The 144,179-nt window shown below is 39.0% G+C and overlaps 3 protein-coding genes and 1 pseudogene across 12 annotated transcripts in view; 2 read left to right on the top strand and 2 right to left on the bottom strand.

Annotated features, from left to right (window-relative positions):
- The window catches only part of FGD4 (FYVE, RhoGEF and PH domain containing 4), a 250,933-nt gene extending 229,005 nt beyond the window's left edge, over window positions 1–21,928 (top strand). The window contains exon 18 of one of the 2 annotated variants that reach the window (XM_040488466.1): window positions 21,828–21,928. In XM_040488466.1, the coding sequence (XP_040344400.1) occupies window positions 21,828–21,835 (8 nt within the window). In that variant the 3' untranslated portion in view covers window positions 21,836–21,928. The remainder of the gene's footprint in view (window positions 1–21,827) is intronic. The other variant, XM_040488464.1, reaches the window with a different exon arrangement.
- Window positions 21,929–39,309: 17,381 nt separating this feature from the next.
- Window positions 39,310–88,616, top strand: DNM1L (dynamin 1 like). Of its 9 annotated transcripts, XM_040488452.1 has the most exons (21): window positions 39,315–39,541; window positions 58,134–58,281; window positions 61,824–61,862; window positions 63,332–63,378; window positions 63,793–63,864; window positions 66,197–66,283; window positions 67,746–67,908; window positions 71,069–71,189; window positions 72,908–73,039; window positions 73,940–74,146; window positions 77,294–77,414; window positions 77,658–77,813; window positions 78,051–78,140; window positions 79,731–79,823; window positions 82,449–82,505; window positions 83,415–83,492; window positions 83,809–83,841; window positions 85,627–85,803; window positions 86,159–86,268; window positions 86,401–86,560; window positions 86,808–88,616. In XM_040488452.1, the coding sequence occupies exons 1-21, from the start codon at window positions 39,440–39,442 to the stop codon at window positions 86,862–86,864; spliced, it is 2,250 nt and encodes a 749-aa protein (XP_040344386.1). In that variant the 5' UTR covers window positions 39,315–39,439; the 3' UTR covers window positions 86,865–88,616. The 9 variants fall into 9 exon arrangements, with proteins under 9 accessions (XP_040344394.1, XP_040344386.1, XP_040344388.1 ...); XM_040488454.1 differs by lacking the exon at window positions 61,824–61,862 and having other exon boundaries at window positions 39,316–39,541; XM_040488456.1 differs by lacking the exon at window positions 83,415–83,492 and having other exon boundaries at window positions 39,316–39,541.
- YARS2 (tyrosyl-tRNA synthetase 2) lies at window positions 87,872–109,060 on the bottom strand. The gene is made up of 5 exons (XM_040488462.1): window positions 108,243–109,060; window positions 107,278–107,445; window positions 92,050–92,205; window positions 91,578–91,748; window positions 87,872–90,064 (listed from the first exon to the last, which is right to left on the bottom strand). Exons 1-5 carry the CDS (start codon window positions 109,019–109,021, stop codon window positions 89,905–89,907), a joined length of 1,434 nt encoding a protein of 477 aa, XP_040344396.1. The 5' UTR covers window positions 109,022–109,060; the 3' UTR covers window positions 87,872–89,904.
- Window positions 109,061–132,468: 23,408 nt separating this feature from the next.
- On the bottom strand, window positions 132,469–134,484 carry LOC121039028 (tigger transposable element-derived protein 1-like; annotated as a pseudogene).
- Window positions 134,485–144,179: the final 9,695 nt, after the last annotated feature.

Raw genomic sequence — 144,179 nt, 5'->3', positions numbered from 1 at the left:
TCTCTCTCTGCCTCTCAAAAATAAAGAGAACTAATTAAAAAAAAAAAAAAACTCTTTTTGCTGCATCCCAGAGGCTCTGGAGCATTATATTTCCATTTCATTTGTCTCTGGGTGTTTTTTTTATTTCTCTTTGGTTTCTGCATTGACCCATTGGTTGTTTAGTAGCATGCTGTTTAGCCTCCACATGTTTCTGTTTTTTTCCAGTTTTTTTTTTCTTGTAATTGATTTCTAGTTGCATAACATTGTGGTCAGAAAAGATGCTTCATCTGATTTGAATCTTGAATTTATTGAGACTTGTACCCTAACATATGATCTATCCTGGAAAATGTTCCATGTGCACTTGAATGTGTAAGGATGCCTGGGTTGCTCAGTCGGTTAGCATCCAGCTCTTGATTTTGGCTCATGCCATGACTTCACGGTTCATGGGTTCAAGCCATGCATAAGGCTCTGCACTGACAGCATGGACCCTACTTGGGATTCCCTTTCCCTTTCTGTTTGCCCCTCCCCACCCCCTTGCATGCACATGCGCATGTTCTCACTCTCAAATATAAATAAACTTAAAAAAGAATGTGTATTCTGCTGTTTGGGGATGGAATGTTCTGTATATATCTGTTAAGTCCACATGGTCTAATGTGTTCAAAGGCAACTGTTTCCATATTGAATTTCTGGCTGACTGATCTATCCATTGAGGTAAATGCGGTGTTAAAGTTCCCTGACAGTATTATTGTCAATTTCTCCCTTTAGGTCTGTTAATAATTATATGTTGGGGGGGCGCCTGGGTGGCGCAGTCGGTTAAGCGTCCGACTTCAGCCAGGTCACGATCTCGCGGTCTGTGAGTTCGAGCCCCGCGTCAGGCTCTGGGCTGATGGCTCAGAGCCTGGAGCCTGTTTCCGATTCTGTGTCTCCCTCTCTCTCTGCCCCTCCCCCGTTCATGCTCTGTCTCTCTCTGTCCCAAAAATAAATAAACTTTGAAAAAAAAATTAAAAAAAAAATAATAATTATATGTTTAGGTGCTCCTATGTTTGATGCATAGATATTTACAATTGTTATATACACTTGCTAAATTGATCCCTTTATCATTAGGTAAAACCCACCTTTTGTCTCTTGTTACAGAATTTGTTTAAAGTCTGTTTTGTCAAAAATTGAGGATTGCTACCTCAGGCTTTTTTTCCCTGTTGCATGGAGAATCTTTTTCCATCCCTTCACTTTCAGTTTGTGTGTGTCCTTAGGTCTGACGTGAGCCTCTTGTAGGCAGCGTATAGATGGGTCTTGGTTTTTTATCCATTAGCTCACCGTATGTCTTTTGTTTAAAGCATATAGTCCATTTACATTTAAAGTAATTATTGATAGATATGTACTTATTGCCATTTTGTTCGTTGTTTTCTGGTTGTTTTTGCAGTTCTTTGTTTCTCTTGTTCTCCTTTGTGGTTTGATGACTTCATTGTTATGCTTAGATTCCTTTCTGTTTGTTTTTTGGGTATCTATTACAGGTTTTGGTTCATGTTACAATCAGGTTCATATATAACATCCTATACGTGTAGCAGTTTATATTACATTGATGGTTGCTTAAGTTCATACACATTCTAAATGTGCTACCTATCTATGCTGCATCCACATGTCATGTATCTGTCCTATATGACATCTTTTTTATTTTGAATATCACTTTACTATTTTTCATAGATATTGATTTTGCTTTTGTCTTTTAACATTCATATGACTTCAAAAATGATTGATCTACTATCTTTATGTGTACTTTTTAGCAGTGAGATTTTTTCTTTTTGTAAGTATTTTCTAGTTATGGCTTTTTCTACTTAAAGAAGTCCCTTTAACATTTCTTGTAAGGTTTAGTGGTGATGAATTTTTGTTTGGGAAGCCTTTCCTCCTTCTCTTGTGAATAATAACTTTGCTTGGTAGAATATTCTTGGTTGTAAGGGTTGTAAGTATACTAGTTTCAGGTGTACAAAATCGTGATTCAACACTTCCATACAAGTGCAGTCTTTAATCCCCATCACCTATTTAACCCATCCTCCTATCCACCTCTCCTCTAGTAACCATCAGTTTTGTTCTCTATAGTTAAGAATCTGTTGGGGAGACTAACTGGCTCAGTTGATAGAGTATGTGACTATTGATCTCAGGGTTGTAAGTTCAAGCCCCACTTGGACATGGAGCGTACGTTAAAAAAAAAACAGTCTGTTTCTTGGTTTGTCTCTCTTTTTCTCCCCCTTTGCTCATTTTTAAACGCATTAGAGAGGGTGGGGGAGGGGGTTAAAGAGACAGCGGGGGAGAGAATCCCAAGCAGGCTCCTCCCTGTCAGTATAGAGCCTGACTCGGGACTTGATCTCACAAACCATGAGATCATGACCTGAGCCAAAATCAAGAGTCAGATGCTTGACTGACTAAGCTACCCAGGCACCACTTATTTTTTTGTTTCTTAAATTCCACAAGTGAGTGAAATCATATGCTATTTGTCATTCTCTGACTTATTTTACTTAGCATATTACTTTTTAGCTCCATCCATGTCATTGCAAATGGTAAGATTTCATTCTTTTTATGGTGGAGTAATATTTCTTTGTGCATATACACCACATCTTCTTTATCCACTTATCAGTCAGTGGACACTTGGACTGTTTCCATAATTTGGCTATTATAGATAATGCTGCCAAAAACATCGGGATATACATATCTCTTTGAATTCATATTTTTGTATTTGTTTCCTAAATACCTAGTAGGGCAATTACTGGATCATAGGGTAGTTCTATTTTTAACTTTTTGAGGAACCTCCATACTGTTTTCCACAGTGGCTGCACCAGTTTGCATTCCCATCAACAGCACAAGAGGGTTCCCCTTTCTACACATCCTCACCAACACCAGTTGTTTGGTTGAAACAACAAGTTGTTTCTTGTGTTGTTGAATTTAGCCATTCTGACAGGTGTGAACTGATCTCTCACTGTAGTTTTGATTTGTATTTCCCTGATGATGAGTGATGTTGAGCACCTTTTCATGTGTCTGTTAGCCATTTGGATGTTGTCTTTGGAAAAATGTCTATTCATGTCTTCTGCCCATTTTTTAACTGGATTATTCAATTTTTGGGTGTTGAGTTTTATAAGTTCTTTTTCTTTCTTTCTTTTTTTTTTTTTTTGATGTTTATTTTTGAGAGAAAGAGACAGAACTCAAACAAAGGAGGGGAAGAAAAAGAGAAGGGGAGACACAGAACTGAAGCAGGCTCCAGGCTCTGAGCTGACAGCACAAAGCCCAGTGCAGGACTCAAACTCACAGACTATCACCACCTGAGCTGAAGTCAAATGTTTAACCGACTGAGCCACCCAGGCACTCCTATATTTCTTTATATATTTTGGATACTAACACTTCGTCAGATATGTCATTCCTCCATTCCATAGATTGCCTTTTAGTTTTGTTTACTGTTTCCTTCATTGTGCAAAAGGTTTTTATCTTGATGAAGTCCCAATAGTTCATACTTGCTTTTGTTTCCCTCACCTCTGGAGACATGTCTAGTAAGAAGTTGCTACAGCCAAGGTCACAGAGATTGCTGCCTATGTTCTCTAAGATTCTGATAGTTTCTTGCCTCACATTTAGGTCTTTCTTCCATTTTGAATTTATTTTTGTGTATGGTGTAAGAAAGTGGTCCAGTCATTCTTTTGCATGTTGCTATCCAGTTTTCCCAACATCATCTGTTGAAGAGATTGTCTTTTTCCCATTGTATGTTCTTTCCTGCTTTGTCAAAGGTTAGTTGACCATATAGTTGTGGGTCCATTTCTGGGTTTCCTATTCTGTTCCATTGATCTATGTGTTGTGCCGGTACTATACTGTCTTGATGACTACAGCTTTGTAATATAGCTTGAAGTCTGGAATTGTGTTGCCTCCAGCTTTGCTTTTCTTTTTCAGGTTTGCTTTGCCTATTTGGAGTCTTTTGTCATTCCATACAAACTTTAGGATTGTTTGTTACAGTTCTATGAAAAATGCTGGTGTTATTTTGATAGGGATTGCATTGAATATGTACATTGCTTTGGGTAGTACAGACATTTTTACAATGTTTGTTCTTCAGTCCATGAGCGTGGAATGTTTTTCCATTTCTTTGTGTCATCTTCAATTTCTTTCATAAGTGTTCTGTACTTTTCAGACTACTGATCTTTGACCTTTTTGGTTAGGTTTATTCCTAGGTATCTTACTGTTTTTGGTGCAATTGTAAATAGGATCGATCCCTTGATTTCTTTTTCTGCTGTTTCATTATTGGTGTATAGAAAGCTACAGATTTCTGTATGTTAAGTTTGTAACCTGAGACTTTACAATTCATGTATCAGGGAGTTTTTTTGGTGTAGTCTTTTGGGTTTTTCTCTATAGAGTATCATGTCATCTGCAAATAATTAAAGTTTTACTTCTTCCTTGCCAATTTGTATGCCTTTTACTTCTTCTTTGTTGTCCGGTTGCTGTGGCTAGGACTTCCAGTACTACATTAAGTAACAGTTTGGAGAGGGCACATCCCTGTCCTCTTCCTGACCTAGAGGAAAAGCTCTCAGTTTTCCCTGCTGAGGATGATATTAGGTATGGATTTTTCATATATGGCCTTTATTATGTTGAGCTATGTTCCCTTTATACCTACATTGTTGAGGGGTTTTATCATGAATGGGTGTTGTACTTTGTCAAATGCTTTTTATGCCTCTACTGGAAGGATCACGTGGTTCTTATCCTTTCTTTTATTAATGTGGTGTATCATATTGATTTGTGAATATTGAGCCACCCTTGAAGCCCAGGAACAAATCCCACTTATTTGTGGTAAATGATTCTTTTAATGTTCTGTTGGATTCAGTTTGCTAGTATTTTATTGAGAATTTTTGAATCCATGTTCATCAGGGATATTGGCCTGTAGTTCTCTTTTTTAGTAGAGTCTTTGTCTGATTTTGGTATCAGGGTAATGCTGGCCTCATAGAATGAATTTGGAAGTTTTCCTTCCTTTTCTACATTTTGAAATAGTTTGACAAGAATAGGTATTAACTCAGGGCGCCTGGGTGGCTCAGTTGGTTAAACACCCAGCTCTTGATTTCAGCTCAGGTCATGATCTCATGGTGGTGAGATCGTGTGGAGTTTGGAGCCTGCTTGAGATTCTCTCTCTCCCTTTCCCTCTCCCCCCCTTCAAAAAAAAATTAAAAAGTAGGTATTAACTCTTCTCTACATGTTTGGTAGAATTTGCCTGTGAATTTGTTGGGAGTGTTTGGATTATTGACTCAATTTATTTGCTTGTTATCAGTCTATTCAAGTTTTCTATTTCTTCCTGTTTCCATTTTGGTAATTTATACCTTTGTAGGAATTTATCCATTTCTTCTAGGTTGTCCAATTTGTGGCATATAGTTGTTTGTTTTTTTCATTTCCTGGTTAACCCATTTATTGTTTAGTAGCATGTTGTTTAGCCTCCATGAATTTGTGATCTTCCCAAATGTTTTCTTGTGATTGACTTCAAGTTTCATAGCATTGTGGCCAGAAAAGGTGATTGGTATGATTTCAGTCTTTTTGTATTTGTTGAGGCCTGTTTTGTGACCTAATATGTAATTTATTCTAGATAATGTCCCACATGCACTTAAAAAGTGCATGTATTATGTTGTTTTAGGATGGAATGTTCTGAATATATCTGTTAAGTATGTCTGGTCCAGTGTGTCATTCAAAGCTGTTATTTCCTTGTTGATTTTCTCTTTAGATGATTTGTCCATTGATGTAAGTGGGGTGTTGAAGTCCCCTACTATTATTGTACTATTAATTACTTCCTTTATGTTTGTTATTAATTGTTTTATATATTTGGGTGCTGTCATTGTGGGTGCTTTATTGTTTACAATCATTATATCTTCTTGTTGGATTGTCCCCTTTACGATTATATAATGCCCTTCTTGGTCTCTTGTTACACTCTTTGTTTTAAAGTCTAGTTTATCCGATATAAGTGTTGCTACTCCAGCTTTCTTTTGACATCCATTTGGGTGATAAATGTTTTCTCTGCCCCTCACTTTCAATGTGCAGGTGTCTAGGTCTAAAACAAGTCTCTTCAGGCGCCTGGGTGGCTCAGTTGGTTGAGCGTCTGACTCTTGATTTCAGCTCAGGTCATGATCTCATGGTTGTGGGATTGAGCCCTGCATTGGACTCTGCACTGAGTGTGGAGTCTGTTTGGAATTCTCTCTGTCCCTTTCTCTCTGCCCCTACCCTGCTTGCTCTCTTTCACAATAAATAAGTAAAAGCTTTTAAAAATAGTAATAAAATAAAATGAGTCTCGGGGCACCTGGGTGGCTCAGTTGTTTGAGTGTCCAACTTTAGCTCAGGTCATAATCTCATGGGTTGTGGGTTCAAGCCCCATGTTGGGCTCTGTGCTGACAGCTAGGAGCCTGGAGCCTGCTTTGGTTTCTGTGTCTCCCTCTCTCTCTGCCCCTCTCTTGCTTGCATTATGTCTGTCTCTCTCTCTCTCTCTCAAAATAATAAAAAAACGTTAAAAAAAATTGTTTTAATGAGTCTCTTGTAGGCAGCATATAGTTGGGTCTTATTTTTTTAAATCCATTCTGAAATCCTATGTCTTTTGATTGGAGCATTTAGTCCATTTATGTTCAGAGTAATTATTGACACGCATTTATTGCCATTCTATTACTTGTTTTGTCATTGTTTTTGGAGATTTTCTCTGATCCTTTCTTGTCTTTGTTACCTTTGGTCTCTCCTTTGCACTTAAAGAGTTCACTGTAATATTTCTTGCAGGGCTGGTTTAGTGGTCATGAACTCCTTTAGATTTGTTTGGGAAACTCTTTGTCTCTCTTATTCTGAATGACAGCCTTGCTGTGTAGAGTATTCTTGGCTGCTGACTTTCCCATGCAGCACTTTGAATATATCATGCCCCTTCCTTCTGGCTTGCCAAGTTTGTCTTAAGAAATCTCCAGCTAGCTTTATGGATCTTCCTTTATAAGTTTAGGACTTTTTTTGTCTTGCTGCTTTTAAGATTTTTTCTTTCTCACTATATTTTGCAAATTTAATTATAGTATGTCTTGGTATTGGCCTGCTTTTGTTGATTTTGATGAGAATTCTCTGTGCCTCTTTGATCTGGATGTGTTTCCTCCCCCAGATTAGGCAAGTTTTCTATTATTTCTTAAAATAAATATTCTGCCTCCTTTACTCCCTTCTCTTCTTCTGGGACTCCTATAATATGAATGTTATTACATTTGATGGAGTCACTGATTTCCCTAAGTCTATTCTCGTGTTCCATAATTGTTCTTTCCCTCTGTTGTTCAGCTTCATTGTTTTCCATTACTTTGTGTTCTGTATCACGTACTCATTCATCTGCTTCTTCCAGCCTGCTGTTCATTGCGTCAAGCCTGTTTTTCCAATCTCATTTATTGCATTCTCATTTCTGATTCTTTTTACTCTTTTATCTTTGTGGCAAGGATCTCCCTGATGTCTTCTTTTGTCGAGCCCAGTGAGTATCCTTATGATTGTTGCTTTCAATTCTCCATCCGGTATGTGACTTATATCTACTCCACTGAGATCTCTGGCCACGGACTTATGTTGTTCTTTCCTTTGGGATGAATTCCAACGTTTTGGCATTTGGTCCAAGTCTCTGCCTTCATCTATGTGTTGGAAAAGCCGGTTATGTCTCCTCCTAAAAGTAATGGCCTCATGAAGACGAAGTCATGTAGTGCCGAGGCCCTAGTGCTTCAGCTAGTGTCTCCGGTGTGTGCTGCATGCACTCTGCTGTCATGATGTGGCTGCTCTATCCTTAAGGATAGTCATTTGCAGAGGCTCTTCTTGCCTGCCGTGGGCGGTGTTTGGTCCCTGGCCTGCAGGTGGTAAGTTTAGCTAGGTGTGCTCTGGTCTGCTGGTGAAATGAGACCTGACACCAATCCCACCAGAAATGAGGCCCTGTAGAACTCTGCAGTCAGGAGACTTGGTGTGGGGTTTTGTGCTGGGCTTCTGGGGAAGGGGCCCTCCACGTTGGAACTGAGGCAAGCTGGACTTAGAAGGGCAGTCCTTCTAGAACACAAGGGGGTGGGGCTTGCTGCAAGCAAGTTAGGCAGCTAGTGTAGGTTCTGGGCTGCTTCTCTCTGGTGACTCTCTGTTTATGCTGATGGGAGGGGGAGGGAAATGGCCCCAGCCAGCTCCTTTATCCCCAGAGAAGCATCTTGGTGAAAGCTAGCTCTCAGGGAAGTGCTATGGAAAGAGCAAATAATCTCACCCCGTACCCTCACCGTGTGCCCCAGGTATTTTTCCGATAGCTGTTTCCGTGCTGTCTGCCTCTGGGTTGTTTGCCTGCGTTCTCTCCAGAAGCAGGGCTGTGCCCTCCCAGCTCTATCCCAGCCAAGCCTGCTGACCTTTAAAATCCCAGGCTTTAGAGGAATGGTGTGGGTAGGGGCCTGCACTGGTCTTCTGGGGGAGGGGACTGCCAAGCTGGGACTGAGGCAGATTTGACTGAGAAGGGCAGTTGCGCCAGAGCAAGAGGGGTGGGGCTTGGTGTAAGCAAGTTAGGCAGCCAGTGTCAGTGTTGTGCTGCTTCCCAAAGGTTGCTCTGTGTTTACACGGAGGGTTGGAGGAGGGAGGGAAATGGCGTCTGGTTGTTCCCCTGTTGCCAGAGAGGCACCTCCCTTGAATGCTGCCTCTGGGGGATGCACTCCAAAAAGAACAAATAATCTTCCTATTGTGTCCCAAGCTTCAGATGCTGTTTCCATGCTGTCTGCCCCCGGGTTGTTTGCCTGCCTTTTCTCTAGTAGCTGGGCAGCACCCTCAGGTCTCTATCTTAGCCAAGCCTGCCGACCTTTAAAACTCCAGGCTTTAATGGGGCGCCTGGGTGGCTTGGTTGGTTAAGCGTCCGACTTCAGCTCAGGTCACCATCTCACGGTCCCTGAGTTCGAGCCCCGCGTCGGGCTCTGTGCTGACAGCTCAGAGCCTGGAGCCTGTTTCAAATTCTGTGTCTCCCTCTCTCTCTGCCCCTCCCCTGTTCATGCTCTGTCTCTGTCTCAAAAAATGAATAAACGTTAAAAAAAAAAAAAAAAACTCCAGGCTTTAAGCCCCACTCCTTGCAAGAACTTATTAAATTCAGCCCCTCTCATTTTCCAAGGCAATAGGAAACTTTGGGGAAACTTTCTCCTTGTGTGTTCCCCTATATGCTCCTCTCTCTCTCTCTCTCTCTCTCTCTCTCTCTCTCTCTCTCTCTCCCTCTCTCTCTCTCTCTCTCTCTCTCTCCCTCCCTCCCTCTCTCTCTCTCTCTCTCTCTCCCTCCCTCCCTCCCTCTTCAGGACCACAGCTCCCTCCCCTCTGCAGCACCTGTGATCCATTTCTCCCCTAAACCATATCTCTGCACTTCCTACCTTCTTTGATATGGCCTCTTTTCTCCCTTTAGTTGTGGAGTTTGTTCTGTTAGTCTTCAGATCAATATCTGGGGTATTTAGAATGATTGATAGTTATCTAGTTGTGTTCATGGGACCAGATGAGGCTTCTCTGCTGCCATGTTCTCCTCTCAAGTCATAAAGGTTTTTTTAAGGTTGAAAGGTTTTTTCCTTTCAGCACTTTGAATATATCATGCCACCCCTTTCTGTCCTGCAAAATTTCTGATAAAAAATTAGCTGATAGCCTTTGGAGTTTCTTTTGTATATAATTATGTATTTTTCTCTTGATGTTTATGAGATTTTCTTTATCTTTAATTTTTGCCATTTTAATTATCATGTGTCTTGGTGTGGACCTCCTTGGGTTCATCTTCTTTGGGGCTCTCTATGCTTCCTAGACCTGAATGTCTGTTTCTTTCCCCTGGTTAGGGAAATTTTATTTCTTCACATACATTTTCTGCACCTTACTCTCTTCCCTTCAGGGGTTCATATAGTGTTATTGTTAGTCCGTTTGATGTCACAGATGTCGCTTAACCTCTCCTCATTTCTTTAATCATCGTTACTTTTCCTCTGCTCTTCGTTATGGCTGCTTTCCACTAGCTGTCTTCGAGATCGCTGATCCAGTCTGCATCCTCTAATCTGCTCTGATTCCCTCTAGTGTATTTTTCATTTCAGTTATTCTTCAGATCTGACTGGTTCTTTTAAATATTTTCTCTTTGTTGATGTTCTCACTGAATTCCTCTACTCTTCTCTCAATTCTGGTGAGCACCTTTATTACCATTACTTTGAACTCTTTATGAAGTAGGTTGCTTATCTCCATTTTTACTTAGCTCTTTTTCTGAGGTATTGTCTTGTTCTTTGATTTGGAACATATTCCTCTGTCTCCTTTTGTCTGACTCTCTGTGTTAGTTTCTGTATATTAGGTAGGTCAGCGACATCTCCTGGTCTTGAAAGTAGTGGGCTTGTGCAGGTGTCCTGTTGTTCCATTAGCATAATCCTCTCTGGTCACCAGAACCAGGTGCTCCAGGGTAACCCCTGTGTGGGGCTGCATGTGCCTTCCTGTTATGTCGGAGTCACAACTGCTGCAGGTATACAGGTGAGCAGGGCTGCCCCTCAGCCTACTTGTCAGCAATGACTGGCCAACCATGGTTTTAGTAGTGCACAGGGCTTGTCCGCATGTTGACAGGCTGAGAGGCCTGGCTGTAGCTACTGCAGGCATGCTGTGAGTGAGACTAGCTCCCAATTACCAGGGCAAGAATTGTTCTGGAGAGGCATTAGGTCCCAGGGTGTGTGGGGCTGTAGTCACTCTAGAAAGGATGTCGTTCCTGACAGAGGCTGCCTGCCAGGTGTGGTGGGGCAGGAGCCCCTGTGGTGGAAGGGTGCCTGTTGGGGTAGGTGGGTAGGTTGAGTGGCACAGGTCTTTAGGGGAACACTTGGGTGCTAGCGAGATAGATGGACAGTGTCTAAACCCACAGGTGTCTGTTTAGCTAAGCTGAAGGAGGGCAAGAAAAACGGTGCCTACCAGCACTTCCATTCTCAGAGAAAGTACCTACAGGGCTCTGCCCCTCCAGCACACATCCTAAAATTAGTCATTAAGTCTTCACATATAGGCACTTTTCAAACTGCTGGGTCTCAGACCAAGTGACATAGCACATTGGCTCTTCAAGAGTGGGGACTCTGTTTCCTATGGCCCTGCTGATTTCCAAACCAGGTGTTATAGAGGCTTGTGTTCCCATGAAGGTCCCTGGGGTTGGGGATGTCCAGTGTGGGGCTTGTTCCCCTCGCTCCTGGATGCTTGCGATATAACCCCTTCTTGTGAATAGCCACACTGGGGGCTTGCAGTGTATGTAGTTGTTCCCTCAGTGTGTCCGTGGGAGGAGGTGAGTTCCAGATCCTCCTCTTCTACCATATTCCCTTCATTCCGTCTAATTGATAACACTAATAGAGATCATGTAGTTAATGCAAAAGTTTGCCGCCCTGACTACACATTAGAATCATCTGAGGAATAGACAGAGTGAAGATCTGGCCTCACCCACCGAAATTCTATGTGCCTGGGTTGGGCTCTGGGCATTCCCCAGGTGATCCTGATGAAAACCTCATTTGAGAAACACTGAATATATATTCGGTGCTTGGTCCTTTAAGTGTTCTTCTATATATACATCATCTCACATAAACCTCATAACACCATATGCAGATTTTTAGATAGGAAACATTTAGAGAAGTGAAGTAATTTGTCACTGCTCTTGATGTCCTCCTTTCTCCCCCCCCCCCCCCCCGCCCTTACCCAGGTTAAACGCCACATTTAATCACTGTAATCACTGCTTTGCATTCACTCAACTCCCTTGCTCCTTCCTAGCTTTGTCTCGCTTGGCAAAACTAGAACCTGATCTACTCAACTCTGTCTTCTCCATGCCAATGCCCATGCAACTGTCCAAAACAACCAACTACATGGATTGGTCTCACTTTCAATTTATTATTAGGTCATTATTTCACATCTCCTTTCTCCTCCAACTTCCAATGCTGTCTCCCTCATCCTGGGTCCCCACGGATGACCTTTCCTAATTTAGTGAGAAAATCAATCAGCAAGGGACTTCCACAGTCTCCCACAATCACATCAAGGCATCTGTCAACACCTAAACCCACACATTCTATCTTCCTGCCCATCCATCCATGTTCCTACCTAACTCTGATCCCTGCACTTGAGCCTGAACCATATCCTATCCCCACCCACCTTCTCAAAGGTATCGCTACAGCCATTTTCCCTTTTTCATACAATATTGTCTTTTCTGTTTTCAATGGGTCTTTCTATAAGCGAACACACCTGCTGCAAATTCTTCCCAACTTAAGTGAACCTCTTCACTCCACTTCCCCTGTCATCTACCACCCCATTTTCCCTTTCTTTTGGAGCAGTATTTAAAAGACTTTTCTGTACTTGCTATCTCTAATTCCTCTGTCCACATTCTTTCCCGAATGTACTTCAATTAGGGTTTTGCCCCATCCACCATTTAACTAAAACTGCTCTTATCAAGGTTACCAAATGATTTCCATGTTGCTAAATCCAACGGTCAATTCTCAATTTTTAACTTATTAATACAGTAGCATTTGACATGCTTCATCATGCTCCCCTCGATTTGCTTTTTCACTTGTTTTTCTGGACTCCCAACTTTTGGTTTTCTTCTATTCCTTTTAGATACTCTTTCTTGAGCTCCTTTGCTGGTTTCTACATTTCTCCTAGACTTCTTAGGGGTATCCTAAGTATGTCCTGGGTTCTCTTCTTTATCCACACTCATTCCAATGGTGATCACATATAATTACTTGCTGTCAACTCCCAATTTTATATCTCCAGCTCTTACTGTTCTTCTGCACACCAAAAACATTTTTCTAACCATCTAATTGTCATCTCCACTTGGATGTCTAGTACATCTCAAATTTAACCCATCTAAAAGTGAACTCCTGATGTTTTCCCCCTTAAACTCATTCTATCCATAATCATCTTTATGTCAGTTAATAGCAACTGTGGTTTTCAAGTTGCTCAAGTCAAAACCTTTCATCTTTGACTCCTTTCTTCCTCAGTTTACACATCCAGTGCATCAGGAAGTTCTCTTAGGTCATCTTCAAAATATATAATCAGATTCTATTTCACAAATTTCACTGCTACCATTCTGGCCTGAATCATCATCATCTCTGGCCTACATTATTGCAATAGCTTTCTAACTAGTCTCAAGACTTCCATTCCACCCCCCCCCCCCCCCAGCCCACCCCTCCATTGTCAAATATTCAGCCAGGGGAGTCAGTTAAAGCACAAGTCAGATCATGTTGCTTTTCCACCCCAGTCCCTGCAGCAACTCCCCATTTCACTCAGAATAAAAGCCTAGGGCTTTGTGTGGCCTCCCAGGCCTTATATGTCTTCCCTACCACCACCCTGAACCATACATGTCCTTACTTTTCCTTAAAGAAGCCAAGTACACTTCAGCCTTATATCACATATACTGGCTGTACCCTCTTCCTGTGATACTCCTTCCACAGATACCTGCATGAGTAACACCCTCACCACTTTAAAGTCTTTGTTAAAATCTCACCACCTCAATTTCTCTTGACCACGATATTTTAGATTACAACTGCCTTCACTACCAATGTAACTCCCATTCCTCCTTAATTTGATCTATTTTTCCCATAACATCTATTTTCCCATAACTTATAGCAAAATAATTAGCTATTTTTATGTTTTTTTTCATTGTCTGCCTGTACCTACTAGAAAATAAGTTCCCAGCTTCCTCTTTTTCCATAATTTTATCTTCTAGTTCACCTGTTCTCTCCTCTGCCTCTTCAGTCTGAGCCGTGGTTGTTTCCATTTTATTTTGCAGCTCGTTTATAGCATTTTTTAGCTCCTCCTGACCGTTCCTTAGTCCCTTGATCTCTGTAGCAATAGATTCTCTTCTGTCCTCTATACTGTCTTCAAGCCCAGTGATTAATTTTATGACTATTATTCTAAATTCACTTTCTGTTATATTGTTTAAATCCTTTTTGATCAGTTCGTTAGCTGTCGTTATTTCCTGGAGATTCTTTTGAGGGGAATTCTTCCATTTCGTCATTTTGGATAGTCCCTGGAGTGGTGCGGAACTGCGGGCACTTCCCCTGTGCTGCCTTGAATAACTTGCGTTGGTGAGAAAATAAGTTCCAAATAAGTTCCACTTATCTTTTGTGATTACTGATGTCCCAAATCCACAATACAGTGCCTGGCACATTTTAAGAACTTAATAAATACTTATTCAGTGCACAAGCTAGGTTATGTAAAAGGAAAAAAAAATGAATAGAACCTTTCTTCTGAAGTATCAAATTGTAGGGCATATAGAGCTTTGGAATAGAGGCTGAGGGGAAAAGAAATCAACACTTTATATAGCTAAGCTGCTTTAATAACAAAACCAGATTTCTGATTAGTTAATACATAATCAAGGACTTCAAAATATAATGATGAAAATCTTAATCTTCACATAATGGATTTTTGCTTTCAAAACTCAGTCTCACCATCACCACTATCACCACCATCACCACCATCACCACCATCACCATAGCACCTGGACTGAGGAAATTAGAGGCAGCTGGTCCCTGTTCCAAAAGGAGCCAGAGGCGCTGAAAGACACATGTCCTAAGGAAGTGGGGCTGGCAGGGTGGATCTGGCCCAGGGTTTGGATGAGTGCCTAGTCTGCAGTTACTTCATAGAGGAAGTGATTCATGGGTTGTTTTGGTCCTGCATTTAAGTAAAAACAAAGCCAGCTTGCTTTGTCTTAGTAAAAGAAACTCTCTGCTTTCATACAGTGAGAATGGACCTTATAGTTCATGATGGCATTTTCACAAGAAACAATATTTTATATCACTTAAATATGTTGTCATATACTGTGAAATATACTGTGAAAAGATTAAGAATGTTGTTTCTGTAGAGAATCATGTCCAACGGTGGAAGAAACATGCCTTATCCTAAAGACCATCTTGTAGTTTTTCAGTATCTTTTCCATCAAGATGCATTTATGTATGTTTGTGTGTATGCTCGAGGAGTAGAGAGCAAGCAGGCATGGAATATAAAGAGAATAAAGCAAAGGACCCAGGCTTAGTTATAAATATAGAAGAAGGAACCCTCAATAGAGAAAAATTATTTTCTAAAGTAGTCATGATGCTTTTCTTTTTTTTTTTAATTTTTATTATTTTTGAGACAGAGAGAGAGCATGAACGGGGTGGGGGGGGGTGGTCAGAGAGAGGGAGACACAGAATCCGAAACAGGCTCCAGGCTCTGAGCCGTCAGCACAGAGTCGACGCGGGGCTCGAACTCGAAATCATGACCTGAGCCGAAGTTGGCTGCTTAACCGACTGAGCCACCCAGGCGCCCCAATGATGCTTTTCTAAACATACCTTTTTTGTTGAGTTTTGACTTTTGAACCATCTTAATGTTTTACACACACACACACACACAATAAAATTGTGAAACAAAATCTAAAGTAAAATACAAATGCAAATGAGTGAACCTATCTGTATAGCAAATAACAGCATACGAATAATAGCCAAACTGAAGCTAAAAATTAGAAGAACTAATTAACACATACTTTTAAATACAGAATATTAACTATGTATTCTTAAACTAAAAATGATAGACTTACAAACAAATATTGAATTCCAGGTCATTGGTGTGTTTCTCCCAGTGGCATGGCTTAACGTCTCTAACATTACTTCTGCTGAATTTTAGAACTGAGCAAATAAGTGATGTGTTGAGGATAATGGAAAACAAATTTCTCACTATCAGAGAAAGCAGTTACAATATGGAGAGGGAGAACATGCTAATAAATCCTGTTTTTGGACTAGAATTGCAGGAATCAGCACGAATATACGGTTTTATAAATTTAGCTATCTAGGTGGGTATAGATGTTTGTAACAGAAACAGATATAGTTGTAGATATATAGATGATATAGATATAGATATAGATATAGATATGGATATAGATATAGATATAGGTATAGACACATCGATGTGTGTGTTCATATATTTCCTACCTGTCTGCTGTGAGGATCTAGAAGCAATAACACCCCAGTAATATCCCAGCATATCTATGTTGGTTTCTAAATACCATTCTCCTTTAAAAGAAACCAGAACTCCTTGGAAAACTAGCTGATTCCAGGGCTAGGGTAGAGAACATTCAAAGTAAGTTTAGAATATCATATTATGCTAGAAAATGGGAAAGTGCCCAAAGAATGATAGCGACACGTCCGAAGAACCAGGAGTCAACTTGAAGAAGCTCCCACTGGCAAAATCTGGGACAGTTGAACATGAAAATAAAAATGGTGGTTGTTATATGTCAATTATATCTCATTAAGCCTGGGGGTCAGGGAGAATGATGGTAATGGATTAAAATCCATTAAATAAAATAGGAACACACGAATTCAAACTGATACGAATGAATGAATGAATGAATGAAGAAAAAGGAAAATTTCTTCCTATAATAGAATGCAAACAAATGTAGAAGTAATGATGAAGTTAAAAAAAAATAGCATTTCACAAAGCATAGCAATAAATGGGCACGGTAACTAATGGATAAAAAATTCTTGAGGACAAGTATATCTATACAGTCTTGAAGTTGTACCTACACAATTCTTATTAATTACAAAAAGAAAAAGATAACCTTACAATGGAAAAACATGGGGACAGCACCCTAACCAAGTGAATATCACCAGTAGAGACAAATTAGTGTCATGGGCCTATTGATCCGAAGCACTCAGAAAGGCATAATGTCATTTCTGTGGTATTCCTACCAAAAGGGCAGAACCTAATCTAATCACAAGGAAATATCAGACAAACACAAATTGAAGAATAGTCTACAAAATGCTTGGCCTATATTCTTCAAAAATGTTAAGGTCATAAAATACAATGACAGACTGAGGAACTTTTCCAGAATAAAAGACTACAGAAGACAACTAAATGCGATGTGTATGTAATCCTTGATTGGACCCAAGCCAGAATATTTTTTCCTACTATAAAGGACATTATTGAGACAATTGGTGAGAAATTAACATTTCCAGATTCGATAACAATATTGCATGTGTTAATTTTTCTGTTTCAGTAATTGCAATGTGATCACATAAGAGAATATCCTTGTTCTAGAAAATACACACTCAAGTATTGGAGAGTAAAGAAGCAACATGTCTGCAACTTACCAACAAATGATTCAGCATTGAAAGAGTGAGAGAGAGATTAAGCCAATGAAATAAAAATGTTACTAGAGAATCAGGATTAAGGATAAGCTAGAATTCTTGTAATTTGTTTCTAACTTTTCTGTAAATCTACATGTATTTCAAAAAATTTTTTCCAACAAAAATTTTTTAATGTTTTTATGGAGTTTAACCTAGTTCTTTATTTTCCTGCGTTGTGATTCTATAATTGCAAACTTCCTTTTATCTCTCTTCATACAAATTAAAATTTTTCATAAAGATATATAAAGAAAAAACAACCTCAAATTGTCCTAGGAAAAATAATAGTCTCAGAAAATAGTTTATCTTGAGTCATTCATTCATTCAACATTCAAATATTAATTGAGTGCTTTCTATATGCTAGTTGCTTATTGTATCAATATTTAAGTCTAAGGGCAGGCACCTGGGTGGCTCAGTCGGTTAAGCATCCAGCATGATCTCACGATTCTGTGGGTTCGAGCCCTGTGTCATGCTCCACACTGACAGTGCAGAGCCTGCTTAGAATTCTTTCTCACACTCTCTCTCTCTGGCCCTCCCCAGCTTGTGCATGTGCACTTGTGCTCTCTTGCTGTCTCTCTTTCTCTCGAAATAAACTTAAAAAAAAATTTTAAGGTCTAGGATTACTCTGAATATATTGACAGTAGGTTTCTTTTTAAATTTCTCTGAGCATACAGCTAACTATCCCCATATTTTGTCATTCCTCTAATCAGAGGATATATTCTTTGTAAGCAAAATGATTTTTGAAAATATATAAGCAAGGCATACTTTCACAAAATGTTATATGTCAACATTCACAAGGAACAGTTTTGACCTCACAGATGTCAGCTGTCATTCAACCTAAGGTAATATTTCCTTTTTTTAAAACGTTTATTTATTTATTTTTGAGAGAGAAAGAGTGAATCCCAAGCAGACTTCACATGGTCAGCATGGAGCTCGACACATGGCTCGCACCAACTGACCTGGGCCAAAATCAAGAGCTGGTCGCTTAACAGACTGAGCCACCCTGGCACCCCTACTGTTGTGTTTTTAAAACAAAACAAAAACAAGAGAAACATCCCATTTTAACTAGAGTAGAGATATGTACCAACCAATATCTGGAATGTTATAAAATTACACATTATTTCAAATAAAAGGAACTGGGATTGATTACTAAAAGCATTGCTTTGATTATATATTAATGATTGGTTTATTTAAGGGATCCAAGAAACAGTAATAGGTTTTTGGGAGGAAAAATTGTGTGAGAGTAAAAGAGACAACAAGCTGAGTAAATCTGTGATTAACTTCCTGCATGCATTTGGTGAGACCAAAGTTCTGCATAAGGGACATTTATGTATGTCGTTTACTCTTAAAATACCAAATTCCAGAGGATCTGCGTTTCTATTGTTTTCAAGTGACATTAGAAAAAGTGCAGTAAGGGGCGCCTGGGTCGCGCAGTCGGTTAAGCGTCCAACTTCAGCCAGGTCACGATCTCGCGGTCCGTGAGTTCGAGCCCCGCGTCAGGTTCTGGGCTGATGGCTCAGAGCCTGGAGCCTGTTTCCGATTCTGTGTCTCCCTCTCTCTCTGCCCCTCCCCCGTTCATGCTCTGTCTCTCTCTGTCCCAAAAATAAATTAAAAAAAAAAAAAAGTGCAGTAGGACAAGTTGTACATTTCAGCATTCACAAACCAAAGCAAAGAAAACCATGAAACCGGTATGAGATGAGACTACAAAGCCCAGGCTTCAAGCAGCCTAAGTAAAGATCAATGTAAGGTTTAAAAATAAAACCATGGGATCCTGGGTGATTTCACCTTGACTTTTCTTCTCTGTATCTTCCATTTTCTCTCAAATCTAAAAATTAAATTGAGTTCTCTCAAATCCAGAAATTAAGAAGAAACACACCATCATTAAGGACCTGCTGACATTACCTAAGAATATGCCACCCCTAGTGGCAGTCACCCGTCAGAGTTTGCCAACAGTGGTGGCAGACTGGCAGATCCAAGCTTCCTCTCACCTCGGGGTATTATCTGACAGTGACTTGGGCCCCGAACAGAGGAGAGAGGCCCCAGCTCCCACACTTTGCATTAGTATTTGTCACCTAAGCCCCAGTTATAGGACACAAGTCGCTCAGATCTTGGTATGCAACAGATTCCTTGGCCAGCATAACAACCAAAATGCAACAAATAAAAATTCTTCAGCTTCTGCCAATAATCCTGTTCTTTATGAGCTCCAAAGAAGGCCAGGGGGGCCGGCCTAGGATCAGGGTCAGATAGGACATATAGGGCCCCAGGGAAAAGTAATAATTTGGTGCCTTTTAAAACTAATACTATTTAAATATTTGTTTAACATTTATTTGGAGAAAAGAAGGAAGGGCAGAGAAGTAAGACTTCTGGGGGCAGCTGGCAACCCAGCTATTGTGTTCTGGGCTCTCCAGTTTTGGCAAGAGAGTTGCATATGCTTACTATTCACAACACGAAAAGACAGCAATCAGCTGGACCCAATTTCACTAGAAAGTGGTGTAGGGGCCACTTACTCACGAGCGCCACCTGGGGGGGGGGGGTCTCAAACTGTGACAAGTGACTTTAATCACATTCTGTACTCTGAGAGTTCTGGTAAATACGATTTTCCCCAAAGCACTGTTTTCCACCATGACTAGCGCTCACCGACACTTTAGCATCCCTTGTACAATGGCAACACGGGAGGCTCCCCTGCTCACCCACCCCTTAATCCAGCTCTGCCAGGAAGGACAGCCCAAAACACAGCTGTGCTATGACCCTCCAGGTAGTTGTCTTTTCCCCCTCCACTCTGCTCTCTTATTCTACTTACTGTTCTAATGTTTTCTTTATTTTTGAGAGGGCACAAGTTGGGGCAGGGGCAGAGAGGGGGACAGAGGATCTGAAGTGGGCTCTGCACTGACAGCAGTGAGCCCAATGTGGGGCTTGAACACATGAACCTTGAGATCTTGACCTGAGCCCAAGTCGGACGCTCGACTGATTGAGCCACCCAGGTGCCCTCTTATTCTACTTGATACCAGAGCAAATTCCTCGAGCGTGTTTCCCCACCAGTCATAACCACACCCAAGGGATAGCCTGTCACAGCTCAGATTGAGCTGGAATCCCCAAATTATAAACATTAAAAACTTTTTTTTAATGTTTATTTTTGAAAGAGAGAGACAGAAACAGAGTGTGAGCCAGGGGAGGGGCAGAGAGAGAGGGAGACACAGAATCCGAAGCAGGCTCCAGGCTCCGAGCTGGTAACACAGAGCCCAACGCGGGGCTCCAACCCACGAACCGTGACATCATTACCTGAGCTGAAGCTGGACGCTTAACACGCTATGCAGGTGCCCCTGTAATTCCCAAGTTATAGATATATTTTTGTAAAATAGGGAACCACTATTTGTAGCCTGGGGTCTTACTAGTTTCATTCAATATCATCTACCCTAAGCACTTCTCTACCTCCAAAAGCAGTTTTTCATATTTAATTTTTTTTTCATTTTATTTCTTTTAGAGAGAGAGAGAGAGACAGCAAGCATGAGTGGGGGAGAGGGGCAGAGGGAGAGAGAGAAAGAGAGAGAGAAAATCTTAAGCAGGCTTAGTGCTCAACACAGAACCCAAGGCAGGGCTGGATACAATGACCCTGGGATCACAACCTGAGCTGAAATCAAGAGTCAGAGACTCAACTGACTGAGCCACCCAGGCGCCCCCAGTTTTTCATAGCAACAGTTAACATTTGAGGGCTCACTATGTACTAGGCACTAGCACTATAAAAATTCATATTTTTTATATAAATTATTTCATTTATACTCCACCACAACTTTTTAAGCAAATGTCCTACTTCCTAATTTTCACTACTTTATTTTTTTGTTGTTTATTTACTTATTTTGAGAAAGACAAAGACAGTGTGAGTAAGGGAGTGGCAGAGAGAGAGAGAGAGAGAGAGAGAGAGAGAATCCCAAACAGGCTCCACACTGTCAGCGCAGAGCCCGACATGGGGCTGGAACTCACGAAACTGTGAGATCATGACCTGAGCCGAAACAGAGATTCAGAGGCTTAACCAACTGAGCCACCCAGGCACCCCTTCATTAGTTTAGATAATGCTTCAAGGAACATCTTTATTTATTTATTTATTTATTTATTTATTTATTTATGTCAGTAATCTCTACATTCAACATGGCGCTCGAACTCACAACCCTGAGATCAAGCATTGCATTCTCTCACAACTAAGGCAGCCGGGCACCCCAAGGAACATCTTTAACTTGTTACTGAGAGCCCACTTGTGACTGAGATTAGATGTCCTAGAAAACTTCTTAGGCAGGTGGTTGTTCTGGGAGGAGAGAGTGGGAAGAAGTAACACCTGAGAACCGCACGGGATGCTTATTGGAAACCATCCCACGGATACCCATCGGCGCTCGCGGCTGCTGTGATTTTGATGTGCCTGGGGCTACGTGCCCGCAGGTGGACAAGGATCATTTTCTCCCAGATGATTTTTTTTTATTAAAAAAATATTTTTTAATGTTTATTTTTGAGACAGAGACAGAGCACTAGTGAGGGAGGAGCAGAGAGAGAGGAAGACCCAGAATCTGAAGCAGCTTCTAGGCTCTGAGCTGTCAACACAGAACCCAACAAGGGGCTCAAACTCGTGAACCGTGAGATCATGACCTGAGCCGAAATCCATTGCTCCCCTGACTGAGCCACCCAGGCGCCCCTTTTCCCAGATGATTCTGATTTACCCCTTTCTTTCTTTACCTGCTCTCCTCCATTTTTATGAAGCACAGTGATAGTCAAAACTGTGGTAAGAACGGGCCGAATACAAGACCTGTCCCGATGAGCTCCGGCCTGCACCCTGTGCCCTCGTGTCTTCCTTCTCTTCTCCCAGATGCCCTGGTCTCTTGGGTAAGTCTCAGCCTGTCATGGGGTAACTAGAATGAAAAAGATACAGCTTTCCAGCCAAAAAAAGAGAAGGGAATTAAGGGATCCAAAAAAAAGCCTTTTAAAGCCCGAAAATGTTTATAAAGGAGAAAGGAAATGTTTATAAAAGGAGAAAGGTGGAGGGGCGCCTGGGTGGCGCAGTCGGTTGAGCGTCCGACTTCAGCCAGGTCATGATCTCGCGGTCCGTGAGTTCGAGCCCCGCGTCGGGCTCTGGGCTGATGGCTCAGAGCCTGGAGCCTGTTTCCGATTCTGTGTCTCCCTCTCCCTCTGCCCCTCCCCCGTTCATGCTCTGTCTCTCTCTGTCCCAAAAATAAATAAACATTGAAAAAAATTTTTTTAAAAAAAAGGAGAAAGGTGGGGAGGCAGATGGCAAGGGCATATTCCCATCCTTTGCTTCCTCACACCAAGAATGACAGCTCTCAGTCTGCTTTTCCATCTCCATGTCTCCTCCCTCCACGGGGACATTTGGCAGAGTCTGGAGACGTTTTTGGTTTGTCACAATCGGGAGGGAGGTGGTGCTACTGGCATCTAGTGCATAGAGACTAGGGATGCTGCTATACAGACATCCTACAGTGCACAGGACAGCACCCCGCAGCAAAGAATTCTCCCATCCAAAACTTCAGTAGTGCCGAAGCTGAGAAGCTCTGCTCCACACCCTGTACTTCCCTACAACCCTCTCCTCCTTTCTTCTGTCCCCCTGTCCAAATGTTCTCGCCTCTACTCCCTTTGGGTCCAAATGGAAAGAGAGGATCTAACCAGAATGCTTTAGGGACCTCAAGTATTTTCCTTATGTTCTCAGTCTGTAGGTGGTATTTAGCAATAAGGTTCCTGGAGCAAAATTCCTTATTTCATCCATGAAACTGGGAACTCATGGAGACCCATGAATAGCCTAAACCCTAGTGGGCTGGGAACATGATCTGTGACCTGCAGAGTTTGAAAATTACTGTCCTAAATGGACTTGAGCCATGATTGCTAAACACTTGTCTTTCAGAGCCATCTCTAGTTCTCTAGCTTAACATTTTTTTAGGATGTTTCTCAGCTTTGCATTCCTTTGGGCTATGATTCATTCTCCCGTAACCACTCCCCACTCCCGCAACGTGTCATTACAACTTGTGTTCCTATTGAACTTGTAAATTCAACAGAGAAATAGAATTGGTGTTAGTTGTTATTTGATAACTTAAGAAATTAATTTGCTGAGAAAACGTATGCCTTGAAGGAAGAAGTCCTCTGCGGACTTTTTTGCTTACGATTAACATTCTGATCTGAATACATTTTAATGCTATTCATTATATCTCATTACACTTCTTGTGAACTGCTGGGTAGACTGAGCCTATAGAAAGGATTTTAGATGATGGAACAATGACAAGAGCGCACAGAGGTTCTGACTTTAAAACTCATCTTCAACACGGCTACCTTAGAGTCAAACACACTTTATTTGGGGGCACCTGGCTTTCTCAGTCAATAGAGCACACAACCCTTGATCTCAGGGTCGTGAGTCAGAGCCCCATGTTGGGCGTGGAGCCTACCTGGCAGTCAGAAAGAATGAAATCCTGCCATTTGCAACAACGTGGATGGAACTGGAGGGTATTATACTAATTGAAATAAGTCAGTCAGAGAAAGACAGATATCATATGTTTTCACTCATGTGGAATTTGAGAAACTTAACAGAAGACCATGGGAGAAGGGAAGGGGAAAAATAGTTTCAAACGGAGATGGAGGCAAACCATAAGAGACTCTTAAATACAGAGAACAAACTGAGGGTAGATGTGGGGGAGCGGGAAGGGGAAAATGGGTGATGGGCATTGAGGGGGCACTTGTCGGGGTGAGCACTGGGTACTGTATGGAAGCCATGAATCATGGGAATCTACTCCTGAAGGCAAGAGCACACTGTATACACTGTATGTAGGCTAACCTGACCGTAAATTATATTAAAATAAATAAATAAGTAAAATGTGCTTTAAAAAATAAAAACATTACTAACATACATACATACACACACACATAAATAAATAAAATACCCTTCATCTGTGCATGAAGAACTGGGAAGGAAAAAGGGAAGGAGTTGATGTGTATTCCCATTCAAAGACCTGCATGCAGTGCTGCGTGCTTATATGTACCATGTTTTGGGAATGATCTAAGCATCTTACTTCATCCTCACAACCCCATAAGGTAGTATGAGAAAACTAAGGCTCAGAAACTTTAAGAGAACCCCTCAGGACATGTATCTAAGGAGTGTCAGAGGCAGATTATAAACCCAGATTTATCTAGCTTCAGTGGTCACACTTGACAACAATGGCTACTATTATTGAGCACCTTTCATGAAAAAGACACTCTGTTAAGTAAGCCCTTTATATGCCTTATTTTGTCTTGAATCACACAGCTATTTTTTAATGTATTTTGTAGCGGAGCAAATGGACTCAGAGTGTGCATCACTCGTTCCAGGTTAGAACCCATAAACAGAACTTGAATTCAAGCATGCTGTGTCTGCCTATAAAACCCATGCTTTAAAGAGTACGGTATATTGCCTCTCCAAAACATCATTTCCACCTCACCAGGTAGTCCCTTACGCATTATCTCATCAAATGCCACCATCACCCTCTGGGCAAGAAATCTTGGTCCCTTTTTGCAGAATGGGAACAATGAAGCTCAGAAGCATAGGTAACCTATCTAAGGCCACACATCTTTCCCTGTACATGGATTATATTAGGCAAGGAACATTCATTAGTACTCATTCCACCAATAATTTTCAAGTTCTCTCAGTGTGGGTGCCTTTAAAGACCAGTGCAATTAAAAAAAAAAACAAACAAAAAAAATCAGGGGCACCTGAGTGGCTCAGTCGGTTAAGTGTCCGACTTCGACTCAGGTCATGATCTCGCGGTCCGTGGGTTCAAGCCCCACGTTGGGCTCTGGGCTGACAGCTCAGAGCCTGGAACCTGCTTCAGATTCTGTGTCTCCCTCTTTCTCTGACCCTCCCCTGTTCATGCTCTCTCTCTGTCTCAAAAACAAATAAATGTTAAAAAAAAGAAAATTTTTTTAATAAAAAAAAAAAATCAAGGGGGCGCCTGGGTGGCTCAGTTGGTTGAGCGTCCGACTTCGGCTCAGGTCATGATCTAGCAGTTCGTGAGTTCGAGCCCCATGTCAGGCTCTGTGCTGACAGCTCAGAGCCTGGAGCCTGTTTCAGATTCTGTGTCCCCCTCTCTCTGCCTCTCCCCAACTCATGCTCTGTCTCTGTCTCTCTCTCTCAAAAATAAACTTTAAAAAAAAACTTAAAAAAATAGTAAAAATAAAAAATCAAATCATAAACAAATTGTGTTCTACATACATACATACATTTAAAGGTATTAAAAAGAATGAGGTGATGCTACATACATTGATTTGGAAAGATGCCTACAAGATAGAGAAAACTTAAATTATAAAACAACATGACTCTACTCCAACTTAGACATGTGTGGGAAAAATTTTTTTTAATTTTTTAAGTGTTTTATTTATTTAGAGAGAGAGAAAACGCACACAGGAGTGGGAGAGTGGCAGAGAGAAAGGGCGAGAGAGAATCCCAAGCAGGCTACGTGCTGAAGTATGGAGCCCAACGTGGGGCTTGAACCCACAAACTGTGAGATCATGACCTGAGCCGAAACTGAGAGTCAGATGCTTAACCAACCCATGTGTGGAAAATTTCTGAAAGCACACACCAGAAAACTTTGATAATAATTACCTCTAGGGCGAGGGATTTGATGAGGTGCCAACAGAGTTCAGGTGACTTTTATCTTACCTTTTATAACCTTCATTATTATTGTTAAAATTATTTCCACCCTTTATTTGAAGTGAAAAAAAAATCTAAAACAACCTTTAGAGAATCTCCTAGCTTGAGAACATACCCCAGTCTGGGTGTGATAAAATTAATCTAAGGTTTGCTAACATGCTAGTGTTTTATAACGGGATCTGGAGAATGAGATGTATAATCTCTGACACACAGTTGGCAAAGTGGGTGGGGGGAGGGTAGGAAAGTGGCTTTTAGAGAAGTTATAGGTTAGGTTCCAGGCCACAGTTGCTTCTGGGTGACTGATCCTGGGAGTTGGTCATCTTTGTGAATTTAATGTCTGTGGGCAAAACTCAGGGATGCTACTTCTTGGGGCTTTCAGTTGGCTTCAGGGTTTGGGTTCACCTTCTACCAGACAGTGCAGCTGGGTCTTAGGCAGGGACATAAAATAATTGTGAAAGCCGGATAAGTAACTGTCAAATTTTAATTCTGCAAAAAGTCTCATTTTTTAAAAAAGACTGACAGCTCAGAGCCTGGAGCCTGCTTCAGATTCTGTGTGTGTGTGTGTGTGTGTGTGTCTCTCTCTCTCTCTCTGCCCCTCCCCTGCTTGCACTCTGTCCCTCTGTCTCTGTCTCTGTCTCTCTCTCTCTAAATAATAAATAAACATTAAAAATAATAATAAATTAAAAAAAAATTTTTTTGAGAGGAAGAGAGAGATCAGAAGCTGGGGAGAGGCAGAGAAAAAGGAATAGAGAAAGAATCCCAAGCAGGATTCACACCGCTGGTGTGGAGCCCAACAGAGAACTCAAATTCACCAAACGTGAGATCATGACCTATACTGAAATCAAGAGTCAGACGCTTAACCCAGTGAGCCATCCAGGCGCCCCCAAAAGTCACATTTAAAATTTTTTTTTCAACGTTTTTATTTATTTTTGGGACAGAGAGAGACAGAGCATGAACGGGGGAGGGGCAGAGAGAGAGGGAGACACAGAATCGGAAACAGGCTCCAGGCTCCGAGCCACCAGCCCAGAGCCCGACGCGGGGCTCGAACTCACGGACCGCGAGATCGTGACCTGGCTGAAGTCGGTCGCTTAACCGACTGCACCACCCAGGCGCCCCCAAAAGTCACATTTTAAAATGTATGAGGGTTTTTATTTTTTGTTTGGTTGTTTTTTTGTTTTTTAAATCTGGAGATACAGGACTCCTAGATCAAGGAGGTTTTGTCAAATTGAAGGTCAAGAGAGTGGAGTTCGAATCCCGTCTCTGCTAGTAACTGGAGCTATGAACCTGAGCAGATCATTTTACCGCTTTAAGCCTTTGTTTTCTTATTTGTAAATCACTAAAGTTGGACTAAAATTTAAAGTGATGAAATTGTTAATGTTTCTTTAGATTCTAGTACTGTAAGGTTTTTTTCCAAAGTCAGTTTTTAATTTTTGTACGGTTATTAATTAATGAAATTCCAGTATAATTAATGTACAGTGTTATGTTAGCTTCCGGTGTACAATATAGTGATTCAACAATTCTATACAGTACTCAGTGCTCATCATGATAAGTGTACTCTTAATCCCCGTCACCTGTTTCACCCATCCCCCACCTCTCCCATCTCCCCTCTGGTAACCATCAGTTTGTTCTCTGTAGTTAGAAGTCTATTTTCTGGTTTGTCTCTTTTTTAATTTGTTCATTTGTTTTGTTTCTTAAATTCAACATATGAGTGAAATCATATGGTATTTGTCTTTCTCTGACTGACTTCACTTAACATTATGCCCTCTGGATCCATCCATGTTGTTGCAAATGACAAGATTTCATTCTTTGTAAGATTCTTATTATGTTTTTTGTTATTCATTGTCCCCCTGATTCTCCTTGCTTTTTTGAAAGCCTGTATTTGGTATCATATACAAGTATAATTTATTGTGTGTATAACTATGCATAGTCACTTCAATTTTTTAAATGTTCTATAGTGCTTCTCTCCATTCTTGGCTTCTCTCTATTCCTGTTCATCTAGAAGTCTAATTTCTCAGCCAAAGCCCCTGGGCATAGTGAATCCTGTGAGCACAAATAAGGTAGCTGGCGGGCTCAGCATTAGTGTTGATAAGCACATAGAAATCTCCACTTCAAGATTCCAAGTTTTATGCAGGCAGATAGGCTGGGCTGCTTGTCAAATAAGACACTGTAAGTGCTGCACTTGGGCACCAAGAAGGCATTTGTAAGGACCATTTTTTTAAGTGTGCTTATTTTATTTTATTTTAAATGTTTAGAAAAAGAAATAAAGGACCAATATATGCAAAATTTCACTAATAATTAAATTCAAACAAAATGATTGCTTTTTTACCTATTAAATTGGCAAAACTAAAAATATGGACACTACCCTAGGGTGGGTATGAGGAAATGGATACTCCCATATACTCTTACTACAATTATAAACTGGCATACAGTAACTATTTAAATTTTAATGATGCATACCCTTTGACTTAGCAATTGCATGTCTAGGAATCTACCCTACTGAAATAATAATATAAATATGAATGTAATTGACTCTTGAATAATGCAGGGTTTGGAGCACCAACCCCTGCACAGCTGAAAATTCCACATATAATTTTTGACTCCCCCAAAACTTAACTACTAATAGCCACTGTTGACCAGAAGCCTTACCAATAAATAAATAATTAACACATATTTTATTGTTATATGTATTACATAATGTATTCTTACAATAATACCTAAATCTTTCTTAATTTTTTCCGTATTTTTAGGCTACATGGTTTATCTGTGAGTTTTTTCAAATTGTCACAAATTTTCTGCAACATTGTCCAGAATAAGAAATTTGAACTGATCTATCATCTGTCAAGAGAAAAACTTAAGTAAACTCAAGTAAATTGTCACACTCTTTACAACAGAAGACTATGCAGCTATTTGAAAGAATATTTTAAGGGGCACCTGGGTGTTCAGTTGATTAAGTGTCTGACTCTTGGGTTAAGCATCCAACTTGATTTTGGCTCAAGTCATGATCTCATGACTTGTGAGTTCGAGCCCTGCATCAGGCTGTATGCCAACAGCACGGAGCCTGCTTGGGATTCTCTGTCTCCCTCTCTGCCCTTCCCCTGCTCAGTCTCTCTCTCTGTCTCCAAAATAAATAAATAAACATTAAAAAAAAAGAAAAAATATGTTGGGATTTGTATGTGCTGATATGGATGATGTCTACAATATAGCAACAAGTGAAGAAAAATTATAATAGTTTTTTCACTATAAGTGAAAAAATAGCTATAGGTATAGTATGATCTAATTTATATGATGAACAGTAAAAACATAAACAGTAAAAAATATGAAGAACAGAAAGAAGCTACTAACTCTCCCATCTAGAGAGTATGATCAGAAGAGCTCTCCATATGTTATATTATTAATTCAATGATACTGTCATGGACTGAATTGTGTCCCCTCCTGCCCCAAAGTCCTATGTTACAGCCCTAACCCCCAATGTAACTATGTTTGGAGATAGGGCCTGTAAAAGAAATAGCACAGTTAAATGGTCATACGGGTGGGGCCCTAATCCTATAGGATTGGTACCCTTATCAGAAAGGGAAGGGAAACCAGATGACTTTCTCTTTCTGCTTGTGCCTAGAGGAAAAGCTATGCATGAACACAATAAGGCAGCCATCTCTAAGCTAGGAACAGAGGTCTCACCAGAAACCAATCTTGCTGGCACCTTGATCTTGAACTTCTAACCTCCAAAAGTGTGAGAAAATAAATGTTGCTTAAGCCACCCAATCTGTAGTAACTTGTTTTATCAGCTTGAGCAGACTAATACAGATATGTAGGGATTTTTGTATTCTTCTCCTTGAATATTCTTTGTTGGGAGAGGTGCACCACCCTCCCTCCCTCCGCTTTTTGGCAGATGCTTTAAATTTTTTTTAATGTTTATTTATTTTTGAGAAAGAGAGAGAGAGAGAGAGAGAGAGAGAGAGAGAGAGAGAGAGAGAATGAGCAGGGGAGGAGCAGAGAAAGAGAGACACAGAAACTGAAGCAAGCTCTAGGCTCTGAGCTGTCTGCATAGAGCCTGATGTGGTGCTCAAACTCATGACCTGTGAAATCATGACCTGAGCCGAAGTCAGATGCTTAATGTACTGAGCCACCCAGGCACCCTGGCAGATGCTTTAAAAAGTCCATTTCAGGACATAAACTGAACTCCAGGATGGGAACTTTTCCAATAATCTGCCTGTCAAGGTTAGGCTGCTGTATTAACGAAGATAACTAACACCAACTGCTGCAAACAGGCCTCTAAATCTTAGTGTCTCTAAACCACAAAGATTTATTTCTTGCTTATGTTACATGTATAACATGTTTTGGCAGGGGACGCTATTCTATGTAGACACTCAGGGACCCAGGCTGACAGGCTGACCAAGGGTTGACCTTTTTGGTTCATCATTCTTTCAACATGTGTCTTCAAAGTTTGTCAAATCAGGAAAACGGAGCTAGAAGGTTGAGCAAGGCTTCTCACTGACTCAGCTAAGAAGAAATCGACACCACCTCTGCTCACAGCTATTTAGAGAAGTAGTCACATGACCTCAACCATACTGCAAAGGAGGCTGGGAAATCAGAACCATGTGAATATTTAAGGAATACTAAATGTTCCTGTCATATTCCTTGTTATGGATTGAATTGTATTCCCCCCCAAAAATAAGTTCAAGTCTTAACCCCCAGTACCTCAGAATCTGATCTTATTTGGAAATAGGGTCTTTTTAGAGGTAATCAAATTAAAATTCCTTTGAGTTAAAATCCTTACTGTGTCTTCTCTTAATATGAGGTCATTAGAGTGAGCCCTAATCCAGCATGACTGGTGTTTTCAAAATAGGAGGACATTTGGACACAGAGACAGACATGCACAGAAGGAGGATGTTGTGAACATATGCAGGGAGCAGATTGCTATGTGAAGATTGAGGCAGACATCAGAGTAATGTTGCCACAAGCAAGAAACACTTGGGGCCACCAAAACCTAGAAAAGACGCATGGAACAGATTCTCCCTCACAGACCTCAAAGGGAACCCATCCTGCTGACAACTAGATTTTGGATTTCTAGCTTCTAGAATTGTGAGACAACAAATTTCTATTTTTCTTTTTTTTTTTTTGAAACGATTTTTCTAAGTCATCTCTATACCTAACATGTGCCTCAAACTCATGATCCCAAGATTAAGAGTCATAAGCTCTACCAACTGAGCTAGCCAGGTGCCCCAAATTTCTATTTTTCTAAACCAATGAGTTGGTGGTACTTTGCTATAGCATCCCTAGAAAATGAATACACTCCTCTAACAAGTTTATGCAGAAAGAGATTTGATACATGGAATTAGATGCTTATAAATCTGTTAGAATGACTGGGAAATGGGCTCTAGGCTAGACATCCAGGAATTAGTCCCAGAAAAATTGGGGCACCAAGAGTTACTAACACATTTATCACAAGCAGGAGCTGGCTCTCAGGGTCTGCTTACCTCAGCCACTATCTGAAAATCAGAAAGTATTACCAAAACCATTAACTCCTGAACCATGTCATGCCTCCTATATCTGCACAAGCAAAATGGATGCCTTGTGTAACACTTACATCTTTTCATAATTTAGAACAGAATTTAAGCCTTGAGTGAATGTACCTGTTTTATGGAAATAAAATTATATATGGAACACTTAGTTGAAAAGATATTGAGAAATATAGTTTTTTTTAGTTTTTAAAAAATTTTTAATGTTTATTTATTTTTGAAAGAGAGAGACAGAACATGAATGGGGGAGGGCGAGAGAAGAGGGGGGGAGACACAGAATCCGACACAGGTTCCAGGCTCTGAGCTGTCAGCACAGAGCCCAACACAGGGACTGTGAACTGTGAGATCGTGACCTGAGCTGAAGTCGGACACTTAACCAACTGAGCCACCCAGGCACCCCTGAAGTTTTTAGCTTCTGAAGCAAGAGAAGCCCACAAGAAGGAGGTTAAAATACATTTTGGGGGTGCCTAGGTGGCTCAGTCAGTTGAGTGCCCGACTTAGTTCAGGTCATGATCTCAGGGTTCATGAGTTCAAGCTCCACATCAGGCTTACTGCTGTAGGTGCAGAGCCTGCTTCGGGTCCTCTGTCCCCAACTCTCTTTGCCCCTCCCCCACTTGTGTGTGCACTCTCTCTCAAAAATAAATTTTAAAAAAATCTAAAATACACTTTGAACAAGCCATTCTTTTTTATTTTTCCTTTTATGTTTTTTGGTTACTATTTTATGGTTCCTTGTTCTAATATCCTTCTCCTGTCTCCTTTTAGATGTTCTAATTGCCCATTCTGCCCTTGGCAATTTTTTTTTCTTCATATTACCTGCACAAGTTCATCTATTCCAAATTTGTCCAGATGTCTCCACCCTCATTATTACCACCCTTGTATACATTACCATCATCTCTGACTTGGATTACTACAGCACTCCCTGTCTGATTTCACATTTTCTGTTACCTTGTCTCAATCCAGAGGGATGTGGTTCATCTTTATACAACTCGTAAGATCCTATGTCTCTTTGCCTACTCTTCTGATCTTCTCCCTTGCCTCTAAGATTCATCTCTAGCTCCTCACTCTCATGAGTTCACCTCTGACTGACCAGCTATTAGCCCGGCCATTCACCACTCCCTCACAGACCTTTATGCCTACATTTAGCCACACTGAACTCTTTAAAGCACCTAGAATTCATCATGTGCTTTCTTTCCTCTTCACTTTTGCACAAGCTGCTCTTTCTGCTTGGTTTAGAAGTCCTTTCTCTTCCTCTTTGGTCAACTCCTATTCATCCTTAAATCCAGGAAGCCCAGGCTAGGTCTCTCTCCTATGTGCTGATGTGTATGAATTCTGCCCACTTGCCAAAAGAGAAAGAGAAGAAAGGAATTTTGAGGATGCCAATGGGTGTGTTTTGTTCACTTTTGTACCTTTAGTACCTGACATAGTATTTAATAGTTCTTTTTCTGTTTTCATTTTTATTTTGTTTACTTTTGTATTTGATACTGGTGTGAATAGTGGCACACATTTGAAACTGCTGTCTGGGTTTTGTGGCACACCATTTTCTTTTTCCTTTTTTAAAAAATATTTTAATGTTTATTTATTTTTGAGAGACACAGAGTGTGAGCAGGGGAGGAGCAGAGAGAGAGGGAGACAGGGAATTTAAAACAGGCTCCAGACTGTGAGCTGTCAGCACAGAGCCTGTTTCGGGGCTCGAACACAAAGCCTATGAGATCATGACCTGAGCTGAAGTGGGCTGCTTAACCGACTGAGCCACCCAGGTGCCCCGGGGTACACCATCTTCTATCTTCCCATTAACTTACTAGTACTGCTCATTCTATTTAAAAATTTACTTCTGTTTGGGTAGTAGGTCACATCCTTAATAGTTATATTATTATTCCTATTTCATAGATTAGGGGTTGGGAGTAAGTAAGACTTCTCAAAGAGGTTGATTAATTCAGAACTTTTTCCTCACACTTTTCTAGTTCCAAAGTAACTTGTTAGTCTCTGACTAGCCTATATGAAGTGTATTTAATACGCAAAACATTTATTCATTCATTCATTCATTCATCTGTCCATCTATCTATTGATCTATTTAGTCAAAATTCCATAACTGAAGGAGACAGAATAAAATCCATCAGAAAGAAACAGAAAGTCAGCTGTTGGATAAACCTTTATATATATTATAAATACTTTTTGATATACTGTCTTATTCACTAATTTTACTAATTGTGTCACTAATGTATAAGTTTTATCATCACAATTGTGTGGCATTTTTAGAAAATTGGTTCTTATAACTTAAACTGACTCATGCTACTGACTGCTGGTTAGATGGACCATGGACCGTTTGGGCAATTAGAAAGGAAAGATGTTCAAAGTCTATACTAGGCCTGACTACCAAAGGAAGAAATCCAGAGTGGATGTCCTTCTGTTTACCACAGTGTACTGGTGAGTCTTTGGATATGCAAAGGTAGCTTAACCAAGGGCTGAAAAGCTAAATTCCTCTTCACCAAAAAGTGTGAATTAATTGAGTTGGTATAGGGAAGACACAAAGGAAGTCTGAGAAACAGAGGAAAAAGGAGATTTGCAGAGCATCTAAGAAAGGCAAACAACATCTTGGGGACCTGTGATGCAGTTGTTAAAAAAAAAAAAAAAAAGGCCAATGATAATTTCCCAGAGACAAGGTAAGAAAGGTAGTTTAAGAACAGGGATGTCTAATATGTAATTTTCAGTTGTTGGCATTACCACGATGGAAAGTCACTCTACATCTCAAACAGTTAGTGATATACACGTGTTTTGAGGGTGAGAGGATTAAAAAAATAAGCAAGTTCCATTGGTGAACGGTATGCAGCAAAGAAAAGAAAACTGGCGAGGGAGAAGAGTCAATGCTATTACTCTTAATTGTGTTGTTACACTGCCCTCTACTGGGTTGTCAGAATCCCCCTAGATTTAATTGCTGGCTGTCGAACCCGCTGACCGGCCCCATCATCTGTAGACAATTTCCTGCACCTGCTGACAAAGTATGTGTTAAGCTTGAGGCCTGGGGAGTAGTGCAAATTGATTAAAGCTGTTTACTTTACCGTCTTTGCAAAATACAGGCAGTTTCCAAAATATAACAGAGGCTTCCCCATCAGAGGTGTGTGTGTGTGTGTGTGTGTGTGTGTGTTTTGTTTTTTGTTTTGTTTTGAGAGGGACTGAGACAGCGTGAGTGGGGAAGGGCAAAGAGAGAGGGAGAGAGAGAGAATCCCAAGTAGGCTCCACACTGTCAGCACAGAGACCTATGTGGGGCTCAAACTCACCAACCATGAGCCAAACCAAGAAACCTGAGCCGAAACCAAGGGTTGGATGCTCAACCAACTGAGCCACCAGGCGCCCCCAGAATTGTGTATTTCATGTTAACATTAGATCTGCATGTTCCACTATGATTTGAAGGCATGGATAGTGGCAGCTTGGTTATGATTAGTGATCAAAACACTGGCAGAAAATGATACCAGACACCGATGCTATAAAGAAAGTCTGGATGATCTTCTGCGAGAGCTATTAAAATAATTTCTAGTTATTAATTTAATTCAAAATAAACTTTCTTTCGGGATATTAAGTTAGAACAAAGCCAACTCACTCCCTACCAAAATAACTTGGCAGCTATTCTGATGAAGACTTCTGTGTCAGGGTAGCCTCATATGTTTTGGCTGGGTTTAACTGCAAATCCTAGTTACAGTTGTACCAGTTTAGACCTGCTTAAATCCTTTCGAATCCTGACTCTCCAATAAAAGGAAAACGGAAGTTTACTAGAGTGGTACTATATAACCAAGCATCATGCTAGGTAGTGGAGATAACTAGCTACATAAGATGCCACTTCTGCCCTCCGTGGACTCAATGTTGACTAAGGGGGAAGGACATGCTATTGTCCGTAGTACCCCCTCCCTTTAGCAAATATAGTGCCTGGCTAAGACCCATATGCCTAATAGGTGCTTGATAAATGTGTGTTGAATAAATGAGGGAATGAATGAAGAAACGAGACGGTATATGCAAAGGTTAGGAGTCTGCCAAATAGCCTGTTTTGATCACAGCTCTGCTACATGTTAGCTATGTAAATAAATCACTTCACTTAAATCCCTGGAGCCTCAGTTTCCACATCTGTACACCTATCCTGCAAAGCAACTGCAAAATGCTTAGCACACTGCTTCACATCCAGAAAGCACTCAATAAATGTTTAATGTTATAACGTGAAAAGGGCAAGAAGGAAAAGGAGTGATTAAATACGGGGATTAGAATTCCTAGATTATGTCTATATATGTACATTTAAAAGTATAGGACAATGTTGGATTTGGGAAGATTTTTAATAGTGAATAAGAGATTGGTTTCCAAAACCAATTTATTCATGTGGTAGGAAACTTGAACCCTCGAGACAGTGACTCACATGCTTATAGTTCCATAACCAGAAAGAGAACATTCTCTGGTTAGGTCAAGTTAAAAAATTCTGAGGGAAGGCTTCTAAATGGCCCTGCTTGGGTCAGGTTCATCTTAACCTGATGTGGTACAGACTTTGGGTTGGGAGGTTGTCCTGGGTGGTCCAGGTGGGCCAATTTAATCAAGGGTTCTTAAATTTTTTTTTTTCAACGTTTATTTTTATTTTTGGGACAGAGAGAGACAGAGCATGAACAGGGGAGGGCCAGAGAGAGAGGGAGACACAGAATCGGAAACAGGCTCCAGGCTCTGAGCCATCAGCCCAGAGCCTGACGCGGGGCTCGAACTCACGGACCGCGAGATCGTGACCTGGCTGAAGTCGGACGCTTAACCGACTGCGCTACCCAGGCACCCTGTAATCAAGGGTTCTTAAAAGAGAAACTTTCTTGGCTGTAGTGAGAGATATGATGACAGAACAAGGGTTAAAGTGATGGGACATTGCTAGCCTCGAAGATGTTGGATGGGGAACAAGAGCTAGGAATGTGAGCATTCTCTAATCTGCAAATGGCAAGGGGACGGACTTTTCTGTAGAGGCTCCAGAAAGGAATGCAGTCCTGATGATACCTTGATTTTAACCAGGTGAGACCCACATTGGACCTCTGACCTACAGAGCTGTAAGATAATACATTTTTAGTTGTTTTAAGCACAAAATGACTTGTTAAGACAGTAATAGGAAACTCATATACCAGGGAAACGGGGTGGAAACCTACTTTCATTTCGTCCCACATATTCACTCAACATCATCTGCTCTGAGGCAGCTTGCTCAATGAGGTACCTGTAGCTTCCACCACTGCCTGCTCACCTCATCCATAGGAATAGATTGATTTGAGAGGATAAAGTAGATTATGTAGAGGGAAGCAGAACCAAGAAGTAGAGAGAATTCTGATACTACCTGAGCCGCCAGTTCCAGTTAATTTTGAGGCCGACGTCATGCTTACCCTTTGGTTATACAAGCTAATCAATCCCTATTTTTGAGCTAGTTGGTTTGAATTAAATGTCTGTGACTTGCAACTAAATGATCCTGTCTAAATCATAAATCTATGGTAAGGAAGAGATGACCGAAGGAGAAGAGTGTTGTTTTGTTTGGTTTGGTCTTTAAAGCCTTTGGAGACAGTACCTGATGATGGCTTAATGCGATTCCATAGCAACCCACTGAGAAACATGTTATCCCACTTTAGATGAGGAAAGTCATACTTCTTAGCTAAGTGGCTTTCCCACAAGCAAGAATATTCTGAATTTAAAACGTGAAAACCCATATTGGTTTGCTTTGTTTGTCTCCAGTGAAACACATTGCACATAGAGTATCCTGCCTTATGTTTTTTCTTTTTTTTTTTTTAAAGTTATCAAAATAGAGCCACATTGTTTCAAGGCCTCTCCACTTCCTGTTTCTGCAGCCTCAAACGGTTTTCTTTTCCTCTGCATCCGATAAACTCAATGCTCTAGAGTCTAGAGAAGTACTGGACAAAGCTGCTTAAACCTAACTGGTGGCGGTGGTGATAGGAGGACTTTTTGTGCACTGGCCATGTGGTTATTTCTCCTAGAAAAAAGATAGAATTAAAAAGCAGACACTATTATTCCTGAAGCGCATTAAAAGGATCTGGATGTTACCTCCCAAGAGATATTTTATAATTTAAATGGAAATATAGAACGCCACACAAATTCATGACATTTGTCCTTCTGGAATATTGTATGCTTGTTATTTTAGTTTTGCAGATAGGAAAAGACTATGTCTATTGGTGCCACAAATTAGGGAACAACAGGTGTAGTTGCATCATTTTGGCCCCAGGGCACCTTGCCCCTATGAAGCGGTTACTGATTATGCCCATGGAGCTTTACCATGAGCCTACCCCCTCTGTCTTCTTCTTGGGTGGAATACGGACTGCTCACAGAAAAAGAAGAGATGGAAATCTCTATCAGTAGAGGGCTGAGAAGCAAAGTGGGTAAACTCTGACTACTATATCATCTTGGTAGAAAATAAGAGGATTTAGAATAAATATCTTGTCTGCTCTTCATTTTTTTGCAGTTCTGAAGTTTTTGTGTTTAAGAAAGAGAAGATAGGGGTGCCTGGGTGGCTCAGTTGGTTAAATGTCAGACTTCGGCTCAGGTCATGATTTCATGGTTCATGAGTTTGAGCCTGTATCTGACAGCAGAGAGCCTACTTTGGATCCTCTTCCTCTCCTCCTCTCTAAAAAATAAGTAAACATTAGGAAAAAAAAACAATGTTCATAAAACTTGGTAAGATGTTAGAACACTACTCATGGACCTTCAGGTCTTAGCTTACATGATATTTTACTCATTTGGCCCCAAATATTTATTGAATACTTACCATGGGTCCTACTGAACAAATCAAGCATGTTCCTCGGGGCTACTGTGTAGGGCTGTGCAGGTGAATAGTACCTTGTGCTGTTGTGTAGTGCACAACTTCCACTATTACAGGTGTTTTTACCCTCCTGGAGACTAAATCTGGTGACTTCTAGAAAGTCTTGCTGGAATTTTCACTCTTCCCCCTCAAAGTAGAAAAGGTGCTCCTATTATGTGTTCTAAAATACAGTCAGTCATAGCACTTTACCCATTATAAATGCTTTGGATTACAAGTATGTTTCCAGAACAAGGTTTGGCTCACAAACCAAGGTTTTACTGTATCTTGTTTGTCACTTTCTAGGGGCTAGGGAGGCATCGGTAAATTAAACAGTCAAAAATCCCTGGCTTCTAGAAGCCAATAATCTAGCAAGAGCAGAGAGTAAATAAGTTCAATATGTAGCATGCAAGATGGAAATAAATACTATGGAGAAAAATAAAGCAAGGGGGCTTTCTTTTCACCTACTTTAGGTTTTTGCTCAAATATCGCCTTTTTAAACTTTGAGATAGGAAAGATTTGGAGGTTTGGAGTAGAGGAGAAATATGATCTTGCCTAAAAAAAGAAAAACAACATTTAGGAATGTAACAGGCACACTTAGCAAAAAGCAAGTAAGATAGTTATCAGATCTCCACTTTGTCAGGAATCAGGCCACAGCAAATAAAGTGTTATACAGAATATAGAGAACAAGGGCTCAGCCTTTCCCCTCCAAAACTCTTCTTCCACAACACGTTTTTACAAAAATCTTGGGAGAACCCGCATGTTCCAACGGGGGCTGGGTGTTGTATTTTTGCAAACTAGCACCCCACGCCTTCTAGTATCAGCCTATAGACCCTTTGCACCTGGTTGGGGTGTCTGAGGCTCTGAGTTATTCTTTAAGTCTCTTCAACCCGTCCTTATTGAGCAGGCAGCTTCATAAGGAAATAACATCTTGGATAATCAAGATACTATGCTCTGCTAAACACACATCCATATCTGGCATTTTCACACCCGTTACGCTCTGAATACAGGCGTAAGTGTATTTTCCCTCCTACTCTTAGGGCTTCGCTCCGAGGGCTTTAGACGACAGCCTGAAAACCACGCCCGCCCCAAGCACCTTCTCCCCGGGGTCTCCACCCGCCCAGCGCGGCGTAGCTTTCTGGAATCCGTAGGCCTCTCTTTCCTCTGCCCCAGAACTACAACTCCCGGCAGGCTCTGTTTCTCTCCACCTTCCTCTTAGCGCATGGCCTGCCGGGAGGGGGCAGGTAGCGCGGGCGGGGTCCAATGGGTGCCGGCTCCCGAGGAGAAGGCGGAGGAGAGGAGGAAGGAGGCGGACTCTGGGCCCCGGCCCCATTCATTGCCGCGGCCGGCCGGGCGGGGGTCCTGTGTTTTCGGAGCCATGGAGGCGCTAATTCCAGTTATCAACAAGCTTCAGGATGTCTTCAACACGGTGGGCGCCGACATCATCCAGTTGCCTCAGATCGTCGTGGTGGGAACGCAGGTAGGAGACGAGGGCGGCGTCCGCCCAGGCCAGAGCCCGGGGCGCGGGCCTGGTAGGGGCTGCGGCAGCGCCGGCTCCGAGCCGGCCTTTGCGGCCTGTGGGAGGAGGGCGCTGCTGGGGGCACCCGGGCTCTTCGGGCTGTGCCGCGCCTTTCCGCCCGGGGCAGGTTACTTCGGGCCTGGGAATCCGGGCCGGGTCGGGAGGCGAGGGGCGGAGCCGGCGCGGCGGGTCCCGGGGGCGGGCTAGTCGGGGGACGGACCGGCGAGCGGAACTGGAGCCCGCGGAGACCGGGCGCGGCTTGCCCTGCGGGCCGCTGCTTGGAAGGGCACCTGGGGGACGCGCTGGGCACGTGGGGCCACACTGGGCTCATGGCGGGCCAGCTAGCCCTTCTTCGGTTGGTTTTAGGGCGACAGGGTTTTTATTCCCCTTCTTGCCTTGCTCAGGGGCTCCGGAGTGAGTTTTGGAACCGCGGGGTCGGGGTTGAGAAGGCCGCTACTGTGTGGTACCTGAATGTTTTGCTGCAGTGCAATCCCTTCATGTTTTGAGGACGCCGAGGCAGTTAATAAAAAGCAACCCCCCTCCCCCCCGCCCCAAACCACCTGTATCTGGGTGTTAAGAAGGAATAACCAGTTTTTCTGCGTTGGCTGTGGTTTTTGTCTTCCATCCAAATTGAGCATCAGGTTCTCTGGTCTTTTCATATTGGGTGTCATAGATAACATAATTTTTTTATATGCAGAAAATGTTGGAAAAATAAATTATTTTTAGAGTGACAGGAGAAGTACAAGTTTCATTTTCTCTGCCTGCTGATTTTCTTGGTTTTAAAAGAATCGTAGGACTTTTATTAGAGTTCAGAGAAACGCATTTTAGAGCTTAGTATATTGATTTTAAGTGTTTTCATTTCTCAATGATCTTTTCTGTTGAGAAGGGGACAGTTTCCTCATTTTCTGTCGCTATATCTTGCTACAGTATTTTAGTGTAGAGTATAAATATTATGACAGGGAACTTAACGTTCAGAGTACCATGGAGTATATATATTCAAACCTTGGAAACCATAGACATCCTGTGCTTTTTCTTGCTTTTAAATAAAGTGGTAGAAATTATTTCAGAAACACATATACTTGGTCTGCTGTAGGATTGGTATAGATTCTGCTCACTCCTGCCTACATATATTGTAGTATTTGTAACTTATTTGTAATGATTGGACACTGAATCATCAATATAATATTAGGAGCAGTATTTTTATTTCACATATTTTGTTCACTGCTGCGTTCCTGTTTCTAGTTCTGGAACAGTCCCGGGGCGTGTAGTGAGTGCTCCATAAATACTTTGAATGAATGGATATTGTTCACTGTAACCAGATAATATTTTAAAACACTGGTACTTCTATCATCAAATGGATCTGTTTTTGAAAATACAATGAAAGGAGATGAACTAAATCTTCTTTGGTAGTAATTTGGAAGTGTTTCCTATCTGTGGACCAGAAACTTTCCATATACTTTTAAGAGATTCTCCATGCTTTCTAAGCTTGGAGAAGTAAAAGAATCAGGGCTATTGTGTGTCAGCATAAATAGTTTAAAATCAAGAAGGATTTTTCTTACACAAAATTGAGTTTCCTTTTTTTTTTTTCCCCAAAGTTTGTTTATTTAGAGAGAGAGGCAGACAAAGAGGGAGAGGGAGTATCCCAAGTAGGCTCTGTGGGATCAATGTGCAGAGCTGGCTGTGTGGCTTGAGCCCATGAAACTAAGATCATGACCTGAGCCCAAGTCAAGATTTAGGCACCTAACTGACTAAGCCATGGAGATGCCCCAAAATTGAGTTTATTTCCGTGAGTAAACCTGTTGGCAGAATTACACTTTGGAGTAGAGGAGTAAAGATCTCACTGTTAGGAAAATCATTAATGTTCTAGCAGAAACCATCCTAGTAGTGATACATGCCATATTTGCGTGTTGATGTTTGAAATTGCTCAGTAAGGAAATTAAGTTTGTGTGTGTGTTTTAAGTAGGCTCTCTGCCCAACATGGAGTTTGAACTTATAACCCTGAGATCAAGAGGCACATGCTGTACTGACTGAGCCAGCCAAGTACCCAGGGAAATTAGTTTTTAAAGATTTAATGAAGGTTATCTCCATTTGCGTCTTTATTAGCTGTACTTCAGTCCTTTATTATTCAGGTACAGAATTAATAAATAAGGTTAGAAACAGTGTCTCCCCCCCCCCCCATATTTTCATTATATTGAAAAAAATCACTTCTGTTTGACTTGAATACTAGTATACCACTACTTTGTCCTCTGTGCCGTTTAATGTTTTGTAATATAGAGCACATGCATTACATTCATATTTAATGGAGTAGTGTACGATATTATCCAAACATAATAATAAATGTTCTGACTGGTAAACTTCTCAGTGGCAGTGATGATCTCTTCATAATACGGGTAGAGCCTCTCTCTTACACATTAACTACACCTTAAGTGGCTGTAGGTCCCATTTTGTTGAACTTTTTTTAGAAGTGATTTGCAAACTTAGTATATGTAAGAATCACTTTGAAAATAAGTTCCTAGATTCCATCCCCAGAGATTTTGTTTTTCAAATCTAGGTTGGGCCAGGCACTACAGGTGATTCTGATGCAGATGATTCATAGATCCCAATTGAAAAGTGTATTAGTGAGTCTTTGATTTTAAAATGCATGAAACTAGAAAAGATAGGGAAGCTGAGCCTAAGGGCATACCACCATTGAGTAGCATGTTGATATATGTGGCATTCTTGCTAGTGTTTTAAATTTTGATTTGTTAAATTGCCCAAGTAATCCTTCTTTCAAGCCTATAGAGTTGGAAGAGTTGAGAAGGAATCATGTTTATAGCTGTAGATCATTCACAACTTTAATGGTTTTAGCTAAATAGTTTCTTGTTGTTGTTTTTTTCTTTAACTGAGATCATCTGTGTGGAAAGAACAGAAGAGGGGAGAGAAAAGGTTGATACTTTTAGACCATGGTGTACTTTGCAGGTGGAGAGGAGATAAGACTTAAACAACTTTTGTGACTCAACTTGGGAAATTTAATCACTATTTTTTTAAGTTGAGAATAAGGGGGTGCCCTCCCAGGTATGTAATCTAAACCAGCACCCAGGGGCGCCTGGGTGGCTCAGTCAGTTAAGCGGCCGACTTCGGCTCAGGTCACGATCTTGCGGTCCGTGAGTTGGAGCCCCGCGTCAGGCTCTACTGACCGCTCAGAGCCTGGAGCCTGTTTCAGATTCTGTGTCTCCCTCTCTCTCTGACCCTCCCCCGTTCATGCTCTGTCTCTCTCTGTCTCAAAAATAAATAAACGTTAAAAAAATTTAAAAAAATTAAAAAAAAAACAAAAACAAAACACCAGCACCCAGTATAGGAATCCTAGTAACCTGACAGTAACCTGAGACTCAAGAGTTGCTAGTAATGAACTTTTCACTTTACCTTTCATTTCAGTGATTTCAGCATTCTACCTTTAGGAATTCAGAAAGGAATCTTGGGTTTTAAATGACCAGTTTGCAAACCAACATTTTTTTTCTAACATTTTAAAATATAATTTATGTAACATAAAATCACCATTATAGAATGTACAGCTCATTGGTTTTTAGTATATTCACAAGTTGTGCAACCATCACCATCTAATTCCAGAACATTTTTTTTTTCCAGAACATTTTTATTATGCAAGAAAGAAACTCTGTACTCATTAGCAGTCATTCCTCATTTCATCCTTCCCCTGTCCCATCCCCTGGCAACCACTAATCTACTTTCTGTCTCTATGGATTTGCTATTCTGGACATTTCATATAAATAGAATCATACAATATGTGGCTCTTTGTGTCTGGCTTCCTTTGCTCAGCATGATGTTTTTAAGTTCATCCATGTATTAATACTTCATTACTTTTTTTTTTTTTTGAAAGAGAAAGGGAGCTTGTGTGCATGGGGGGAGGAACAGAGGGAGAAGGAGAGAGAGAATCTTAAGGAGGCTCCACATCCAGCAAGAGCCTACACGGGGCTCCATCTCACGACTATGAGATCATGACCTGAGCCAAAATTAAGGGTCAGATACTTAACGAACTGAGCCGCTCAGGTGCCCCAGTACTTCATTACTTTTTATGGCTAAATAATATTCCATTGTATACATATGCCACATTTTGCTTATCCATTCTAGTTGATGAATATTGGGTTGTTTCCATTTTTTGGTTATGATGGAGAGTGCTATGAACATTGTTTGCAAGCTTTTGTCTGGACATGTTTTCAGTTCTCTTGGATATACAGTAAAACCTTGGATTGCGAGTCACTTGTTCTACGAGTGTTCCATAAGACGAGCAAACATTTCTAATAAATTTTAACTTGAAAAATGAGCAGTGTCTTGCAGTATGAATAGTATGTGATGATGAAAATCGCATGATCGCAACTGAGCCAATGGTTCTTGAAATTCGCTTTGATATATGAGTGCTTTGGATTACAAGCATGTTTCCAGAAAGAATTATGCTCTCAAACCAAGGTTTCACTTATGAGTAGAATTGCTGTGTCATTTGGTAACTCTTGTTTAACTTTGAGAAACTGCCACATTGTTTTCCAGTGCGGCTGTACTATTTTACATTCCTTCCATCAGTGTTTGAGGGTTTCAGTTTCTGCACATCCTCACCAACTCTTGTTACTATCTTTTTATTTTTATTTATTTTTTTAATGTTTATTTTTGAGAGGGAGAAAGTGACAGACTGCGAGTGAAGGAGGGACTGTAGAGAGAGCGGGAGACACAGAATCTGAAGCAGGCTCCAGGCTCCTTGCTGTCAGCACAGAGCCCGACGTGGGGCTTGGACCCATGGACCGTGAGATCATGACCTGAGCTGAAGTCAGATGCTTAACCAACTGAGCCACCCAGCTGCCCTGTTATCATCTTTTTTAAAAAACTGCTAAATCATCCTAGAATTCTTTTACTTTAAAAAAAGCATACCCTGCCCCCAGCACTGCTATCTACATTTTAGTTCCTGAAATCTTGCTCTCTCCTGCTGGATGTGCCTTCATTTGTCCTGTGTTCTTAGAGGTGATAATTTCATGAAGTTTAGTAATTTGGTGCTAAATATTGATCATAGATTTCATTCCTGTATTGTTTTCTTGTGCATGTTCTTAGGTAAACTTATATATTTTCTCTTTTTTTTTCTAGTTTCTTTGTATAGTTCATGTGCTGCTTCCCTTTTTTTTAAACTTAAAAACGAGGTGAAATTTCTGTAACATAAAACTTGCCATTTTAGAGGGTACAGTTCAGTGGCATTCAGTATATACATAATGTTGTGCAATCACCACCTTCTTCTAGTTCCAAAACATTTTTACCACCCAAAAGAAAATTCCATGCCCATTAAGCAGTTACTTCCTGTTCCTCCGTTCCTCCAGGCCCTGTAAACCATCAATCTTCTTTCTGTCTCTGTGGATTTACCTATTCTGGCTATTTCATAGAAATGGAATCATAAAATATGTTACCATTTATGTCTGACTTCTTTCACTACAGATAAAAAATGTTAAAAAGATAAGAAAAATAAGTGCACCTGGGTGGCTCAATTGGCTAAGCATCCGACCCTTGATTTCAGCTCAGGTCATGATCTCACTGTTGTGAGATTGAGCTCCATGTTGGGCTCCGCACTAGGTGTGGAGCATCCTTAAGATTCTCTCTCTCCCTTTCCCCCTCACCTGCTTGCTTGCATGCTTTCTCTCTCTCAAAAAAAATATTAAGAAAAATAAAGAAAAATCACATTTATCTGTTGTATTAATATCAAAGAATTAAGAAGTGTCTCTTATAAAATGAAAAGTGAAAACTTAGTAAAAATTGAATCAGTTTTGGGTAATGTGTCATGAATGAATGCTACTCCCAACTGATGGTGGTTATCAGAGAGAAAACGCTAAAAATATGACAAAGCCTTTTCAGTGAAAGGCTCAATCTCACAGTATAAATCCAAAGTACTGTAGATTTCAGTACAGTACAATTCGGAAGAAACTAAAAGATGACACTGAGACCAGGCACACAAATCTCTAACCCTTGAATATATAGATATTGCATCAATTTGAGGATTATGTGAGGATGAAAAAAGCAGAAGGCATAGGGGTGCCAAGTGGGTCATATTTTCAGAGTAAGCCACCTGTGACTTGCCATACTGGAAGTTCTATAGCCACTTACCTTCCTAGAATGAGCGCAGACATTGGTTGTTTAAATCACCAGGGGAAAACACGCACCGATCTAGCCAGTTGTAGAGGAAGCCAATATTATTTATAATAGATAAAAAATGAGAATCTATAAACATGTTTGGTTTGTTTGCGAGTCTGTTGACGTAATTTTTGTAATTGAAATATAATTGGCATACAGCATTGTATTAGTTTCATGGGTACAACATAATGAACATATATATATGTATATATGTGTGTACATATATGTATATATATGTGTGTATATATATATATATATATAGTGAAATGATCACAATAAATCTAGTTAATACTCATCACCACACATAGTTGCATTTTTTTCTTATGAAAATGTAAGATTTACTCTTAGCACCTGTCAAATATATAGTACAATATTATTATCTGTAGTCACCATACTGTACATTATATCCCCAGGACTTACTTCATTAGAAGTTTGTACCTTTGACCACCTTCACCCATTTCACTCACCCCTTGCTTCTGAGAGCTGCTAAGCTGTTCCCAGTATGTATGACTTTCTTTTTGCCTTTTTTTAGATTCCACATGTAAGTACGATCATATGATATTTGTCTTTGGTTTATTTCACTTGGTATAATGCTGTCAGAGTCCTTCCATTTTGTTGCAAATATCAACACTTCTTTCCTTTTTTATGGCTGAATAATATTCCATTGTGCAGATGTGTATATATTAGAGTAGTCTTTTAAGATCTTTTGTATTTCTGTGGTAACAGTTGTAATATCTCTTTTATTTCTAATTCGAGTTCTCTTTTTTTGTGGCAGGTCTGGTTAAAGGTTTGTCTATTTTTTTCTTTTCAAAAAAGCAGCTCTTAGTTTCACTGATTTTTTTTCTTCCTGTTGTCTTTTTAGTCTCTGTTTCATTTACATCCACTTTGATCTTTGATATTTCCTTTACTAATTTTGGATTTACTCTTCCTTTTCTAGTTCCTTGAGATGTAAAGTTAGATTGTTTATTTGCTATCTTTTTTGTTTATTAATACAGGCATTTATCACTATGAAATTCTCTGTTAGAACTGCTTGTGCAGTTTTGGTATGTTATATTTCCATTTTCATTTGTTTCAAGCTATTTTTTAATTTTATTTTTTCATCCATTGGTTAATAGCATGCTTTTTAATCTCCACATACTTGTGAATTTTTCAGTCTTGTACTTGATTCCTGGTCATAGTATTGTAGTTGGAAAAGGCGTTTGATATAATTTCAGCATTCTTAAACTTACTAAGAATTTAATTAGGCCACTATTTTTGTGGCCTAATCCATGATCTATCCTGGAGAGTGTTCCATATATGCTTGAGAAGGATGGGTATTCTGTTGCTTTTGGATGGAATGTTCTGTGTGTATCTCTTAAGTCCATCTGGTCTAATGTGTTTTTTTCCTTAAATTTTAAGTCCAAGACACTTAACTTACAGTGTTATAATGTGGTTTCAGGTGTATCACAATTCTGTACATTAGTGCTCATCATGACAAGCGTTCTCTTAAACCCCTTTACCTATTTTGCCCATTCCCCCCTGCTACCCACCTCACACCATGGGTTCTTTATATTTAAGAGTATGTTTCTTTGTCTCTTTTTTTCTTTGCTTCATTTCTTAATTCCACATATGTGTGAAATCATATGGTATTTGTCTTTCTCTGACTTATTTCATTTAGCATACTCTTTCCGTGGTGTGTGTGTGTGTGTGTGTGTGTGTGTACGTGTGTGTACACCTCTCTCTGTCTGTCCGTCCTGTCTCTGTCTTTATCCATTCCTCTACAGATGGTCACTTGGGCTGCTTCCATAATTTTGCTTTTGTAAATAACGTGGCAGAAAATGAAAGGGTGCATGTCTTTTCAAATTAGTGTTTTTGTATTCTTTGGGTAAATACCCAGCAGTGGAATTATTGGATCATATAGCAATTCTATTTTTTTTTATTTTAAAAAGTGTTTTTTGATGTTTACTTATTTATGAGAGAGACAGTGCGCATATGAGCAGGGGAAGAACAGAGTGGGGGGACAGAGGATCTGAAGGGGGCTCTGCACTGACAGCAGAGAGCCTGACGTGGGGCTCAAACTCACAATCGTGACCTAAGCCGAGTTAGACACTTAACCTATTCAGCCACCCAGGCATCCCTTGCCTATTCTTAAATTGGATTTTTTGCTTTTTTTTTTTTTTTTTTTTTTTTTTTGGTGTTAAGTTGTAGAAATTCTTTATATTTTTTGGATACTAAACCTTTATCGGATATGTCCTTTGCAAATATCTTCTCCCATTCAGTAGATTGTGTTTTAGTTTTGTCAACTGTTTTCCTTTGCTGTGCAGAACTTTTTATTTTGATGTAGTCCCAATAGTTTATTTTTACTTTTATTTCCCTTGCCTTAGGAGAATGTCTAGAAAAATATTGCTATGACAGATGTCGAGAGAAATTACTGCCTGTGCTCTCTTCTAGGATTTTTATGGTTTCAAGTCTCACAGTTAGGTCTTTAATCCATTTTGAATGTATTTGTGTGTATGGTGTAAAATAGTGGTCCAGTTTGATTCTTTTGCACGTAGCTGTTCAGTTTTCCCTACACCATTTGTTGAGAAGAGACTATCTTTTTCCAGCTGCGTATTCTTCCCTTCTTTGTTATAGATCAGTTGACCATCATGGATTTATTTCTGGGCTCTCTATTCTGTTGATCTTTGTATCTGTTTTTGTGCCAGTACCATACAGTTTTGATTAGTACAGTTTTGTATTGTATATTGAAATCTGGGATTGTGATATTTCCAGTTTTGTTTTTGTTTTTGTTTTTGTTTTGTTTGTGTTTGCTTTGGCTATTCAGGGTCTTTTGTGGTTCCATACAAATTTTAGGATTATTTGTTCTACTTTTGTGAAAAGAGATGGTATTTTGATAGGGATTGCATTAAATCTGTAGATTGCTTTGGGTATATGGACATTTTAACAATATTTGTTCTTCCAATCCATGACCACAGAATGTCTTTCCAATTGTTTGTGTCATCTTCAGTTTCTTTCATCAGTGTTTTATAGTTTTCGGAAAGCAGGTCTTTTACCTCTTTGGTTGTTTATTCCTAGGTATTTTATTATTTTGGGTACAATTGTAAATAGGATTGTTTTCTTACCTTCTTTCTGTCGCCTCGTTATTAGTGTATAGAAATGCAACATATTTCTGTATGTTGATTTTATAATCGGCAGCTTTCCTGAATTCATTTATTAGTTCTGGTAGATTTTTGGTGGAGTCTTTAGGGTTTTCTATGTATAGAATCATGTCATTTGCCAATAATGAAAATTTTACTTTTTTCTTACCAATCTGAATGGCTTTTACTTCTTTTTCTTGTCTAATTGCTGTGGGTAGGACTTCCAGTACTATATTGAATAAAAGTGGGGAGATTGGACATCCTTATCTTGTTTCTGATCTTAGTGAGCTTTTCCTCATTGAGGATGTTGTTAGCTTTGGATTTTTCGTACATGGCCTTTATTATGTTGAGTATGTTTCCTCTAAACCTACTTTGTTGAGGGTTTTTTTTTTTTTATCATAAATGGATGTTGTACTTTGTCAAATGATTTTTCTTTCTCTATTGAAATGATCATATTATTCTTATTGTTTGTTTTGTTGATGCGATTGATTGATTTGTGGATATTGAACCACCTTTGCATCCCAGAAATAAATCCCACTTGATCGTGGTGAATGACTTTTTTAATGTATTGTTGGATTCAGTTTGCTAATATTTTGTTGAGGTTTTTTACATCTATGTTCATCAAAGATATTGGCCTATAGTTTTCTTTTTTTGTAGTGTCTTTATCTGGTTTTGGTATCAGGGTAATGCTGGCCTCATAGAATGAATTTGGAAGCTTTTCTTACTCTTCTATTTTTTGGAATAGTTTGAGAAGAATAGGTATTAACACTTATTTAAACGTTTGGTAGAATTCACCCTTGAAGCCGTCTGGTCTTGGACTTTTGTTTGTTGGGAGTTTTTATTACCAATTCAATTTTGTTACTAGTAATTGGTTTGTTCAGATTTTTTCTTTCTTCCTGGTTCAGTTTTGGAAGATTGTACATTTCTAGGAATTTATTCATTTCTTCTAGGTTGTCAATTTGCTGGCATACAATTTTTTTTTTGTAGTAATCTCTCATGACCCTTGTATTTCTGTGGTGTTGTTTCTCTTTCATTTCTGATTTTATTTGTGTCCTTTCTTTCATTCTTGATGAGTCTGACGAAAGGCTTATCAATTTTTGTTTATATTTTCAGAGAACCAGCTCTTGGTTTCATTGATTTTTTTGTGTGTGTTTTATCAGTCTCTGTTTCATTTATTCCTGCTCTAACCTTTATTGTTTCTTTTCTTCTATTCACCTTGGGCTTTGTTCTTGTTATAGTTCCTTTAGGTGTAAGGTTAGATTATTTGAGATTTTTCTTATTTCTTCACGAGACCTGTATCCTGTAAATTTCCCTTTTAGAATAGCTTTTGCTGTGTTTAAAGATTTAGACCATTGTGTTTATATTGTCATTTGTCTCCATGTATATTTTGATTTCCTCTTTGATTTCTTTATTGACCCATTGGGTGTTTATTAGCATGTTGTTTAGCATCCACATGTTTGTGTGGTTTTTTTTCCTTTTTTTCCTTGTAATTCATTTTTAGTTTCATATTGTTATAGTCAGAAAAGAACCATGATACGATTTCAGTTTTCTTAGCTTTACTGATACTTGTTTTTATAGCCTTACATGTGATCTCTCTTGGTGGATGGATGTTCCAACAAAAGGATGTGTATTCTGTTTTTGAATGGAATGTTCTGTATATATTTGTTAAATCCATCTGGTCTAACGTGTCATTCAGACACTGTTTCTTTATTGAATTTCTGCCTAGATTATCTGTCCATTGATGTACGTGGGATGTTAAAGTCCCCTACTACTGTTGTATTACTATTAGTTTTTCCTTTTATGTTTTAATATTTGCCCTTTGTGTTTAGGTGCTCCAATTTTGGGTGGGTAGATACTTATATAATCCCTCTTGTGGGATTGACTCCTTTATCATTGTGTAATGCCCTTCTTTGTCTCTTGTTCCAGTCTTTGTTTTATTATTTATTTATTTATTTATTTATTTATTTATTTATTTATTTATTTTTTCAGCGTTTGTTTATTTTTGGGACAGAGAGAGACAGAGCATGAACCGGGGAGGGGCAGAGAGAGAGGGAGACACAGAATCAGAAACAGGCTCCAGGCTCTGAGCCATCAGCCCAGAGCCTGACGCGGGGCTCAAACTCACGGACCGCGAGATCGTGACCTGGCTGAAGTCAGACGCTTAACCGACTGCGCCACCCAGGCGCCCTACAGTCTTTGTTTTAAAGTCTGTTTTGTGTCATGTTAAGTATTGCTACTCCAGGTTTTCTTCATTTCTATTTGCATGGTATATCTTTTACTGTACTTTGATTTTCGTTTTTACATGTGTTAGGTTTGGAGTGAGTCTCTTGTAGGCAGTATATAAATGAGTCCCTTTTTTTTAATATCCATTTCACCACCCTATGTCTTTTGATCAAAGCATTTAGTCTCTTTACATTTAAAATGATTATTCATAGGTGTGTACTTATTGCCGTTGTTTCCTGGTCGTTTTTGTAGTTCATCTCTGTTCCTTTTCATTTGCTCTCTTTCCTTGTCATTGATGACTTTCTGTAGTGTTATGCTTGATTTTCTTTCTCTTTATTTTTTTGTGTATCTGTTATAGGTTTTGGGTTTGTAGTTACCTTGAGATTCATATATAGGATACTAAGTATATATCAGTCTGTATTAAGTTGGTGGTCATTTAAGTTCGAATACCTTCTTTCTTTTTTTCTTAATGTTTGTTTTTGAGAGGGGAGGAGGGGCAGAGAGAGAGAGAGAGGGACAGAAGATCTGAAGCAAGCTCTGCACTGACAGCAGTGAGCCAGATGTAGGGTTCGAACTCAAACTGCGAGATCATGCTCTGAGCTGAAGTCAGACACTGAACTGGCTGAACCACCTTGGTGCCCCAGTTCGAACACATCCTTAAAAAGTAAAGCTTTTTTATTTCTTCCTCTATGTTTTGTGTATATGTTGTCATTTTATGCATAATTTTCTTATTTCTAATAATGTCCTCTCCCACTCCCCCCACCCCCATTTATAGAAGTCACTTTATCACTTTTTATAAGGCTGGTTTAGTGGTGATGAACTTCTTTAACATTTGTCTGAGAAACACTTTATCTCTCCTTCAATTCTGAATTGACCTCGGCAGGTTGAGTATTTTTGGTTGTGGTTTTTTTCCTTTCAGCACTTGGAATATATCATGCCATTCCCTTCTGGCCTGTAAAGTTTCTGCTGAAAAATCTGCTCATAGCCCTATGCAATTTCCCTTCTACATAACTCTTTTCTTCTTTCCTGCTGTTCTTAAAAGTCTCTTTAATTTTTGCCATTTAAATTGTTATATTGTCTTGGTGTGGCCTCCTTGAGTTCATCTTATTTGGAACTCTTTGGGCTTCCTGAACCTGGATGTCTGTTTCCTTCCGTAGGTTAGGGAAGTTTTCACTTAATGTTTCTTCACATCATTTTCTGCCCTTTCTGCCCCTTCCTTCCTTCCTTCCTTCCTTCCTTCCTTCCTTCCTTCCTTCCTTCCTTCCTCTTTCTTTCTTTCTTTCTTTCTTTCTTTCTTTCTTTCTTTCTTTCTTTCTTTCTTTCTTTCTTTCTTTCTCTTCTCCTTTTGGGACCCCCATAATGTGAATGTTTATTTGCTTGATATTATCCAAGGATCCCTTAGCCTTTACCATTTTTTAAAATGCTTTTTTCTCTTTGCTGTCCAATTTGGGTGTTTTCCAGTACCCTGTTTTCCAGATGCTGATCTGGTCTTCTTTATGTACTCTAATGTGCTGTTGATGTTTTCTAGTGTATTTTCCATTTTAGTTTCTGTTTTTTTCAGATTTGATTGGATCTTTTTTGTATTTAGTTTTTCTGAGGTTTTGCTTTTTTCTTTCATTCAGAGCATATTCTTCAGTCTCTCATTTTGCTTGACTTTGTAGGTGTCAAGCTACTTTTGTAGCTTGTAGGTGTGACAGCTACTTTTCCTAAACTTGAAGGAGTGGTCTTGAGTATAATCATACCCTGTGTACACTGTGTGTGCCAGGTGACTTTGGCTGGCTGGAGCTGTATCTGGAGTGGGCTGGGGTTCCTGGGGCACTCTGTGCTGGGGCTGCCCTGGAAGGATGGCCAGCATGGAAGTGGGCATGGGATAGGGTGGTCCTGGGGCTTTCCACTCAGAGGGTGTCCTGGCAGGACAGCTGAAGTTGAGGGGAGTGCAAGCTAGAGGGTCCCAGATCTCTCTTTGCAGAGGGTGCTCTGGTGAGACAACTAAAGCTGAAGTGGATGTGGGCTGGTCCCTGGGTTCTCCACACAGATGGTGCCCTGGCAGGATTGCTGAAGCTAAAATGGGAACAAGCTGGTATGTCTGGGGGTATTTAGTGCCGAGGCACCTTGGCAGGGCAGTTGGAGCCATGGCTTGTGTGGTCCATGGTGTCCTGTAGTGCTCTCTGCCAAGGGTGCCCTAGCAAGCTGTCTGGAGCCAAAGTGGTATGGGCCTGTAGTGTTTTGCAGTGCTTTGTGCCTATGTTATGTTGACACGACAGCTGGAGCTGTAGTGAGTGCCCAGCAAGGGTTCCTTGCAGTTGTGACACACTGGCGCCGCCTGGATGGGATGGCGATGTTTGCTGTGGTTTAGGGACCCAGTGCTCTCTGAGGCAGTAGGCTGGCTGTGGCACCTGGAACCCTATCCCTTTTGCACTATCAAGGTGGAGGATGGATGTAAACCGTGGCACTTGCCAGCCCCTCCCAATTGGAGAGAGTTCCGGGAGCTCCCCCATCATTTGGTGGAGTTGTATGCTGGATCTTTTATATACTAATTGCTTTTTTAAACCACAGCTTTTTCCTGTGCCCCAGGGCAGAACAGTCTGCTCTTGTATAGTCGCTTCATACTATCCCTCCCCACTTCAGTTCACAGCATTGAAGGTAGGGGTTCTCTTCCTTACAGTGTCTGGTTTCTCTGTCTCTCTTGCCATTTTCTATGTGTTCTGTGTTTTGTTGTGTAGCAGCTACTCAGTCAGCCCTCAGTTCTTTGGAGGAATTGCTGTATAAGTAAGTGTAGATTTGGTGTGTCTGTTGAGGGGGAAAGTTCAGCATCTTCTTAAGGTGCCATCTTGGACAGGACCCTTACTTATTGTCACATTTTAAATTTGTGGTATCTAATTGTGTTTTTTATTATATCTCCCTGATTACTAATGAATATGATCATTCTAAATTTTTTCTTACCCTTTGTGGTGCTGTTTTTGTGAGTTTCTGTTCCTATCTCTGCACATTATTTTCTAATAGATTATTCATCTTTTTCTCACTGATTTGTGGAAGTTATTTATACATTTTGCTTACTAGTTCTTTGTGAGTTAGAGGGATCACAAATATTTTCCTCTAATTTTTTTGTATGAGTAAAATTTTAATTTTACTGTAGTTGGACTGTCACTTTTTTTTTCTTTAGTTTGTACATTTTATGTAGTAAGGAGTCATTCTCTATCTCAAAGTCAGGAAAGTATACTTTAATATTCTCTAATTTGTAAAGTTAGAATTTTTATTTTAAATTTTTTTTTCAACGTTTTTTATTTATTTTTGGGACAGAGAGAGACAGAGCATGAGCGGGGGAGGGGCAGAGAGAGAGGGAGACACAGAATCGGAAACAGGATCCAGGCTCCGAGCCATTAGCCCAGAGCCTGACGCGGGGCTCGAACTCCCGGACCGCGAGATCGTGACCTGGCTGAAGTCGGACGCCTAACCGACTGCGCCACCCAGGCGCCCCTAGAATTTTTAAAATTTGTAATTCATCTTGAATTTTTCTCCTTTATTTTATTTTTCCATGGTTTTATTGAGGTGTTGTTTTTATAATGTGAAGTTTACCCACTTGAAATGTATAATCATTTGTTTTTAGCATGTCTATAGAGTTTTGCAACTCTCACCATAATTTACTTTTAGGTATTTCATTATCTTAAAAAGAGACCTTGTATCCATTAGTAGTCATTTCCATTTCCCTCTGCCCCTAGTGCTTGGCATCCACTTAATCCACTTTCGTGTCTGTTCTGGACATTTCATATAATCAGTATCAGATAATATGTGGTCTTTTGACTGACTTTTTTCACTTAGCATAATGTTTTTGAGGTTTATCCATATTGTAGCATGTATCAACACTTTATTTCTTTCTGTGACTGAAAAACTGGGCAGGGTTTTGCACACACAGATAATAGGTGAATGAGAGAGATCTGTGGTAAAGTCTTAAGGGACTGGAGAACCTTCATGAAACTTTGAAAACTAACCAAACAAAGCTCCTTTCTAAGACCAGTTCTCACAGTGAGAAGCAACTGAGAATACAACTGACCACCTCTGAAGAATACAGACAAAGGAAAGAGAAGATCCAGATAAAAGTGGTAGAGAGGAACAGAGACAAGTTACCAGAAAACAAAGAACTATATTTTTGAACACTATATGGAGACAAAAGGGAGTTTTCTTTTTTTTTTCTTTTTTTTTAAATTTTTTTTTTCAACATTTATTTTATTTTTGAGACAGAGAGAGACAGAGCATGAACGGGGGAGGGGCAGAGAGAGGGAGACACAGAATCGGAAACAGGCTCCAGGCTCTGAGCCATCAGCCCAGAGCCTGACGCGGGGCTCGAACTCACGGACAGCAAGATCGTGACCTGGCTGAAGTCGGACGCTTAACCGACTGCGCCACCCAGGCGCCCCTAAAAGGGAGTTTTAGAGTGTAAAGTTAGAATTGTTATTCTAGACCAAGTTTTTTCCTAAAGTTTAGAAAATGACTGTTATCAAATCTAATACAAAGTTTTTTAAAGAAAAATGAGACTCAGAATAACATTCTTGTTGACAAGAAAGTATACCAGAAAGACATGTTCGTGAAACAGATTAAAACAACTAGATATTAAGACAAAAGGCAAGATAAGGCATTAAATAACAAGTGTGTATAGGAGCAAATAAGAACTAGGTGGTAGAACTTACTGAAGTATTAGAAATGAAAGGAAATTTGTTTTAGAAATGAGGACAGCTTAGAAGTAAAACAAGAACAAATAAACATAACATATAGTACCTTGAGAGAGAAAGATGTTGAAAAGGAAGAAACATTAAAAATAAAAAAGGTAGGGAAGAGGTGTAAAAAGAATTTGACAGAGGGGCTCAGTCGATTAAGCATCTGACTCTTGATTTCAGCTTAGGTCTTGATCTCACACACAGTTCATAAGATTGAGCCCTGGGCGGCTGGCTCTGCACTGACAGCATGAAGCCTGCTTGGGATTCTCTCTCACCCTCTCTCTCTTTCTGCCCCTCCCCCACTTGCTCACATACTCGCTCTTTCTAAATATTAGAAAAAAAAATTGGGGGGTGGCTTCTGGGTGACTCAGTTGGTTAAGTGTCCAACTTTGACTCAGGTCATGGTCTCGCAGTACGTAGGTTTGAGCCCTGCGTTGAGCTCTGTGCTGACAGCTCGGAGCCTGGAGCCTGGTCAGATTCTGTGTCTCCCCCTCTCTCTGTTCCTCCTCTGCTCACGCTCTGTCTCTCTCTCAAAAATAAACATTAAAAAAAATAATTTGACAGACATTGACATATTGAAAACAGGCAAAGAAGATCCAACATGTGTATAATAGGAGCTCCCCCCCCCCCCCCATTATTTAGGATTTTTGCCTTTGTGGAAAATGTGAAAGTAAAAGTTGTACTAGTTGTGACTAAGGAAAAGTGTAGTACAGGAAAAACAATCTATACAGAAAATACTAATTATAAAGTTAAGACAAAATTTATAAGCATTTAAGATATATAAATAGAAATTAAGGTTTTTATATATTATTTGATTATTTATAATTTTTTTAACGTTTATTTATTTTTGAGACAGAGAAAGACGGAGCATGAGCAGGGGAGGGGCAGAGAGAGAGGGAGACACAGAATCTGAAACAGGCTCCAGGCTCTGAGCGGTCAGCACAGAGCCCAACGCGGGGCTTGAACTCACAGACCACGAGACCATGACCTGAACCAAAGTCGGACACTTAACCGACTGAGCCACCCAGGCACTCCTTGATTATCTATTTACTAGTCTTATATCTGTGTTAAATTTCCTGAGGGTGATCATTGAATATGGTTGTATGGAAGAATGCCCTTGTGCATGCCCTTAGAGACAGATATGCTATATTTTTTAGAGATGAAGTGTCATGGTGTATGTAACTAACTCAGATAGGACAACAAAAGAAAAAGGGGTGTGTGTGTGTGTGTGTGTGTGTGCGCGCGCGCGCGCACGCGCACATGCGTGTGTGTAGAAAGAGACATAAAGCATATGTGTCCAATGTTAATATTCATTGCATCTTTGTTAAGATATGAGCATTCACTGTTAATATTCTCAAAGCTCTTGTGGCTTTGAAATTTTCAAAATAAAAAGTTGGGAAATATTCAGAACAAAAGTGAAGTACTTATGGATAAAGAAGCTTTATAAGCTAATAAGAAATGTAAAATGCCAGCATTTGAACAATCACTGAAAAAATACAAAAAACCTTTAAACAAAATGATCCTTGACTTCAATAATAAAGTCATGTAAATTTAAACGAGCTGTGAGTGTTCATCTATCAAAGTAGCAAAGATTCAAAAAAGTGATAATGCCCACTGCTAATGGGGCTGCAGCAGATTGAATGCGAAGTGTAGCTTGGTTCCTGCCTTCTTGTGTGCAGTCTGACAGCATCTGTGAATGCTTCAAATCTCTGTGCTCTTTAATCTTTAGCTCTTTAGCAATTTCATTTAATGAACTAAATCCAGTGAAGTAATAGGATAAGTGAGTAAGGTTATATGTATAAACCATGTGCACTGTAGCATTGTTAATGGTAGCAAAAACCATTTAAATGTCCAAGTCAAGTTTGGCTTTACACACTGTAGAATACTATTTGACCATTAAACACAGATGTTAGTATATTGATATGGAATATTATCTGTGATTGCTACATCAAAAATAAAAGCCGGTTAGAGAAAAATACATGTAGTGCTACCCCATTTAAAGTAATATATTCTCATAGACATAGCATTACGTGCCAGTATTACAGGTTTTGAAAACCTGGTTGGGAGAGTATCAAAAAAAGTAGGAAAATTACAGGAGAGTGGGACTTTATTTGGGGGGGGGGCCGGGGGGAGAGTAGGACTTTAATCTCTCTTTTTGGAGTTTTTATTTTAAAGAAATAAAGATCATATAATATAAAATAAAACTAAACTTTCTTTAATTTTAAAAGTCTTTGCAGTAATTTTTTCTTTAATTTCTTTGTATGGTGCTTTGTCAGTGTAGTCTTATTAAGTTATTTAAAAAATCTATGTAGAAACTCATTTTGCTCTTGTGTATTCTGTTTTCAGAGCAGTGGAAAGAGCTCAGTGCTAGAAAGCCTAGTGGGGAGGGACCTGCTTCCCAGAGGCACTGGTATTGTCACCCGGAGACCTCTCATTCTGCAGCTAGTCCATGTTTCACCCGAAGATAAGAGAAAAACAACAGGAGAAGAAAATGGTAAATTTTAGAATCGGAATAAGAATTATTTAAAAATTCTTCATTTTTGCTTGAATCTTAAAAACACATTAGACCAGATTAGACCAGAAATTAGTGGTTGTAACAAAAGGAGAATTCCTGTGAAGAGAGGTGGAATGCATCATTTCTCATGTAAAGAAAAAAAACCAGTAAGTTTTGAGGACCATAAGTAGACTTGTTTGGAATACTACCTTTTTGGTAGTTCAGCTTATTAGTAAACTGTTGTTAATGTTTATGGAGAATTTAGTGAGATACTCAGTAAATAGAAATCAGTTATTTTAAAGAAAAATTTTTGTGTCTTTTGGAGTGTTTTAAGCTTTTTTCCCCTAGTGTTTAAAAACTTTTTACTTTTTTACTTTGATTTAGAAATTTAAATCATTTAGATTCTAGTTTAAAAATTTTAAATACACTTAAAATGACTTTGTTTTTTATTACAGCAGGGTTATCTCACCTTCCCTTTTCTGGTGTCACCATGTACTTGCTAATTTTGAATCTTTTGCCCTTCAAGCTAAGATGAATATTATTTTTAGAAAGAGTTTTGGTTTTTTATTTTTATCCTTTTTACTGTCCTTCTCTTGCCATGCTTACCTACATAGCACATACTATTTTGATTTTTAAGATCCACCCACTCCTCCAATAGCAAATGTGGAATATTTTTTTTTTTAATTTTTTTAACGTTTATTTATTTTTGAGACAGAGAGAGACAGAGCATGAACAGGGGAGGGGCAGAGAGAGAGGGAGACACAGAATCGGAAACAGGCTCCAGGCTCTGAGCTGTCAGCACAGAGCCCGACGCAGGGCTCGAACTCACGGACGGTGAGATCATGACCTGAGCCGAAGTCGGACACTCAACCGACCGAGCCACCCAGGCGCCCCAAATGTGGAATATTAAAATGAGAAAAACATGTACTGTCCTTTATAGCAGTTCTTTGGTTAAATTGAAAATATTTTGAGAAATGTTGTGTCTATCAGTGGATATTAAATTGCTTATTAAGCGTGTGTCCTATTTATATTAGTGAGGTTGGAATGTTTGATGAAAATAATATATTTAATCTTCCTTTTTTTAGTTCAGTGTTTGGCTCAGACTTTCTTATTTATAAGTCTGTAAAATAACTAATTACATTGGCAGCAGAGTACCATGTTTGTTACTCATCTGCAGAGATCTGTTTTCAATGCAGTTTGATTCTACTTAGATCCTCATCTAAGAAGGGATGATAGTATTGATGAAATTGAGGTTACTTTAAATTTTTTTCCTATTATTATAGGAGTATTGGTAGTGATAGCTTGGTTTTTTTTTTAAGTAGTAAAAAAAAAAAAACCTATCATGAGCATCTGCAATGACTATAGAAAGTTAATCACTGAAGCAAGTTAATGAAGTTTAGAGGTTAACAAGTAGTATTTTTGGATAGACTGCCAGAGGATATGTAGGAGCCTATTAATTAAGTGTATTAGGTAGCTTCTTGGTATATTATTCATCACTTTGTATTTCTATGATATTTGTTTAGTATTGAAATTCTAAGCCTCGAATTTAATCAGGTTGAACTAACCTATGATTCAGCTTCAAATATATAGAATAATACTTAAAATTTCATTCCTACTAACTTACATCATGAAGTATACCAGAAAACTTAAAATCAGACTTTAAGAAACTATATGGCATTAATTAGGTCTCTTTCTTTTAACCCTTTATTTTCTTCAGTCATCATGAAAAGGGCAAATGATAGATATCCTGTCTCTTAGAAACTGTAGATGTGGGTAGTGTTTGTAGAAAAAGGTGTACATTTCAGCCACAGAAGTGTCAGTTCCTCAGTATCTCTGCTCATATGTTCACCATGTTTTGTTGATATCTCTCAATTTAGTGGTTGGTCAGCAAATCTGCACATCTTACCTATATATATATATTTTTTTTTTCAAAGCTTAGTGTTTACATTTTATGTAAAAAAAAAACCTCACAATATTTTGTATTACTTAAGACACACTTAATCCTCACTTAAAATGACAACTCAGCTACCCAGAACACAAACTAGATTTCATAAATTTTGAGTATTAAATTTCATGTGTATTATTAATAATTAGCATAGTTCCTTAGTTTTCTCATCAGATCCTCTTTATACTCAGGGTAACCAATCTACCTGGCCATGAATCATTGTAACCCAGAGAAAATTAGAAACAAAGAAACAGGTAAACATTTAGTTAGCCAGAAGAGTATGAACCACCTGACAGTCTGATAAACCAGAGAGGAGAAAGTAAGGAAAACATAATCAGACAGGAAAACTTAAAAGAAAGAAAAAATCAGTTTCTAACCATTTTGGATAGGGATTTATAGCCTCAGAGGGCTTTGTTATGTAACAAAGGCTGAAGTTTGCAATAATAGGCTGATTTAGAGCAGTATATTTTAGGATGACATGGAGCAGAATAATCCATTTTATTTTTTCATTTTTTATTAAAAATTTTTTTTTAACATTCATTTCTGAGAGACAGAGACATAGCATGAGCGGAAGGGGCAGAGAGAGAGGGAGACAGAATCCAAAGCAAGCTCCAGGCTCCAGGCTCCAAGCTGTCAGCACAGAGCCCAACACAGGGCTCAAACCCATGAACTGTGAAATCATGACCTGAGCCAAAGTTGGACACTTAACCGACTCAGCCACTCAGGCGCCCCAGAATAATCCATTTTAGATACAGGTCCATCAAAACTGACTAAAATAAAATATCTTAATGTTTAATATGTGTAATTATCAGGAAATTTTATGTAATGTGGAATCCTTCATTCTGTCAGCCAAGTAGGATAATTGAGGTGTCAGTATATTTATATAGTATTTCTCAGCTTGCTCCCCCTTTTGCCAATGTGAAAGAATTTTCTGATAAAATCTTACTAAAAATAGATTCACACTGATTTAGTTTGAACTTTCAACTTCACATTTATCTTTCATATATTTTTAAGAATCAGTCTTTTTTCAGATTTCCTTTTAGACAAAATCCAAAAATAGCATGTTGATTAAAGACCAAAATTGTTTTTATGGTGTTCTTTTTAAATTCAGTATGTATTTTAAAGAAAATAATCCCTTATAAAAAGCTCATTCTTCATGAATAGGGTAAATACTCATATATATTTACTTTTGAGGTTTTGGAAAATGTGTTTGGTATGCTTTGTAGATTTTTTTGTGCCAGGCAATTTATCTTTTCCTACATATCAAATATTTATGGCAGATTTTTGGAGAGTGAATCAATTTTAATCCGGTTGTGTTAGAACTAGAAACCAGAAGTAATACAGTTAGCTGTGATGGAAAATACTAGCAAATTATGGCACGTGGTATGCTTCATTTATATCACTTAAAACATATATATCCCTTTAGGTATTTACTATTAATTGTAATGGGAATTACAGTTGTAAATTTTGAAAAATTGGATGCTCCGTGCATTTGAAATGTGTTCAGGTTTCTGCAGATTTGACTTTTTAAAAAGGTTTAAAATACTAGGGTTAAGCATTAAACTTATCATTCTGTGCTGTTTCTCTTTAACTGCAGACCCTGCTACATGGAAAAACTCAAGACACCTTTCTAAAGGTTTCCTTTATCCATTGTTTTTGGCCCTTTTTTTTCTAGTATGCCTGCATGTGTGCTTACGTACTCTTACAGGCTGTGTGCATTATTTTTCTTCCATTTTTATTTGCCTATCCACATTGATTGTAGGTGGTTCTTGTTACCTTTTGGCATTGCATCAGAATGCAGGGTTTTTTTTGGTGGTGAATGTAATTTATTTTATTTTTATTTTTAAAAACATGCTTGTTAAGCCAGACCTCTTTTAAACGATAAGGTAAATTAACCTCCCCCCCCCCCCCCCCACTTTGGTACGTAGTAGCTGTCTCTGTGAGTTCTGTTCACCTAGATTACTCCAGTCCTCCAATGAGACTTCTTGGAAGAAGGTACTAAGCTTCAAGTAGGTGAGCATTTTATTAGCAAAAAGGATCCAGTTTTATTTACTTATTTCCACTAAAGAATTGAATCACTTTTTCTTCAATATTTATTTAACTATCTTTTAGTCATTTTTATTTTGATTTCAGGTGACCGATATGAGTTATTCATGCACTCAGTCATTAGGATACTTAGAACTCTGAATTTGGCAAAAGCAGAATAGCTGTGCTTAGGGGAGGCAGTTTGGTTACTTTTCTACAATTAAACATTTCTAGTTTTTCTGAGAAAAATAGAACAAAACTTGCTCGCCAAGATTTAGACCACTTGAAACAGTGCCCACAGTGAATTATATTTTCCTTTTTTTTCAGGAAGTGCAGGAAGAACAGACCTATTACTGGAAACTCATGGAGAGTAGCGACTCCATACAGTACATATGCTAGGGTCTGTCTGTCTCCTCCCACCCACAAACACTCATTTCATTGCTTTCTAACCTTCATTTCCAAGGGAAAACATAGTCTTGGCCCTGGTGGGAAAATCACCTTGAAAGTACATATAAGTTACAGGATAATTTTGTACTACTGAGAGAACTCTTTAAAGGAACAGCAAATTGTGACTTTATAGGTAACCAGCAGGAAACCAAATTTAAAAGAAAAAAGTTTCATTTACATATTGCAAATTTTTACCTTGAGTTATTTGTGTAAATCTATTACATGTGCTTTTTGCATTACTCAGTAGGATTCTTAGTTTTTCTTCTGTTAGCCATTTGCTTGAGTTACTTTCGTTGTATAAACTGCTTTTATGTGTAAGATATTTAAAAACAAAGCATATGCTTTTACCATAATATAATTACATACAAAATATGAAGAGAAATGAACAATTTTATTTTCAGACTCTAGATTTCAAATCTAGATTTCAAAAGGAAGATCTGTGAGTAACTCTCAAAAGTCATTTTTTGAAATATATGATAGTTTTTAAAATATGAAAGTATAATTTAGGAGGTCTTAAAATACTGCTTGTCAGTGGCAAAATAGGAACAAATAATATTGTGTTGCCTTTTTGAATTCCTAAGATAAAAAGGTAATTGCTATAGTTTCCAATAAATGGAGTTTTTCTTTTTCTAGGGGTTGAAGCAGAAGAATGGGGTAAATTTCTTCACACCAAAAATAAGGTAATCAATCACACAAGAATATTAATGAAGAGATAATATGTTGATACATTTTTTTGTACAAGTAGTTGATAATTTAGTTTCTTACGACTGGCAGTGTGTTATGTTATCTTGAAGCAACTGCTCCTTATAAAGTAAATCTTATCTTATTAGTAACATTTCTAACCATAGCAGTTTATTTGGAAGACACTTTATGTTGAGGCTTATTGTAATGTGGAAATTAACTGTTGTGGGATCAGGCAGCTTTGAAAAGCTCATGTAAACTAAGACTCCTTGGCTTAGAAAATACATGTATATATTAGAATTTACTAATTCTCTGAAGCAGATCTGTAGACATCCTTGAAATTTATCAACCCCTCACTTAAGAACTGTTGATCTTATCATGAATGTTGTCCTTTTTGTTTCAATAATTTTTAGCTTTACACGGATTTTGATGAAATTCGACAAGAAATTGAAAACGAAACAGAAAGGATTTCGGGAAATAATAAGGTAGGCATCTTTTTAGAGTTAGAATGTATAAACCTCAGTAAATATATCATTGAGAGTATTCTGTGTATAATGTGTTATGGGCATTGTAAATTCATAGTCCTGGTCTTTGAAACTAATGGAGTATTTTCACAAGTATATAAAAACCTTACTTAAAATCCCTTTTGTTTCTTAGAGCTTTCATATACTATCAAATATTTCATTTAGATGATTGTTTATCTTGTGATTTATATATCACTTATATAATTTTTGTATTTAATATTGCTATAGTAAGTTATTTTTTTCTGATGGATTGATTGTACTCTAACTCAAGAAGCATTATGTAACTTAGGAGATTTTGAAGAGCTCTCTTACCTGAGTAAGGCTAGATTTACTTACAAAAGTAAAGAGAGAAGTTTTCTTCGATGAAAATGAAAACTAATGTTAACAACTTAATTCCTGTTTTCTAACATTGTGAAAATTTAAAAAAAAAATGTGTCTAAGATGCCATTAATCTTGACACCAAGCACTATCACTGCTTCTCATAAATGCTCTGTTTTCTCTCCTTTCTTTATCCTTAACTATCTTTCTGTTTCCTTCCTTTTTTCTTTCTTTTCTTTTTTAACCTCCATTCTTATATTATCCAAAGGCTACTTAATCCAGCAAGTGGGCCCTGGCCTAGTACTAATATTCGACAAGTATTCACTGAGCCCTTTGATCTGCCAGATGTTGTGCTGAAGAGGTTGTCCTGACACAAAGGCATTTTTGAGCCACGTCAATTCTTTATGTCTAGTCAGGATATTTATCTCTCTGACTAAGCTTTGTTCATTATTGAACTCTGGGCTGTTAACCTTTGAGTTACTGCTGCTGCTGCTACCATACTTCCCTGAATTTCTAATGATTGTGTTGTATAGAAGAGGTAGAAAAAGTGGCAGCAAACTAGATTAGCTTGTTGTCTGTCCTGTAATTATATCAGGGATAATTTTAACTTCGGGGATGTTATTAATTGTAGTACCAGTCTGAATTCTCTCCTGTGTCCCCATGGATTTACTGAACTCAGGAATTGGTGGTAATTTTACATAGGGCTAGAATTTATAATGGATGTGACTAGTGTTTCAGAAAGGAAAATTTTAGTTAAACTAGACTGAATGTCATGAAAGATGAAGTCTGTATACCAACAAGATGTTTAATTTACGGTGGGGATGTGATATACTTACCTAGCAGGTTTTCTCACCCACAGTGTCCAAAAGATGAGAAGTCCCCTACCCCCAAATCTGTGAAAAATCTCTTCTTTCCTAAATCATGTTTGTAATGAAGTAAATGATACTTTGATCTTATGTAAGTAATTTCATATGTATAAATATCTAAATGATTTCATATGCCTAACATAAAGCCCTGAGGGATTTAAAATATTTATGAGATTGGAGTTGTAAAGGCATTTGAGCAAAGCTGTGTATTGGACATGAGAAGGGAATGCCTGAGAAGTACACAAGCTGGGTAGGTATGCTGAATATCAGCACAGGACTTTGGAACACTGATGTGTTTGAAATAGAAAAGTAGTTTGGAGTTATCTAATATAACTCAGAGTAAAGGATGTTTCAAAAAAGCTTTCTGTGAAATTAAAATTTTCAGTGGGTGTGTATGAAGGAAGATAAAAGGTAGGTAGATGAGAGGACATTTTAAAGGATAAAGAAGGGCATATGCAAAGACGAATGCACATTTTCTATGTGCCTTTTTACATGTATGACTCAGCTCTAAAACTTGTAGAGGGCCAGTGGTGAAGAGAAGGCAGTGTGTGTAATGATCTCAGTCTAGGGAAATAAAGGTATCTCTCACTATCCAAATTCTACTATTTGAATTCAGGAATCTGAAGATGCAGATAAATTTTCTGAGGAGTCTCTTAGAATATATGTTTTTGCTACCTGATATTCAAAGATTAGGAACCAAGTTGATGTGGATAACTTGTTACCTATGCCTCACTGTCTACTCAAGAACCTCATAAATTTGGATAGTGACACAGTGTTCTTTTGTTCAGCACTAAGTCTATTAAACGTACTTAAGAAATTGTATCTGTCTAGAACCAGAGAAAAGAATGTGGAATAATAAAGGAGAAATAAATTTTGTATATTAATGTTACAGGATTGAGTAAGCTTATAACCTGCTATATGGCTGGCTGGCTGCCTTACTTCCCATGGGTTTCATCAGGTTTTGATTGCTGAAATGTTTTAGGGATCATGGTTTAATTTGTATCTGAAAGCATCTAGAGTCTATCTACTTGAAATGAGATGTACTTTGCATTTTTATATTTCAATGAAATTTTAATGTGATTTTAATGTATTTTAAAACTTATTTTTAGGGAGTAAGCCCTGAGCCAATTCATCTTAAGATTTTTTCACCCAATGTTGTCAATCTGACACTTGTGGATTTGCCAGGAATGACCAAGGTAAAGATTAGTTGTTACTCATCGTGGATTTGGTCATGTTTGTTTTCACTCGAACAAATGTGGTTTTTACTTGACCTTATATGAGAATAATCAGCCTTTTTTTTTTTTTTTCCAGTCAACTTGATCTAGCAGCATTGATATAGTTGAGCCCTCCCTTCTCCTTGAAACACTTTCTTTACTTGGCTTCCACGACACCATACTCTGCAGGTTTCTCTCCAGCATCACTGTCCACTCCTTCTCTGTCTCTTTTGCTGGTTTCTTATCTTCCCAGTGTTAACAGTGAGTGCCTAGAACTCAGTTTTTAGACCTCTTGTCAAGTGGGTACACTTACCCCCCCTTGATGATTTCGTCGAAACTTATGGGTTTAAATACATGAATGTCTGTATGTTTACAGCATTTAAACATCTCCAGACTTTTGTAACTGTCTATTTGGCATGTCCACACACGTGTCTAGTAGACGTTTCAAACTTGTTATGTCTCGTGCTAAATTTCTGACCTGTCCCTCAAGCTGACTTGATCCTGCTATAATCTCCCCCACTAAATAAATGGCAACCCTCTTCTGTCAGTTGCTTAGCCAAAAAGTTTGTAGTCAGCCTTGATACTTTTTTATTCCACACTACTCTGTGAGCAGATCTTTTTGGCTCTCCTTACATTTAAAATATATCTAGAACTCTGTTGTATATACACATTTGTAGCTATATCCTCATCTAGCCACTATCATCTCACCTGCGTTACTGCAACAGCCTCCTAACAGGTCCTCCTCATAATCTGTTAAGTAATCAGCCAGAATGATGCTGTTAAGGTAAAAATTAGATTGTGTCATTCCTTGGCTCAAAATCTCTCCATTGGCTTTTCATTTCATTCACAGTAAAAGCTTAAGTTCTAAAAAGAGATTTAAAGTATCCTGTTACTCTTCTAACTCCTTCTGTTCCAGTGTTCTGACCTTATCATTCATCTTGCTGGAATATTCTTCCACTAGATATCTGCATGTAACTCTCCCTTATCTCCTTCAGTTTCTGGCCATTCTCTCAAATGTCATTATCTGAGTGAGTTCTTCCCTCATTATTTAAAAGCATAATCTGATTTCAAATAATTATCAGTCTCTCTTTTCTTAATGACTACCATGACATGTAATGTAGAACAGTGCCTGAAATATATTAGGCTGCCAATAAATATTTGGTAATTGAATGAATGAATGAATGAATGAATGAATGAATGAATGAATTTGTCTCTAGGAATTAGCACTGACCAATCCTTCACACAGTAAACTTCTGATATTTGCAAGAGGTACATTTTGAGGCTTTCACATATTACCAAATGCATACATACCACTACTAGTAGTATGTATATACTTTCTTCATTTTAACTGTAAATGGAGTAATGCCTACATTCTGTAGATTAAGTGAGGGGAGGCTGAGTTGATTTTTATTACTAGTTCCTTCTTCATTTGTCTTTGGTTCAGGTGCCTGTGGGTGATCAACCTAAGGATATTGAGCTTCAAATCCGAGAGCTCATTCTTCGCTTCATCAGTAATCCAAATTCCATCATCCTTGCTGTCACTGCTGCTAATACCGATATGGCCACATCAGAGGCCCTTAAGATTTCAAGAGAGGTAGATCCAGATGGTAAGGACAAATGTTTATATTTAATGAGATATGGTTGGTTAACAGTGGTAAATCTACCCTCAAGAAAGGAATATTTTTAAAAGGAATATCAAACTGTTAATACAGATTTAAAAAACAATGTGCTCCTATTCTGCTTATAATTACAACTAGAGATTCGGATGGAAAATAAAGTTTTAATGGGTTAGTTGCTGTATAGTCAAGGCAAAAATACTTAACATAATGTCCATATTTGTAATGGTTACCTGATGACTTTAAAATTATAATATGAGGGGCACCTGGGTGGCTCAGTCAGTTAAGTATCTGACTTCAGCTCAGGTCATGATCTCACAGCTCGTGGGTTCGAGCCCTGCATTGGGCTCTGTGCTGACAGCTCAGAGCCTGGAGCCTACTTTGGATTCTGTGTCTCCCTCTCTTCTGCCCTGCCCCTGCTCATGCTGTGTCTTTCTCCCCTTCAAAAATAAATAAACATTAAAAAAAATTTTTTTTAAATAATAAGATGGCTTTTCAAGGATGGTTTGTTTTGTAGAAATAAAATGATTTAGATTTTTGACTAGCTGACTTCTAAGAATAATTAACTCATAATTGATCATTGTTGATTATGATACAGTAGCTAATTGTGGTTATCTACATTCCGCAGAGGTAGAAAACATTTAGACAGACATAAGGCAGAGAAAATTCTTAGAAATAAAGGTAAAATCCTTTTATGAAGTATTCATAACCCCAAGGATTAGTTCATACTGTGGATCATTGTATGATAGTTGACTGATGCTGTGATATACATCTCATAGTATATATACAATGGCAGCTTATAAGAGAGTAATTATTATTGCTGCTAATAAATGTAGCTTTGCTCCACATAGGATCTAATTTTTTTACTGGAGTATTTGGGGGTTCTGTGGGCTGTGTCCTGTTTTCTTTTTTCTTGCTTTGAAGAAGAATTTGAAATAAAAATTTGGTAGGAAAAGTTAATGCTAAGGCTACTAATTAAAATTCCCATAAACAGTAATTTTTAAAAGTATTTTTATTTAATTTAAAGCTTTTAAGAAGTATTTACCACATGTTCATTTTAGATTGGAAGATAAGCTCTAGGGGCTCCTGGCTGGCTCAGACAGTGGAGCATATGACTCTTGATCTCAAGGTCATGAGTTTGAGCCCCACATTGTGGGTAGAGTTTACTTAAAAAATAATAGTAAGAAATAAATTAATTAAGCTCTATCAAAAGGTTTATTTAAATTTTACATTTATCATTTAAACTGTTAAGCATTTTATATGCATTCTATTTTAAACTGACCTTTGAGCCATAAATAGGATCATACTTTTGATCTAGTAATTTTTTTTTAAGTTTATTTATTTTGAAAGAGAGAAAGTGGGATAGGGGAAGAGAGAGGGAGAGAGTGAATCCCAAGGAGGCTCTACACTGTCAGCACAGACCCCGTTGCGGGGCTTGATCTCACGAACTGCAAGATCATGACCTGAACCACAGTCAAGAGTCGACTGAGCCACCCAGGCACCCCTTGATCTAGGAATCTGAATCTGGTCATATATTATAAGGAAATAGTCCCATCGAGTATTATTTATAGTGTCAAAAAATTAAATTCAACTTAATATATGGCCCATAGTAGGACTGATTAAGATTATAATAGATTAAGATAATAATAGATTATTAAGGTAGTGATGGGTAGGGAATCATTAAAAAGAATGATTTTGTAGATGTGAAGCAATGTTGAAAATGCCGTATGTAAAATTAGACATTGTGCAGAGCAGCTGCGGTTCTTACACATTACTGGTGGGAACGGTACCGGCCACTTTGAAGCGGTTTGTCAGTTTCTTAAAAAGTTCAGTCAGTACCACTCCTAGACATTTACCCATGTTAAATTAAAACCTATTATTTGTATCTCCTAAAACTGGAAACAACCCAAATGTTTCTCAAAGTACCAAACTATAGTATATTCCTACCATGGAACACTGCTTTGCAATGAAAAAGAATGAATTATTGATATATGCAACAACACAGATGACTCTCAAGTGCATTATGTCAAGTGAAAGAAGCCAGAGTCAAAAGGCTATATATATGTATATGATTCTATTTATGTCATATTCTGGAAAAGCAAATCTAGGAATAGAAAAGGGGTTTGAGGGGCACCTGGGTGGCTCAGTCGGTTGGGCCTCCGACTTCGGCTCAGGTCATGATCTGGTGGTTCGTGGGTTTGAGCCCCGTGTCGTGTTCTGTGCTGATGGCTCAAAGTCTGGAGCCTGCTTTGGGTTCTGTGTCTCCCTCTCTCTCTGTGCCTCTCTCTCTCCCTCTGTCTCAAAAATAAACATTGAAAAAAAATTTTTTAAAGAAAAGGGGTTTGATTGGGTGGTAGTACAAATAAATTTGGGGGGAAGTGATACAACTATTTTGTCTTGAGGTGGAAGTGACATAACTCTTTTGCATTTATCAAAACTCCTGGAACTATACAACAGGAGTGAGTAAATTTTAAATAGATTTTTAAAATACTTATAAAAAATGAGCCCTAAGAGCTAATAAAAAACACTATATGTGAAAAATTTTTTTAATTTTACATGATGATTAAAATAAGTTAGTTTTTATAATTTTCTATTTTTTTAAAAGTTTATTTTTGAAAGAGAGAGAGAGAAAGAGAAAACAGGGGAGGGGAGGGGTGGAGAGAGAGAGAGAAAGAGAGAGAATCCCAAGCAGGCTCGAGCCCAGTGCAGAGTTCGAACTCATGAACCATGAGATCATGACCTGAACTGAAATCAAGAGTCAGATGCTTAACTAACTGAGCCACCCAGGTGCCTCTAAAGTAAGTTTTTAAAAAGTATTTGTGGGTTAAGCATCCAACTCTTGATTTCAGCTCAGGTCATGAACTCGTGGTTTGTGAGATGGAGCCCCGATTCTGGCTTGGCACTGACCCCACAGAGCCTGCTTGGGATTCTCTTACCCTCTCTCTCTGCACTTGCCCAGCTTGCCCTCTCTCTGTCTCTGTCTCAAAGTAAATAAACTTTAAAAAGTATCTATAAGCAAAGGCTGGAAAAATACTGCCAAAATGATGACAGAAGTAACGTTAAGGAGGGATTATAGATGAGGATTTTTCTTTATTAATACTGAATAGCTTTATTTAATGGATCAATATCTTTTCTTTTTTGCATTTACCAGGTCGCAGAACCTTAGCTGTAATCACTAAACTTGACCTCATGGATGCGGGTACTGATGCCATGGATGTATTGATGGGAAGGGTTATACCAGTCAAACTTGGAATAATTGGAGTAGTTAACAGGTTAGCAATCAAGAATGGGATAATAATTGCAGCATTCCCATTTCAGAGCAAATCTGAATTTTCAAAAGTAATCTAAAATGTGATATGATCCCTCTTTTTCCCTTTTACTGTAACTGTGGTATTGTTAGGAATTCAGTGCTCTAAAGGGAGAAAAGATCCACTAAAGCCTCCTGTGGGTGTTTGTAATGGAAAGGATTTTTAAAGTAAGCAGTGCTATAAAGTGGAAGAAAATTTAATAGCGAGGCTTGAAAAATTCCTGCCTATTGTGTTATGTATGAGGAGTGCACTGGATAAGAAAAAAGAGTATTATTTAAATTTGCATGCAATCAAGAAAGAGTTTGTTAAGATGGTAGGATTTTAATAAATTGGTTTAACACCTTTGGCATTAGTGATTGATCCTTTGTATTTGCCAGGATGTGACTTGGAGAAATTTTATTAAAGGTATTCTAATAATGAATAGCTGGTATTAAAAATTGTGGAAAGGAAACTACTACTGAGTGTCTAATTATGTTTTAGAGACTTTACTGTGAGCAATTTGCAAATGGTATCTCTTTGAACCCTTACAACATCGCTGTGAGGTAGGTGTTGGTGTCTATTTTATAATTAGAAGGCTCAAGTTTTATATCTCCCAAAGTCACATGGTGAAAGCAGATTTCAAATGAAGCACTCTCTTAGTCCAAAGCCTTTATAAAGTAGGCAGCACTGAAATTAACAGGAGATCTGGGTTCTAGTCCTAGTTTGTCTCTAAACTAGATATATAATGTGGCCTTAAATGACACCTGACATGTTTGGGTTTCAGGCCTTTTAAAATGATACTGCTTTTCTCTCCCTCAAAAAGTAAATAAATAGATAAATAAAGGGATGCCTGGGTGGCTCATTTTGTTAAGTGTCCAACTCTTGATTTCAGCTCAAGTCATGATCTCACAGTCATGAGATCGAGGCCTGAGGTTGGGCTCCATGCTAGGTGTGGAGCCTGCTTAAGATTCTCTCTCACCCTCTCTCTCTGCCCCTTTTCCACTTGCACTTGCACGCCCCCCCTCCCTCTCTCTCTCCCTAAAAAAAAAAAAAAAAATTAAACAAATAAATAAAATGAAAATGTTTTTACTAAGTGATATCCAAGATCTCTTTCAGTTGTCTGCTTTATTCGTATGTCCTAACTCTCCTATACTTTGACTTCTCTTTTTGTTTTCTTTTCTTTTGTGTGTGTGTGTGTGTGTGTGTTTAATTCCCACTCTCTTTTCATGCGAGCTGGTGGTATAAAACTGTTGCATTTGTAGTTGACTGCTCTTCAAGTTAATTATTTTTGGTAGAAATCCATTGCCTGTCCATGCATAAAATATACAGCTGGCTATCATGCTTTTACTTTTTTCACGTGTCTATCCCTGTTACTTAAGAGTACTGCTTTTGACTATAGTGAATGGTAGTTACGAGTCCTAAACTATTCAGGCATTATTTACTTACAAGTCACAGATTGAATATAGGCTGAAGTACTTAACATGTGACCTTGCGTAGGTTAATGTCCCTGAGCCTCAGTTCCTTTGGCATAAAATGAAATAATACCTACTGCATAGTATTACTGCAAGAATTAAATAAAACAATCCGTATCAGGCATTACAAACAATGCTTGGTGCTATCATCATCATCATCATCATCATCCAAGGTATGTAGAAGACCTCAGTTGACTTTAGTTGAAAGGTTTTGTTATTTTTCAACCTTAGGAGCCAGCTAGACATTAACAATAAGAAGAGTGTAACTGATTCAATCCGTGATGAATATGCTTTTCTTCAAAAGAAATACCCATCCCTGGCTAATAGAAATGGAACAAAGTATCTTGCTAGGACTCTGAACAGGTAACATTTTTACCTCTTGAAAAATGAGATTTTGTTGGTTTGTTTGTTTGCTTGCCAGTAGGTGTCTGAGAGCTCTCATTTTTAGTTCTTTATATTTTCATAATGTTCTTATGTATATAGTTTCAGGTCTTGTTTCTTGTATGTAGGTTCTTGTAATATAGATATCTTTTTTTATTGGGGTGGTTGGCATTAAATTATGGAGTTTAGAAATGTGCAAGGGAATTTTAAGACATGTTAATTATGAAGTTCTTGACAGTCATTTATTTTTGGTGCTAGAACTAGATAACAAATGACTTAGTTTCCACTTGGGATTTCAGGAACTTAATTAAAATTTATAATTTTTCACATAATCTAGTCTTATTTTTGGATGCCTTCTATTATTCATAAAAAGAATTTAAGGTATGTACCTTGAATTTCTTAATACCCACTGATGGTAGAGGGACTGGAAGACCTTTTTAGGTAATTTATAAATGACTAAAATGAAAGCTGTTTTTTCTTTTGTCTTACTCTCTAAATAAAGGCTGATAGACTTGGATCTTAATAAGATTGATTTTCACTCTGCTAAGATAAGTCAGAAACAAAAATCATCTAGGTAGAATTATATTGAGTAGCATACTTTCTTTGAGGTAATTGTAATTAATATAGAAATAATAGGTTTCAGTTTATATTTGATTCTCTTAGCAACTGCTATAATTTTATGGGTTGAAGGCAAATTTAAAGTGTCAATCAAGTTGTCTTTGTTCAGACTAAGTATTTATTTCTAGCCTAAAATTGCATTATTTCCTGCCAAGACAAATTATTTGACAGCTTTCACCATTATTGGCATTTTAAAAATTTGAGCTGTTTGGGGCTTCAAAATACACAGTTTTACTTTAAATCATTTTTTCTAACCTTTGTTAGGTTACTGATGCATCACATCAGAGACTGCTTACCAGAGCTGAAAACAAGAATAAATGTTCTAGCTGCTCAGTATCAGTCTCTCCTAAATAGCTATGGTGAACCTGTGGATGATAAAAGTGCTACTTTACTCCAGCTTATTACCAAATTTGCCACAGAATATTGTAACACTATTGAAGGAACCGCAAAATATATTGAAACTTCAGAGCTGTAAGTAAAAAAAATTTTTGTATGGATTTGGTTACCTGAATTGCTAGGTTACTTTAACTTTTATAATAGTGACTTTAAATCTGAGATGATCTGATTGTGATTTATACTTACCTGTAAAGTAGTATTTTGCATAGGATGATGTCTGATGTATGTGTAAAAATGCTCTGTAAACTAAGTATAAAGCACAGTAAAAATTTCAGGTTTTTTTTTTTAATAAAACTTGGATAAATCTTTAAAATATTTGGTAACTTAACTCCTTAAATGTTCATTTCTTTAATATACACACTGTAATTATTCATGAAAAAAGGAAGAAAATGCAGATAAAAAGAATATATGACAAAATTACTTAATTCCACTAACTAGAAATACTCGCTGCTAATTTTGGCATGAATCTAGACATTTTTCTATGCATTATAAATGCCTGTATTACACATCTTCAAAAATCAGATGCTATACACGCTATTTTGGAATCATTTTGTAAATCAACATATCACAAACAACTAATATTACTTATACATTTCTATTATCAATCTTAAAATTTACATAGTATTTTATTTTCTAGGTACGCTCTCATTTCTTAAACCAGTACCTTACTACTGATACGTTGTTTTCATTTATACACAAATATAAAAAATGTTGTGATGGACTGTTTCCAGGGCATGTATCCAAGTAAACCCTTAGGATAAATTCCTAGAATAGAATTACTATGTCAAAGGTTATAACATCCTAAAAGCCTCTTACTGTTGCCATACTGTTAATAGATTGTATTAGCAATACATAAGAATGTTCATTTCTCTAAATTCTCACTTAAAAAAATCTTTTCATTTTGAAATAATTATAGACTTCCAGGAAGTTGCAAATAAATGTACAAGTAGGTCCTGTTAATCCTTCACCCCATCTTCCCCAGTGTTGATATCTTGTATATAGTACAGTAACAAAATGAGAAAACGGACATTGGTACAACCCACAGAGCTTATTCAGATTTCACCACTCATGAAATTATATATGCACTTTTGTGTGTTCTGTGTACTTTTGTGTGACCCAGGTGGCCTTATATAAGTGAGTTAACCCCATAAATTGTTGCATGGTTGGTTATTATATTTATAGCATATTGAGGGAAATAAAGATTACTAAGATGAATCTTTAAAGAGCTCAGTGGGGGCGTGCCTGGGTGGCTCAATTGGTTAGGTGTCTGACTTCAGCTCAGGTCATGATCTCATGGTTTGTGAGTTCAAGCCCTGCGTCAGGCTCTGTGCTGACAGCTCAGAGCTGGGAGCCTGCTTCGGATTCTGTGTCTCCCTCTCTCTCTATCCCTCCCATGCTTGCACTCTCTCTGTCTCTCTCTCTCTCTCAAAAATAAATAAACATTAAAAAATAAATAAATAAAAAAGAGCTTAGTGGGTAAGGTAGATCCAGGTAACCTGAGGCACAATTGTGTGGCAAACAGGAGTATAATCAAGTATTTTTATTTAAATACTTATTAAATACATATCCAGAAACATGCATATAATATATATGGGGGGTTTCATAAATAGTTAATAAAGTAAATACCTGTGTAACCACCTATTCAAGCCTTTAGGACACTGAAAAGACACCATTTACATTTCTCTCAGGGACTGGGAGAATGCCGTAGTTAGAATGTATTTGGGTTGGGCTCTGAATAGAACTTCGGGATGCAGTAAGTAGAAGAGTATTTTAGGCTTTGAACAGCGAAGAACAATGCAGGGTATATTTGCAGAATGGTATGTACAATGACAAGACATAACAGGAGGTAAGGCAGCAAAGGCATCTAAAAACAAGACTGTGGAAAGCCAGAGATCTTCAGAATTTGGAAGACTTCTTGCTATAACAGACAGAACACTTCTGATCAGAGGAGTACCCATTTTAGAAGTATAATTATGGTGATTTTGAAAAATTATTTGGAGAAGGGAAAGGTTGAAGGCAGACTGGTCATTTTAACTGGTAATTTTAAGTATAATTTAATGGCATTAATACAGTCACAATATTGTCTAACCATCAAATGGTGTCTCTTTGTAAAATTTTTTATCACCTCAACAGAAACTCTGTATCCATTAAGCAGTATCTCTTTGTTCCCTCCTCCTCGTCTCTAGGAACCTCTGATTTGCTTTGTCTCTATGAATCTGCCAGTTCTAGGTATTTCATATAAGGGGAATCATACAGTATTTGTCCTTTTGTGTCTGCCTTATTTCACCTAGCATAATGTTAGGCTAGTTCACCTTCTGCCTAGACAACTGTAAGAAAGTAGTGAATAGTAGAGATTTCTTTAAATTTTTTTTTTCTTTTTTTAGTGTTTATTTCTGAGACAGAGACAGAGCATGAGTGGAGGAGGAAGAAAGAGAGAGGGAAACACAGAATCTGAAGCAGGCTCCTGGCTCTGAGCTGTCAGCACAGAGCCCGACGCGGGGCTCGAACTCCCAGACTGTGAGATCATGACCTGAGCCGAAGTCGGTCGCTCAACCGACTGAGCCACCCAGGCGCCCCAGTAGAGATTTGTTTAAAGCAGGAGTAGGCAAACTGTAGCCCATTGGCTAAGAATGATTTTTATATTTTTAAATAGTTGAAAAAAAATTCAGAGAATATTTCATGACATGAAAATTATATAGAATCCACATTTCTGTGTGCCTGAGTTTTACTGGAATACAGCTATACTTATTATATTTTGTCTGTGGCTGCTTTTGTGCTCAGTGGTAGAACAGAGTGGTTGTGACAGACTGTATGGCCTGAAAAGTCTAAACTACTATCTGGCCCTTTACAGGAAAAGTTTATTTATCTCCCCTCTAAATTGTGAATAGACAGAAACAAATAAGATACCATTCCTGGTCTTTTCAAAAGCTTATAGTTGAAGAAAACTAGGGAGAGAAAAGATGTTCTGTAGTTCTTAGTTGACTGTGTTTTGACAGAACAGCTCTGTGTGCACACACACATACACATGTGAATGCCCTTCTTCTCCATTAAAAGAAAAAAATAGAGAAACTGGTTCATAATGGAGTTAAGAGCACATGAAAATGATCTAAATGTAATCGTTTATCTGAGACGTTATCAGAAAATAAGACCGTAAAGACTTCTAACTTGCACCTTCTTTCCCTTTTAGTAATAACAGGAATCATATACTTGATTGCCTTTCAGATGCGGTGGTGCTCGGATATGTTATATTTTCCATGAGACTTTTGGGCGAACTTTAGAATCTGTTGACCCACTAGGTGGCCTTAACACTATTGACATTTTGACTGCCATTAGAAATGCTACTGTGAGTATGCTCGGCTTAGAATTTTTTTTAAAAAGAGGTTAAAGGTTTATTATAATTTTTAACCCATTAACTATATCTTTTTAAATGAACTGTACAGCCTCTTTGCCCTCATACTTGATATTAGGAAGCACTTTTCATGAAAAATACCAAACAATGTGATTTATTTTAACCTAAGGAAGAGCTAAAATTGTCTATAGCTATAATAAGAGCTCAACTTTTTTTTTTACTACTTTTTTTTTTTAGGGTCCTCGTCCTGCTTTGTTTGTGCCTGAAGTTTCATTTGAGTTACTGGTCAAGCGGCAAATCAAACGTCTGGAAGAACCCAGCCTGCGTTGTGTGGAACTAGTTCATGAGGAAATGCAAAGGATCATTCAGCACTGTAGCAATTACAGTACACAGGTAACAGACAAATGTAACGGGTGTCCGACTAAGTAGTAAAATACGGAAGGGGTCGTTTCATGGGATGGGAGGAAATCTGTAAGATGGGTTAACAGTTAAGTTCAGATCTGTAGCTTCCTTTTCTAAAAGTGCTTTGAAGTAGTCAGCTTACATGTAGCTTAGAATCTATTTCATTAATTATATAATTTTCCTTTAAACAAAGTAGACTTCTGTGTTTCTTTCTTCCATCATATTTAGGAGTTGTTGCGGTTTCCTAAACTTCATGATGCCATAGTTGAAGTAGTGACTTGTCTTCTTCGTAAACGGTTACCTGTTACAAATGAAATGGTGAGCTGTTATTTTGACAAGTCATCATTGTAATCACTGTTGAAGCTTTTTGTACAGCAGTATGAGTACTTTAGAGTTCAGGCATGTTTTCCAGTATAGTGGCAAGAAAAAGCTTAGTGAACTTCCATTATTATTTCAAAGGAAACTTCAGTAATTCTGGTATAAAGTACATTTTTCTTCATATTTTCATCATCGTTAGCCTGCAGCCACAGGTTTTCATGAGAATGGAGTTCCTCTTGAGGATTGTGAATGGTTTTGCTCTATTACGTAGCACCACTGATCTAATGGAAAATTAGCTTTGTCTTCAGCCCCAGTAAACTGAGCCTTTAGAGCAAGCTCTTATTTTAACTCTGGCACATGACAATAATTTGGCCACTTCTAGTTTGCTTTTGATGGCCCAGTACTGTAATGTCATGGTTGCTTGCTACTATTCTGTGGGTTGCTGCTATCCTTAAAAATGCTGAAATTGGCAAAAATGTGGGAAAAGCATTTGAAATTGCCTTTGTGTCTCTATTTGTTGGTTGTTTTGTTTACCTTCCTGGTCACTAAAAGTGCATTTGGGATGGTGGTGAGCCCCAGTGGAGGTTTACTAAGAGTACAAGACCATCCTTGGAAGTGGAGGATGTAATCCCTGCCACTCGGTTGTTTCCCTTGCGAGTGCAGCCCCCAGAATGAGAGGAGTAAAGATATGTAGTTCACCTGGTCTCAGGGTCCACCTAGTGAGATGACAGAATCATTGGAATTTCATTTGAATAGATCCTTTTCACCTGGTTTTGACATTTTAATGCTGTTCTAATACCTGAGATTTGTTGGAACGGTGCAGATGAAGGGGTTAGTTAAATCTCTGCAATACTGGAGGAATTAATTTCAGCTTTCCTTTTTTCCTTTTTCCTTTTTTTTAAGTTTATTTTGAGAGCGAGAGAGCTAGTGAGGGAGGTGGGGGCAAGGAGAGAGAGAGAATTCCATGCAGGCTCTGCATGGCCTAAACTCATGAACCGTGAGATCATGACCTGAGGTGAAATCAAGAGTCTGATGCTTAACCGACTGAACCACCCAGGCACGCGCCCCTTAGCTTTCCTTTTTGATTATTGTCCCGTTAGGATTTCAGACCACGTATAATATTTAAACTAGGTTTGTCATAAGTAAGGCTCAGGTCTTTAAATGTATCCTTTACTCAAAGTTAACATCTTTGACTTTATCTGATTATGAAATATTTTCTTGTTGAAACTGAACTGAAACGTTGATGTGCAATAGCAGATGATCTGAGGTTTTAATAGCAAGGTTACATAAAGCCTTCGAACTTAGATTTGCATTGGGTAAATTTTTTTTTTTTCTAACAAAATACCTCTAACTACCTTAAGGTCACTATCTCACCCCCTTAGAAATGCAGTCTTAGATGATGAAATATTAATAAAAGAGGAAATTCTAATATGGCATAACATGTATTAGTTGGAGTATAAATATTGAGTATTTATTAAGGCATCAGTTTCCCATACTGCCTTTTTTAGAACTATTTAGTAAGTTGTGTTTCCTAAATTAGAATTAGGTTGACCTGTTTTAGTATATAGCCTAATTTAATTTTTTTTCTAGGTCCATAACTTAGTGGCAATTGAACTGGCTTACATCAACACAAAACATCCAGACTTTGCTGATGCTTGTGGGCTGATGAACAATAATATAGAGGTAAATACAATTTGAATTGTCTCTTTTGAGAGAGAAAATCCACTGTAAATCAGTTGTATCAAATTTACCAAGCATGGCATAAGTATAAAACATACAGATACCTATTGTTGTCTGTTACATCCCAGGAAGTATGCTAAGGGCATTACATTGTTATGTTAAATTGAATTCTCAAAACCACCCGATGTTAAATTGAATTCTCAAAACCACCCGGAGGCATTATTCTCATTTTCTCTTTCCGAAGCTGTAACTCAGAGGGGATCTGGGATTCACTGATTTAGTGTTGAAGGACTGCCTGGCTGGCTCTCTCTCAGTAACTGTTGTAGTTTATTCAGGTTGAAGAGTCAAAAAAGTGAATGTTTAAAATTGCTTTTATTTGGCTCTAAAAGCTGGGAAGGAAACATTCTAAGAACTACCTAAATTAATGGTAAATTTTCACCAGTACTGGGGTGGCTGCATTTCATGGCTCTTTTTTTCCATTTGAGGTTAATGTTGCAAGTTGCAGAAGATCTCACATGGAGCCAAGGCTGGTGGATAAAGCAATGCTACTTTTATCCAAGAATAGTAAATTTTTCTGCTATGCCTTAATCCAGTAAGACCTCAGAGTTCCCTTCTATATAAAATTTCCTTTCATGCAAATGGATGGAGAGAAAATTGTAAACATGGAATTTGGGAACTGGAGAGGACCCAAGGTCATCATCAACTTCAGTCCTTTGGTTAAATAGATGAAGAATCTCAGGCCCACAGATGGTTAAGTGTTATCTTAGTGCTTATTTTCCTGGGTGCTGTTAAAAAGAAACAAGCATCTTTAACAGGTATAGGGAACTATTTTTAGCTACATAGCTGGGGTAAGTTAGTGTCAGAAAAAAATTTAAAAAATGCACGTAAGTAAGCATTTTAAAGCACTTGGAAAGTGCACCAGATAACTGTTACATGAAAAATGCATGTCGATCTTGTTTTAGGACTAGGATTTAGTCCTTGTAACACTGAAACGACCTTCATGGAAAACTTATGTATGGAACAGTTTTTGTAATACTGACAAGGTAATTTATAATTTTTTTTTTTAATGTTTGTTTATTTTTGAGAGAGAGAGAGAGAGAGAGCGAGCATGAGTGGGGGAGGAGCAGAGAGAGGGAGACACAGAATCTGAAGCAGGCTCCAGGCTCTGAGCTGTCAGCACAGAGCGCAACGCGGGGCTCGAACTCACCAGCCATGAGATCATGACCTGAACCAAAGTCGGACACTTAACTGACTGAGCCACCCAGGCGTCCTGACAAGGTCATTTATGATGGGATTTCAGCTAAGTTTTGTTTTGTTTTGTTTTGTTTTAAACAAATGAGTAGGTCTCTGTTTTTAATGACTCCATGACAAAGAACTTTATTTGAATATTCTATTTGAATCTTTACAACCCTTTGAGGGTAGATAATGTTAACAAATGACAAAACTGAGGGCTTAGGAAGAATTGGTAACCTCTCTGGTCAACAAAGCAAATAAGCCAGGATGCTTTCCAGGACCCCTAAGGTCGTAACAAGTTGGTAACAGACTAGGATGAGAATTTCTGGGTTCCAGATTCTGCCCCCCCCCCTTTTTTTTTTTTGCTTTGTGTCCCTCTTCAAAACGTACATTTTAATATGGAAAACTTTTTACTCTGAAGATTGTTAAAATCCACACATTTTTATCATGTATTGTTTATCACTGGACTACCTCATAAAAAAAAATGAAAATTGGTCAAGAATCTGTCAAAAGAAAGTCTTACCCATAAAAGGTCAATATGGAAGCTTTGTTAACATCTTTTTTTGCAGGCTTGAGAGTGTTCACGAAGTGGTTTCTACTTAGGAGCAGTTTTGACTTTATTGAACCTAAATGCTTTTCTGTGTATCTGTTGCTGCTGAGAGAGCCGTTAACACATACATCTCACTCTTGAACCTGTCCTGGTGCTCTGACATACAGTAGGTGTTCACCACCTGTTGATTTGAATGTCAGTTTCTTAAGCTTTGTACCAGAGTTACCTGATAACAGCAAAGTAGAAGAGTGGGTGGTCCATCAGTCTGTTAAATTAGGTTACAGAAAGGACTGTTTTCACTGCTCCATTTATTTCTGGGAGATAGTAGAATGAAGGAAACGGAACATCCTTAAAGGATAACCTCCACCACAGATACCTCTTACGGTTTTGTGTGTGGGGGTTGTGGGAATTTCACGTAGATGTGTGCAGGTTAGAGTGAGGTTTAAAGGCTTAAGTATTCTGTCATCTGTGCACTTAAGATTCTACATGGTATGCTGAAGGCTGATGTACACATTTATGTGGGACAGTTTCAATCTGTGATTTTTAGTGGGGAAAGCAAAGATGTCAGTCCATTGCCCCTCATTTGAGAATCCCTGGTTTAGGGAGCCACTGTCACTGACGTTGTATTGTATCCTTCAGGTGTGTTGGGCAGAAAAAAAGATTGAGAAGCATTGGGTTAAATGATTTCTTGTTTGTTTTAAAATAAAATTATGGCATGAGTCCCAACAGTGAGAGGATATACTGTAAGTCATTCCACACTTTTCAATTCAGCTGAACATTTTTTAGTAGGCTTGTATCTCAGTGCTCTGATAATTACTTTGGTTTTGTTTGGTTGTGTTTTCTAGGAACAAAGGAGAAACAGGCTAGCGAGAGAATTACCTTCAGCCGTATCACGAGACAAGGTAAAAAACAGTATTTTTAAAGCATATTCCCAACATGCAAAGATGGATTGGGTAAGCCTCAGTTCTAGAGTAATTTTTTTCTCTCTTCACTATTCCATTGGAATTATTTCATTGTTTGAGTGAAGGTATTTCAAGTTGAAAAATAGGTTTTTTTTTTAAAGCTGATTTATATTATGAGTGAGCGAGAGCGCATGTGTGTATATGCACGCACGAGCAGGGGAGGGGCAGAAAGGGAGAGAGAAAATCTAAAGCTGGCTCCACACTGTCCATGCAAAGACTGACATGGGACTCAGACTCACAAACTGTGAGATCATGACCTGAGCCGAAAACCAAGAGCCGGATGTTTAACTGACCCGAGCCACCAGGCCCCCTTAAAAATAGGTTTTGAGTAATTTAAAGTTAATGGTATCTTGAATACATTAGAAAAAATGCTTAAAGTTGGATTTTAAATATCAAGCTTTTAAAAGTTTAAGGTGACTTTATCAACTCTGTGCAATTAGTTGAAATGACCAATGGATGACTTTACTATAAAACAAGAAGGTATTTTAGAGAGGGAAAAATAATATGCATATAATAGGTTCTGGTTACCTGTAATAAGTTGCATACATTAAAATGTGTGTATACAAATCTGTTATCTTAAATCCTTTACCAGAAAAGATCTTACCAGATTCCAAAAATAAAAACGATTTGGATTGTCCTTAGGTACTCATTGCAGAAGGCTTTTAACAAAGTGGTAACAGTATAAGAAATAAGGAAGAATAAAAAATAATTTTATGTCCCATGGTTCCTTTTGTTTCTCATGTTACTTTACTAATTTGATGCAGAGAAGAAAAATTTACATGTATAGAATGTTTTCTGAATGCATCTTTGGCATCCTTGATTTTCTTTCCCTGCATTTTTTACCTTTAGTCTTATAAAGTTCCAAGTGCTTTGGCACCTGCCTCCCAGGAGCCCTCCCCTGCTGCTTCTGCTGAGGCTGATGGCAAGGTCTGTTCTGATTCTTAATCTAAGCCTGCATGCCTGGTTGTTTGGTGCAACATAATCATCTGGAAACAACACACTGTACACTGAATAGAATATTAATTTGGGATATTGTGCTAAGGTTAGATTTAGTCTAACAAGAATTCTGAATTATGTAACTGTATACTTCATAAATTATTGTTGACATGCCTTTGCTTGCCAGATAGCAGAAACACACAGAAAAATAATTTAAAGAGGAAATTATCCTGCAGTTTTGAAATTCACACCATTGGTATTTAAATTTTGCTTGTTAAACTGCATGTTTTAACATATCTTTTAACAGTTAATTCAGGACAGCAGAAGAGAAACTAAAAATGTGAGTCTCTTGCTTCAGAATGGAAATGTACCTTTGGTTCTCACTGAAACACTGTCTTCAAAATCACTGAAGAAGCTGTTTGTGCAGTAGCATCTATCTCTTGTCTGTGTTCCATTTTTTATTGTTTTTCTTTTCTAATCCTTTTAAGATGGCATTCGTTCTAGTTTTAACATTTCTTTAAATAACAACAATAGGCTTTCCTACTAGTTTCGATTTTAATATTGTGGTAGGAAATTAAGATTCCAGAGGTGGAAGTTGTTATATGTTTGGACATTTCCTCTTTAAAAGTTCTGACATTGGTCCGGTACTAATGGATAATCCCCTCCTGCAGCTTCCTTATGCTTCCATTCAGTTTGCATTGTCACCTCAATGTGTAGCTTAAAATGTGCCTCAACAGCTTAAGCAAATTCAAAACAAAGGGGACTGGGAGAGTTTGAGACTGTCAATTCTTGAGAACTTTTTTTGGAGAAAATTATTAATCAGTAAACTATTCAGACCCATCCATATTTAGTTTTTTCTGCATTTAGCTCCTTTCCTCACTGTCCAGATTTAAGGTGCTGAACCTCAAAACTTTATAAATGTTTTACCTCTCTCAGCCCCCTGTGCTCAGGTTTTAGAGACCATCTAAATCATTGCTTTGGGTTTTACTTCACTCATGGCATCACCCTGAATTTGCTTAGTTTCCTTATAATTTCTATCATTCATGTGTAGTTAATAGGTATTTAAAGTATAATTACTCATTTTAAAATCAGTGTATAAATATACTGCCTGTATTTAGATATGGCCTATCTTAACAGACATATTAGAGACAAATTTGGGCCAGTGTTTTAATTCAGAAAGATACCCCATTCGCAATGACTTTTTAAAAATATGTTTCAGGTCTACAAATTATAATTTGACACCTGTATACACTTGTAATGTGATCGCCCCCAAAAGTCTACTTAACCGGTTGTCACCCTACAATTGGTCTTCAGATCTGTTATCTATGAGCTTTAAAAAAAAAAAACAAAAACATTTTTAAACAGTTGCCATAACGCATTTCTGTTAGAAGTTTGGAGGTCATCTTAACTCCATTTTAGATTAGAAGATCTTTTTAAAGAGCGTCTAAAAACACTGCTTAAGTGTTGATGAGTTACTGTTTTTCCCATTATCCTACACATCTTTTCTAACATATCCTAGAAAAGAAAGTGCAAGAGCACTTGTGGTTAATGGTAGTGCTAGATTCCTTTCAGCAGATCTTTTCTCAAGAGTATAGACATGAAGGAAATTTACATTGTGTTTATGTCACATCCTATGTTTTAGGCAGTTTAAAGTCACATCAGCCTAAGAATCGTGAGTGTGTTACAGAGTTTGTAGGTTTATCCTATGATATTTTGTTGACTGTTAAACTCTGAAGTTTTGGAAACAGGAGTTCACAGAACTTTTGGAGAGATCACAGTTCAACAGTGTGTAAGGTTCCTTTGAAAAAAAGCTGAATGGCAGCTGTTTTGTTTTTCATAGTGGTAGAGGAGTTGGAGAAGAGGAAGAATTTTAAAGTTAGCAAACGATAAAAACTCAGTCTACTGGCTGAGGCCTGGAAATTACAACAGAACCTCTTAGACAGCTCAGGGTTCCAGTTATACATGCCACCCGCCATCTCTTTCTGACCCAGTTATCTGTCTGAATAGATGAGATTCCAGATGGGTACAGGATGTGTGTTCTTGACTGCTGTCAAGGAAAATGAACTTTGTTTAGTTAAGGTCCGATAGGATACGATTGGAACAGATTTTGGAACGTTTTTTTCAGGTTGCATCTGGAGGTGGTGGGGTCGGAGACGGTGTTCAGGAACCAACAACAGGCAACTGGAGAGGAATGCTGAAAACTTCAAAAGCTGAAGAGTTGTTAGCTGAGGAAAAATCAAAACCAATTCCAATTATGCCAGCCAGTCCCCAAAAAGGCCATGCTGTCAATCTGCTGGATGTGGTAAGCCATGCAAATAGGTTCAGCACTAGTGAGATAACCCTGTTATTCGGAGAACACTTTAAAAGACAAAAGAAAAAGTCACAAAAACTTACTGAACTTAAACATTTATTGTTGAGAGCATGCGTGCAAGTAGGGGAGGAGCAGAGAGAGGAGGAGACAGAATCCAAAGCAGGCTCCAGGCTCTGAGCTGTCAGCACAGAGCCCAACGTGGGGCTCAAACTCACAAACTGTTATGTTAGATCATCACCTGAGCCGAAGTTGGACGCTTAACTGAGTCACCCAGGCGCCCCAAACTTACTGAACTTTTATTTGAAAATGGCACAAAAACAAAGTTTCTTCCCTTCACCCCATTTAGCCAGTTCCTGTTGCACGAAAACTATCTGCGCGTGAACAGAGAGACTGTGAGGTCATTGAGCGACTCATCAAATCGTATTTTCTCATTGTCAGAAAGAATATTCAAGACAGGTTAGTACTATAAATCAGAGCATATGTATACTGCTGGATAACTCCATAATCAGTTTTGAAAATACATGTATTTAAAACATTTTTAGGCTTTGATTCTAAGTTAGTGGATCATCTGATGGTTTTATTTTACAGTGTGCCAAAGGCAGTAATGCACTTTTTGGTGAATCATGTGAAAGATACTCTTCAGAGTGAGTTAGTAGGACAGCTGTATAAATCATCCTTACTGGATGATCTTCTGACTGAATCCGAGGACATGGCACAGCGCAGGAAGGAAGCTGCGGACATGCTAAAGGTATCGCAAATGCTTCTGAATCTTCACACCCGGGGCTGGGTTGTAGATATAAACACTACATTCTGATCCCTGGAGATACACAGTCATCACAGGATGGCTAGTCTATTTTTTTGCATAGTACTTGATTAGATTTTTAGACTGAAGGTACTAGTTGTATAGATCTGCCACATATAAAGGGGAGAGATTACTTCCTTTTTTGATATAACTCAATAAGCATCTATAATTTTTTTTATCTTTTTTAATGTAGGCATTACAAGGAGCCAGTCAAATAATTGCTGAAATCCGAGAGACTCATCTTTGGTGAAGAGAACTATATAACACTGAGACTTTGTTGACTCGAAATTTGCTAGTTACTGCCTACTTGAGTAGAATTTTATTTATGAACTCCTGTGTATTGCAATGGTATGAATCTGCTCATGTGAAGAGACTGGCTATAAACTGAAAATCGTACTCTGTATCACAGAACAAATCATACATTTAATCCAAATAATAAATGGCTGTTTCTAAAGTTGCCCCGTACATATAAAGTACACATAAAATACATCAAGTCTTTCTTGTGACAGTTTCATTTGAACTTAAAAAGAACTGTTCATGTTCTAGTCGTACAAGCAGTTTGCCTGTGGATAAGATGACCTGTGTAACCTGTGAGCAGTCTTAAAGCTGCTGCCATAGTCCTTGGAGAAGAACGCACGAAGACAACATTTCATACAACTATAATGCATGCACACTATAAACTGGTCTGGCTTTGAAAGGTGTGAGTTGACAAGTTACTCACAGTCACTGTAGTCCACCTATCCTTCGAGATCTACTTTTATTGAGCTTCTCTGCAACCTCTGATGTGTTAGTAAGAAAGCTGAAGGCACAAGAAGATCTGTAACACTGACGGTGATGTGCATGAGGTGTAGCTATTGCAGCCCTTCCACTTCCGGGTCCACGCTGCCCTAGTGCATTAAACATCTAAATTATCTTTGATTCTTTCTTAAACCTGCAAGCATGAATTCTACTTTCCTGCATTAAAAACAACCATCTAGACTTGATTTTCAAATATAATAGTAATTCCAATACATCTTTAAATTAGGTCACTCATGCTCTAAGATTCACTTGGAGGTGAGACTTAAAACCAAATACTGTGCTGGTCATCGAAGTATACGTCTCTATTAGTTGGTAACAGTTACTTTTGCTTCACACCAACGATACATTAGATTACAACAGATAGGAAGATACTGATGGAGCCTTATTATTTAAAGAAAAACATCTGGACAGACACACCTAAAGGCTTTTTACTACTAAAATACATTCAGAGTTTTGGGATGAGGTTTAGAACATACTCACATTTTATTAAAATTCCCCAGGTGATTCTTGGTATGAATTACATAATAAATTTTAAGATATGGGTCAAAATCCTTAAGGCATCTAGCTCCATCTCTAAAAGATCATATCAGCAATACAGAATTTACTGAACATGTTAACATTTCTGTTACAACAGTTATGAAGGACTACTGGCAGGAACAACGTGTTGGTAACGTGAGCTTATGGTACTCACGTACTAGCAAACAACGGGCTCAGCAACTGATCTCAAACATAAAAAACCAGATTCAATCTTAATGGTACTACTTTGAATCTGTTCATAGTACCTTCTTGATAGAATACATACTACCTAAATGTTCATTAGCACACACTTTAAAATCACTCTGCCATTATTCAATATCAGTACAGCCATCCCTGATTTACTCACTTCAGATACATCAGATGACTACCATCCCAGTCTTGAGTTTGTAAGGGGGGAGAAACTTACAGTGTACCATTCCCCAGCATATCAAACATAATTTCAAATTGAAAACGTTACCTTTAAAACTGAGGTGATGGTAATGTACTTGCTGGCACTACACACCTTGTACAAGAAAAGCAGAGGCAAGAAAGGTATGTCAAGTTTCAGAAACCCTTCATTTATTGGCTCAAACTGAGTGAAGCTCTGAAATGTGGCGATGATCTCTGACATTTACCACGGACGCCTGTATGTTCTTGCTATGTAAATAAAATTGCTGGTACGAAATGACATTCAAGTTTTGTCAATAAGTCAATTCTTCCTAACTTTGCTCCCAGGGAAAAATTTAGATCTACTAGCTTTTTAACATATAAATCTAATTGGAACATAAGACAGCTTATGCTATATGAAAAGTTTTATAACTTTTTTCCTATGCAATCTCACAATTCACAAAGCTACGATTACATCTCCATTTTTACATATCAGGCTAGTGATTTGTTTCAAGTATCCCAGGTAGTAAATGGCTAGAATTTGAACACTAAAGCCATGCTTTGCTGCCTGTAAGGTTTTCAAGAAGGAACCGGATTGTGAACCATTTGTATTTACGTTTCACTTGGTCTTCAGGGAAATAGGGATGATAACTACCTTGATTTTTCACATGTAGAAACAGTTCTGAGAATTGCCTTGCCTAATGTATGTACAGCTTAACTAGGTCTTGTTCTAAATCCTTTAAGTGTGACCTGAAGACTTCCCTTAGCAGAAGAATTACTTTGATATTCTCATATGATGGGGTATTTGATACTATATTTGCCGCTATTTTCTCTCTAGTTACTTTTCAGTTTATCTCAAGTTGTAATCTGCTTGGGGACAGAAGCTGAAACTTAAGTTTCCAAATTTATAAAATATTGCTACCTTAGTAATCTGGCAAAACAAGGCTGTGAGTAAATTTATACTGAAACACAGGTAAGAGACTGGAAAACTGAACTGGAAACTTTCTCAAAAGTACTGGTTTTTGTTCTTTGAAAAGAAACTTTCTACTGTAATTTCTACTCCCAACTAGGGCTTTGTGTAATACTTTTCTTAAGGAGAACTGTATTTGCTTCCTAAATGGCAAAAAATTCAGAAATCTACAGTTTCCAATACCGTATTTCACATCTCTAATGTGACCACTGTGGATGCTGCTGGTGTTATAAAGGTCAGGAAGATAGACACTTGGATATAAAAGTATCCAAGAGTCCTTATTCTGCCCTCTTTTTCACTGTTCTTCCTCATCTCTAAAAAGAGCGCAAGAAGGATACAATAGTTATTTCAAGAAATAGGATTTTTAAAAGAGATTATCTTCGGCAATTATGGTTTTCTATGATAGTCCTTAACACCTGCAGATCAGGAAACAAAATACCCCATCATTACACATTAATCAACCTATATAAATAATGAAATTACTCACACTCTGAGGCCTAAAGTATACTCCATTCTCTGTTGTTTGGCTTGTGTGAACGAAAGTATAAGTTCTGGAGCCAACCTTTGGTACATCTTGAGAATGAGATGGATACGTCTGAACCACCAGAAGGATTTTTCATCATAGCTGAAGCCATTTTATAATGTAGAAATTCCTTTTTCCTATTTTAAGTAATGAAAGTCCATTCTTAAGAATATGTTGTCCAACGACTAAAACACTCTCAGGATTTGTTACTTGTCTGTGATTTATACTGACTCCACCTTCTGTTATCATCCGATACCTAAAAATAACAGTGTTTTAATTAGATAAATCCATCACCACTCACCTCTCCCAATGATATTTCATTTATATTTCAGAGGCTGTCCAACTAAAACCACTTAGCACTGAATTGTTACCTTTATGTTCACTCTAGATATCTGCCCCCCTTAAATGCTCTTCTAAAGGAGATTTAAGGCACAGTTTCTTACTTAGTAGAGAAAAAGCTGGGATATCCCACAGCTCTATATAGAACTATTCAGTTGGTAGTGATTTAAAAATGAGTAACAGAATCACTTTCTCAAGCCAATTCCCCCCCTCCCCACACTTTGAGTAGGGGTTTACAGAAAAGAAGCCTCCCGACAGAAAAAGGGCAATGCTGCTTTTAATGAGCTTCCATGAGCTACACGTCACAACTATATATGCTATTACAAAAACCTTTACAAAACTTGCTTATGAGACTGGAAGAACCTTGGAAATTCTATTCTGAGACTATGCAAATAATAGCACATTTTGTTAAAATGTTAAAAAGCAGAACTTTTTTAGAAAAGTGAAATGGGCTGATTTCAGAAATGGAAAATCAGTAGCTTATCTAATTCCAGTTTAGCAACAATTTTTTGATGGCATATGTAAATAGGTTTTACTCACATTATTTATGGCCCAGTTCATTCAATAAACATTCATAGAGCCTTTACTACTGAAAACTAGTGGGGTAATCCAGACAAATAAATAATTACAGTGATTAAATGCTATAAAGCCCCAGGAAAGGTTGCTCTAGGAGCACACTGGGTGCATGGGGGTTGGAAATTTTCCTGAAAGAAGAGACATGTAAACTGGAGAGTAACAGTAAATTTCACAAACGGTGAGGAAACATGGGGAGTAGCTAGAAAGCAGTGAACTCTGAGAAGAAAAGAGGTCTAGAGTATGAAAGGCCTTGGAAGTCCTGGTGAAAGGCAAATGTTCATTTTCTCTTAACGTGTTACCAAATGAAAAAAAATGCTACAACCCATGGTTTTTTAAAATTACAGTAAAACATCTTCTGTTTAAGGACAAATTTCTTTCTCTTAGGAAGTGTTATTTTGGGCTATTTGCTACAGTTTACAGATCAATTTCTACATTTTGTTTAAATGTACAAGCCAATCTTACTCAGCTTCTACAATGTAAACGAATGTCAGTGTTACTTAAGAACTCTGTCAGAATCAGATACGGTGTCATCTTTAGTGGTACAATTTCCAGTATCAGTAAATAAACCACTAGAAAAGTTCAGTAACTGGTCCCTTAAACAGAGTCCTTTCCATGCTGAGGAGAAAGTGAGTTAGACTTAAGGAGAGACGATATAGTAGTACCAGATTTTATAGAAAATTTAAAGGATTTTCGACAATAAGTACTCAGTTTTCACTTTATTCTGGGATTAACTTCTGCCAGAAATGAGACCCCCATTGAAGCATTATCAGGAAAACACCTTCTGGAAACACATGCTGTGAACTGTAACATTTACTGCCGAATTAACTGTGGATCTAAAAGTTAAATAATCTTACCCTCGGGGACCATCTGGAATGGCATTTGCTTTGCGGCATGTATCTAGGACACTTGTTCCTGGGTCAAGAACTAGTTCAGAAAACGAAGCTTCTTTAAACAGCTCTTTTAGCTCTTGGTCAGACATGACCTCCAGTGCGTCTATGCTACTATGGTAAAGGGCTTGAGTACACCTGAAATACACATTGAGAACCACATCACGTGAGCGCCTATCCAGACACATGGGCTAGTACCCAGTAACCAATTATGGAGTGCCCATTATGTTCCACACTGAAAGGTTTTGAAACAGCAACGTTTATCTTACATAATTTACACTTAATTCAAGGTGATCTTTCTTTCCAACAGAAGCTATTCTACAGTACTTAGGTCAACCACTGACAATTCTTGTTAGTGGTAAATAACAAACCTAATGAATTTTCTCAAGTCTACTAATTACATTAACTTTATCCACTTTTAGTTATTCTAAAAGGCCACCTTTTAGCAGAAGCCAGCCCTTCTTGTCCATGAACAAGCTTTGTAACTTCTGCAGCAAGTCGTTTTTGAGGACCCCGCTTTTCTGGCTCTTTCTCATGCAGCTGCATTATGTGGTCAATCTCTGGAAGGGGCAGAAAAGTGAAGAGCTTCAGGTACCTTTGGGGCAAAAAATACAGTGTTAGGTATATATAAATAACATATCTAATTTTTATCTCTAACTCCCTTACCCTTTAAAAATCATCCTGCCTACTTTTAAATTCATTCATTCATTCATTGAGAGAGAGAAGCATAGCTTCTCGGCCTTTTGGCTAAGATCAAGTGAGAGAGAGAGAAGCAGGTGGGAGAGGGAGGTAGAGAGAATTCCAACAGGCTCCGCACCGTCAGCACAGAACCCAACGCGGGGCTCGATCCCATGACCTTGAGATCGTGACCTGAGCCGAAGTGAGGACACAGATGCTTAACCAACTGAACCACCCAGGTGCCCCTTTAAATTTATTTTTAATTATGAAAAATAAACATGAAGAAAAGTACCCAAAAAAGACACCCATGCACATACCACCCACACTGAGGATGTTACTATTTTGCCATCTTTGTTTCCAGACCTTTCTTTTTGAAAAAGAAAAGCACAGCTCTAGATCCCAGCACTACCATATTCCCCTCCTCGCCCACAGAGAGAAGCTAATCTAAATTTGTGCCCATCCTCCCTAGGGATGTTTTAGTACTTTTATGTATATGTGCCCATAAATAAAAAATTTGTAACTTCCTGACATACTATTTTGTGTATCCTCTTTTTAAAATAAAACACATAGAAAGACATAGAAAACTATGCAAATCACATAGTTTAATGAATCAGAAAGCAAACATCTACCATCACCTGTCTAGAAATACATCATTGCCTCCACCCACCGAAGCCCAAATTTATCACATCCTCTTCCTCTCCAAATTAACCACTCCTTCGCCTTTCAAAATCATCACTTATTTTTCTTTATACTTTTACCATTTCAGTACCCCTCCGTAAACAGCTTCACTTTGTTTTGCCTGTTTTCAGGCTTTATATAAACGGAATCATACAGAATACATTTTTGTGTTTGGCTTTTCTGCAGATTATGTTCAGTAAGAGGCTCATCCATGTTGTTGGGTGAATAGCTGTCACGTACAGCATTCTGTGCTGTGACCGTTTCCACGATATATTTATTTATTCTGTGTTGTTTCTACTCTTGGACAATTACTGATAATGCTGCTATGAATATTCCCATATATTTCTCTTGGTGCCTGTGTGCACTGATTTCTTTTGGGGACATACCCAGGAGAGGAACTGCTGGGTCACAGGTTATGTACAAATACGGGTTTAATAAGCAGAGACACGTATTTTTCTTAAGTAGTTCTGTAAGTGTAGCATCGGTACCTGACATTAACCCTCTGACAGCCAAGGCATGCATTTCAAAGCCCCCCACCTCAAATAAACATACTGCCAGCTGCATGCCACAGCTAGCAGCAAGTCAACTAGACAAAGCACCAGACTACTGACACGCATGAAGCTCCTCTTTTAGAAAGCTCTGGGTAACCTAGATAACTGGCTGCTTGAGTGATGCTGTTTCTCCCTTCCCACTTCCTAATTTCTGCTGTTTTAAATTTGCCAGTAAAGAATGAACTCACAAAGTCCTTAGGCACTTCACCCTTCATCCCAATAATGCAGAGCCCCTGGACCACACTCTGTTCCTCTCTCTCTCTCCCTATCTGAGACCCCAGAATGCCACGGACCCTCCAGAACTTCTGAGTCATAAATCTTGTTTTTCGAAGTTCTCTGATGGTTGTGGCTGAGGTGCATCCTGCAACCGTAAGAACCCTTAAGGCAAGTCTAGCCACAAGACGAACTCACAAGAGGCACTCGGCTCAGGGAACCATCTCTAAGCGCAGCCACAAGTAGTCAGCCCAGGTGAGTGTCCCCAGGCATTTCTAACCGCTGGCACCACTATCAATAGTCTGAGAGCCAAACAATTGGTAGATGGTACAGTCAAGGGGACTGTGTGATGATAGCACTTGTAGTTAACCTACGGGAACGCGTTTAGCTTCAACTATCTTTTTTTTTCCTTCAAAGTTTATTTTTATTTGTTTTGAGAAAGAGAGAGAGAACGAGCAAGCAGGGGAGGGGCAGAGAGATACGGAGGCAGAATCCCAAGCAGTCTCTGCATCATCAGCGTAGACCTTAATGAGGGCTTGAACTCACAAACCATGAGATCCTGACGTGAGCCGAAATCAAGAGTTGGAGCCCAACAGACTGAGCCACCCATGAACCACCCCCAGCTTCAACCACCTAACTAACTGTGACTGGCTAACCCAGATGGTAACACCATTTGGGAAGGCAGCACCACTTGCTGGAGGTCTACTGCACTCTTCCGTGCTTCTGCATATTGCCTCTGCTGTGTGTTTCCTGTCACTGCTACCATAATAATTCACTCTCCAGTGCAATGTGATTTAGGCTATATGGACTAATGAGATGATAAGACCACTAATTATAAAGGCCTTTACTGACTAATAATGTACATGAGGGTCCTCCCTGCCTTGCGCCAAGGACAGCTAGTGAAGGCAGAGTGAATCCCAAGGCTGAGATTGCTGCCCAAGATGAGGCTTTGGGCTAATGGTACCGAGGAAAGGGTACTCCAGTAGATAAGGAGGAGTGAGAACTCCCCTAGTGACCACTGAGTGGTGGGTCACAGTGGGACTATGTGCCCTAACCCAGATACACAGAACAGCCTTGTAACAGGAAACCAATGGCACCATGAAAGGAGACATTCACTGAGGCTTGCTGTCCCCACATGGCCACTACACTCACCATCACTTTGTCTCCCTAACCCCATGGGATATCATAAGTCCAGTCTCCGGTGTGATGTTGCTAAACAATTAATAGACAAACACAAATGTCCTGAACATCTTATGCCAGTGCCTCTTAAGACCCCAGAGGGGGTACATCAGCTCCAAATAAATGCAAAATTTATTTAACAGAGATGAAAGCTTCCTGGGCATTGCTTAGTGCCACTAGGTACCAACATGCCAAGGCTCTGCTATTTGCACCAATAGGAAAGCCAGGGCTTTCCCAAAGGTCCCGTGTACACTGCGCTAGTGGAGGCAGATGCCAATCCTGGGGAGGGCAACTGGGACACCCTGGAAAGGAATGCAGCCACTTATGAAGTGGGCTCACGGACATTTTCCAGAAACTTTTTCTGGTAACAACACGTTAAGATCAACGTAATGAAGAAAATCAGAAAGTAACAATTAAGGCATCAGAAATTATGCCTTAACTGAAATTCTAACCTTAAAGATTTTGTGCAGCAGGAAGGATAGAAGGGAGCTAACTGGCTATTACAGGTTTGTGGCCTGTGATTGAAAACTGTTACTCATGGCTGAACTGCACAACAGGCCAGTCTCTCTGAAGACCCTAAAATCTATAATCTTCTCAGAGAACAGTCCAGCTACATGTCTGTTTCCTTTGAGATACCACATCCTGAGCCCCCTAGGCTTTCCTCCCCAAATGGGATAGAACAAAGCAAAATGTCTCAGGGAGTGCCCCTGGTACCAAAGGAAAAGCTGACCTGGTTGTTGAGGCCACTGATGAGGATGAGGATGGGTAAAGGAAGATGGAGCCCCCACAGCCACTGATATTTGTACCTACCCCCCCACCCTGGATATTTACTGCCTGGTGCTGTGCTCATCCGTTCCTGACAGAAATCACTAAAGCTAAGGCTCACAGTGAATGGGAAACATTAGACTAGGCCTGTCTCCTGTAGCAAAGTTGGCATGGTCCCGTATGTTTATCATTTCAATGACCATATGACCCGAATGACACCCTCTTCATTTCTAAACCTGACAAGGCCTCAAGTGACCCCGAGTCCAGAGTATTACTCTGTAAGGCGCTCCCCCTAACTACAGGGCAGTGCTACTAATTTTAATGGGACTGCTGAAACCATGTGAAAGGCACTGGGGGGCACGGGCATGGTTGCTAGACATGGAGGAGGTTACTATCCAGGTACCTGGACACTTCAGATCTATGCCCTTCTACCCCCGCTGCCCCCTTGAACAAATTTCCCTCAACAAAAAGGGCTCCCAACTCCAATAAATCCTCAACTTAATTTTGCCCTTTATGAAAACACACAGGTTAACCTCTTCTGGGAGTTACAAAATCTCAGTGTTCCTGGCCACTTAGTATCTAGACAGCCAGTCTCTAAACTCTAGATCCTAACACTAACATTTTCCCATCTATAGCCCCCTTCGGCCATTCACCCTCTTGCCACTCAGCTGCCATCCATCCTGACTTGAACCCAGTCTCTGCAACTGCCTCTGACCTCTTCTCTAAAACCCAGGGCTGGCAGCCACCTAAGCCTCTACCACAGGGAGTTGGTGGCTCCCCAGGACTCATCATCCCACCTCCCAGAGACAGTGGCCCCTATACCACTCTGGTAGTCCCCTGGGTCAATGAAAATGTCCCTAAGGGGGACTCTGTGAATGAAATGTTGCAAGAATCACAAAGTACCAAAGACATCACTACAAGCATGAAACCTACAGACATCACAATGACTCTAAACCTGTATCTTTCAATAATAACACTGAATATAAATGGACTAAATGCTCCAACAAAAAGACATAGGGTATCAGAATGGATAAAAAAAAAACAAGACCCATGTATTTGCTGTCTACAAGAGACTCATTTTAGACCTGAGGATACCTTCAGATTGAAAGTGAGGGGATGGAGAACTATCTATCATGCTACTGGAAGTCAAAAGAAAGCTGGAGTAGCCATACTTATATCAGACAAACTAGACTTTAAATTAAAGGCTGTAACAAGAGATGAAGAAGGGCATTATATAATAATTACAGGGTCTATCCATCAGGAAGAGCTAACAATTATAAATGTCTATGCACCGAATACGGGAGTCCCCAAATATATAAAACAATCACAAACATAAGCAACCTTATTGATAAGAATGTGGTAATTGCAGGAGACTTTAATACTCCACTTACAACAATGGACAGATCATCTAGACAGAGAATCAATAAAGAAACAAGGGCCCTGAATGATACATTGGATCAGATGGACTTGACAGATATATTTAGAACTGTGCATCCCAAAGCAACAGAATATACTTTTTTCTCTAGTGCACATGGAACATTCTCCAAGGCAGATCACATACTGAGTCACAAAACAGCCCTTAATAAGTATAAAAGAACTGAGATCATACCATGCACACTTTCAGATCACAATGCTATGAAACTTGAAATCAATCACAGGAAAAAGTCTGGAAAACCTCCAAAAACATGGAGGTTAAAGAGCATCCTACTAAAGAATGAAAGGGTCAACCAGGCAATTAAAGAAATTAAAAGATATATGGAAACAAATGAAAATGAAAATACAACAATCCAAACCCTTTTGGATGCAGCAAAGGCAGTACTGAGAGGAAAATACATTGCAATCCAGGCCTACCTCAAGAAACCAGAAAAATCTCAAATACAGAATCTAACAGCACACCTAAAGGAACTAGAAGCAAAACAGCAAAGACACCCCAAACCCAGCAGAAGAAGAGAAATAATAAAGATCAGAGTATAAATAAACAATTTAGAATCTAAAAAAACAGAGCAGATCAATGAAACCAAGAGTTGGTTTTTTGAAAAAATAAAATTGATGAACCTCTAGCCATGCTTCTCAAAAAGAAAACAGAGAGTACCCACATAGATAAAATCACAAATGAAAATGGAATTATTACAACCAATCCCTCAGAAATACAAGCAATTATCAGGGAATACTATGAAAAATTATATGCCAACAAACTGGACAACCTGGAAGAAATGAACAAAGACCCTAAGCACCCAGAGACTTCCAAAACTCAAACAGGAAGAAACAGAAAATTTGAACAGACCCATAACCAGTGAAGAAATTCAATCAGTTATCAAAAATCTCCCAACAAATACAAGTCCAGGACCAGACGGCTTCCCTGGAGAATTCCACCAGACATTTAAAGCAGAGTTAATACCTATCCTTCTCAAGCTGTTCCAAAAAATAGAAAGGGAAGGAAAACTTCCAGACTCATTCTATGAAGCCAGCATCACTTTGATTCCTAAACCAGAGACCCAGCAAAAAAAGAGAACTACAGGCCAATATCCCTGATGAATATGGATGCAAAAATTCTCAACAAGATACTGGCAAATCGAATTCAAAAGCATATAAAAAGAATCATTCACCATGATCAGGTGGGATTCATTTCTGGGCTGCAGGGCTGGTTCAATATTTGCAAATCAATCAATGTGATACATCACATTAATAAAAGAAAAGAACCCTAAGATCCTGTCCATCGATGCAGAAAAAGCCTTTAACAAAATTCAGCATCCTTTCTTAATAAGAACCCTAGAGAAAGTCGGGATAGAAGGAACATATTTAACATCATAAAAGCCATTTATGAAAAGCCCACAGCTAATACCATCCTCAATGGGAAAAACTGAGAGCTTTCCCTGTGAGATCAGGAACACGACAGGGATGTCCACTCTCACTGCTGTTGTTTCACAAGTGTTGGAAGTTCTAGCATCAGCAATCAGACAACAAAAGGAAATCAAAGGCATCAAAATTGGCAAAGATGAAGTCAAGCTTTCACTTTTTGCAGATCACATGACATTCTACATGGAAAGCCCGACAGACCACCAAAAGTTCGCTAGAACTGATACATGAATTCAGCAAAATTGCACGATACAACATTAATGTACAGAAATCAGTTGCATTTTTTTTTTTAATTTTTTTTTTTCAACGTTTATTTATTTTTGGGACAGAGAGAGACAGAGCATGAACCGGGGAGGGGCAGAGAGAGAGGGAGACACAGAATCGGAAACAGGCTCCAGGCTCCGAGCCATCAGCCCAGAGCCTGACGCGGGGCTCGAACCCACGGACCGTGAGATCGTGACCTGGCTGAAGTCGGACGCTTAACCGACTGCGCCACCCAGGCGCCCCAAAATCAGTTGCATTTTTATACACCAATAATGAAGCAACAGAAAGACAAATAAAGAAACTGATCCCATTCACAACTGCACCAAGAAGCATAAAATACCTCGGAATAAACCTAACCAAAGACGTAAAAGATCTGTATACTGAAAACTATAGAAAACTTATGAAGGAAATTGAAGAAGACACAAAGAAATGGAAAAACATTCCGTGCTCATGCGTTGCAAGAATAAATATTGTCAAAATGTCAATACTACCCAAAGCAATCTACACATTCAATGCAATCCCAATCAAAATTGCACCAGCATTCTTCTCGAAGCTAGAACAAGCAATCCTAAAGTCTGTATGGAACCACAAAAGACCCTGATAGCCAAAGTAATTTTGAAGAAGAAAACCAAAGCGGGAAGCATCACAATCCCAGACTTAGCCTCTACTACAAGCTGTAATCATCAAGACAGTATGGTATTGGCACAAAAACAAACACATAGACCAATGGAATAGAGACTCCAGATTTGGACCCACAAATGTACGGCCAACTAATCTTTGACAAAGCAGGAAAGAATATCCAATGGAAAAAAAGAGAGTCTCTTTAACAAATGGTGCTGGGAGAACTGGACAGCAATATGCAGAAGAATGAAACTAGACCACCTTCTTACACCATTCACAAAAATAAACTCAAAATGGATGAAGGACCTGAATGTGAGACAGGAAAGCATCAAAACCCTAGAGGAGAAAACAGAAAAAAACCTCTCTGACCTCTGCCGGAACAATTTCTTACTTGGTACATCTCCAAAGGCAAGGGAATTAAAAGCAAAAATGAACTATTGGGACCTCATCAAGATAAAAAGCTTCTGCACTGCAAAGGAAACAATCAACAGAACTAAAAGGCAACTGACAGAATGGGAAAAGATATTTGCAAATGACATATCGGACAAAGGGCTAGTATCCAAAATCTATAAAGAACTCACCAAACTCCACACCCGAAAAACAAATAATCCAGTGAAGAAACGGGCAGAAGATATAAATAGACACTTCTCTAAAGAAGACATCCAGATGGCCAACAGGCACATGAAAAGATGTTCAATGTCACTGCTCATCAGGGAAATACAAATCAAAACTACACTGAGATTCCACCTCACGCTGGTCAGAGTGGCTAAAATAGACAAATCAGGAGACTATAGATGCTGGAGAGGATGTGGAGAAACGGGAACCCTCTTGCACTTTGGTGGGAATGCAAACTGGTGCAGCTGCTCTGGAAAACAGTGTGGAGGTTCCTCAAAAAATTAAAAATAGAACTGCCCAATCCCAGCAATAGCACTGCTAGGAATTTACCCAATGGATACAGGACTGCTGATTCATAGGGGCACATGTACCCCAATGTTTACAGCACCACTTTCAACAATAGCCAAATTATGGAAAGAGCCTAAATGTCCATCAACTGACGAATGGATAAAAAAGATGTGGTTTATATATACAATGGAATACTACTTGGCAATGAGAAAGAATGAAATCTGGCCATTTGTAGCAACGTGGATGGAACTGGAGAGTGTTATGCTAAGTGAAATAAGTCAGGCAGAGAAAGACAGACACCGTATGTTTTCACTCATAAGTCGATCTTGAGAAACATAACAGAAGACGGGGGAAGGGGGAAAAAAGTTACATAGAGGGAAGGAGGCACACCATAAGAGGCTCTTAAATACTGAGAACAAACTGAGGGTTGATGTGGGGTGAGGGGGGGGAAGTGGGTGATGGGCATTGAGGAGGGCACCTGGTGGGATGAGCACTGGGTGTTGTATGGAAACCAATTTGACAATAAATTATATAAAATAAATATTTGGTAGAATTAAAAAAAAAATGTCTGATTAGACATCAAGGCCCAAGTCACTGTTATTCCAGACAATCTCTCTATAAATTCTTAAAAGAGAATTGCCAGTAAAACAATCAAAGGTGTACAAATCCATTCAGATGTAACTAACTACAGGGGCCATTTACTTCAAATGGCTCCTTCTGGTGGTGGCCTCCTTGGCCCTTTCCCTCCCTACTATAGGCATGGATGCATTGACACAATGCCATGCAACATTGAACAGGCCCAAGTTCTTGGCATTCCTGGTGGAATTTACCACGTGGATGCCAGTGACTCTTCCTCCTGTGGGCAAGATGGTAAACACCCCCTAATACCAATTTAAACAGGTCATTAAAAGCTTATAACCTGTTATTAAAGATACTGAGATGGAGTCTCCTCATTCAATAGTCACATTTGGTTGGTATGTAAGTCAGCCTATAATGAATGGTATCTCACCATTTACCTTCAAAACCTCAACGCTCAGATTTCCCCAATTAAGCTATAATTCCTAGTAATACAGGATTAATTGAGAACACACACCTCTGACACAACAAGCATACTAACATTCACATTATATGGGTTCAAAAAAAAAAAAAAAAAAAAAAGAAAACAGAGAGAAAGGGAGAAAACTTATTTGAAGACATAATAGCCGAAAATTTCCCTAACCTGGGGTAGGAAACAGACATCTGAATCCAGGAAACACAGACAGCCCCAAATAAGATGAACCCAAAGAAGTCCATATCAAGACACATTGATAATTAAAATGTCAAAAACTAAAAGGACAGATTCTTAACAGTGGGAAGAGAAAAGCAAACAGTGATGTACAAGGCAACTCCCTGAAGGCTATCAACTGATTTTTCAGCAGAAACTGCAGGCTCCAGAGGGAGCACACAGTATATTCAAAATGATGAAAGGAAATAAACTACAACTAAGAATACTCTACCCAGCAAGGTTATCATTCAGAACTGAAGGAGGGGTAAAGAATTCCCCACATAAACAAAAGTTAAAGGTATTTGTCACCACTAAACCAGCATTACAAGAATGTTCAAGGGACTTTTGTAAGTGGGAAAGAAGAGGCCATAACTAAAACTTAGAATAATTACGACAATTTCAATGGTGAAAGCAAATATATAGTAAAGGTAACAGATCAATCACAAAGCTATTGCGAAGGTTCAAAGACAAGAGCAGTAAAATCAATTGTATCTATAATAATTGGTTAAGCAGTACAAAAAATAAAAACATACAAATACATAAAATGTGGAGGAGGTGAATAAAAATGTAATGCTTTCTAAACATGTTCAGGAGCACCTGGTTGGCTCAGTGAAGCATCCAAGTTCAGCTCAGGTCATGATCTTGTGTTTGTGGGTTTGAGATCCACATTGGGCTCTGTGCTGACAGCTCAGAACCTGGAGCCTGCTTTGGATTCTGTGTCTCCCTCTCTCTGCTCCTCCCCTACTTGTGCTCTCTCTCAAAAAATTAAAACATTAAAAATAATAGTAAGTGCGTTCAAACTTAAGTGACTATCAACTTAAAACAGACTGCTATATATGTAGGGTGTTAAATATGAACCTCATGGTAACCACAAACCTTTGAAAAGAGAATACATACGGAAAAAAATAAAAAGAACTCAAGCATAACACTAAAGAAAGTTATGAAATCACAAGGGAAGAGAGCAAGAAAGGAAGGGAAAGAAGAATTACAAAAACAATCAAACAACAAAATGGCAATTAAGTATATAACTATCAATAATTACTTTAAATGTTAAGGGTCTATATGCTCCAATCAAAAAACACAGGCTGACTGAATGGATAAAAACCCCAAGACACATCTACGTGCTGTCTACGAGACACTCATTCTGACCTAAAGACACAAAATGAAAACGAAGAGATGGAGACAAGTATTCCATCAAAATGGAAACAAACAAAAAGTCACGGCGTTAGTACTTATATCAGACAAAATAGACTTTAAAACAAGGACTATAACAAGAGAAAAGAGCATTAACATAATGATAAAGGGATCAATCCAACAAAGATAGAACAATCATAAGTTTCTATGTGCCAAAAATGGTAGCACCTAAGTATGTAAAGCAAATATTAATGGACATAAAAGGGAGAAATCAATAATATGATAATAGAATGGGACTTTAACACCCCACTTACATCCAAAGATAGGTCATCCAGGCAGAAAAATCAAGGAACCAGTGGTTCTGAACAACATAACAGACCAGATGGACTTAACAGATACACAGAATATCCCATCCCAACAAAAGAATACACATTCTTGGGGCACCTGGGTGGCTCAGTCAGTTAAGCGTCTGGCTTCGGCTCAGGTGATGATCTCACGGTCTGTGAGTTCGAGCCCCGTGTCAGGCTCTGTGCTGACAGCTCAGAGCCTGGAGCCTGTTTCAGATTCTGTGTCTCCCTCTTTCTCTCTCCTCCCCCGCTCATGCTCTGTCTCACTCTTCTCAAAAATAAATAAACATTAAAAAAAAAAAAGAATACACATTCTTTTCAAGTGCACATGGAACATTGTCTATGATAGGTCATATGTTAAGCCACAAAACAAGTCTCAATAAATTTATGAAAACTGAAATCATATCAAACCTCTTTTAGGTGTGAAACTAGAAATCAATTACAAAAAAAAATTGTGAAAAAAAACAAACACGTGGAGGCTGAATAACATGTTACTAAATAACCAATGTGTCAACAAAGAAATCAGAGAGGAAATTTAAAAATACCTGGAAACAAATATAATGGAAGCATGATGTTCCAAAATCTCTGGGACATAGCAAAAGCAGTTCTAAGAGCAATACAGACCTCTCTCAAGAAACCAGAAAAATATCAATCTAAGTTTACAACCAAAGGAATTAGAAAAAGAACAAAGTCCAAAGTTAGCAGAAGCAAAGAAATAATAAAGATAGAGCAAATAAATGAAAAGCGACTTAAAAAAAATGAAAAGATGGGGCGCCTGGGTGGCTCAGTTGGTTGAGCATCCGACTTCGGCTCAGGTCATGATCTCATGGTCCGTGAGTTCCAGCACCGCGTCGGGCTCTGTGCTGATGGCTCAGAGCCTGGAGCCTGTTTCGGATTCTGTGTCTCCCTCTCTCTCTGTCCCTCCCCCATTCGTGCTCTGTCTCTCTCTGTCTCAAAAATAAATAAACGTTAAAAAAAAAAAAATTAAAAAAAAAAAAAATGAAAAGATAAGTGAAACCAAAACCTGGTTCTTTGAAAAGATAAACAAAACTGATAAACCTTTTGCCAAATTCATCAAGTAAAAAAGAGGACTCAAATACATAAAATCAGCAATGAGAAAAGATATGAATGACACCACAGAAATACAAAGGATTATAAGAGACTACCAAGCTTAGGGGTGCTGGCTGGCTCAGTCAGTAGACCATGCATCTCTCTCTCTCTCTTTAATTGTTTTTATTTATTTTTGAGAGAGAGAGAGAGAGAGAGAGAATGAATGAATGAATGAGTGAGTGTGGGAGGGACAGAGAGGGAGACACACAATCTGAAGCAGGCTTTAGGCTCTGAGCTGTCAGCACAGAGCCTAATGTGGGTCTTGAACTTATGAACCACGAGATCATGACCTGAGCTGAAGTCGGATGCTTAACCAACTGAGCCACCCAGGTGGCCCTAAAGCATGCAACTCTTCATCTTGGGGTTGTGGGTTCAAGCCCCACGCTGGGTGTAGAGATTACTTAAAAGACTACCATGCTCAACCAAGGAGGTTAAAGTCTTGTACTGTGAAAACTATAAAACACTGATGAAAGAAACTGAGTATCACACAAACAATGGAAAGATAGTCTATGGTCATGGAAAGAATTCATATCATTAAAATGTCCATCCTACGCAAAGCAAACTATAGATTCAATGCTATCCCTCTCAAAATGCCAACAGCATTTTTAACAGAACTAGAACAAATAATCCTCAAATTTGTATGGAACCAGAAAAGACCCAGAATCACCAAAATAATCAGGAGAAAGAATAACAAAGCTGGAGGTATCACACTTTCAGATTTCAAAATACATTACAAAGCCAGAGTAATCAAACAGAATGAAGTACTGGCAGAAAAATAGACACACAGATCAAGAGAAGAGAAGAGAAAGCCCAGAAATAAACCCACACTTATATGGTCAGTGAATCTATGACACTAGGAGGCAAGACAATACGATGGAGAAAATAAAGTCTCTTCAACAAATGGTGCTAGGAAAACTGGACAGCTACATGCAAAAGTATGAAACTGGACCACTTTCTTACAACATACATAAAAATAAACTCAAAACGGATTAAAGACCTAAATTTGAGACCTGAAACTATGAAACTCCTAGAAGAAAACATAGGCAGTAATCTGACATAGGCCTTAGCATTTTTTTTCTAGACATTTTCTAGAAATTAGACATTTTGCTAGATATGTCTCCTCAGACAAGGGAAACAAAGTAAAAATAAACTATTGATACTACACCAAAATAGAAAGCTTTCACACAGAGAAGGAAACCATCAACAAAATGACTTACTGACTGGAAGAAGACACTTGCAAACGATAGATCAACAAGATCCAAGATATATAAAGAACTCATACAAGTCAACACCAATAATAATCCAATTTAAAAATTAGCAGAGGACCTGACATTTTTCCAAAGACAAACCGATGGTCCAATATAACAAGATGCTCAACATCACTAATCCTAAGGGAAATGGAAATCAAGACCACAATGAGGGACCACCTTATACCTGTCAGAATAGCTAGTACTTCTAGTACATGTAACTGGTATTCTACTCTTAATGGTGGCTTTTGGAGAACTGTAGATCTCAATTTTAATTGTCTAATTTACCAATCTTTTTCTTTGTATCTCACATAAGAATCTTTCTCTATCCCAGTTATGAAGAGATTTTCCTATTTATGCTATGAACACATGATTTAGCTTTAGTTACAGATTACGTTGACAATCCACCTGGAATTGATTTTTGTATACAGTGTGAGGTTAAGTTTCACCATTTTCCTCAAATAAGGCATCTAATTATCCAAGTGATATATATTGAAAATATAGGGGCGCCTGGGTGGCGCAGTCGGTTAAGCGTCCGACTTCAGCCAGGTCACGATCTCGCGGTCCGTGAGTTCGAGCCCCGCGTCAGGCTCTGGGCTGATGGCTCAGAGCCTGGAGCCTGTTTCCGATTCTGTGTCTCCCTCTCTCTCTGCCCCTCCCCCATTCATGCTCTGTCTCTCTCTGTCCCAAAAATAAATAAACGTTGAAAAAAGAAAAAAAATTAAAAAAAAAAAAAAAAAGAAAATATAGTCTTGGGGCACCTGAGTTGCTCAGTCAGTCAAGCGTCTGACTTTTGGCTCAGGTCATGATCTCATCGTTGATGAGTTCGAGCCCCGCCTTGGGTTCTGTACTGACAGCTCAGAGCCTAGAGCCTGCTTCCGATTCTGTGTCTCCCTTTCCTTCTGCCCCTTCCCCGCTCATAGCTGTCTGTCTGTCTCTCAAAAATAAATAAACATTAAAAAATTTAAAAAAAAAAAAAAAAGAAAGAAAGAAAAGATGGTCTTATCCCACTGTTCTGCAGCGCCACAGACATTAAGTGACCATAGATGCTGGAGTCTATCTGGATTCTCTAATCTTTTCCATTTGTCTCTCACTTACCCTTACATTTAAGCTTGTGCTTTAAAATCCAAACATTATTATTAGAATTAATAAGAGTTTAGCAGAGTTGCTGGGCACACAGTTAATACACAGAAATTAATTCTATTTTTATACATCAGAGCCAAGTAGAAAATGAAATATTTAAAAAGATGTCAGTTCTTGACACATCAAAACTCTAAACTGTATCATCAAATATGTTGAAAACAAACCTGAAGGAAAAAAAATCTTAATTATTGTAGTTCATTATAAAACATTTTTCAGTCTGGAAAAATCTTTTTTGGTAAAATTCACCTTTTCTTTGTTGCAGGTATATTTTTATCATCAATTACATTCTTTGAAGGGTTTAAGATAATGTGAATGAATTAACGAGAAAATCATTTTTAAAAAAGGATCTTCAAAGTGTGTACTACGTTATGGTAAAGAAAAGAAACTTTAGAGATAAGTGTAAAATAAGGTTTAGTCAAGTTGACCATAAAAGGAGTGAAAAAACCAGACTATGCAACTGATAACATCCTAAGTACTTACTAGAGGTATATCAAAACTTGACTCTAAGTTTTTCAGGAGTCACGGTAGTTCTCTGCTTTAACTAACAAAAAACTTGTTTAGAACAGTTAAAATTGCAATGTTCTGTGTCTTAAGTAGAATCTAAGTGAAAACAAAACACAAAAAACTATAAAAGGCACACAAAGATTCAATGGCTAAAATTATACCATGAGCTTAATACACTTAATTGTTCTCAGCACACTATTAAGAACTCACCTTTCTACCAAATCATCCTGCTGCCTGACAAAGAATTGATAAAATTCAAATGGAGAGGTCTTATCTCTGTTTAGCCACACAGCATTACCAGCAGACTTTCCCAATTTTGCTCCTGTTGTACTTGTAATTAGAGGAACAGTGATTCCAAACACGTCTTCTCCAGTCAACCTAAGCATAAAGGAAAACTTCATTATGCGCTTCAGTCACAAGTGTTGGTAGGTTTTGCTAATCGTTCTTCAGATTTCATTCTGGTCTCTTGCTCTGAGAAAACTTCCTTTACCTTCTAAATCTGAATGTTTGTCCCTTGTTTTCAGAGCACTCACTGTTTTGGCATTTGTCATTCTCAACTACAATGGAATCAGTGACTCTGGGGGAGTTTCTGTATAACTAGGGCCTCAAAACTTTAAAGGCCCAAGAAAACAAGGAAAGAAAACTGAGTAAGGAGTCAGGTAGAGACACTAAGGATGCTTTAAGGGATTTTAAAAATGAGTAGCACATGGGCTAGGCTAGAACTACAGAGTTCATCTCCCTTAAGAAAATGTCATTAAAATCTACATCATTTGCCAAACATTTGGAGTTGAAAAACAATTTTTTTTGCGATGCCAACCAAAAACTAATACTAGCTTCATGGAAGGTGCAGCTAAAGCAGAAACTACTCACCGAGGCACAATCCCATTCAAGTATAAACAAAGGAAAGCAGTTTCTCAATTCAGTAACACAGAATCCTGGCTGGTGGTGTATTTCCTGCAGAGTTCTAGAATATGTTCCATACCTAACACCATTAATCCAGCCCGTTAGTTCTCATTATCAGCCTGTCACATCGACACCATTTCTGACTCTTAACGGGGAGAAAACCAAAAAGGACTTGAAAAGGGCGTCACTACCCAATCCCAATAGTGAATCGTAGGATATTCGGGTGTAAATTATTTGGTCACACGATTTCTCCTGGGTCTAAAGGCGCTTACTTGTGGATAAACTCGTATCCGGACATGATATTGCCCAACTGATCAGATCCACCCAGCTGGACCCGGCATCCATAATGTTGGAACAGATAGTAGAAATCATAAGCCTGGAGCACCTGGTAAAAAAACTCGGCCAAGCTCATGCCCTCGGGACTCTTGAGTCGGGTCTGGACGCTCAACCGGCTCAGGAGCGTCCCCATGCGGAAGTGGCCGCCTACGGCGGATAGGAAGTCCACCAGGTGCTGCTTCTGGTACCAGGCTGAATTATCCAGTACCGTGAAGCTTCCCCAAGGCCGCCCATCCGCGAAGAGCTGCTGGTGATTAGCACCCATGGCCAGGAGGCCTTGGCGCAGGGCGCGCGCATTGCTTCGCACGCGTTCTGCGCCCAGGGCCTCGCGCTCCTTGGTGCGGCCGCTCGGATCTCCCAGGCGCGCGGTGGCACCTCCCACCAGCGCAATCACGTTGTGGCCTGCTCGCTGGAAGTGAAACAGGCCCAGAAGAGCTAGCAGGTGCCCCACATGAAGCGAGTCGGCCGTGGGGTCGAAACCGCAGTAGATGGTCTGGGGAAAGTTGCCCGTTCCTCGGTCGAAAAGCTCTGGGAGCTCTATCTTCGTACCCCTCTCGGGGAAGAACTCCTTGAACAGACCTCGAGCCTTTTGCACCGCCAGCAGCCCCTGAGCGCCCGAATGGGCCTCACGCAGTCCCAGGAACAAGACTCCTGACGTGCCTGGGCTCCCAAACCACCTGCCCCGGGAAAAGCACCGGAACATGGGGGCCGCCATCTTGACACCGGCACGATGCGAATGCTGGGATTTTGGAGCCCTTGCCACACCCCCAGTGTCAGACTCCCATTATTACTACGGAAATTGCTTCCGTGTTTTTCTGCGCATGCGCGGGTGGGGCGAGCCGGTCACTTAGCTACGGAGCTTGATTTCTCAGCAGTCATTGGAGTTCTGACGACGTAAACGGGGGTTCTCCTTAGCTTGCAGTGTAACTTCGCTAATACTTAATTTCCTCATTCGTGCCGCAGGTGTGCCTGTGATAATAGTTCCTACTTCAAAGGGCTGTTGTGAGGACTAAGAATTAAAGCCCTTGGCACCTACGAAGCGCTCTACAAACATCAGAGTTTGTTTAAATTTTAACATGAAATTGTGATGCGCAAATTGGTTTGAATTCTTGGCTCATTGCAAAAACTTGTTCACAGTTGTGATGGGTTAGAAATTTTTTAACTTAAAGGAGAGAGAGAGAGAGAGAGTGGGCGTTGGGACGCAAACAATTTTCGGAGTGATTCCCCAAGTAGATGAGAGCACCAGCTTCTCCAGGAGGTGGCAGTCTTGTCCAAGCTATAGGGAGAGAAAAGTCAATACAATAAATGCAGAAAGCCCTGTTTTATTATGTAACAGTTACAGGTAACCAGGTTTAGTATAACTGGAATCAAATAGGTGATCACATTTTCACAGCATGGCGATTGCTATCAGTACTCCTCACCATGGATGGGGTTCTCATTGCCAGTTGGCTGGTATAGAATCCAGCTCCAAAACCCTATTTATTGTTTATTATTATTATTATTATTATTATTATTATTGTTATTATTATTAAGTGGGCTTTACGTTCAGCGCGGAGCCCAATTGTGGTGCCTGAACTCACATCCGGAGATCAAGACCTGAGTTGAGATCCGAGAATCTGATGCCTAACCAACTGAGCCTCCCAGGCCCCCCAAAATCCATTTTAGGGTCTTATTTCTAGGACTACTTTCAATACGAACTGTGTAAGGTCGAGTTAGAGATTTGTGTGCAGAAGGATTGTGTATTCTTGGAACAACATCTGTAATGCAGCGATGGAGGTAGAGGGTGAAGTTTTAGTATGAACAGTTTGCAATAGCAGCCTCAAATAATCCTATAGGGTGCTCTGAGGCTGGGATTTCCTTTCAGATTCATTCTAAATTGAAACAAGGGGCAGGCCTTTGTACTTGGTTATTGACAAGCCATTCAACGTGGGATGCACTTGGAGAGTAGGCAAAATCTTGATCAAGGCTTTGGCAGAGGGCAAGATGCAAAAATAGGCTCAGCTGTGAGCCATCACCAACCTATATGCCCAGCAGCTAGGGGACTGAGTGCCTTGATCCTGAAACAGGTGTCTGGGCCATGTGCCAGACCACTCCCTACAAGACATTTCCATCTCTTTCTTTCTGTTTTTTAAAATGTTTATTTATTTATTGTGTGAGAGAGAGCAATTGAGAGTCAGCAGGGAAGGGGCAGAGAGATAGGGAGACAGACAATCCCAAGCAAGCTCTGCACTGTGAGTGTGAAGTCGGATGTGGGGCTTGAACTCATGAAGTGTGAGACCATGACCTGAGCCGAAATCAAGAGTCGGACATTTAACCGACTGAGCCACTTCCATTTCTTAACATTAAGAAATCATTTAACAAAATGAAATGCTATTTAAAAAATTAGTTTCTTTGCATGTATAATTATCAGTGAAGTGAGATTCTCATTGTCAAATGTTAACTGTGATAGGATTTGAGATACTTATTCAACAGGTTATGCAACTCAACCCCAAATGCTGAAGAAAATAAGCAGGTGTGTTCTCTCATGTTGCTCATCAAAATATCTTAAAATTTGTAATAACCCGTTCACCTGCAATCTTATTTTGTGACATTTTGATCAGAGATATATATAAGTATGTGTAGCAGGAAATTTTCCTGAGCACACAGCAGATAGTGTTTTCTATTTAGTACCTAATACACAGGAAGATTTGAACATTTTTAAAAGGTATCTTTCATTCTTGAAGTTTCTGGTTAATAAGATAAGTAACTATCTGTGGTTTTTACAGGTATGTTAGTAATCTTATACCAGAAAGTATGACTTCATATTGCCGTTTAATTACTTAGTCATGTCAAGAAATCGTACTTCTCCTTATACATGTACCTGTTTCAGTATTACTGAAGAACTTTTGAGAAGCACTTTTGTGGATAATGAAAAACAGAAAATTTCTATTTGAGATTAGAATTTATTGTAAGGTCTTTTAAAATAGATTTGGGTTCTGGGATTGGCTGGTTCAGTCAGTAGAGCATGCAGCTCTTGATCTTGGGGTTGTAAGTTTGAGCCCCACATTGGGTGTAGCGATTACTTTAAAAATCCTTTAAATAACACACAACAAAACAGATATGGGTTCTGCTTGATCTCTTCTTTTTAGGTTTAGTTCTATTTCATGAACAGGTAGTGAAGTCTGGTACAGATGCTACGTGAGACTTCCAGTAGCTCAGCGACCACAAAAATTATTTTCCTTTGTAATATGTCTTGGTGTAATGGGAAAAGTGGGGCTCTGACCAACGGGAGTGATAGAAAAAGGTGGGACATTTAAACCTTTGGAATTATATACATGGCTAAAATTTTCTGGGCCTGGACCTATGACCTGAGGTTGGGGTGAGAAAAGGTGCATAAGTTGATTCATGCTGTTTTTATTGGCTTAAAAAGGAAATAAATAGTGTTAAAAAGTATTTTAGAAAGCATGACTCAACTGTGATAATTTGCAGTTAGCTGACCTTGAATTAGCATCATATCAATCTCACAATTACCCTTTCCTGCGAAAAATGCCACATAAATGTTCACTTTTGAGAGCACCCCTGTTTTATATGATTTGGTTTCAAAATGTAAAAAAAAAAAATTGTAATAGCATTCAACAGGCACAAAAAGGGGTGCCTGGGTGGCTCAGTTGGTTAAGTGTGTGACTTCAGTTCAAGTCATAATCTCGTGGTCCTTGAGTTCCAGCCCCTTGTTAGGCTCTACTGACAGAGCCTGGAGCCTGCTTTGGATTCTGTGTCTCCCTCTCTCTCTGCCCCTCTGCTCATGTTCTGTCTGTCTCTTTCTCTCAAAAATAAACATTTAAAAAAATTTAAGAAGAAAAGGCACAAAAAGAGTAAAGATTAATACTGTTTTTTTTTTTTTTTAGTTTATTTATTTTGAGAGAAAGAGAACACTTGGGAGTGGGAGAGGAGCAGAGAGAGAGAGAGAGAGAGAGAGAGGGGGAGAGAGAGAATCCCAAGCAGGCTCCATCCTCAGTGCAAAGCCCCATATGGGGCTCAGTCTCACAACTATGAGATCATGACCTAAACCAAAATCAAGAATCGGATGCTTAACTGACTGAGCCACTCAGGCACCCCTAAGATTAATACTGTTTTAAATGTTTTTTCACAGGTTATGCCCAGCAGTTTAAAGTTAGGCAGTTCTGCTTAAATCTGAAGCATTTCTCTATCTATAGCATGGAACATATTCAAATTACAGCAGAGATCTGGCTGGGGTTAAAATATAAGCTCTTTAAAGGTCATAGAAAAATCACAGCAGAAAGGAGCCTGAGGAATTCTGATCACTATAATCACTATAAAATATTATTCCTACTCATATTTTCTTTTCTCTCTTGAATACAGGTGGCATAGGTTTCTTCTGGAACATACGTCGTGGCACAGGATGCAAACGGAGTGGATGGGAGCAAGAGCTGACAATTGTATGTCCCTTCAGGGATTTAGCGATGGTGAAGTATTTCCATTATGTTCCTATTTCCTACTACTTGAGAAAAGATAAAGAATCACTTCTAAAAGCTAGTTTCAAGCCTTTGTTGTCTTTGTATAGTAACCAATAAATCAATCTGCTTCATAATTTCACCCTCTCTCCTGACTTCATAGTTGCCAATATTTGTGAAACCCACACCATAAATCATTAAGAATCCTCCCACGCTGCCCATCCTTATCTGCAAGAAAATCACTCCCCTTTCATTCCAAATGAATTCCTTCCAGGAAGTTTCTTCTGCATTAGATGGGATAGGAGAAAGATGCTTTTACTCCCCAAGTTCATCATATCCCTAAAATATATTAATATGTGAAACTAATAATGCTCATCCTCCTCACAAGAAAAGAAAACCCATTAAATTTGATTGAAAGTATAAATTAATGTGAGCCAAGTGCCTTGAGACCTAGTCTATGTCGTTTTATTGAAGTGTCGCTGATGCTTTTTGAGCTGGTGGTCATCTTAACATTCAAACAATTTTTAGAAGAAATTAGTTTCTTCAAAGCTGTTGGTTACAGGATGATATTAGACCAAAAAATAAAACCAAACCAAACAAACAAAAAAAGAAACCTGTTACTAAGTGTGACTTTCCTCTCTACCCTGGACCTCAGAGAAGGATACATACAACTATTCTTTCTTTTAAACTGCTTTTTTGGTCAGTGGTATAACCTGTAGGACTCATAGTTGCTGTAACTATATGCACCTGGTCTCGTACCCATATGGCTGGATAATATTTTGAGATATTTATGGGTTGTTGTTCTGTTTTGTTTTGTTTTCCATCATTTTCCCCTTTCCATTCTACCATTTAAGCTGGTAGTAAGCTCTGTGCCTGGGGGAAGTCAGGGAGGAATGCAGAGTCAGTCTGGAACATTTTTGGGGTTTTGTTTCCAAAAGTTGAAAACCTAGAGACAGGATAAAGTTTGAGAAAATAAGCTTGGAGAACAAGAAGAGAAAGAGCTAGGATTCTCCTTGTTAATGAGGGCCCCAACCCAGGCAAGAGAGCCCAGGCTGTTGGCCCTACTTTCAAGAGGAGCTGGGCATTGCTCCCTGGCCTCAAAGAGCTGCTCTCCTGATGCACTACACGCCTGGGGTTCCTGGCTTCATCCAAGGTTCCCCTGCTTCATTTGAGGCAGCGCAGTATCTGAATGCCTCAGAGAACCACTGTGGGCTTGGTCAACAAGGATGGCTAGAGTGACCAGAACAGACTGGAGATTATTATTTCCTGGGCATCATGTAAGATGATCAAATTTTAGAAATCCTGGAAGAGGGAAGGGGCCCAATAATGACGGAGAAGTAGTTTGCCACCATTATAGTGGGTTAAGGACTCAGAAGTTTGTTCATTCATTTAAAAATTTATTTAACAAATTTTACTAAAAGCACTCGATGAGTCAGGCACTGTTCTGATGGCTTAGACACATTCATGAACTAAAGGAAGATCCCTGCCCTTATGGAGATAAAACTATTTTCTGAAGTTCTATTTCTCTGACTAGGTCTGTTCTTCACTCACTTCCTCCTTCTGACCCAGGGCCTTATGCCACCCCCAGCCTTGGGGCAGAGAGAGGGAATGACTTCAAGGTGATTGTCCAGGAGCACGCAGGTTGGGATGGGGCTGGTGGGGAGAAACACTATGGAATATATGACAAGGGAAGTCCACCCCTGGGGGAAGAGTGCTGTGAAAGGCATACAGATAAAGAAAGGGGTCCTGGGCCATAGAATTTACACAGCTCTTCCCCTTTCGATCTGCAATTTTGTCTTCCTTCACAATTGGTGCACTGAATTTTTTCCCTCAAATAACTCTTTCCACAACACTCTCCCTTTCTGCTCTGAGTTTTGTGATAGCTGGGGCAGTCCACACCAGTATTTTGTTGCACAGGCTCTCTGCCAGGATCACACTTCAGGAGCTGCTTGTCTGTTTGTTACTGTGATGAAAACAGCAGACTTGTCTCCTAGAAACAAAAGAATCTTGGAGACACCAGTTGTGATTGTATTTTGCAAAGCTTAGTTCAAAAGGATAATGTTTTCAGACAAGATAATTTCAGAATCTGCCTACTTCTCAAGTCACCTTAGTGTTTTCCTGGTCTCTCTGACATAGTGCACAAGTGAACCAATCAACTTATCATTCTCCTGCCATCAAGGCTAACTGAATTCGTGTCTCCATTGGAGAAGAAGTAAAACAATAAGCAATCAGTCTACATTTTGGAGAGCATTCCTACTGTGATTCAATTTACTTTTGTCTTTTTTTTGTGTGTGTGTCTCCAATAAAGGCTTTATGTGCTCCTTTTTTAAGCATTGAATATATGGTCAATTATCTAATGAGAAGCAAATCCAGAAATATCCTCTAACTCTAATATTCTTACTCTTCTATCACATTATTATGGGAAAAAAATACCTTTCATTTACTTGCCCCACACAGAAAAGTCGAACATTACTCCTTCATCTTCACAATAGCAACAAAATGTGGGTATGAGCTGTGGTACAGGAGCACTAAAGTAGGAGTCCTAAGACTAATAGGTCTTATTAGTTTTCTCAAACTATTAGTTTTTCCCCACTATTTGTACTCCTTAGATAACACACCTAACACTCTCAGCCTCAGTCCTCATTTTACAGACAAATGGGCTATATTAGGCTATCTCTAAAATCCCATCCAGCTGTAAAATTCTGAGATGGCTGTCTATCTTTATTATTTATGCTGCCACACTAGAAAGGAGGTTTAAAAGGATGTTCATCTATCTCCTCCTCTATTTGGTTTGCTTAAGTAGTAGAAACTGTTTTAAGTAACACCTACATGGCTGACAAGGTTTAAAAAATGAAGATTTGCTAGGTCACCTGGCTGGCTTAGTCAGTAGAGCTTGTGACTCTTGATCCTGGGGTTGTGAGTTAGAGCCCCATGTTGGGGATAGAATTCACTTTAAAAAAATGAAGATTTGGAAAGTGACAGTTAACGAATGAAACATAGATCCTGTTTCCAGAAATATTCAATCAGGACCCAAGCAGCTATGTTCAAATTCGAGCAGTTTTGGTCCTTACTGATCTTATTAATAGTTGCCCATAGGTGGAGACCAAACCAGAAGTCTCAGCAACAGAGAAAGCAAATGAGAACAATTCCTCTATATGCTTATAGCTATTTTCCTTGAAACCAGAGAAAATCTTACACACCTGTGCCTCTCTTTCCATTATGCATCTAACATACCTCTTCTTCAAGCATGGAGTTCAAGGAAGATTTAAGGGAGCAGGAATCAAGAACACTTTTGTTGATGTCAGACTGTGACCAAATACATAGCACGTATCATCAATTGAGACACCTTCCCTTTGGACTGCCAATATTATTCACACTACACACTTGAGAATGCCCCCTGTTAGTAGGTGACCATAAGCCCTGGTTTAGCTGTGTCTTGTCTCAGCCTAATTATTTTTTTAAATATTTATTTATTTATTTAGGGAGAGAGAGAAAAAAGAAGCATAGCAGGGAGGGGCAGAGAGAGAGGAAAAGAGAGAGAATCACTATCAGGCTCTGAGCTGTCAGTGCACAGCCCAATGCGGAGCTTGATCCCATGAACCATGAGATCATGACCAGAGCCGAAATCTAGAGTCTGATGCTTAACTGACTTAGCCACTCAGGCACCCCTCAGCCTAATTCTTTTTTTTTTTTTTTTTTAATTTATTTTCAAGTTAGTTAACATGCAGTGTAGTCTTGGCTTTCAGGAGTAGAACCCAGTGATTCAACTCTTACATATGACACCCAGTGCTCATCCCGAAAAGTGCCCTCCTTAATGTCCGTTACCCATTTAACCCACCCCCTTGCCCAGCAACCCTCAGTTTGTTCTCCATATTTAAGAGTCTCTTATGGTTTGCCTCCCTCTCTGTTTTTATCTTATTTTTTCTTCCCTCCCCCTATGTTCATCTGTTGAGTTTCTCAAATTCCACATATGAGTGAAATCGTATGATATGTCTTTCTCTGACTTATTTCACTTAGCTTAATACCCTTCGGTTCCAACCACATTGTTGCAAATTCAGCCTAATTCTTTTTTTTTTTTTTTAAGTTTATTCATTTATTTATTTTGAGAGAGAGAGAGAGAGCACACAAGCAGGGGAGGTGCAGAGACAGAGAGGAGAGAGAATCCCAAGCAAGCTCCATGCTGTCAGTGCAGAGCCCCATGAAGGCCTCAAACCCACAAACTGTGAGATCATCATCTGAGCTGAAATCAATAAACTGCCACACTAGATTAATATTAATTATATTATATGTAATTATATGATTATATTAATATATAATATATAAATTTATATAACATAATCACATATGATTATATTATGTTATATTATATTAATTATATTATATATTATTTAGCAATACTAATATTAATTCTTAATATGACCCTTTTTACTCTCAAAAGGGTCCAGTTTTGACAATAAATTATATAGTCATTCTATCTAAAATTTCTACAGTGGAAAACCAGTATATCAAAACCTTTTTCTGAATTAAGAGGTTTTTTTTTTTTTTAAGTGTATTTATTTTTGAGAGAGAGAGAGAGAGAGTATGCATAAGGAAGGGGCAGAGAGGGAGAGAGAGGGAATCCCAAGTAGATCACCAGTGCAGAGCTTAATTTGGGGCTCAAACTCATGAACTGTGAAGTTATGACCTGAGCCAAAGTTGTATACTTACTTAACCAACTGAGCCACCCAGGAGCCCCCTGAATTAAGAGTTTTTAATATGTTTTGTGGAGGGTTCTTAGCTATGAATTGATTCTCCTTAGTAATATGAGTTTTTAAACAGTCAAAGTGGTAGGTTGAATGGGCAAAGAGACCTGGGACACTGAAATTAGTAAGACAATACTAAAATAGCAACATGTATAAAAACAATGAAATGTTTATATATTTTGGTCCTGATCATATGAAATGTGGGAGACAGGCACAAGGATGCATGCCAAGTTATTATGGGAAAATTAAATATCCAAAGATAGAGAACTGATTAAATATATTTTGGTACAACCTGTACTAGTGTATAATGTAGCCATTAAAATTGTGGCTATGAAACATTTAGTAAAATCAGAAACATATTTCATATTGAGGTGGAATAGACTTCTCTAAAAAAAAAAAACAAGTGGGAGTATACATAAAGAGATTAAGAACTTCTGTTTGTAAAAAAAAATGCTAAAAATGCAAATATTTATAAAATATACAAGAAACAAATAACTTAAACATACCTCAGTGGCACCTAGGTGGCTCAGTTGATTAAGCATCTGACTCTTGGTTTGGGCTCAGGTCACCATTTCATGGTTCGGTGAGCTGGAGCCGGCGTCATTGGCCTCTGAACTGACATTGCAGAGCCTGCTTGGGATTCTCCTTTTCTCTCTCTGCTCCTACCCCACTCATACTCTCTCTCTCTCTCTCAAAATAAATAAATAAACTTAAAAAAATACCTCAAATATATACAGAGTGCTTAATAATTAATGAGAAGAAGTCTGATATTCCAATAGGTAAATGAATAGACAAATCACATTCGCACACGCACACACACATGTATACAAAGCCCAATGGCCAATAAGACATTTTAGAAAATGCTCAGGCTTGTTTTCCTCATAGAAAATGATTTGGTGTTTGAAGTGACTGGCTTATAATGCAGCAGGAATTGATCTTATAAAACTAAAGATATTAAAAGATCTAATGCATATATCTATACGAATGGGTCAATGATACTACTCAAACGAGGGGTTGGGCAGGCTTGGAAACACAGAAAAGATCCACAAGGAGAAACTTGGTGATACTCGCCAAGCTATTGTCCAAGGAAGAGAGGGAGTTGTAACCTTCTGACTTGGAAAACATCTGTGGTGATAACCGGCAAGTTGATCCCTAATGCAGAGTTAGAGACAAGGGGCAGGAATAATAATAATTATTATTAAAAATAATAATAATAGTAATACCAATAGTATCAATAAACATTATTAAATGCTCTGTGCATTTTGGTAAGTGCTTTACATGAATTATTTAATTCTTTCCAAAAACTCTTAAGAGAAATTTACTATTTTTGTCTAGTTCACAGATGAGGAAACATCAGTACCTGAATCCAGATCTTTCTGACAACAATGAACATCTTTGTAGCTGTTCTGTACAGACTTTTAAGTAGTTTTTCATCCAAGAGATATGTACTGGACTTATATTAGGTTCTGAAAATTTAACTGATAGGAAGACTGGTTTATTGTCCTTACAGAGCTTATAGTTTAGCAGTACCTTATGGTCTGACGATGCTGCTGACAAGCTCAGGCTTGCTGTGAGATGAACACATTAGCTCTCTTAGCCTGATGCCATTTGTGCTAATTATATTGGATTGACATTTATTCCTAACTCCTTCTATATGTCTTTCTGTGCAGCAGGGGCTGGAAAGCTAAAAGCTATATCTCCCAGAATCTCTTGCAGCTAGGGTTCTAAAGGAAAGTTGGTTCCTCTAATTAGACATACTCATGAGAGATATGAAGGCAAACGTCAGGTGGAGGCCATCCGTCTTCCTTCCTTCCTGCTTCCTCCCTGCCTTCATCCCTCTCTTTCTTTCTTTCTTTCTTTCTTTCTTTCTTTCTTTCTCTTCCTTTCCTTTCTTTTCCTTTCCTTTCTTTCTTTTCTTTCTTTCTTTCAGTGAGAATATTTAAGTTCTACTCTTTTAGCAAATTTCAACTATACAATATAGTGTTATCTATCACCATGTTATACATTAGTTCCTTAGAACTTATTCGTCTTTTAACTGAAAGTGTGTACTCTTTTACCAACCTCTCCTTATTTTCTCCACTTCTGAGCCCTGGCAACCACTTTCTACTCTGTTTCTAGGAGTTTGAATTTTGGGGGGTGATTCCATATATAAGTGATACCATTTGGTATTTGTGTTTCTCCGTCTGGCTTATTGCATTTAGCACAATGCCCTCCAGGTTCATCCATGTTGTGGAATGTGACAGGATTTCATTAAACTTTTAAGGCTGAGTAACATTCCTTTTGTGTGTTTCTGTAGGTGTGTATACACACACACACACACACACACATATGTATAAATATAGTCACATCTTCTTTATCCCTTCATCTGTTTCCATACCTTAGCTATTGTGAATAATGCTATGAACATGTGACTACAGGTATCTCTTTGAGACAATGATTTCTCTTTGGATATATACCCAGAAGTGAGATTGCTGGATCATATGGTAGTTTTATTTTTAATTTCTTGAAAGAAACTCCATAATGTTTTCCATAGTGACTGTATGAGTTTATATTCCCACTGATAATGCACAAAGTTTCCCTTTGCTTCACTTCCTCATTAACACTTGTTCATTTGTCTTTTTGATGATAACAAGTTTAATAGGTGCGAGGTGATATCTCACTGTAGTTTTTACATCATTCGCATTATCCTGATGATTAGTGATGTTGAGCACCTTTTCATGTATCTGTTGGACATTTCTAGGTAGGTCTTTTTTGGAAAAAGGTCCATTTAAGTCCTTTGCCCATTTTTAAAATTGCATTATTGTGTTTTTGCTATTGAGTTGTATGAGTTCCTTGAGTAATTTAGATATTAATCCCTTATCAGATATGTGCCTTCCAAATACTTTCTTCTTTTCCATAGGTTGTCTTTTCATTCTGTTGATGGTTTGCTTTGCTGTCAGCTTTTTAGTTTGATGTGGTAGCAACTGTTAATTTTTTGCTTTTGTTACCTTTGCTTTTGATTCGAATCCAGAAAGCATTGCCCGGATTGATATCAAGGACCTTACTCCCTATTTTCTTCTTGGAGTTGTATGGTTTCAGGTCTCACATTAAAGTCTTTAATCCATCTTGAGTTAGTTTTTGTGTATGGTGTGAGATTGTGATCCAGTTTTGCACTCTTACATGTGGCTGTCCAGTTTTCCCAACACCCTTTATTGAAGAGACTCTCCTTTCCCCACTGTATGTTCCTTGAAAGCCATCCCTCTGATGCTGTTTCTCCTGGCAAGCAAGTCATGGAAAGGTACCAAGAGGTGAAAAGGTATATATAAGGGACCAGAGTCACTGTTTCATGTCTTGTGTCCATCTTCACGGGTTTTGAGAGGCAGTTATGGAGGTAGTAGAAGCAGCTGACCCTCCTTATTACGAACACAATCATCCCATTAGCAGCCTCTTGACTCCTTTGTCTTTGCCTCTTCCAATGGTCATGATTCCTTATTCAATCCTTTGCTTCTTCAATACCTGGAATTGTTTGTTCCCTGCACTAAATCGTCATTGATATTCCAATTTGCATTTCATCACATTTAATTCATTTCACTTTCCTGGTTCTGATTCCATGCTCCCCAAGCAGCCATCCTATTGTGGCTTGAGATGCTGTTTTGTGTGATGGCTCAGAGTATAAACTCTGGGATCAGATTTGGAATTAAATACTCTATGATGATGAGCACTAACCTTTAAGAGTCTCAATGTCCTTACTATAAAATATGAACAGTTATGCTAATGTACCTCACAGGATTATCATGAAGATTAAATACCATCTTGTATAACAAGTGCCCTGAACACAGTAAAAGTTGATAAATGACAGTGGTGTTATTCTTGTTATTCTTGTTGTTATTACTGCCATGTGTCCGACTTTCACAGATTTTCTTTGGACGCTCAAGCAAAGGGAAAGTTCTCATGACCTAATCAAAGCTCTGTTCTTAGACATCACTGTTACTACATATCTGTAAGATGATATCTTTTTAAGTCATTAAAAATCATCTTTTATAACAAATTTTCACAACATTCATAATGGGCCACATTCACATGTATGACAAACACATGAAGTGAGGATATAATGCATGTTTTTATCTCTTATTCCAGAAAGCATATTAGAATTCACGAGAATGACATTATTATGGCTATACAGTTGTATATATTTATGTGCTTTGTAATTTATGCTATAATTTGTTAAATAAAAGTAAATGAGGAGCCCGCGGGTAGCTCAGTTGGTTAAGTATCCAAGTCTTGATTTTGGCTCAGGTCATGATCTCACCATTCGTGAGTTTGAGCCCAGTGTCCTGCTCCATGCTGAGAACTCAGAGCCTGCTTGGGATTCTCTCTCTCTCCTCTCTCTCTGTCTCTCTGTCCCTCCCTTTCTCGCATGCTCTCTCTCTCTCTCTCTCTCTGCCTCTCAAGAAAGAAAAAAAAAGCAAATTATTCGTATAATTTATCCATTGCCATTTCCCACTGCTCAGATGATGACGATGTTTCCTCACCCTCCCTGGAGGCTACTCTTTCTCTCGTTGTGGCTGCAGTTCTCTGCCTGGACTCCTCTCTGAGGCTGTGGTCTGAAAATTCCTCTAGGTAGAAAGAAGCTGAGGTGGTCTTAGAGCTCACCTCATTGTTTTTTCCTCATTCGGTGACCAAACCACCCGGAAGGTCTCTCGCCTAAGGCTTAAAACAGTTGTTTCACATATTTTTGTTTACTTTTCCATTTGCTTACAGGGAAAAAACAATTCTGGTACCAGTTACTCCATCTTGGTGGAAGTAGAAGTGCCTCAACAAACATTTTTGATTGAAGGGATTATAAAATGTGAGGGGAACCATGAGTTAGAACATGATCTCTGTTTTGCTGCTAGATTTCTTTTATGGTCCTTCATGTATTAAGATGGTCCTTTGGAGCTAAAATTTCAAGATTATAGCTTTTGTCCCTTTGACCTTGTCCCTACAGTTCCTGGATCCCAAATCATAGCCAGGATGGTACTAAGTTGCTTAGGGTGAAAACACGTAAATTGTTTTATGTGGGGTTTTAGGACATACATATATGTGTAGTTTACTCAGTTACAACCAAACCATCAAATTCTGCTTGATTTAGAATTTGTTCTTGGCTTCCTAAATGTCTAATGTCTTATTCTAATATAATCTTCCACCGTCAGTCAGCAATCCTGGACACCAATGAAACAAGATTCTTCCCATCTAGTTTCTCTCATTCTTAGCCTTGAGCACCGGATCAGTGGTCTCCAAATCATTTTGGCCATGCACCCCAAAGAAAGTTTGAGCATCCAATATCTCAGTGTGTGTGTGTGTAACATGTACTACGGAAATAATATATTATGTACATCGTCAAACATCCACAAATTGAACTAAAACATGAAAATAAAAAGACTGTTTTTCATCTTGTATCCCATTGCATGAATTTGCATCCTCCACTGGGGTACACATACTACATTTTAAGATGAATGCCTTGAAGTTCAGAGCAAAGTTCAAAGGAGCCAACCTCCTGCAGTGATAAATCTATGCCGGCTCCTCCCATAGGAATATTTTAGAACTAGTTTTTAATGGCTTTTTAGTTTCTTAATGTGCACGAGTAGTCCTTCTTATGTCAAGCCAGAACTAACTTAATCCTTGATTTTTCTTGTTCCTTTCTGACTTGTTATATTTCTTTTCCTTTGTTCACTCTCTGTATTTGCAGTTTGGCTTTCTCTCAAGCAATCTATTTCCTATCATATTTTAACATTGAAACCACATGCCTTTATATTGACTTTACAAAATATTGTTTCTAGTTGACAGGATATACATGCAAACAAGGAGGGAGGGAATGATTTCCTTTAGATTCCGCTTAGATTCTGCCCAGGATGGAAAGGACCTGGAAGCCATTCAGAGACTAGATAAATTGCCAGTTGAATGAAAAATTATAAAGTAAATTGGGATTCCCCACAAGTAAAAATATGTAAAAAGAGAACATGACTAGAAATAAAACCTGTACTACTTTTCACTAGAAAATAACTATTCGTCTAATACATAATAAGAGTTATGATCTCAGCCATTTGACCATCATATCCTGGATCAATGTCAAAAGTCCATAGGTCAGCCAGTAAAAAGCGGTATATTGTTAAAAAAAAAAAGCTTATGGGTCATATTTGAGGCATTTAAAGATACATTCAGTTTTCTTTCAGAAGACAACCATTGTTACTAGTTCTTTTGCATCTTTTCAAATATATCAAATTAACACTAATAATAATATACTGTAGAGACTGTCCTATATATTTCTTGTTTTGATTTAAAATTATATCTTGGCAAAAATTTTTAAAAAAAATTTTAATGTTTATTTATTATTTAGAGAGAGAGAGAGAGAGAGAGAGAGTGGGGGAGGGTAGAGAGAGAAGGAGACACAGAATCCAAAGCAGTCTCCAGGCTCTGAGCTGTCAGCACAGAGCCTGATGCAAGGCTCGAACCTGCAAACCCTGAGATAATGAACTGAGCTGAAGTTGAGCGCTTAACCAACTGAGCCACCCAGGTGCCCCTATCTTGGCAAAGTTTCTAGTCAATACAGGAAGAGGACTCTAATTCTTTCCTATAGTTTCATGAAAAACTGTAACTTAATTTATTTATTCAATTATTTATTTAACTACTATTGATGATCAATAGCACTCATCTTTAGTTATTACAAATACTGCTGCATGAATAATCTTACATATGCCATTTTACATATATACTAATGTATCTGTAGTATGAATTCCTAGAAATTCAATTGCTGGTCAAAGAGTATGTGATTTTTAACTTTTATAGGCATTGGCAATTATTGCCAGCAAAAAATGAGAGTGAGTAAAGTGTTCTTTACAATGCTAACTATAGTGCTTTATAATTACTAAGCACTCACATGTTCATTTGGTGATCCAATTAATTGTTGTAAAATCAAAGTAACATACATGACGGAAATTGGAAATACATTATCTTTAAGATTCAAACATTATGATTATTCTCAATGATGAATTCAAAATCAACTCACGTTAGACAAATGAGTTTCGAGTTTATTGCTTCCTTGTCCTAGGTTGGGAACAGAGTGATAATTCAGAGGTAAGTTTTCCATCTAAACTCTACCCTAAGCCTATAAACTTGCATCATTTAGCTGCCATGGATGGCTCTGACTTAAAAAAACTTTCACCTTAAGAAAGAAGGATAATGTCATACTTATAAACCAAAAAGCAAGAATAAATCATTTTCATAGGACTGTTTACATGAGGAACAAAGCTTGCTTTGTTCTTCCACGTGTGTTTCTTTGGATGAAAAGATATTCCCATTAATGCCCCAGTTGAAGTCAACTTGCTGAGCAGAGGATGCTGTTGAGCATCGTCTCCAGTTGAAAGCATTCAGGATATACATGAAATCCTATTGGCAGGAAAGATAGTGTCAAGATGCCCATAAATCTGAAGTGAACACAGACAAAGACTAAGGAGTCAACAGCAGATGCTACTATTGGGCAGGAAGGTTGGTGCTCTGGCACTTGGGTTTTCAGATTTGCATGCCAATTTGCACTATCTCTATCTTTGCCTCAAATGGTACAGACTATAATAAGTGCCACTGCCTTTTTTGGTTACACATCAGCTATTAGAACTGCAAAAGCTCTGGGACACTTGGGTGGCTCAGCTGGTTAAGCGGCCAGCTTTGGCTCAGGTCATGATCTCATGGTTTGTGAGTGCTAGCCCCATGTTGGGCTTTGTGCTGATAGTTCAGAGTCTGGAGGCTGCCTTGGATCCTGTCTCTCTCTCTCTCTACCCCTCCCCTGCTCACGCTCTGTCTCTCTTTCTCAGAAATAAATAGACATGAAAGAAATTAAAAAAGAACTGCAAAAGTTCTGCAGAAGACCAAGTCTTCTGCTCTAAAGGACACACACAGAACCTTGCCATGCTCTGTGAGCTGAACACTGATGTGGCTGTATTTGCTGATATATAAATTCAACGTAAAGGGAGAGCAGAGGGCAGACAGGCTGTTCTGAGATAATGACTCAGTCTGGCCCAGTGTTGCCACTCTGTGGTTCTGTGATGCTGACCCATTCTAAACAGGCCTAAACTCAGTTCTACTCTCGTTTTTTCACAGATGGTTTAAGCCTCGAATCAGCTTAGACCACAATTCTTAGCTAAGGCCACTGTACATTGACTTGTTATCCACGATCTTAGTCCTAAGTGCCTTAATTCTTCACTTTGACCAGGGTTTGAATTTTGCAGGGGGCCTCAGGCGCGGAGCAGCTCAACAGTTGTACCTTAATCTCTGTTTTGCTGTTAACAAATTATGGTAACCATGTGCTTCCTTTCTCTGAGAGCTGGTGTGTGCTGACCCCCATAGCCTTTTCCTTCTCCAGCAACTTTACTGGCCTTCTGGGGTCCTGATTAGAGTCCTCTGAGTGACGGGAGCCACAGAGTGCAGTAAAAATACAGGCTTTTGAGTAAGATGAATAGTCTTGAATCACCACTTGATTCTGTCACTTTAAGTCCTTCAGCCGTTTTGTTTCAGCTTTCTCATCTGTAATATGACCATAGTGTCAATGTCATGAGGTTTTATTGACCATAGTGTCAACATCATGAGGTTTTATTGACCAGAGTGGAAGAATAATGTGCATAATATTTTTGGTATGGCTGACACATTCTATGCACTTTACTTTTATTGTTCTATCCTGAAGGCACCTTTAACCAGAGTCTTCCTCCCTCCAATCCATGAGGACTGTGGCAGTCTTGATGACTTGTATATTAAAGAGATGAGGGGGAAACATTCCTTTTTCTTCTCTTCCAATATGATAGGTATGTGGATTCTTCCTCTTCACGATCCTGAGTAAAAGACAGAAGTGTTCTTAGGCTTGCTGTTGCAGTATGGCCCAGCTAACCTTCTCCTAAGTTGAGAGGGAGGGTCTCCTATGGGAGGTCCCAGGCTGACCTCTTCTTTTAGTCCTAGAAATGGCCTTTATCAGGAGTCGTGCTGGCTGTGAAAATTCAGGCTTTCAGCATAGAGCTCACATAACCACAACCCTTATATAATCCTTATAATTATCTTTGGATTTAATAATAGTGTAAGAGAAAACCACACTAGAAATTACTCTTTCATGGTGAATATCCTCACGTTGAGAAGGCCCATAAATGTTAATGTACAGACCAATAAAACTACAGACAAGGACGTGAGACTCTTTTGTGCAAAAGTTCATAAGGAAAAGTAACAGGTGCAACTGTTGACACCAAGCACTCTAAAGGGGAGTTTTTCTTGCTCTGTGCCCAAGAAACATTCAAAATTGTTAGTTACTATTCTTTGCAAAAACCTTTCAAGTCTGAAGACCATTACTAAGTTTGTCTTCTGGTACTTCTTAGCAAGTTAAATGATTCAAATTTTTTAAAAAAGCTTTTAGATAGTCTGTTTTTCAATTGCTTGATTCTACTTGGAATTCTTCTTAAAAATCTCCTTATTTTTAAGCAGGATAACCTAGTGATCACAGTTTTCCAGTGAGGTTTAAACCGTTGCTGATTATAGTTGAAGTTGTCCAATGCTTCATCACCTGGAAGACTAGAAAACCATGTTTCTAATAAACTAAAAATAATCTTCCTTTTCAACTTAGATTCAGGAATCCCCCTATCCAAAAGCAGTCCAGCTGCTTTGAGAGTTGTTGGAAGGCTATAAATAGTTCTTATGCACGTGCCTGCAGGGATTTGGAGTTTGGGTAAAGAGGGAAATGTCAATCAATGGCAAACCTAAAAGGCTGGCAATAAACAAGGATAGTTAGCTCCTTTTCTCTTATAATTCTAAGAAGGGAAGCAAGAAAAGATATACAGAACCATATGAAACAACAAAATCACAGGTCAATTTAGACCTGGAAGAAACTTGGTGATCTTCTGGTTTAAACGCTTTACTCAACAGGTGATGATCTAAGACCATGATGCTAGAAATTGGCAGGTACAACAACTCTTTGACACAAGTTTAATTTTAATGCAAATTTTATGGATGATGAAATTGAGGTAACTCAGTAAGCGTAGAGCTGGAATTTGGACCTAAGTTTCGTTGGCTTTGGGGCCTAAGTTTTACCTCTGTGCTACCTCACACACATACATCTATGAGATGTTTTCTTGTATTGATTCAGTTGTGTTTGTACATGAGTGACTGCATTTGCCCCATTGTGTTTTGCTTACAGTCCCTAAAGGAGTTATGTGGTTTTAGTGTGAGGAAGAGACATTCTCTTATGTTTAAGAGACTTGGACTAACATTTGTACTTTTCCCCTCTAGAAAATTTACAACCTCCAGTGTATCCCAAGAGATAAAACTGGCGGAGGAAAAGGGGCCAGGGGTCAGGGAAGAACACAGAAAGGCCAAGCTGAGGATCTTACACACACACAAAAAACCCGTTACTTGTTTACAAGTAAAATTTATTTACAAAAAAACCCTTATACTTAAAAATATAAGTGTTAAATCTTCACCACTTCACCCATCCAATAATTAATGTTTACTGAGCACCTATTCTGTGCCAAGCCTTGCATGAGATGCTACATATCTGTGGCTGAGTAAGGCACCACTCCTGACGTCAATCAATGTACTGCCCAGCAGGGGAGACAGACAATTAAGCAGATGTTTGCAATATAATGGGCAGGCGATAGGACCATAAAACTTTAATACAACAATTTGAGCAAGCAACTCAGCTTGGGGTATCTGCGATATCACCATAAAAATTCCTTTTGAGTTGCAGGATCCTTTTGAAGAACGTGGGGAAGTTTGCCAGATGAAGAAATAGGGGAGAAGATATTTCAGGTGAATGGTACTGCATGAGTAAAGATATGGAGTTACGAAAACACATGCACGGAGAGTCTGGAGAACTATGCAAAGTTAACTTGGCTTTCACTGGGTGGTGGCTATTACAGTTGACCTTGAACAATGCAGAGGTTGGGGGGCTGCAGGGGGTTGGGGGTGGTCAGTTGGTGGTGGTGGTGGTTAGGAGGGAGTAGTGTCCCCTCTGCAGCTGAAAATCTGCATCTAACTTTTGACTCTTAAAAACTTAACTACTAATAGCCTACCATTGACCAGAAGCCTTCCCGATAACATCAACAGTTGATTAACACATATTTTTCATTTTGTATGTATTATATACTGTGTTCTTACAATAAAGCTAGGCACAAGAAGATGTTAGGAAAATCAATAGGAAGAGAAAATACACTTATAGTACTGTACTGTACATACCAGGAAAAGTCCACACTGAGAGTGGACCTACACAGTTCAAATTCATGTTCAGCTGTATTATGTTAGCTAGTTATAATGAAAGTGTCAATGATTATTATAACAAGTTAGTTCCATCTATGCTAATACTAGACTGGAATGCAGGTTAGGCAAGGCTGGGTCTAAGAAAGTTTCTGTATATGATAGAGATGGTTAAAGATAAGATAAAAAACAGCTTCATATCAGAATGATGGACAATACAACCCAAGCTTATCATTTCCAGAGTTTAAGAAAGTCTTGAAAAACAAAGAGATATGGCCAAGTGGACTGGTTCAGCCTGAGACGGCAGTGGTAAGTGCTTTCTTGAAGGCCAGATGAAACCTGGGAGACTGGGCGAAACCACATAAAACAACCAGAATGAATAAACAGAAGAATCTGTGCAATCCCCTTGGATTTCCTTTTAAAGAACATGTCTAGAGAAAAGAATATGGCATTTGGAGTCTCAAAGCCTGAGGTCTGAAATCTGGCTCCACCATTTATTAGCTCCAAAAGCAACTGCCTCCTGTGGAAAATGGAGACACAGAGTGGGGACTTGCAGAGATGCTGCAGTGAAAGGCCTAGCACAGTGCCTGGCACCCAGTGTGAACCTCTAACTTGAGCATTCCCATTGCTGTGATCTCAGGGGTCTTGCTTGGACACGTAATTAAAGTTCCTGCCTTCTCAGGGGTTGCCTGGATGGCTCAGTGAGCTAAGTGTGGACTTCAGCTCAGGTCATGACTCATGGTTTGTGAGTTCAGGCCCCGCATGGGGCTCTCTGCTGTCTGCATAAAGACTGCTTTGGATCCTCTGTCCCCACCCCCCTCTTCTTCTGCCCCTCCCCCCTTCCTTCTCTCTCCCCCTGGCAAGCTTATACACTCTCTGTCTCTCTCAAAAAATAAATAAACATTAAAAAAAAGTTGTTGCCTTCTTCAAAACAACTCTAGAGGTGAGTCCTTTGAAATAAGCTATGTTCTATGAACCATCTATGTGGAGAGTTGTGGGTGTTGGTATATCTATGGATAGGTGAGCAACTGTGAATAAACTTGGGAAGAACACATGTAAGGGGTAAATTGTACTATAGGGCTAACGCTTAGCTTGAAAGATAACAACTTTGTTCTGACACTGAAGGTCAAAAGATAACAACCTTGCTTTTACTCTTGTAAATCATACTCTTGTGAATCAGCTTTACCAATGAAGGAAACAAAAGCTCAAAAAAGAGCATCAGAGACAAGGTCAAGGAGATCCACTGGTTGCAACTTAGCGGCAGAAAGTCTAAAATAATCACCTCATTCGATAACTGTTTCTGAGTCATCTGGCAACTGTTTCTAACTCATCTGGGAACTGTTTCTCTGTTCTGTTCCCAGATAATGATAAAACGATGTGATCGGATTTAAAAACTCTGTACCCCGGCTGTTCGGGGCCACACTCTTATCAAGAGTGTTGGTCCCGATCTGTCGGCCTTGCCTCTCATTGTAATAAACTTTGTTGTGACTGTCACTGGTGCCCGTAGCATTCTGTTTCAGGAGTCGTGTGGATGCAACACACATCTGTTGAAAATCAGTGTTCAGTGTGGATCAATGCTTTGATCTAAGGCCTCTACAGATATTTGCTTGTACTTTACTTCTGTGGGGGATGTTCGAGCCACCTGGAACCAACCCTGTCAGTCCAAATTCTTCTTTCCTAGGACTTCTTGGAATAGGCTTTCCCTACTATAATTTTGTAGCACTCTAGGTCGTGGGGAAAATAAATGGCTTTGTAGCTTTCTCAGGCCAGCCCATATAGGTACATTCTGCGATTTTAGCTATGGTGTCAGGTTCTTCAGGTAGAAACTAAAACCAGTGCTGGTTCATTTTAAAGGTATAAGAGAGAGTTTTTTCATTGAAATAGTTTTGGAATAAAGAAAAAAATCCGCTTTATACAGTGGGTGAATGATAGTACAGAGACTGCCAATTCTCCATGAAGCCACAAATGCTACAAAAGCTAAGTTCCACAAGGTCAGGGTCATCTTTGTTGTTCATCATATCCCTAGCGCTGAGCACTGTGTCTGACACATAGCAGGCAACAAGCAAGTATCTGTGAAATGAATGAAGAAAGAAAGGAATCGTATTGAAAGGCATGCGCAAAGATAGCAGAGCCTTAACATGATCCAAGGGCAAGCTGATGAGTATTTTAGGGATACACTGGCTTCTTTATGTTGACACTGAGGTAACAACTGTCATACTTTCCCACTAAATATTCCTTAGTGACATTTTCGGAGAGAAACATTCACTGGAGGCATCCTTAAGCAGATGAAGTTCTTAGGAATTCCAGATGGGTAGGTTGATAAGAGTTCACATCTGAACGGACATTGTTATACAAAAAGTTCGGAAGAACCCAAATGATTGTGCAGTTTTATACTCCTCCTATAACATGAAACCCAGGAGCCTTCAGATGATTCCTGTACTCTTTTCCATTTTCAGCCAAAATAGATTCCTTCTGCCTCTCTCAAACTTTCCCATTATTGCATAATCTAGGAGGGCCCACAGAGCTTCCCTTGTTGTTAAGCAGAACTGACAGAAGACTGATATTTTCTATTTAAGGCAGAGCTTGGAAGTTACCAGCTGATTCTCAAACAGCACCGAGAGACGAATGCAGGTATCATGCACAAGATGTTCTGTCCCTTTGACTTTTACTTTCTTGCCTCTAAATATCAGCCCTTACACAGCAGCCTAGTGATAACTGACGTGGGATCATTGGCATTGGTATTCATTCTTTAGAAGGCAAGATTTAGGCTTTTATACATTTTGTTTTCATTACATTTAAGAAAGAATGCCTCACATTCACATAAACAAAACTGGAAATTCCATTTTGGAGTTTCATATTCAAAATGTTACAGTACCTTTGTTCCTTTAAGAGGTCTCTGATGAAAACAAAAACAAAAATAAAACAAACAAACAAAAACCACCTCAAAAAGAAAAAAAACACATCTCACAAGTTGAAGAGGTTCTGGACGGCATGCAATTTTGATAACATGCCATTTTATAGAGTGAGTGATATCTGTTTTCAGTGATATCTTGTAAGGGTTAAATTGTAGTGTAGGGCTAACCTGTAGCCTTAAGAAATAACAGTTTTGTTTTAACACTATAGGTTAAGAGATAACAGCCTTATCCTATCAATCAAGGGATGGATTAGTGTTTGATTGGATTGGAGCAAGGGTCTGTTTGAACTGTTGCCACCTGGGAACTATTCCTTTGTTCTGTTCCCAGGTGATAATAAGACATGGTTGGCTATAAATACTCTGTACCCCGGCTGTTCAAGACCGCACTCTAGTCAAGAGTGTAGGTCCCGATCCATCGGTTTGCCTTACCTCTCATTGCAATAAACTTTGTTGTGACTGTCACTGGTGCCTGTAGCATTCTGTTTCAGGAGTCGTGTGGATGCAACAATCTGACTGGCATTTTTTCTCAATTAACCTAAATTATTTCTAATATTTTTCATAATTATTTAAAACATGTCCATGTCATCATATTTAAATCCTCTGAAGGGCAAAGGGACTAGACCTTTATACAAGCACACCTCAGAGATACTGCAGGTTCGCTTCCAGACGACCACAGTAAAGACCACTATTGCAACAGAGCAAGTCAAATGATTTTTTTTGTTTCCCAGTGCACACACAAGTTAGATTTACACTATACGGTAGTGTATTAAGTGTGCAATAGCATTATGTCTAAAACGAACAATGTACACACCTTAATTTAAAAATACTTAATTGTTAAAAAATGATAACGATCATCTGAGCATTCAGAGAGTAGTAGTCTTTTTGCTGGTATAAGGTCTTGCCTGGATGTTCATGGTTGCTGACTGATCAAGGTGGTGGTTACTAAAGGCTGGGTGACTTTAGCAATTTCTTAAAAGGAGACAATGAAGTTTTCCCCATCAATTAACAAATTTCTTTCACATATTATTTCTCTGTAGCATGTGATGCTGTTTGATAGCATTTTACCCACAGTAGAATGTCTTTCAGAATTGGGAGTCAATCCTCTCATAATCCTGCCACTGCTTATCAGCTAAATTGATGGAATATTCTAAATCCTTTGTTGTCATTTCCACAATCTTCATTGCGTCTTCACCAGGAGTAGATGCCATCAAGAAACCACTTTCTTTGCCCATCCATAAGAAGCAATCCTCTTCCATTAAACTTTTATCAGGAGATTGCAGCAATTCAGTGCCATCCACAGGCTCCACTTCTAATTCTAGTTCTCTGGCTATTCTCAGTTCATCCTCGGTTATTGCATCTACTGAAGTCCTGAACCCATCAAAGTCATCTATAAGGGTTGGAATTAACTTCTTCCAAACTCTTGTTCATGTTATTTTGACCTCGTCTCATAGATCAAAAATGTTCTTAATGGCATCTAGAATGGTGAATCCTTTCCAGAAGGTTTTCAGTTTACTTTGCCCAGATCCCTCACAGGAATCACTATCTGTAGCAGCTATAGCCTTATGCAATGTAATTTTTAAATAATAAGACTTGAAAGTCAAAATCAGCCCTTGAACGATGGGCTGCAGAATGAATGTTGTATTAGCAGGCATGAAAACAACATTAATCTTGTATGTCTCCATCAGATCTGCTGGGTGATCGGGTGCATTATCAGTGAGCAGTAATATTTTGAAAGGAATCTTTTTATCTGAGCATATCTCAACAGTGAGCTTAAAAAATTCAGTGAACTGTGTTGCAAACAAATGTGCTGACATCCAGGCTTTGTTTTCCATTGATAAAGCACAGGCAAAGTAGGTATAGTATAATTCTTTTTCTCAGTGCTTATTTTTAGAGAGAAAGAGAGAGAGAGAGAGGGAGAGAGAGAGAGAGAGAGAGAGAGAGAGCGCGTGAGCATGCGTGAGTTGGGGAGGGGCAGAGAGAGACAGAGAGTCCCAAGCAGGCTTTGCACCGTCAATGCAGAGTCTGACATGGGGCTGGCACTCACAAACCATCAGATCATGACCTGAGGCTGAACCAAGAGTCAGGTGTTCAACCGACTGCCCCACCCAGGTGCCCCAGATTTAGTATAATTCTTAAGGGTCCTAGGATTTTGGAAATGGTCAATGAGAATTAGCTTCAACGTAAGTCACCAGCTGCATTAGTCCCTAACAAAAGAGTTTTTTGAAGCTAGGCATTGGCTTCTCCTCTGTAGCTATGAAAGTCCTGGATGACATCTTGTTCTAATATAAAGCTGCTTCATCTACATTGGAAATCTGTTGTTTAGGGTAACTACCTTCATTAATGATCTTAGCCAGATTTTCTGGATAATTTGCTGCAGCTTCTCCATAAGCACCTGCTGCTTCACCTTGCACTTTTATGTTATGGAGATGGCTTCTTTCCTTAAATCTCATGAACCAGCCTCTGCTAGCTTCCAACTTTTCTTCTCCTCACCTTTCTTAGATTCTGTAGACTTGAAGAGAGTCAGGGCCTGGCTCTGGATTAGGCTTTGGCTTAAGGGAATGTTGAATGTTGTGGCAGTTTGATCTTCTATCCAAACCACTGAAACTTTCTCCGTATCAGCAATAAGTCTGTTTTGCTTTTTTATCAAGAACTTTTCCTTTGCATTCACAACTTGGCTAATAGTTTGGTGCAAGAGGCCTGGCTTTTGGCATCTCTGGGCTTTCAACATGCCTTCCTCACCGAGCTTAATCATTTCTAGCTTTGGATTGAAAGTGAGAGACGTGCAACTCTTCCCTTCACTTGAACACTTAGAGGCCATGGTAGGGTTATTAGTTGGCCTAGTTTCAATCTGTGTCTCAGGGAATAGGGAGGCCCGGAGGAAAGACATGGGGGAATGGCCGGTTGGTGGAGCAGTCAGAACACACACTTTTATCAATTAAGTTTGCTGTCTTATGTGGGTATGATTCACAATGCCCTAAAACAATTACAATAGTAACATCAAAGATCACTGATCACAGGTGACAAAAACTTTGAAATATTGTGAGAATTATCAAAATATGGCACACAGGCATGAGGTGAACAGAATGCCGTTGGAAAAATGGCATCGATCGACTTCCTTGATGCAGGGTTGCCAAAACCTTCAATATGTAAAAAAACACACTATCTGGAAAGTGCGATAAAGCCAAGTGCAGTAAAAGGAGGTATGCCAGTAATCTCAATTTAACCAGTCTGTGGATATGGGCTTTTTCCGGGAAGGGGGTGTTATCTTGGGTTTATGGCTATCTTTAGCCAAAAGCAAGTCCCAGAGAGGGACTCAGCTCACAGACAGCGTTTGCTAACACTCCCAAAAGCTGGGGGTGTGTGCTCAAAACCTGGGGTCAGGGATCCTGGTGGAACACAACAGCCTCTAAGGAGAGATGGGGATGGGACAAATGTGTGTGACTCTGCTCAGAGTTCTGGTACGTTTTTAAAAAATTTTTTAATGTTTTTTTTTTTTTAATGATTTTTGAGAGAAAGAGAGAGAGAGGGCGCGCGCGCGTGAGTGGGGGAGGGGCAGAGAGACGGAGCTGCAGAACCTGAAGCAGCTGTCAGCACAGAGCCTTTCATTTTTTAATCATGGAAGCTTATCTTTAATTTTTAAATTAGTTTTAAACTTTTAAATCATGACATATATCATACTAGAGAACTCACAATATATGTATACCAAATACACCATTTCCAATACCTTGGAATCCCCCACATAAATCTCCTTACTTGTATCCTTCTCTCGGGAGGTAACTGCTGACCTAAGTCTGGTGTTAATCATTTACTAGCTACTCTTTATAGCTTTTTTTTTTTTTTAATTTAAATTTTTTTTAAAATAAGGACACCAGTCAGATTGGGTTTGGGGACACAATTCAACTTACAATATGATTTTTTTTCCTCATAAACATCTTTATTTCAAGCGTTCTTAAACACAGCTCTGCATGCATTACAGAATGGTTGTCGTGTCCATTTACTGATATAGCACTGTGCTCAACACGGCAAGCAAGGAGCAAATATCTTCTTTACGTGTGTTCTTAAATACTTCTTGACATGCATTCTTTTAATGATTTTTAAAGACACAGAAATATCTATTCGTAATCAATATTTTTTTAGTTTTTGAAATTTATATAAATGGAGTCATCCTACTTCAGTGTTTTTCTGCTTAACAATGCTAACCAGAGCCTTAATCTCTAATTGTTGACTTCCAGGCAATGGCACAGACCAGATATAAATATCCTCTTCAATTAGGAACTTTTTGTTTTGATAGAAATGTCTTCCACCTAATCAAACTCTGTTGGCCTACAATGACTGGATGGCTTTTGTCAGAGCATAATTAATATTACAAAAATTTTTCAAAAATAAAATGCTTTATTATTGTTTAATAAACTGATTCTACAGTAGAAAGACTATATGAGGAATTACTGTCTTTAAAAATATTGGGAGGGGTGCTTGGGTGGCTCAGTCGGTTGAGCATCTGACTTCAGCTCAGGTCATGATCTCACGGCTTTTGAGTTCAAACTCGAGCCCCACGTCAGTCTCTGGGCTGACAGCTCAGAGCCTGGAAAGCCTGCTTTGGATTCTGTGTCTCCCTCTCTCTGCACCTACCCCGCTCACACTCTCTTGCTCTCTCAAAAATAAATAAAAACATTAATTTTTTTTTTTAATAATGGGGTTAAAAGGATAAGCAAAGCTAATAATAACCGTGGTATACAGAAACAAATTTTGTGTATAAGCATGTCATGAATAACTCTGATTACCTGGGTTTTATTGCTGTGATTTTCAAACATGGGGCCTCAGCCCAGAACACACCTATTCAAAATAATGAATCACGGCAGTGAGTCAAGAAATGTTGAACTTCAGTTTACAACTCTAACAATGAGGAGTTTGGCTAATCACTTGGGTTTTTATAGTACACTAATGTTGTGAAGAATTTTTTAAAAAAGATTAATTTGCCAAGTATAGCATTGTTAGAAATGACCTTTCTGTAATGGTTTATCTGATGAAGAAGAAATTCCTACAAGACACTTTGGCCCTGAGTGTAATTTCAAGTAGCTAAACACAGAACAAATCAATGGCTTTAATTATCTACTAGCAAAATTTAACTAAAACTCTTGAAAGCAAAACCCCCAGTAGGGGTCTGTTCAAAAGTGATTTAAAAACATCTAAAACTGCTAAGTTTTCCTGATTCAGAAAAATTTCTTTGAAGTAGGATATAAATTCAAGACCTGGAAGTGCCTTTCATTTCCCATGAGTTCAAATCTATTATGTTCTCAGGGACAATGGGTTTTTCCCCAGGAGGGAAAAAGGAAGAAGGTGTGTTTTTTTTCCCCCAAAGGAATGCTGTCTCTAATTTGTAATTATTGTAGACTTTTTGTATCAGGGCCAAAAGTCAGCAATGTCCATACGATGTTTAAAAAATAATGGCTTTATAAGTAATAAAGTTAACACATTAATTTCTGTGTGTGTGTGTGTGTGTGTGCTTACTTGCAAGATTCAGTTAACTCTAATCAGGCAGCAGAGATTTGTTGCAATCTCACTTGGTATGTGTGATTGTGTGTGTATACATATGAGTAAGTAGTTCACCCCGCTAAAGTAAGATAACGAAATGTCGTTAGAGGTTGAGGAAGGGGACTAGGTAGCAGAAAAAACATGTGCTTCCAAAGTCCTATTACTCTAAGGATAATCTGTGAGAAAGGACAGAGAGAGGTCATCTGTGGTTTGAGTGGTTCCTGTAGAATCAAAAGGAAACAGCATGTAGACCCCCCCTGGAATCGCTAGGACTCTGATCACACCTGTGATAGCATTTTGGTCCTGGATTTCACACCAAATGAACTTAGCCATCCTAAGATGGTAAGTCTGCTTTTCCTATTTTTATTTCTTTATATAACTTACTTTAAATTTTATTACTTTTTTAAATTCCAGTAGAGTTAAATATATTATATCAGTTTCAGGTATACTGTTTTCTTTAGTTATGTAAGTGACTTTGTGGCCCTGAAAAGACTCTGGCTATTATAGGAAAGATGACATAAGTCAAAATAATTTTAATACTTCTATGTACACCTAGAGACAAGTTTTAAAATCATCATTATAATCTGTTATTTCACACATTCAACATAATTAAGGGTATCTGGCTTTTTGTGCTTGTGATTTTATTTATTTATTTATTTAAACTTTATTTATTTTTCAGTAATCTGTACACCCAATGTGGGGTTTGAACTCATGACCCCGAAATCAAGACTCCCATGCTCTTCTGACTGAGCCGGCCAGGCACCCCTGTAGCTGTGATATGAAATAATTAATTAATGTTAGTCTTGTGATTTTTATGAGGAAGGTATTTGCTTTAGTTCATAAATAGTATTTGACTATCTAAAGGAATTGGATATTTCAAGTCTTTATCCTCAGGTTTTTTTTAGCACCATTTAACTGCTTAGAAAAGTTTAGCTAAATATCTGTATGATGTAACATGTATGAAGGCCTTGAGATACATTGAAATTTTGTGATCATTGTTTAACATGCTTAACTGAATGTAATTAATGAAGGTGTTCATTATTTGGAGTAAATTACTCTGTTAAACTTATTAGAATATCAACCAAAGATCAAGTAAAAATTTTATAGAAAACTTATATTTGTATGTAAAACAACCAGATATTTAAGGTGAGCTCAATATTTAAGAAATACAAATCTTGTGGTGCCTGGGTGGCTCCGTTGGTTAAGTGTCCGAGTTTGGCTCAGGTCATGATCTCGCAGTTTGTCAGTTCAAGCCCGCATCGGGCTCTGTGCTGACAGCTGGGAGCCTGGAACCTGCTTTGGATTCTGTGTCTCCTTCTCTCTCTGCCCCTCCCCCACTCACGCTCTGTCTCTGTCTCTGTCTCTGTCAAAAATAAATAAACATTAAAAAAAACAAATGCGGGGCGCCTGGGTGGCGCAGTCGGTTAAGCGTCCGACTTCAGCCAGGTCACGATCTCGCGGTCCGTGAGTTCGAGCCCCGCATCGGGCTCTGGGCTGATGGCTCAGAGCCTGGAGCCTGTTTCCGATTCTGTGTCTCCCTCTCTCTCTGCCCCTCGCCCGTTCATGCTCTGTCTCTCTCTGTCCCAAAAATAAAATAAACGTTGAAAAAAAAAATTAAAAAAAAAAAAACAACAAAAAAAAACAAATGCAAATCTTTATGATATACTAAAGATCCCTTTTTAATGTTAAAGAACATAGTTAACAATTAGGCTCTTTTGGGAAACAGATTTCCGCAATTCCTAGCAAATATAAGTGACTGGAATACCATACCAGGTTCAGTGCAGAAAACAGAATTCACTCTAGGTATATGAGTCTAAAGGACTTTGGATGTTCACACACTCATGGAAGAGTGGGAAGAACATAAGTCGGGAGGCCAGCTGCTACGGTTCCTGCCATCACATCTGTCATCGTCATGACTGCCAACACTCGTGAGGCTGGTGACTGGACATTGGTACACTTAACATCTGTTGGGACTTGCTTGCCAAACACAACAATAGCTAGAACATGGCCTCTGCCTTCCTACCCACCTGCATCATGTTGGCAGAACCCCAGCTGCACCCAAAACTCTAGCAGCAGGAGAGTGTAAATGTAGTTCCTTGCATTCTAGCCCCTGTGACACAGGAGGGAATTTACAAGAGGTGGGATGGGGTGCTGGGTGCCCAAAGACAAGATCCATTAAGCAAATTCCACAAATCAATATAGGCCTATTTATTATGACTTGGTATTATTTTCTTTTTTTTTAATTTTTAACATTTATTTATATTTGAGAGAGAGCAGAGCACAAGCAGGTGAGGGGCAGAGAGAGAGGGAGACACAGAATCCAAAGGAGGCTCCAGGCTCCAAGCTGTCAGCACAGAGCCCGATGTAGGGCTGGAACTCATGAACCGTGAGATCATGATCTGAGCCTAAGTCAGACGCTTAACTGACTCAGCCACTCAGGCGCCCAGTATTATTTTCTAACACTACAATAAGCAGGTCAGAAATTGGATGCCTTTTATCAGAGTTCCTATGGGACACAGGGTATTGGGCAGCTGTAGATGGTTTTCCAGTAGAGGTTTTAAAAATGTCTGTGACCTGGGGTGCTTGAGGCTCAGTCATTTGAGTGTCTGATTCTTGGTTTCTGTTCAAGTCATGATTTCAAGGTTGGTGAGTTCAAGCCCCACATCGGGCTCTGCACTGACAACACGGAGCTTGCTTGGGATTCTCTCTCTCCCTTTCTCTCTCTCAAAATAAACTTTAAAAACATTAAAAAATAAAAAAATAGAAATGTTTGTGACCTAAATTAGGCCACCTAATGGCTCTTCATTTTGCAGAAACTGTTTCCTCTTGACATTTGTCAGCAAATACATTGTAGAAAACAGGCTTCTCTAATCACATAGTTTTACAAGGATTGTATTTCACGTACTTTTTCCCCTCTAGGCAATATGACCCAGGGTGTGCTTCCCAGAGGAAAGATGACACCATTTGGCCAAACCTGTCCCTTCCAGTTCCCTCTTGAAAATGTATCTTTCTACTGAGCAGAATTAATTTCACAATGTGGCTGAAGACTGCTTTGTAAAGTGCCTTATCAACAGAATAAATGAATCCAAGTTTAAAATTAATTCACCAAAGTTACTTCTCTTCTTCTGTATATTGGCTAGCAGTTTAATCTTCTAGGTGGCTTTTTGATCTAGGACAGAAGCACTGTATCTTCTGGTTTGGAAATTTTCTTAATTTGATTTTGCTCTATATAATAGTGCTAAGAAGTAATAGTTAGAACTAAGTTTGATTGTGAGATATAAAACCTAAAATAATAATAGCTTATACCCAATAAAATGTATTTCTCTCTCATGTGTGCAGTGTCTGAAGGTGAGTGGCCCAGAGCTCGTATGACCGAGTTTCACCGAGATCACTGTGCTGCCACACCAGAGTGTGGCCTTCATCCTTGTGGTCCTGGTAGGGAGTATCAGCATTCCAGGCAGAATGGCTAACGCGGAAAAATGAGGGTAAAGGGCATGTGCCCACGGTCTTCAGGAAGGTTTTGAGAGACTGTAGGATTACACTTCCATGCCACTGGCTAGCATTTAGTCAAATGCTTTCAACTTGACTGCCAGCGGGAGCAGGGAAATGCAGTTTTTACTCTGGGTACCATGTGACCTGTCAATACTCTATTGTGTTGGGAAAAGCCGAGAGAGGGTGTAGTGGGGGCAATGAGCAGTCTATGCCACATCAAACTTTAATACAAACATAAAACATTTTTTAAAGTTTATTTATTTTTGAGAGATAGACAGAATGTGAGCAGGGTAGAGGCAGAGAGAGAGACATACACAGAATTGGAAGCAGGCTCCAGGCTCTGAGCTGTCAGCACAGAGCCCAATGTGGGGCTCAGACTCACGAGTCATGAGATCGTGACCTGAGCTGAAGTCAGATGCTCAACCTACTGAGCCACCAAGGTGCCCCTAAACATTTACTTTTGAAGAGTATCAGAATACTTTTAAAAAAAGATTTTTTTTTTTTCAGGAAAGGACATTAAGTTTTACTGTTTGACCTGAAGTGTGATTTACCATAAGTGGCACAAATGCCTTTAATAGAAAAGCTTACTCAGTATTTCCAGCTGGGTTAGCATGAACATATTGTCTCCTGCAGCAACTCTCACAGTAAGGGGAGTCTTTTCACTTTGTGCCCCCCTAGCAGGTTTCCCTGATCTGAGTTGTTCTAGAGGACAGAGTTTGGTGTAGAAACAGGTCAAGAGACTGGGGTTGTGCATGATGGGTCGGTAGAAGAAAAGGGAGCGGGGCCACCTGGGTGGCTCAGTTGGTTGAACAACCGACTCTTGGTTTTGGCTCAGGTCATGATCTCACGGTTCATGGGATTTGTTTGTGGGATCAAGCCCTGCTTTGGGCTCCGCGCTGACAGCATGGAGCCTACTTGGGATTTCCTCCCTCCCTCTCTCTCCACCCCTCCCCTGCTTGCTTGTGCTCTCTCAAAATAAATAATAAATTTACCAAAGAAAGTGAGAGAAACCAGGAGGCATGAGGAGGGGCTGGAGGGGGAGAAGAGATTCAGCAGGTAATTTTCCCTCTCTCTTATCACTTCCTGTTTCATCACGATGAAATTTATTTTCTGCTCTAACAGAATTCCTGGGCCACTGTGAGAAGCAGGAGAATGGAAACAGGAGGAGGAAGTTGAAGTGCTGGGTGCTTCTATAGGAAGTAGTAAAGGCTCCTGTAAGTATTGAGTGCTGAGGCACCAAGCATGATGAAAACATCACCTTATTCTATTCCCTCAACAATCCTGTGAAGCAGTCATTGTCAACTCCACTTCACCAAGGAGGTGAAACACCCAGAAAGTTAAAGTAACTCCCCAGAGTCACACATCCGGTGAGAGGTAAAGTCAGAATTCAAATCCATGTTGTGTCTACTGGCTAAACTGATGTCTCACTGAGAAAATGAGATTCTCCAAACACTCAGGCTCAGGCCCACTTTCTTCCAAGATGGCTTGCTCAATGAAGGTATAACGTGGGTTCCATAATTACTAGTTAAAGGTGAGGAATGACAGAGGTCAAGAAAGGGAGAATGAAAAAGAGAGGCACCGTACCTCCGAAGTGATTTTACTCCACACCTACTGTTTGGCTGAGCACCCGCTTTACCATCTTCTTTCATCATATTCTCTTTGATTTTTTTTTTTTTAATTTTTTTTTTCAACGTTTATTTATTTTTGGGACAGAGAGAGAAAGAGAATGAACGGGGGAGGGGCAGAGAGAGAGGGAGACACAGAATCGGAAACAGGCTCCAGGCTCTGAGCCATCAGCCCAGAGCCCGACGCGGGGCTCGAACTCACGGACCGCGAGATCGTGACCTGGCTGAAGTCGGACGCTTAACCGACTGTGCCACCCAGGCGCCCCTCATCATATTCTCTTTGAAATCACGACTACTGGTTTAACTGCAGTTCCTAGCTCTCCTATCCTCTTTGTCCACAAAACCTCACAGACTTTGTCCTAAATGCAATAGCCACGGCAGCCAAACTCGCACTTTTACCGGCAGTGTTTAAGCGCACACTTCTCTTAGAGGCCAAATGAAGTCAGTTTGCTAACAAATGTATTTTTTCCTCTTTGAGTGTCCCTACAGATGGCAGGCAATGGTGGTTGACTATTCTACAGCCCTTTTTGTCCTTGCCCAATTAAACCCTGACTTTGTTCAAGTATTCCCCATCCCTGAATTTCGGGGGAGGCAGGCCCAGACTTGGGCGAAATGTGCCTGGTTTGAGAAAGGAACAGTAGCTTCATTTTCCTAACTAGGAGTTGAGTTAGGAATTGACAGGTGATATAATTCTGGGCGATATGAAATGAGGGATATCTGATGGAGGCTTCCGGGAAAGTTTTCTTCACTTATTGAAAAAAGGAGGCAAGAAAGGAACGCTTACTCTTCTGGCCTTAGGACATGGCCGTGAAATGATGGGATGTTTGGAACTGCTACAACCATTCTGTCAACATGGAGACATCAACCAGGGGCGAATGCTGAGGAAAGCAGAGCAGAAAGACTAAAGGAATCTAGATTCTTTTTATTTCTTTAAAGTTTATTTATTTTGAGAGAGAGAGAGCGAGAGCAAGCGAGCGAGCATGAGCAGGATAGGGGCAGAGAGAAAGGGAGAGAGGACCCTAAGCAGTCTCCACACTGCCAGTGCAGAGCCCAACGCGGAACTCGAACTCACAACTGTGAGATCATGACCTGAGCCGAAACCAAGAGTCAACGCTGACCAACCCACCCAGGAGCCCCAGAAATCTAGATTCTTGATGACTTCAATGAGCTGCTGAAATAAGCAAGCCCAAGCCTGAACATGGTCTTATTGTTACATGACATAAAAACATTAATTGTTTAAGTCACTTGAGTTGAACTTTTTTGTAGCTAAATGCAAATGAAGCATTGTAAGTGATAAAGTAGGAGAAACAGGACAGGAGATGAGGAACTGGGTCACAGTAGGTGTGAGTCACCAGAAGAGGTGGGAATGTGCTACTTAATATGTCACACGTAATTCTTATAGAAAGCTGTTCAGGCAATACCACAAAAATAGATTACTTGTATATTTTAAATTAGGACCTGCAAAAATCTCCAATTAGAGCAAGAGGTAAAACAAATTCATGAGGAAAAATGTCTTTGTCAGTTTTCTAAATATTGAAATTTTTACACACTCTTATTAAAGGATATCAATTGTGACAACTCCCTCTGGCTAAAAATGAAGGTATCTTCTTAATAATCCTCTGCCTCTCAGGCTAACCATTCTTGTTTTATGAGAAAGCCCTATTCCAGAAGATCTGTAGGAGTCTAGAGCTGCGCAGCTGTCACCCTATAGCATGATGAAGTTCATTCTCCAGGAAATGAAATGAATTTTCTTTTCCCAGATAACGCAAAGGATACTTTTAACTGTGCAAGTGTCCATCACAGGGAAGTCAGTTTTGCTTTGATCTGTGAGCACTTCCTCATAAAAGTGCATCTCACTGGTCCTTAGCTCTAGGAATAA

This window comes from Herpailurus yagouaroundi, unplaced genomic scaffold (assembly GCF_014898765.1).
Source record: "Herpailurus yagouaroundi ecotype Mexico unplaced genomic scaffold, PumYag 166, whole genome shotgun sequence".
NCBI lineage: Eukaryota > Metazoa > Chordata > Mammalia > Carnivora > Felidae > Herpailurus > Herpailurus yagouaroundi.
This window is presented reverse-complemented; position numbering and strand designations above follow the sequence as displayed.

Bases quoted from the DNA above. Each gene is read 5' to 3' on its own strand.
- DNM1L (XM_040488452.1), top strand. From the start codon at position 39,440: ATGGAGGCGCTAATTCCAGTTATCAACAAGCTTCAGGATGTCTTCAAC. The intron at 85,804-86,158 runs GTAAGCCATGCA...CACCCCATTTAG, and splicing joins CTGTCAATCTGCTGGATGTG to CCAGTTCCTGTTGCACGAAA. The intron at 86,561-86,807 runs GTATCGCAAATG...TTTTTAATGTAG, and splicing joins AAGCTGCGGACATGCTAAAG to GCATTACAAGGAGCCAGTCA.
- YARS2 (XM_040488462.1), bottom strand. From the start codon at position 109,021: ATGGCGGCCCCCATGTTCCGGTGCTTTTCCCGGGGCAGGTGGTTTGGG. The intron at 107,446-108,242 runs GTAAGCGCCTTT...CTTTATGCTTAG, and splicing joins GGATACGAGTTTATCCACAA to GTTGACTGGAGAAGACGTGT. The intron at 91,749-92,049 runs GTGGCCTTTTAG...TGTGTATTTCAG, and splicing joins GGGCTGGCTTCTGCTAAAAG to GTGTACTCAAGCCCTTTACC.